Genomic DNA, 144,179 nt, shown 5'->3' on the forward strand with positions numbered 1-144,179 from the left:
TATATTTCTTTGTACTTTTAAATATATTTATAATATTTGGTTATACATTTCAAGGTTTTTTTGTTTTGTTTTGTTTTGTTTTTTTATTTAAACAATCTCTACGCCAGGGCGCCTGCATGGTTCAGTCGGTTGAGCATCTGACTTCCACTCAGGTCATGATCTCGCGGTTTGTGAGTTCAAGCTCCGCATCAGGCTCTGTGCTGCCAGCTTGGAGCCTGGAGCCTGCTTAGGATTCTGTGTCTCCCTGTGTCTCAGCCCCTCCCCTGTTTGCACTCTGTCTCTCAAAAATGAATAAAAACGTTAAAAATTAAAAAAAAAAAAAGGGAGGGGGGACCGCCTGGGTGGCTCAGTCGGTTAGGCATCCAACTTTGGCTCAGGTCATGATCTTGCGGTTTGTGAGTTCCAGCTCTGCATCAAGCTCTGTGCTGACAGCTCAGAGCCTGGAGCTTGCTTCAGATTCTGTGTCTCTGTCTCTCTCTGCCCCTCCCCTACCTGTGCTCTGTCTCTCTATCAAAAATAAATAAAATGTAAAAAAAAAAAATTTAAACAATCTCTACACCTAATGTGGGGCTCAAACACAACCCCAAGATCGAGTTGAATGCCCCTACTACTGAGCCAGCCAGGCGCCCCAGTTATATATTTATAGCTAAGTGTCTGTCCACATGTTTACTTTCCTGGGATTGCTACGTCAAAAGGCCTTCACATTATAAATTTTGAATAATTTCCCAAATAGACAATAACATTGTGATAGACAGTTTTACGTGTCAATTTGAATAGACGATGGTACCCAGTTATTCAATCAAACACTAATCTAGATGTTTCTGGGAAAGTATTAGTGATTACATCTACAAGTCTTTGATTTTATATGAAGAAGATTATTTGGGGATAATCTGGGTAGGCTTGATCCAACCAGTTAAAATTCTTTAAGAGGAGAATAGAGGTTTTTCTAGAAAGGAATGGTGCCTGTGGGCTGCAGTATCATCTCCTGCCCAAGAATTTCCATTCTGCCCTTATTGATGGCTTGCCTTACATATTTTGGATTTACCTAGCCAGCTGTCACAATCACAGAAGCTAATGCTTTGTGATAAGTTTCTTGCCCTGTGAACCCTGACTGATACACACTGTAACCCTCCTGCCAGAAAAGTATACGACTGCCCTTGGTCATTTACATCATAATGTGAAGTTTTTTTACATAAGCAGATCTTTATCTATTGTAGAAATAGAACTTTATTGGAAAACAAATTTTGATAGAGGACAATATAAGGATTCTTAGCAGAATGATTAGCTTACTGTATTTGTGTGTATTTGTTTATGGAGAGGTGAGAAGAGATAAGGGATTAAAAATCATAAAATACTGAAGTCAAATGATTCTAGTTTATTTTGCAATTATGCCTAGGGCTTTAGTATATTATTAATATTAAAAGCCATTTTTAGTTTGTTTTAATAATTTTTTTAATTTGTATTTTAGAGAGAGATAAAGTGGGAGCAGGGGAGGGGGGAGAGAGAATCTCAAGCAGGCTCCAAGCTCAGCACAGAGCCGATGCCGGGCTTGATCCCACAACCCTGGGATTATGACCTGAGCCAAAATCAAGAGTCGGACACTCAACTGACTGAGCCACCCAGGCGTCCCTAAAATCCATTTTTTAAATGAGAGGTCTCTAATTCCAGCCAGTGGACTGGGCCCTTTAATAAACATTGTCTGTGGAATCTTGGTAGAGTCCACTACCCACAGAGCAACCAAAGTGACCTTTTAAAAGGAAAATCAGATCATATCAGTCCCCACGTTTAAAACAGCTAGCCACTGCACTTACAATAAAATCCAAACTTCAGACCTTGACCTATATGATTCTAAACCTCCTGCCCTCTAAACTTCCCACATTTTCTCTCCCTCTCTGCATCTCAGATATACTGGCCTTTTTTCTTTTCACCCAGCATACCACTCTCCTTTCTATGGGCCTTTGGACTTCCTGTCCCCACTATTTTGGGCACTCTTCCTCCAGATATTCCAAGGATTGGCTTCCTGGGAAAAATCAAGGAAATATTACCTTCTCAGAAAAGATCAACCTATGTGGCTGTTTTTCTCATTTTTCTTCATCTAGTCTATCCTATCGTTTTTTCTTTTTCAGAATACTAAGCACGTCTGAAATGATGTAATTTATTTCATTTTTTGATATTCATCTGTTCCAATAGAAGATCAATATTTCTAACTATATTCTCAGCAATATTATAAGGACTTTACATGCTATCGACCCATTTAATTTTCACAACAACCTATAAGGTAAGTATTATTAATTAGTACTCCAGTTTTACAGGTGAAGTGCCTGAGGTTCAGAAAGGTGAAGTGGCTTCACTTGCAAAACTGCATCTCACTAGCTCTGGAAAGAAATCTCCAGGACATCTGTTAAGCTATGTACAGACCAGCAGCATCCAAGGATGTTAGAAATGCATGTTCTCAGGCCTCATCTCTGACCCAAAGAATCAGAATGTGCAGTTTAACAAGATCCCCAGGTGATTCTTAAGTATAAAGTTTGAGAAGCACTAGTCACCAATACATCAGTTTCCTAAGTCTCACCTCGAAAGTAATTGAACACACACACACGCACACACACCACAGCTGTACTCCCAGCCCAGAAAGCAATTACACAACAGAAGAGAGTAGTGAAGTGGTGAAAAGGTCTTCCTTTATTGCGGCTAGTACAGCAAGCAGGAATCCCTCATCTGGTAGTCCTAACCCCACGTCATCCCACTTCACCCCAACTCCTTTTAGCTCTCCCTCGCTACGCTAGAAGCTACCCACGCCTAAACTAGACAGGGCTTTGAAGACTTTGAAGGGAGAAGAGACGGAAGGCAGAAATATGGGGGAAATGGAAAACAATTCCGGTAGCATTCCTTAACCTCAACAGGCCCTGCCTTCTGCCCTTAAGAAAAATGGCGCTCAGCGTAGATGCACTTCCGGTCACGGAACCAAACAAAATAGGGGAGGACAAGAGACCGGAAGTGACCGCCCTTTTGGCACCCCTCCTACCCCTTCTCCGCCTCCCAGCCCCTCTAGGGAGGCTGAGGAGGCCTAAGGGCTGAGGCTGGTCTGCGGTTGGCTGGTGACAAGCCGGAGCCGGGACAGTGTGAGTGCTTCCTGCCTCGGCCGCCGGCCGCTTCACTTCGCTTTGGGTGACCTTCGTGAGGCCAGGGACAGGGGGCGGAGAGTCGTGCGGGCGCTGTGTGACGAGGCGCCGCCGCGGTTCTGCGTGAAAGCAGCTAGCCGGCAGGTCTGCCAACGGGGCCATCGGCCGTGTCGGGCCGGCGGAGCCCGCGAGGCTCGGGCCTGAAGCCCGGGGGCTGGGGAACCCGGTCCGGGGCTGGCGCACGCGGGACAGCGGTGAGGTCCGGCCCTTAGCTCTGCGAGCGGGGCTCCAGCGCCCGGTGTGGAAGGCCTTTCCCCAAGGTAGGTGTTCACACCCGACTGAACCGGCTCGTTGCCCTCACCCCGGTTTTCCCACGCAGCTCCTTCACTCACTCATTTCCTGACCCTCGGGAAGGCTCAGCTCTTTTTTCATGGCCACTCCGTTTCATTCCACACGCATACACAGCAGGAAAAGACTGGCGTGTAATCGTTTTTGTTTAGTGTCTTTTTCGTGAGAAGTTGCCAGAAAAAAAAATTTGAACTTAAATTCCTTGAAGTTCTTGGTACTTTAGCTGGAAACGTTAATGGTCGCGTTTATTTGTTGTGATGAGAGTTGTTTTTTTTTTTTTTAAGTGGCAGTATTACATTATGATCTTGGAATTTTATTTCTTCACTCTGTATTCACCTCCACCCTCTAGAGCTTCAGGTTGAGAAACTTGTTGTTTGTGAACTTGCTCCTTCTTGCTAACCCTGTGCCTTGATGTGCCTAAGAGTTGGGAGTAGTCACAATTTAGCCACAATTAGTTTCATCTTCACCAAAGGGAAATAAAGTAGAAATTGGCAACCAAGGTTTTGTCCAATAGAGTTAACTTATTTTGGTGGAGTATCACAAGTTTAAAACACTTCTCCCCAAAATAAAATTATCTCAAAGTATTTTGGCAGTTTATTTTACTGGGGAATTAATGTGGCAGGAAGGTGTCATTCACTTGCATGTCTTTATCGTCTAGTTTAATTTGTGCTTTCTAACTTTTATTTTCTTTACCCAGTAACATAATGGCGGAAACTGCTTCTCCACTGAAGCACTTTGTGCTGGCTAAGAAGGCAATTACTGCAATCTTTGACCAATTACTGGAGTTTGTTACTGAAGGATCCCATTTTGTTGAAGGTTAGTTTCTCTAAGTTTTTTAAATACTACTGTTGAGAATATATGAAAAATATGAAGATGGGGCACTTGGGTGGCTCAGTTGGTTAAGCGCTCCATTTCGGCTCATGTCATGATCTCATTGTTTGTCGGTTCAAGCCCCATGTTGGGCTCTGTGCTGACAGCTCAGAACCTGGAGCCCGCTTCAGATTCTGTGTCTCCCTCTCTCTCTGCCCCTCCCCCACTCATGCTCTGTCTCTCTCAAAAATAAACATTAAAAACAAAAAAAATTTTTTTAAAGAAAATAAGGTGTTTTATCCTTTTCACCCTTAGTTACAGAACATATATAAGGCATTGTGTTATAATCTAGGAGAGATGCCATAACAAAACCCATTTTTGCCCTCCATAAGAGGAAGATTAAATGTTATTAATAACAACTTAAGAAATAAGTGCTTGCACGTGAGGTACTATTCTAAGCACTTTATTATATCAATAATGCATTAAATATCAACACTGGAACAGATTTTAATTATAATTATTTTAAAGATGAAGAAACCAAGACACAGAAAATTTAAGCAACTTGCCCAAGAGCACCTAGCTAGTAAATGCCCAGACTTAAAAGTCAGGCAGCCCACATTTAAGCTATTATTCCTCTCTTTTCCCCAAGTCAGCTGTCAGCCTAGATCTCAGACCTATCTTATCTTCTCAAATGAGGCAGGAATTCGGTGGGGAAAGGGCAAAAGAAATCTTCTTTGAGTGTCACTGTTCAAGGTTGGTGAGGAATGTCTTATTAGGGAATACTGCTTTGGAGAGAACTGTTGAAATATTTTCTGGTTCCTAAGATTACATGACCATCAACGGTACAATGAAAAGGGAGGGATTTTATAAACTTCTCCAGTGACTGTGAGGAAACATTTGGTGGGTTGGTAAAATCAGACTTTGTCCTTGTCCCTCCTAACCCTCCCTCACCAGATTTTTAGCTTGAGGATAGGGATCATGCCTTATTATTGCGTCCTTATCACCAAACCTGACACAATTCAAGTTTTGTTGAATGAGACGGGGAAAAAAGTTATGGTATCAAATCTCTGTTTCCAGTTTTGAAAGAATTTGAGCTGGCACAGTGACTTTTAAATTGTTTTTAAAAAATTGATAGGTCAGCTATATATACTCAAAACAAAGTTGATGGGAAGTGAAATTAAATGCAATACCTTCTATGTATTGAACCCATTATAGATTGAGCATAATACTAGGAGCTAGTGAATGACAGCTTTATAGTCCGAGTTCAATTTTACTGCTTTTACAATCTCACAGAAAATCTCTTGCAAAAAAGAGACAAAAAGATAAATTAGGAAGAGCATAGAAGAGAAAGAATAACATGAAAAACAAGATGAATGTAATGATACTTGAGCCAGTCTCATCTTTATTCACCTAACTGCATATATTTTACTAATGTGCTTGAAAAGGATGATGAGATTTGTAAAAGCTGGAGTTTAATTACATGAGCACTGGGTAAGCTGTGTCAGTGTGTATGTGTCTCATTAGTACCAGATAGCCAAACGAATCTCCATGTTTTTACCTTTAAAATGAGATAATGAAAATGTAAGTTGTCAGTTCACTGGGGTGAAGTTAATACAACATTGTAAGCCAACTATACTTCAATAAAAAAAGATAAAAAATAGAAAACTGTAATGGATACTGTAGTAACCACTTAAAATATATATGTAAATGTAAAAGTGTATGTTCCTGAAATATAAACAAAACTGAAAGGCTTCTGCTTTTCAAACCCAAGTTTTTCCACCCACCCCCATCCTTGGAGGACAAGAGGTTATGTCTGGGATGAGCAGTTACCTCTAGCCTGACTGGAGTAGGATATAGTTGGTAATTCTCTTTTTATGTTAAATGAGCTGTTTTGCTCCATTCCTCTGAGAAGACAAGAAGTTTTAAGGTAGCGATGTCTTACCTAGCTTGGAGACCCACTTGAACCATATCTTTATTTTATAGGGGTGGCCATTCACAAACCTCGCTATTTCTTAGTATGTGGATCCCTCTTTTCCCTTTAGTCAGGATGGAACAATAATAGGTAGATAATTAGGTTCTAATTTCTCTGTTCAGAAAAACATTTTTGTCTTAGATGGGTATTTTTGTTTTTGTTTTTTTAGTTTAGTCATTTTGAGTGACAGTGTGCATGTGAGTGGGTGAGGGGCAGAGAGGGAAGGGGAATGAGAGAACCCCAAGGAGGCTCGACCCCATGAACCATGAGATCATGACCTGAACTAAAATCAGATGCTTAACCGATTGAGCCACCCAGGTGTCCCTGTCTCAGATGAGTATCTTGTATTTTTGAGACTTAGGTGAATAATAAATACCCTTTGGACTGGGCCCCTATAATTTTTAATAATTTTGAAGCTTTTTTGGGCAGGATTCTTATGACCTGTTGCAATAAAGTATTCACCTTTTGCCAAATATTCAGATAGTATGGCATTTTTACTTTTTAAATGGCCACATTAATACAGAGCAAAGCCAAAATATATGCATATCTTAGCAATTCCTTTGTATAATTCACTTAATGTTCATCTTTACCACTTTTTCTAACACCATTTCAATTTTGTAGCAACATACAAGAATCCAGAACTTGATCAAATAGCTACTGAGGATGATCTGATAGAAATACAGGGTTATAAAAACAAGCTTTCCATCATTGGTGAGGTGCTGTCTCGGAGGCATATGAAAGTGGCATTTTTTGGCAGGTAATCCTTTATTATTTCTCTCAAGGGTAGTTTCCAGAAATCAGGTTTTCTAAGTCCTATCCACAACTTTGTTTCTGATGTTTCAGCAAGGGATGGTTCTCCCCCTTCTCCCTGTAAGAGTTTCTCCTTGTGTTAAATGCTAAAGCTATTAGCATCTAAAAGAATTTGTTCATTTTAGTTCTTGGTATAAAAGGCTTTATGGAGGTCATATTTTTATTTTTTAAGGATGCTCATCTCTAAGAATTGGATTCTTAGCCAAGTCCTAAGCATAGAAATACGGGTTAATGATATGCATAATTTTTGACTTTTTAAAAGTTCTCTTATTACCAGGTATGTCTTCCGAAAGAATTCTCAGCCCCACGATTCCCAGAGAGAGGGAGAGTAGGAAGAGTCATTTGTTAACATAACTGTTGAGAATGACGGTGTGATCTCTGCCACAGCTTATATGTTCATTTAGGAATCATTTGTTAACTTCCTTTGTGCCATGCACTGTATGAGGCACTAGGGATACAAAAACAAATGACTAGGCCCATACTTGTTTGCTCAAATATCATGTGCTGTGTATCAACAGAAGCATTTATTTACTCACTAAACTAACTTATAGGCCTTTTAAATCCATCTTGGGGCTTTTTTTTAGCACTTGGGATTTCCTGTACCTAGAATTCCCTTTGCCTTGTTTTATCTATGTCTGGCTCTTTCTCAGTTTTCAAACCTTTCCTAAATGTTATAACCTCAGAAACCTTTCCTGACCGCTGTGTCTAAAGTATTTCTTCTCATTTATTCTCTGAAGTTTTTACTGTTCTATTTTGTCTTCATGATTTTATATATTCATTCTTCAGGACGAGCAGTGGGAAGAGCTCTGTTATCAATGCAATGTTGTGGGATAAAGTCCTCCCTAGTGGGATTGGCCATACAACCAATTGCTTCCTGAGTGTTGAAGGAACTGATGGAGATAAAGCCTATCTTATGACAGAAGGATCAGATGAAAAAAAGAGCGTGAAGGTATAATATTTTGACTGTTAGCAACATAATGTACCTGAAATAATGCCCTTAACTTGTTCTTTTTAAAAATTTTTTTGTAGGATGTCTGCATTGCTAGAGATAGAAGAACTACTGATGTTTTAATTCATAGCCTTTAAAGCCATCACTAATATTTTGAATTCTCTAAAATTCCTTTGCTTCAGAGCTAAATTATTAGAAAAATAAAATATCTCCTTAAAGTAAACTAGAGTTAAAAGTTTATTACATTTTAAAAATAATGTTCTGAAAATAACATTATTGAAGTGTATTGTTGCTGTTTAATCTCATCTACTCTCATCTTTTAAAAGAAAACTTTGTTTAAAAAATTGGGCCTTGGCATGTGTTTGATGCATGTCTGTGTCTTTAGAAACTGTTTTATCTTTGGAGTATTAATAAGCACATTCGTGAATAACTGTAATAGTTTTATCAGATAAGGGTCAGTGACAATTCCCTACTTTTCATAAATTTCTTAAGTAGACTCCATGCCTTACTTGGAGCCCAACATAGGGCTTGAACTCACGACCCTGAGCTCAAGACCTGAGCTGAGATCAAGAGTTGGATGCATGGGGTACCTGAGTAGCTCAGTCAGTTAAAGATCCGACTCTTGATTTTGGCTCACGTCATGATCTCAGTCTCTGGGATCATGCCCACATCAGGCTCCATCCTCTTAATGTTAAGCCTGCTTGGGATTCTCTCTCTCCATCTCTCTCTGCCCCTCCCCTCGCCTACTCTCTCTCAAAATAAATAAACAAACATTAAAAAAAAAAAGGGACGCCTGGGTGGCTCAGTCGGTTGAGCGTCCGACTTTGGCTCAGGTCATGATCTTGCTGTTTGTGAGTTCAAGCCCCACGTCAGGCTCTGTACTAAAGCAGCTCTGGAGCCTGCTTCGGATTCTGTGTCTCCCTCTCTCTCTGCCCCTCCCCTGCTCATGCTGTCTCTCTCTGTCTCAAAAATAAATAAAACATTAAAAAAATTTTTTTTTAAATAAAAAATTTAAAAAACATGTTTAACCTACTGAGCCACTCAGGTGCCCCTTTTTTAACAAATTTCTTAAGGAGTTCAGTGCCACTAAGTTCCTTCAGCCGAAAGAAAAAAGTGTTTCTCACTATGATCACTTTCTTTTTTTTTTTTTTTAACGTTTATTTATTTTTGAGACAGAGACAGAGCATAAACAGGGGAGGGGCAGAGAGAGAGGGAGACACAGAATCTGAAACGGGCTCCAGGCTCTGAGCTGTCAGCACAGAGCCTGACGCGGGGCTCGAACTCACGGATCGTGAGATCATGACCTGAGCTGAAGTCGGAAACTTAACCGACTGAGCCACCCAGGCGCCCCTGTGATCACTTTCTTAAGTCTTTTCTTTTTTCCACTTGAGTCTTTTATTTATTTTTATTTTTTTAACGTTTTATTTATTTTTGAGACAGGGAGAGACAGAGCATGAACAGAGGAGGGTCAGAGAGAGGGAGACACAGAATCTGAAACAGGCTCTAGGCTCTGAGCTGTCAGCACAGAGCCTGACGCGGGGCTTGAACTCACAGACCGCGAGATCATGACCTGAGCGGAAGTCGGCCGCTTAACTGACTGAGCCACCCAGGTGCCCCATCCACTTGTGTCTTAAGATCTCTTCCACAAGTGCAAAAGTTCAGTGTTTAAAGATCCATGCTGTTTTAATTTTTGCAAAACTGAGTTGAATTCATCGGTCTAGTTCTTGTTCTGTGAGTTTGTTGTTTGAGCTAGCTTAGGTAACTTCATCTGTGTAATACTCTTCAGATTAGTTAGAAGGAATAAAGGAGGTGATGTTTGTGAAAATTTTTTTTAATGTTTTATTTTTTATTTATTTTTGAGAGAGAGAGAGAGACAGAGAGTCTGAAGCAGGCTCCATACTATCAGCACAGAACCTGATGTGGGGCTTGAACTCAAAAGCTGTGAGATCATGACCTGAGCCAAAGTCAGATGCTTAACTGACTGAGCCACCCAGGCACCCCTCTGAAAATATTTTCAAACTTTTAACCCATGTAAATGAAGGAATCATTTATTTTGTGATCAAGTTTTTACCAAATCAAAATTCAAACTACCTGTGGCTTTAGATCCTTAAAGTAGTTACCTCCTATTTCTTGGTCTGTGCTCTTTACTTCCAATCCTTCATACTCTTTTCCTCCTCTCCCCTACTCCAAAATTTAAATTTGTTCACCTCAAGCAGTGGCCTGTGTTAAAGTATAGACTTTGAGTTTCATGCTGTAATAGTTTTCCTTAGTAAAAGAAATGCCTGGGGCACGCACCTGTGTCAGACTTCAGCTCAGGTCATGATCTTACAGCTTGTGGGTTCAAGTCCTGCATCAGGCTCTCTGCTGACGGCCCAGAGCCTGGAGCCTACTTCAGATTTCCCCCCTCTCTCTCTCAAAAATAAATAAGCATTAAAAAAAAGTAAAAGAGATGCACTAATTACAGCTAATACTTTATTGCACACTTGCTAAGTACCAAACGCTATTCTAAATACCTGCAGTAACTCCAGTCATACCACAACTATATCAGATAGGTGCTTTTTATTATCTTAATTTTATAGACCAGGCATCAAGACATTGGTACACATTTATAATTCTATCAAAAACTTGATGAAAGCAAACAAAACTAAAACCTAGCTAACATTGTCACTGTGAGGATTCACTTCAACCCTGATCAGGACTATTGTGCCCATTTGAAAATAGATGTTTCCCTTTAAAATTGGATACAAAGCACAGATTAATTGTAAAGATATGTGTGCTGGTGCCCTTTCCTTGAATATTAATTTTACTTTAAATTTTTTTTTTAATTTTTTTTTCAACGTTTTTTATTTATTTTTGGGACAGAGAGAGACAGAGCATGAATGGGGGAGGGGCAGAGAGAGAGGGAGACACAGAATCGGAAACAGGCTCCAGGCTCTGAGCCATCAGCCCAGAGCCTGACGCGGGGCTCGAACTCACGGACCGCGAGATCGTGACCTGGCTGAAGTCGGACGCTTAACCGACTGCGCCACCCAGGCGCCCCTAAATTTTTTTTTTAATGTTTATTTTAGAGAGAATGCGCATGAGCAGGGGAGAGCAGAGAGAGAGAGAGAGGGAGACACAGAATTAGAAGCAGGCTCCAGGCTCTGAGCTGTCAGCACAGAGCTTGACTTGAGGCTCAAACCCATGGACCATGAGATCATGATCTGAGCTGAAGTCAGATGCTTAACTGACTGAGCCACCCAGGTGCCCTGGTGTTTTTAATGGAAAACAAAAAAAATTTTTTTAATGTTTATTTATTTGAGAGAGAGAATGAGACCATGGAAGTGTAGGAGGGGTAGAGGGAGAGGGGGAGGGAAAATCCCAAGCAGGTTCCTCGCTGTCAGTGCAGAGCCTGACGCAGGGCTCGATCCCACAAACCATGAGATCACGACCTGAGCGGAAATCAGGAGTTGGGTGCTCAACTGGCTGAGCCACCCAGTCGCCCCTTGAATATTAATTTTATATTAAGCTCTTTGTATTTATTGTGTATTTAACGTGTACACATGAAAGATACTAAAGTAACACATTAATAAATTAGTATATTTCAGAAGTTATCTTGAGAAATAGAAATATTTTAGTGAGTTTAAATGGAAAGAGAAGGTATAGTCATTGATGTTAAACATGCTTATGTGAGTAAGTGCCTGGTGAGAAAAATCCTTTATTAAAAGAATATGTATTGAACTTCTCATATTGCTTTGGGTGTTTTTTCTTTTTAAGTTTATTTATTTTGAGAGAGAGCCAGGGACGGGTGAAGAGAGAGAGGGAGAGAAAATCTCAAGCAGGCTCTACGCTGTCAGCACAGAGCCCAGTGTGAGGCTCGAACCCACAAACCGTGAGATCATAACCTAAGCCAAAACCCGAGAGCCAGATGCTTAACTGATTGACCCACCCAGGTGCCTCACTTTGGTCTTATTATTACTCTGGTGTTTTTAAACCTTTGTTAATAATGATGTTTCTTCTATTTTCACCCCTTATTAAGCAATACATTTTAGGGGCGCCTGGGTGGCTCAGTTGATTAAGCATCCGACTTCAGCTCAGGTCACTCATGGCTCGTGAGTTCAAGCCCCACAGGGCTCTGTGCTGACAGCTCAGAGCCTGGAGCCTGCTTCAGATTCTGTGTCCCTCTGCTCCTCCTCCACTCACACTCTGTCTCTGTCTCTCTCAAGAATAAGTTAACATTTAAAAAAATAATTTAAAAAAAAAGGCAATACATTTTAGAAGAGACAGAAAATACTAATGGTATTTCCAAAACTCACATGCTTCCCAAAACCAGTGGAAGTCCTTGCCTTTGGTATAGAGTTAAATGTGTGTTTCTCAGTATTTTGTAAACAAAATGGTTTCATATGTGCTATTTTGACTTCTCTTAATATATTGTGAATTTGTTTTCATATATATAATATCAGCTTCAAGAGTTGCATAGGATTCCATTGCCAGAAGTCATTTGTTGGACATTTAGAATGTTACCAGCTCTGATTATTTGTGCAGAATGATATGAGTAAACTGTTTCAAGGGTACCATTTTTTTTCTACTTGGTAATTCTAAAACTCATTTTCTCGAGATTGCTGAGATGGTTTTATTTCAAGTTATTTAAACTTCTGCTTTTTATACATGTTTTGCAAAAGTGAACGCCCCAAATCATAGTGTTTTTTATTGAATTTTATTATAAGCACAGTTTTGTATTTTCTTTCCCTTCTACTTTAGACAGTTAATCAGCTGGCCCATGCCCTTCATATGGATAAAGACTTGAAAGCTGGCTGTCTTGTGCATGTATTTTGGCCAAAGGCAAAATGTGCCCTCTTGAGAGATGACCTGGTTTTAGTGGACAGGTAAAATTACATACATATGAATTGGTTTTCTCCTTTAAAGATTCATTTAATAGAATAATACTGCTTGTTTTAGCATGTAACACATAAAAATTTAAGTGCTCAATTGCTGCTTTGTCCTCATTTGCTAGATTGTTAAAGAACACATAAGGTGTTGGTTTTGTTTTTTATTGGTTACATAAAGTGCCAGTTTCCCAGTCTAATTCTATTACAAGAAATTTCAAGGATAGCCACTTTGTTTTCCCCCTCTATATTGACTGTAGTTTGGATAAATAGCTGGATCTTGCAGACTGTCTAATTCTAAATAACTAGAGAGATAAAGATAACTGTGATAGGTAAAGTTTTTAACTAGTAACAAATTCATTCTTGAGACCAGGTTTCCCAAAATAACTTTCCTGGACAGTTCACATAACTTTTCATGGTTCAAAAATTAAGTACTTTGGGAATTTTTTTTCAACTCTGCTGATTAGTCTTCATTTACTATGTGTTTTTTGCTACATTGGTGTTTAGTAAAATGATAATGTATATCTAAGCAATGTCCTACCAAAAAAGGTAGTTAAATGATTTTTTTAAAGTTTTGGTATGCTCTTTTGTTTTCTTCAGTTAAAATTTTAGCATTCTCTGGAAACCATATTGGTTCTGGTGATGAGCTTTTAATTTTGCTTTATTTCATGACCAGACTGTATCCATGACCCCCGCCTGTCATCTTGCCACCTTGTTACAGGGATACATCAAACCAGTGTATGGACAGTTGCATTATAATTTTTATGGTATCAATTATATATTAAACTTATGCCTAGCAGAGGGTGTTTTATTCTTTATGCTCACGAGCACTGAAGTATTTACTGAGCTGTACTGGACATGGGTGCTTGCACCTTCATTTTTGTTACCTATTTGCCTGTTTTTTTTCAGTACTTATTTTTCATCCTTTCAGAGCATAAAGATTTGAAAGATTATAATAGTGACCATGTTACTTGCTTTATCAAAAATTACAAGGTTGTCTTTAGTAAGTAAAATTTTTTAGCACTTCTTGTTAATTGGCTAGGCTCTGAGAGTTCCTTGTCAGCAGAATAAATATAGAAGTTTATAAAACAGAGACTCACCTTGCCACAAATGCTCTCTTATACATGAGAAAGTAAATCTCTTAGGCTTTGTGCTGAAAACTGGTAGAAATAGTTTTTAGACTTCAAACAATTTATAAAAGTTAAAAGAATTCTTTCTATAATCACATTTTCTTTTTAAAAAATATTGTTATATAATACAAGTTTATCTTATTTCCATTAGTCCGGGTACAGATGTCACTACAGAGCTGGATAGCTGGATTGATAAATTTTGCTTAGATGCTGATGTCTTCGTTTTGGTTGCAAACTCTGAATCAACACTAATGAACACGGTAGGATTTAATCATTATTATGTTTGAATGGTAGGAAATGAAATGGTGTCTGTTAATTCTGAAAAGTAAGGGAAATCCAGATCCTGGATTCGAAAGAAGCTCTGGTATCAAGGGAGAGCAAAGGAGTTTGTGTTTCCATGGGACTGAAGAGCTGATTGTGGTCTTGAGTGTTCCCAGAGTATCATTGGGAATCTAGGGCATGATGGCTCTAGTTGCTAGTAAATCTTTATATTCAAGGTGTGATACATGTATGTTGTTGACATTGATTGTGGTTATTTGCCAGTTTCGGAAGGAATGGGCACCAGAATTGTTAGGATGATGACTTAAGCCTTTTGAATAATGTTTAACACTCCCACCTCACCACTGCCCCCCAACCCTCATGTCTGGCAGACAAGGCTTTTCATATTTTTAGTTTTGTCAGCCTTTTCCAGCTTTACCCATGTACACACTAGGTTCCAGCTTACCTATATGCATTCTAAAGTGCTGTCAGACTTCACAGATTTTTGAGGATGTCTAGAGCCAGACTCATCCCAAATAAACTCGAGTTTATAGGTATCTAATATCCAAACCTATAGTATGATTTTCTTAAAATTGTTATTCCTGGAAAGTATATAAATGGGCAAAGATCATTTATAACCTAGGTGTTACCAGCCAGACCTCTGTTTTGTCACTGTTAGTTGTGTGCCCTCCAATAATCTGTTATCACATAGACCAGGCTACTCTGACAGCACAGTTTATAGTCTAATGATTAAAAAAACAGATCTATGTTTAAAATCTTTGTTAGAGTAACTCCATTATTTGGGTAAACAAACTTTGATGTACATTCTGACTTCTCCGTCTTTGTTTTGTTTATGCTCTTCTTTGCACACAGTTCTCCTGCTTCCAGCTTCTCATCTTTCAGAAAGCCATTGTCAGTACTTTTAAGGTCTTTATCTTTGTCACCACTTTCTTAATGGAGCTTTTTCTAATTCTAGCTAGATAGGGTGTCTCTTTGAATAAGCATAGCATGTATTTGCAGCATTTATGGCACATACCTTTCTCTGTTGTTTATTATGATGTACACAGGTCTTAAATTGTTATTAATTTACTTAGTCTAAAGATTAAAAGAGATTTGAGGTAGCTTTTTGAAAATATATAACGTTTATATCCAGCGGTACCTATTGTATTCGGCAAATAGTAGAGACAGATAAATATCTGTTAAATTGAATTTCAGAAAAGACTCATGGCAAGGGCAGAAAATCTTCACTTTTGCCTTCTTACAATATTCTCACCTTTGAGAATCTTAATGTTCAGAGTGCTTTGGGATCCTTTATCAGTGGGCATTAATCACTGTTGTCTAAATGGTTCAAACTTTTAGATTAGAGCTTCAGTTATAAATGTAAATATAAAATAGCTGTTAAAAGTGAACATAACACTGGTATTTGATGTTTTATAGGAAAAGCAGTTTTTTCACAAGGTAAATGAGCGACTTTCCAAACCTAACATTTTCATTTTGAATAATCGTTGGGATGCCTCTGCATCAGAGCCAGAATATATGGAAGATGTAAGTTATTTTTTTTAAGTTTTGAAATATAGTAATGTACACTGTTATCTGAGAAAACAGTATACCTTATATAATAAAACATCATAAGCAGCTGTTCTCTTACTTGAGAAAAGACTGTAATTATAGAAACCCTGAAGTGGATACGTGATAGAAACCAGAATATTAAGCTACTTTGAAGGAAAAGTCTGTTAAAGAAGTACGATGTAATCATTTTAGATCTTGAAACTTTGTTACAATTTTTTATTAAAGTATAACATACCAGAAAAGTATACAGATCATAAGTGTCCAACTCAAGAAGCAGAACATTCGCAGCACTTCAGAATGCACCCCCTCCATCCTCCGGCAGGGATGAGCACTTAACCATGACTTCTAATGCCCTTGATTAATTTTTTGGTTATTCAGCTTTATGTAATGGAATCATATATAGTATCTACTTTTGTGTCCAGTTTTCTTTTGCTCAACGTTACATTTGTGATATATGTGTCCATACCTTTGTGCATAAAGTGCATTTCATTACTGTATATTTCAGCCTATAAATAACTACGTTTGAAATTTATTCATTCTGCTAGTGATGGCCATTTGGGTAAATTTCCTGAATGTAGCTGTTATGAATAATGCTTCTGTGCACATTCTTATATATGTCTTCTTGGTGCACACAGGTTTATATTTCTGTTGGATATATACCAGTGGTTCTCAGTGTGAAGGATTGGGCATATTTGATCCCCAGGGAATATTTGGCCCTGTCTGAAGGCTTTTTTTTTTTTAATGTTTACTTTTGAAGGAGAGAGAGACAGAGCACAAGCAGAGGAGAGGCAGAGAGAGGGAGATACTGAATCTGAAGCAGGTTCCAGGCTCTGAGCTGTCACAGGCACAGAGCCTGACGTGGGACTCAGACTTACATGCCATGAGGTCATGACCTGAGCTGAAGTCAGACGCTTAACCGACTGAGCCACCCAGGATCCCCTGAAGACATTTTTGGTTGTCACAGCTCAGGGACTGTGCTACTGGCATCTCCTACTGGAGGCTAGGGGTGCTGTTAAAAGTCCCGTAACACAGATCAGCCCCTCCCAACCAAAGATTTATCTGATTCAAAATGTCATTACTGCAGAGATCAGTAATCTGTGAGTATATATCTAGGAGTAGAATCGGTGGATTGCATGTAAATATGCTGTTTCAGTAAACACAGCCCGAGTTTTGTAAAGTGCTTGTACCAGCTTATACTCCCAAGCAGTTTGAGAGTTCCAGGTGATTTAAATTCTTGCCAACACTTGGTATTTTTGTTTTTGTTTTAAATTTTAGTCATGGTGGTGATTTTAGAAACTGCTTTTTTTCTTTAAAAAAAAATTTTTAATGTTTATTTTAGAGAGAGAGAGAGAAAAAAAACATGAGTGGGGAGGGATGGAGGAGCCACAGAATCTGAAGCGGGCTCCAGGCTCTGAGCTGTCAGCACAGAGCCCAATGCAGGGCTCGAACCCACGAGCTGTGAGGTCATGACCTGAGCTGAAGTCAGACGCTCAACCCACTGAGCCACCCGGGCGCCCCTAGAAACTTCTTTTTAATAGTGTATCTGGTATTTGGTCTGTGATCTGTAAAAAATATTTAATTTACTTGATATTTCTTTTTCTGATTTTAATCATAGTTTATGTTTATTTATAAAAATAGAAAATGCATAAAAAATTAAAATTTACACTGTCCCATCACTGTTCACGTGTTAGATTATTTGCTTTCATTCTTCTCCCCCACCCCCAGAATTGGAATTTTGTCTAATATGAAGCTTTATATCCTTATTTATTTATTTTTGTTTCATGTTTGTTTAATTTTTAGAGAGTGTGTGTGTGGGGGGTGGATGCTGAGCGGTGAGGGGAGGCATAGAGAGAGAGGGGAGACACAGAATCTGAAGCAGGCTCTACACTGTCAGCACAGAGCCTGATGCGGGGCTCAAACTCACGAACCGCGAGATCATGCTGTGAGCCCAAAGTCGGGTGCTTAACCGACTGAGCCATCCAGGCGCCCCATATATCCTGCTTTTATTAACTGTTGTATGATTATACTCTTTTCAAATTGGGGTTTCATTTAATCAGAGAATTAGGAAATATCCCCAGGTTCTTTTCCATTCCTATTTAGCTTATTTTTTTTTTTAATGTTTATTTATTTTTGAGAGAGAGACACACAGAGTGTGAGCAAGGGAGGGGCAGAGAGAGGGAGACACAGAATCTGAAGCAGGCTCCAAGCTCTGAGCTGTCAGCACAGAGCCCAACATGGGACTCGAACTCACCAACTATGCTATCATGACCTCAGCTGAAGTTGGACACTAAACCAACTGAGCCACACAGGTGCCCCTTAGCTTAGTTTTTATTAAGTCTTAAGATAGAGATTTCTTATCGTAGCCACAATGCTAAAGGCTAGTACTAAACTCTAATTAGTTTCTAACCCTTAGTCCTATTTTTTTTTATTTTTAATTTTTTTAAAGTTTTATTTAAGTAATCTCTATGCCTCCATGGGGCTTGAATTCGTGACTCTGAGAGCAAGTGTTGCATGCCTTACTGACTGAGCCAGCCAGATGCCCCTTGTAGTCCTAATTTTAATTACCCAAGTGCTAATCTTAATCCTACATTGCAGCTCTAATCCCTATCTGATGCATTCTCCCCAAATTTCTCATTTTTTTAAGAAAAAGAGACCGTTTGTGTTCTGATTTCACAATAAAAATGTCTTCATTGTAGCAAATTAATTGTACTTATATTCTGATATCAAACTTTAATAGCTTCATTGTAGAACATTTGGAAAATAAGCATAAGGAAGAAATAAAATGCCACCTGTGCCTGCATGCCACCTATTAATTTTCACATATGTATACACGTATCATTTTTTGTAGTATAGTCATATACATCATTAATACAAAATTAAGAACTCTTTCCTATGGCAGTAAGTGTTAATATTTGTCTATAATATGTTTTGTAATGGCTGCATATTTGGTGGTCCATCAGAATTTTAAATGGTCAAGGAAGGATCTTTAAGAGAAAAAAATCTGTCAGCAAGTTTAAAACTTCATTTATTAGAATTTTTGGATTTGTTAAGTATATGGAAACTATTACTATAATATCACTATGAATGGAGTTTAGTATTATAGGCCTGTAGCTGTCAGCTATATTGTTGTTTAATTACTCGAATTATTTTAGTACCTTGTTTTCTCTAGGTACGTAGACAGCACATGGAAAGATGCCTGCATTTCTTGGTGGAGGAGCTTAAAGTTGTGGATCCTTTGGAGGCACAGAATCGTATCTTCTTTGTTTCTGCAAAGGAAGTTCTTACTGCTAGAAAGCACAAAGCACAGGGGATGCCAGAAGGTGGTATGTATTATTATGGATTGTCTTTCGAAATACAAGTATAGTTATTGAAACAGCATGCTAGTGGGGCGCCTGGGTGGCGCAGTCGGTTAAGCGTCCGACTTCAGCCAGGTCACGATCTCACGGTCCGTGAGTTCGAGCCCCGCGTCGGGCTCTGGGCTGATGGCTCAGAGCCTGGAGCCTGTTTCCGATTCTGTGTCTCCCTCTCTCTCTGCCCCTCCACCGTTCATGCGCTGTCTCTCTCTGTCCCAAAAATAAATAAACGTTGAAAAAAAAAAATTTAAAAAAAAAAAAAAAAAAGAAACAGCATGCTAGAAATCTTAATGTTGCTGACTCTTTACATAAATATTATAGGTGGGGCACTTGCTGAAGGATTCCAGGCAAGATTACAGGAGTTTCAGAATTTTGAACAAATTTTTGAGGTAGGAATTTTGCAAATGTATTGACTAATACAAAACCCTAGCATTGGTTGGAGAATGATCATAATCTTCTGTTTTTAGTGTTTGTCTTTGTCAAATAACCTTTGCTGTTATTTAGTATAGTTTCTGCCACAGCAAGTGAAACAAGTTTGAAGAAAGGAAGTCCCTGCAAAATGGATGATCCGTAAGAATTTAAAACTAAAGATTGTAATTTCTTATTTTTCTTATATATTTGTATTTAAATGAGAAACTATTTTCTAATATTGTATGTGTTGTGCAATGAGTGAAATTCTCTTTATTCAATAATTTGAGGCAAGATTAAATAAATGTAATTGCTGTTGGGGTGGATAATAGAGCAAAGTGAAGATCATCTTTTTTTCTTCTGTACCATACAGTTTATAGACAGAGAATGTAGTTAATGTCATATTAAGATACAGGTCTTGTACCTTAGGAATCCTGTGGTAGGAACACCTGGGGCACATAACTAATGCGTTTGCAGCATTGGGGAGGAAGGATACTGTCTTAATATTTTGGTGTTTTATTCAAAGACATTAAAACTCATCCTACATTTGACTGAAAAGTTCTTTAGATGTTTATCTTCTAAACTCTTATTTAGGTGTTAATCTTCTAAACTTTTATTTAGCCCTATTTGATCCAGCTCTGCTTAGATTGCATATCTCCTTCTCACCCATGAATGAACACAAAGACTTCAGAACTGAAAAAACTTGCATCTGCAGTTATTCTTCCTTATAAGTAATAACAGCTTTAATAGTAAGGATGTGAATGTTGAACGTGTTCGGCAGAATTTTTTTAACTAAACATTTATTTGCTCGCTATCCCCCATCTTTAATTTGGTGAGTTGGGGACAGACTATTAAGTAGATGAAGACAAAATATTTAAGAAGGAAAGCCCACTAGTAGTTATCAGAGGCTCCTGGGTTATCAGCATATGTCCTCCCAAGCTAAGCTATAGATTACATGAAGTCCCAATCACTCAGACCATTGTTTATATTCTTTCCCTTTCGCTTTCACAAGAGATTCAGTGCTCTCCTTACTTTTTAGATCAGTTATTTCATCCATGGGGAAAATATTGGGAAGAGGATCTATTGTTCTATCTCTTTTGTCTTACTGACCTTTTCTTTCTTCTGTGTGTATGTCATTTATTTCTCCTTTCAAATCATACTGTTCTGTTACGCATTTGTAATGTTTTTCATATTGATTCCTGCTACCCAGACAGAATATCTCCTTGAAGAGGTGGGAATGAGAAGAATAAAAGCTGTGCTGTAGAGCACTAGTTCCTAAACCTTGGCTGATCATGAGAATCACATTAGGTGCCTTAGAGAACTGCAGACTACTGAATTATCCCAGAGACCAATCCAGTGGGGCTAGGATGGACCTAGGAATCTGTAAATATTCAAAGCTCCTCAAGGGATTGGAATAACCAGACAGACCTAGGAATTTTTCTTTTTAATGTTTCTAGAAGAAACTTGGCAGTTTGTTATAATGGTTCACTGGGAATATAAAAATTATGTATGAAAAAACTATGCACGAGCTTTTACATAAACGAGAGAACATCAGACTTTAGACTTTGAAATTTTTGTTCAGTTAAAAGTATGATAGATTTAATATGAGAATCAGCTAGAAATTATTTGAACTTACCTAAAGAAATAATCAGATGGACAAAAAATTGTTTTGGTGGCCAAAGCATTTTTTGATGATTACATTGACAATTCTTTTCAGCTTTTTTCCCAGAGCTAACATTTGTTACTTCTTAAATCAATTTTGGTAATTTATGACTTCTATAAATTGGTGTATTTCTGAGAATTTATAACTTCGTAGTATAAAATTGTTCATTTTTAAAACTTTTATATTCTTTGATACATACACATGTATATATATTTTTTCAAATATTTATTTATTTGTTTATTTTTGAGAGAGAGCACAAGCAGGGGAGGGGCAGAGAGAGAGAGACAGAATGCAAAGCAGTTTCCAGGCTCTGAGCTGTCAGCACAGAGCCGCCATGGGCTCGAACCCATGAACTGTGACATCGCGACCTGAGCAGAAGTCAGACATTTAATAGACTGAACCACCCAGGCGCCCCAATGAGTATATATTTTAACTTTAATAGATTTGTCAGTGATTGAACTGCTCTGCTTTATCCTCCAACAACCTAGCCCCAGCCCTTGGTTAATTTTTCCATTCATAAACAGCATTTTTTGGTTTTTATTTAAGTTCTATATTAATCTTTAACCATAGTTTCCTTCTGCTTTCTTTATACTTTTTTTTTTTTTTAAGTGGAATTGTTTTTTGCTTTTTGTTCTTTAGGAAAGAATTTAGGGCTGTGAATTTGTGATGTAACATTGAGTGTATTCCATGGATTTCAGTATCCAGTTTTCATTGTTTAGTGATTTTTTTTAGTTATACTTGTTGGTATTTCCTATTCATTACAGGAGTTGTTAAGAATCAGATGTTTTGAAGGGCACCTGGGTGGCTCAGTCGGTTAAGCGTCCGACTTTGACTCAGGTCACGATCTCGCGGTCCGTGAGTTCGAGCCCCGCGTCGGGTTCTGTGCTGACAGCTCGGAGCCTGGAGCCTGCTTCAGATTCTGTGTCTCCCTCTCTCTGCCCCTCTCCCGTTCATGCTCTGTCTCTCTCTGTCTCAAAAATAAATAAACGTTAAAAAAAAGATTTAAAAAAAAAAAAAGAAAAAAAAATTTTTAATTAAAAAAAAAAGAATCAGATGTTTTGATTCTTTTCATCTAATTTATGGTGATATCTTAGTTTCTATGCATTGTGGTCACAGAATATGGCTTTTATACACATTTTCTCTTTGTTTTTCAATTCACTTTTTTTTTTGGAAGTCTTTAGAAAATTATTTTTGTGGAAAGAAAAATTGTACCAAGTTAATCATTTTTAGCAATCTGATTCTTGCCACAGACTTTTTGAGATTCCCTTGTTTCCAAAGTATCAAAAAACCTTAGGAACATTTATTTAGAGTATCAAGTAAAATAAGGCCTGAAAATTAAACCACTTAAAATCAATCAAGGAAATCAATGTTAATTCTGTCAGTATGTTTTCTTACTGTTTTAAACCTGTATTTGAGCAAGTGTATATTCTAAAGATGATTTAGACATCTGAATTTCTCTGTTCAAATATTTGGCCATTCTTAATAGTTTGGTTATAAGATAGAAAAGAGGTATGTATAAAATAACTCTTTTCTAAAATGTCAGTGAATTTATTGTAAAGGACATTTCTGGGACAACTGGTAAGATTTGAAAATTGACCATGTGCTAGGTTGATAGTATTGACCCAATGATAATGTTCTGAACACAGTAATTATTTTGTGGTTGTATAGGAAAATGACCCAATTCTTTGGGACATATGTTAATATATTTAGTAGTAAAGCTGTGATGTCTGCAAAGAACGGTCAGATTGTTGAGTAGAAACAATATGTATAAAAATACATGTGTATTTCTATGTATAGACATATATCTATATGGAGAGAGGGGAAAGGTAAACAAATGGGGCTGATTGTTAACACTTGGAATGTTTACTTGAAAGGCATAGTGTGTTATTAGTGTTTTTTCTTGTGTAGTCCTCTTAGTTAAAAGTATTTCAAAATAATAAGTTGGGAGTGATGAATAGCATATTATTATGAGCATTTGCAGTCTGTTACAGGGATTTGACAAATTTGTATGTCCTAATGACACAAATATTAATATTTACAAATGTGTAAGTATAATTGACTACCAACTGGCTTCTTAAGATGTTATTAGAAAGTTAGAAAACTATCTTAACTGATATTAGGATTATTGTTTTGGTTCCAGATCTTTAATAAGTTTTAAGATAATCTACAGGATACTCTGACAAGATAGAATTTAAATTGGTTTGGTGTAGTATTTTAACCTTCTCCTTGGAAAATTAGTGTTCCTGATAAAGTAAGTCTGGAAACTGCTGCTTACTGTATATGTTCCCTATGGGGATTCATAAGCATATTAATGTAGCAAGGGTTCTGAGAAATAATACACTGAAAAACCCTGTATTTAAATTAGTATTTCCCACACTTCAGAATAGAATATTTCTTTTGCAGGTTGGCTTGGTATTTTTCTGATCAGGAGGAGCATCAGTGTAGCATACTTCTTAATTGGAAGAAGATTTCCTGCTTTTTTCTTTATATTTATTCATGATTATATGTTTTCAAATCAAGGAATGACTTTTATATTGCCTAATAACTTTTGGAAATATTTTCTTTCTGGTCTAGCTCTAATACTGTGCTGTTATCTACAAATTTTGAGTCTTCATTGCTGATATCTAGATCTGCTTCATCGAGGAACATAGAATTTCTTTTAACCTTTTTTTCTTTTAAAAATATTTTTATGCTTTTATCAAAATTTTTGTGGCAGTTTGTCAATTTATGAGATAGTTATTTAAAGAAAAAGCTTTGATTCAGTTAAAAATAAGCAGTTTACACTTTTAAACACTTAATATTGTGTAGTTTATTGGTGGGTTTTCTATAGGTACATACAGAAGGTGCAGGGGCGGGGGGAGGGGGAAATCCCCCCCTCCCCAACTTCCTTCAACTAATCTATTCAGGATTAGTGATGTTGAGTGATGTGTAAATAAGCTTAACCATGAACAAAACTTAGGCTATGCGGTGAAGGAAAGTAATGGGCTTTGAGTTAAGGCTTTATAAACAGTTAACTAAATGAATTACCCTCATGTATCCTTTGGCTAAAGAAGTAAATCTCTTTTATTTTTCATATCTCAAAGTACTGAAGAGGACACCTAAACTGGCAAAAGAAATTTTAAAAGTGTTCTCTGTCTTAGTGAAACAGATAATCACTTCAGAGATGTGAAGGCTAACCATAGGTTATAAATAATATATTGAGTGAATGTTTAACATACTAATGATTCCAAGATGACAAATACTAGAGTATTAAGTGAATACCTTTTAAAGTTTGAAAGCTGTTTTGACAGAGGATAGTAATTACTACAGTTTTACTACTGGTTACATATAAAAAGAGGTTCAAGAAGATGAATTCATGGAAATTATGGAGATATATACCAGATTTTGAAAAATTCCTCACAGAAAATAAACGTGGCTGCCTACAAAACATCTATGGCAGTTATTGCTGCTGTGACCCAGACAAGCATTTCTTGATGGTTCAAAGACCAGATAGCCTTTCTCTGTAAACTCTTGTAGTTGTTTTTAAATGTTATTTCAGTACAGAATTTGACTTTCTATGAGGTAAAAATGAAAGGACAATTTTAATATGATAATTTTGCTAACATTTAATGATGAATCACAGTAAATATTTTAAATAACAAGTAGCATGCACATTGAAATTGAAACAAAATTGAAACAAATTTTACAGTATAAATGTATCCATTACTATATGTGATGCATTCTAACGTATTCTGTTTTAAAAAACACTGGTCATGAAACAGATTTGTACAGTAAATGATTTATTAGCTACAGTTAGCTTGAAGGTGAAACAAATGAGATAGGGCATCATTGGGACCTGTGTACACAAACTGTAGACCAAGGGCATTAACAGGGATTGTCTCTGAAATAGCTGTAGATATTTTTCTTTTTCTTTTAAAATTTTTTAAATGCTTATTATTTATTTTTGAGAGAGAGAGAGAGTGAGCGGGAGGGACAGAGAGAGAGGGAGACACAGAACCTGAAGCAGGCTCAGGCTCTGAGCTGTCAGCACAGACCCTGACACAGGGTTCAAACTCTCAAACCGTGAGATCATGACCTGAGCCGAAGTCAGACATGTAACCACTGAGCCGCCCAGGCGCCCCGTTTTTTTTTTAAATAATTTAAAATATTATTTAGGTTGTTTGTTGCTAAAGAATATCTTTCAAGTTGTTCAAGTTTTAATTGGTAGAATTCCTTTATAATAAATAACCTTATGTAAAACATGTCATTCAACTCATTTCTTAAAATGTAGAATTCTAATTCATAACTCAGTTAAGAACTTTATTAGGTTATCTGTTGTAAGCATGAGAAAAATCAAGATAGAATAGAAGTAGATTAAAGGTAATCAGATAAAATTAGTAATTTTAACAGAGAAGCTTTAAACATTGAAAACAATACCCTGCTTATTTATTTATTTTTAAAAATAGTCAAAAAAACCATTGCACATTACTGTGTAAAATTACACAAAGATACGAACTTGCTGTTAATGCCCTTTTTACTTTTGATTCCTTGTAGTTTTTTTAGCCTTTGTTATTTTAACTTGTGTTTATCATGCATTTACTTTCTGCCTTTATTTATGTTTTGGTTAATGTTACATACAGCAAGTTTTTGTGTTTAAATTCCTGAAAATGTTGGGATGGAATTACAGTAATGTGTTATGGCTTGGGCCCCTCGCAGGAGTGTATCTCGCAGTCAGCAGTGAGAACAAAGTTTGAACAGCACACTATCAGAGCTAAACAGATACTAGATACTGTGAAAATCATAATGGATTCAGTAAACGTGGCAGCAGCAGAGAAAAGGTATGAATTCACTTTATTGCAAAATAAAAGCCATTTTGTATCAATATGAATTCCTTAGACTAAGGTTCTAAATTGTTATATTTTAAGTACTTTCATACTAAAGTCATCAATTTACTTGCATGTTTTAAAATGAATATTTGAAATTATATTTATTCTGCAACCTTGCATACATCATTTACATTCCTTGGATCTCAGTATTCTCATGAGTAAAATCATAACATATTTCATAGTTTAAAATATCTTTAAAGCAGTGGAAGAACCATTTCTTCAAGAGGAATTTTTTGAAGAAGTCCAAAAAAGAGGTGACCCTCTTTTTTGTTAACATTCAACCTATGACCAATTTTTCATATATTCATACACTGATACCTTGAAATGCCTCTTTGATGCCAGTTGTGGTTTTTTTCATTAACTGGTAAACAAACAAGGTGATATTACCTGCCGGCCAGAAAGTCAGTTTGGTAAGCACTACCCTATATGTCGTATTGTACTGTGCTGTTATTCCATTTATTATCTTATAAAGACAAAAATGAATGCATGAAATTGCCAACATTATTGAAGAAAAGGGTAGTTCTCACAAAGTTGGTACACTTGAAACAAAGATGATGTTATTAGATAGTTAACAGTGTTCAGCCTTAATTATACCATCAGTGGGTTTCAGCCAAAGAAAGGAAAGTTATAAAGCATCAAAGATTAAGTTAAAGATGACATTAAATTGGGAACTTTTAACAGCATTTGATCTTACTGGGAAAACAAACACTTATACCTAAATCTATTGCCTAATGTTGACACTTTTAGTGGAATGCATTATGTACAGAATTAGAGATTTTCCAGCACATAAAACACAAGACTGAGAACTCAGGCTGATCTCAGGCCCTGCCCACTGTTTCTGTATGGGATTGTGTTGCCGTTTACACCCCTTTCAGCTTAATTGCTTTATTACAGTAGCCAAAGTGAGTATTTGGTCCACCAATTGACCTTAATATTACTAATTTTAAAAATACAGGACATTGAACTAAACATGCCACAAAGAAGATGTGATTTGAGGATGTTTTGTATCATCGTGTCTTGGGAACTCTTAGCTAAAGATAATTTAAAAGTGTCTCAGGTCTTTGTTTTCCTATACCATCCGGTAGTTGACGAATCTCTATAAAAGCCAGATAGTAGATATTTTAAGCTTTGTGGGTCATCTGTTTCCTTTGCAGCTACTCAGTTTTTCAGTTTTAGAGCAAAGGTAGCCATGTATGAATGGTCATAGCTATATCCTAAGAAAACCTTAACAAAAACTAGCAGCTGGCTGGATTTGGCTTTCAGGATGTCATTTGCTAACCCTTGTTTATTAAATGAAGTCAGTACTGAGTTTTGTTTTATTTTGACTGTTCATATCTGTGTTTGGAGAATCCTTCCTAATTCTTAGTTGGGGGGGGGGGTGGATTCTTTGTGGAATTCAGGTACTTCATGGGCAGAGAGACAAAGTAGTTTATATCCAGTCTTCTATAAATATTTTAAGATGAAATATTATTTGAATCCTTTTAGATGTTGAAAATACAAGATTATTTTTCTTGTATCATGCTAACAGATTGTTCAGTGCATAAGTGAGTACCCTCACTTAATTGCTTTGGGACTTTAATATATCCTAAGAATTAATTACTCTTCATACTATAATAGGGTTTATTCAATGGAAGAGAGGGAAGATCAAATTGATAGACTGGACTTTATCCGAAACCAGATGAACCTTTTAACACTGGATGTTAAGAAAAAAATCAGGGAGGTTACAGAGGAGGTGGCAAACAAGGTGGGTTGGTGAATTTATGATTAAAATTTCTGGGAAGGGTGGCACCTGGCTGGCTCAGTGGGTGGGGTATTCAATTTAGTTTTTGGAGTAATTGGTAATCTTGTTTAATTTTTTTAACTTCATATTTTCAGGTGTCATGTGCAATGACAGATGAAATTTGCCGACTGTCTGTGTTGGTTGATGAATTTTGTTCAGAGTTTCATCCTACTCCAAGTGTATTGAAAGTATATAAAAATGTAAGTTAAATTGTATTTAAAGTTATTTAGATACAGTTTCCTCACCTTATTGTACATTTATATTTAGTGGTAGAGCATCTTCATGGCAACCAGCTTATGATTAAAGTGTTACACCTCCTGTGTACTCTTGTGATAATTACACTACTATGTATACAGAACACACAGAAAAGTTATCCTCTAAGAATAAGATTTAGCATTTACTACATTTTTAAAGTTTTTGTAAAATCTATGTATGTTCTAGAGAAAAAATAATGGGCACATTTATCATGTTAACAGGAGTTAAATAAGCACATAGAAGATGGCATGGGAAGAAATTTAGCCGATCGGTGCACAAGCGAAGTCAATGCTTCAATGCTTCAATCCCAGCAAGAAATTATTGGTAATATTTGTATCTACAAGTTTATGTGTATTTTTTTATTTCATTGGTAAAGGGTTTATTTTCCTTTAGGTTTTTTATACAACATAAAACATTATTTACTGTCATTTCTTAAATATAATTTTGTTTTGTCTAGAAAATTTGAAGCCATTACTTCCAGCTGGTATACAGAATAAACTACATACACTGATTCCTTGCAAGAAATTTGATCTCAGCTATGACCTAAATTGCCATAAGTTATGTTCAGATTTTCAAGAGGATATTGTATTTCGTTTTTCCCTGGGCTGGTCTTCCCTTGTCCATCGTTTCCTGGGCCCGACGAATGCTCAGAGGGTGCTGCTAGGATTATCAGAGCCCATCTTCCAGGTATCCTTTTTTTTCTTTTTTTTTGAGTAAGCTTTTTATTTGATTATTGCTCTACTACACAGTTATGTATCTTTGATTCTATGAGTTGAGATCCTCCTTTTTATTTTGCGTATGTGATTTTCCCTAATAGAACTTCCTGTGTCTAATTTGCATATTTATGATTTAATGTCTGTCAAATAGAGCCATTTCTGAATTAGGCAGACTATGCAAAGGGAGAGGTAATCCCAGCATTTTCATCCAGTATTGTTGTAGGTTGTTCCACATTTGTTTTTGAAATGGGTTTTTATTTTCACAGAAGTTTTTGTTTTCAAATAAAATTGGAAGTTTTGACTTCAAATAAATTAGATTAATACAAACATTTTTTTAAAAAGTTTTGAATCTGTCAATTTGATAATTTTTCAGAAAATTTATGGAGTTGTAAAACCATCACCACAATGTAGTCGTAGAACCTGTCACCTTCAAATGGTACCGTTGTGCCCATTTGTAGTCCATCAATCATTCCTACCTTCAGCCCTATTGCTAGTTAGCTTTCTGTAACTATCATATTTTGCCCTTTCTGGACATTTCCTATAAATGGAGTCATTAAAAATGTGGCATTTTGTGACTGGCATCTTTCAATTAGCATAGTATTTTCAAGATTCATCATCATGGTACATGAATGTTGTAGCATATATAAATATTCCATTTTTAATGGCTGAATAATATTCCATTATAGATACCACACATTTTATTCATCCATCAGTTGATGGACACTTGAGTTGTTTGTACTTTTTAGCTACTGTGAATAATGATGCTCTTGAACACTCATGTACTATTTTTTTTTTTTTAGCATTTATTTATTTTTGAGAGATCATGAGTGGGAGAGAGGCAGAGAGGGAGGGAGACACAGAATCTGAAGCAGGCTCCAGGCTCCGAGCTATCAGCACAGAGCCCGATGTGGGGCTCAAGCCCACGAACTGTGAGATCATGATGTGAGCTGAAGTTGGATGCTTAACTGACTGAGCCACCCACATGCCCCTCATGTACTGTTTTTATGTGGACATCTGTTTTCATTTCTCTTGAGTATATACCTAGGAATCAAATTGCTGGGCCAATCGGTAACTCCATGTTTAACTTTCTGAGGAACTGCCAAACTGTTTTCCAAATCAGCTACGCTATTTTCTGTTACCAGCTGTTTCTCAACATTCTCATCAAGACTTGTTATTGTCCATCTTTTTTATTCAGTGGGTGTGAAATGGTATCTCATGTACCATTGATTTGTATTTCCCTAATGACTAAAGAGTTTGAACATCTTTTCATGTGCTTATATTAGCCATTTGTATATCTTATTTTGTGAAATGTCTATTCAGATCATTTGCCCATTTTTAAATTGGGTTATTTGGCTTCTTAGTAACTTGCAGGAGTTCTGTATATATTCTCTAGATACAAGTCCTTTGTCAGATGATATCCAAATAAGTTTTTTTTAGTCTGTGACTTGGCTTTTAAGCCATTTTCTTATGGTGTATTTTGAAGTGTAGAAGATTTTAATTTTTAAGCCCAATTTTTTTTGAGGATGTGTTTTTGGTGTGAGAATTTTAAAATAAGGTTTTAATTCCTCTTGAGGGTTGAGGGCCTACTATAGTGTGAAATATAGTGTGAAAATTCATTATTTGTCATGATATCATTGGTTCAATATTGGTCACAGAAAATAATCTTCAGGCCATTTTTATTTTCTTAATGTATTTATTGGGAACTCATTAGAGTCATTCTTTTTATAGATTTACTACTGTAATTATAAAAGAAATACAATAGAACTTTATAAATGTAACTGTACCATTTGTAGTGGTTTAATTATAATAATCCTTTTTCCCAACCTTACCAGCTCCCCAGATCTTTAGCTTCTACTCCCACTGCTCCTACTAATCCAGCAACGCCAGACAATGCATCACAGGAAGAACTCATGGTTACCTTAATAACGGGATTAGCTTCTCTCACATCTAGAACTTCTATGGGCATCATCGTTGTTGGAGGGGTGGTAAGAAGTCCTTTTTAGTATAATTAAAATTGGAATTTGTGCAGAGCTTTTTGTTAGATGATGAAAAGAAAGGTATATTTACTTTTATTTCCAGGATCTATAAAATGACACGAAAAGTTGTTGGTTAAATTAGTGAATAAAGAGCAGTTTCACAGGTCTAATCTAAAGTTTTTAAAACTATATATTTTAAAATTTAACTATAGTTGACCTATAACATTGTATTGGTTCTAGGCATACAACATAATGATTTCATAAAAGCGGATATTGCAAAATGATTTCCACAGTATAAATTTTTACCAAATACTTCTTTAGGGAGAAAAATACCAACTAACTAGTCCTTTAAACAGTGCTTATTTTCACATTACAGCACATAAAGAAATGATATTTGTACATTGGTGTAATAAGAATGATCCAGGTTCCTTATCTAGCCTTCTCTGAATACCAAAGGGATCTGCCTTCAAGTATTAAAGATTATTAAAGATTAGTAGTGGTACATATATGTAAAATATTTTTTCACATCATGAACAATATGAGTTTACTTGTTTTGGTTTTTTAAAATCTGTGACCTAAAAAAAAAAAAAAAAATTCACATCCATTTTTGAGATAACATTAGATCAATTTACCAAATAAATGTCTGGCGGGTTATAAAAGTTCTTGTCTGATATTTGTTTAAAAAATGGATTTGAGTCAAAGGTCTTTAGGGAGCTGATGAGTTTGCTAAAATGCCTTAATATACAATGCCCCTAATGGTGATTTTCTTTCTCAAAGTAGCCTATGAATTTATCTTTACAGATTTGGAAAACTGTAGGCTGGAAACTCATATCTGTTTCATTGAGTATGTATGGAGCTTTGTATCTTTATGAAAGGCTGACCTGGACCACGCGTGCTAAGGAGAGAGCCTTTAAACAGCAGTTTGTGAACTATGCAACTGAAAAACTGCAGATGATTGTCAGCTTCACGAGTGCAAACTGTAGCCATCAAGTACAACAGTAAGTTGGAAGATGTGTCTTTGTTTCCTTTTTTTTTTTTAATTATTGACTATGACATACATGTAAAAAATGCACAAAAGTACTGCTCAAGGAACTGTCACAATGTGAACACACTTTGTAATCACCACCAAGGTGAAAAAATCAAATGATACCAACCAAGTAGGTTCAAAAATGCGTAATGACAAGTGTAATTTATTTTTACTGTCACAGCCCAGGTTTACAAGTTTAAAGGCATAACTCTTTTATTTTTTTATTTTTATTTTTAAAAGATTTTTTTTAATCTTTATTTTTGAGAGAGACAGAGTGAGAGCGGGGGAGGGGCAGAGAGAGAGGGAGACGCAGAATCCAAAGCAGGCTCCAGGCTCTGAGCTGTCAGCACAGAGCCCGATAGGGGCTCGAACTCATGGACCATGAGATCAAGACCTGAGACAAAGTCGGACGCTTAACCGACAGAGCCACCCAGGCGCCCCTAAAGGCATAACTCTTTTAGAACTCAAGGGAATTTTATTAGAATAATACTGGTGTCCACTAATTTCTTTTATGTGTCTTAAAATTTGTTTCATTGATCTAGTAAAAATATATAGAACTCCAATTAAATCAATGCAAAATAGCCAATTTTTGGATGCTACTGAGACCTAAATTAAAAAGTTCTCTGAGCTGAAGATGATTGTAGTTTAGTGAAGGAAATAACATGTACATAATTATAGTAAGTGAAAAGTGGTAAGTAAGCCTCATAATGTGAGGCTTTAGAATCTTAAATCAGGAAAGCTAGTGGGTCAATAAGGGTTTCCTACAAGGTAGCCAGAATAGAATAAAAAGATGTAGGCAGAGAGAACACCCCAAAGCAAAGAAAGGGGAAAAGAAGTGTGTTCAGAAACATGAGAAAATTTCGATGTGACAGATACGTATATCAGAGGGGTACATTTGAATATAAACCTAACACTAGGACAGGAGCTTAGATAATTAGAAGTCTGGGGAGAGATGTCATTAACATTTAGCTCTGGAACAAATAACTGCAGTGGTGTGGTATATAGAACGGTTTAGATTAAGGAGACAAGAATTGCAAGGAGATTAAACTTTCAGACCAAGGTCAAAGCCCGTACTAACATAGAGCTGTAGAGAATGGAAACAGGGCACAGATTTGAGATAACTGAATATTTACCAAATATTTATTGAACTCCTGTTTTATACGGTAGTTTTCATTTTATTTATATTAAGGAAGATCTTTTCTCTAATAAAGATACCTAGACCTCCAAAAGAAATCATCTCAGGTCACATATGTAAAAATAAAGTTAAGCTTTCCATTCATTTGGTCTTCATTAATTGCCTACCATGTGCTAATAATTCTGCTAGAGGGGGTTGTGGGAAATAAAAAGTTAGAGATAACTTGATCCTCTTTCTTAGAAGACTTTACATTCTAATGGAAGCAGCCTCAAATAATTATTCAGTTAATATGAGCTAAATATTAATGCAATATGAAATAATACAAGATGCTTAATTTGTCTAATATTGATTTATGGTAGAATGGGGTGAGAATGGAGAGAAAAAAGGCCATGGGAAAGATGAATATGCACAGGAGAATAGTTGCAAAGAAAAGTCAGTTAATCATATTCCAGAGGTACACACCTACTAGACATCCTTCCTGTTGCAAAAATATGTTTGCCAAAGCTAACAGATTAGTACACAAATTGAGCCATTTGGTTGTAGGAACATGGTTAATGTTGCTATGATTTAAAGTTTTTGTTTTGTTGTTGAGGTGCCTGGGTAGCTCAGTCGGTTAAGCATCTGACTTGATCAGCTCAGGTCATGATCTTGTGGTTCACAGGTTTGAGCTCCGCATTGGGCTCTGTGCTGACAGCTCAGAGCCTGGAGCCTGTTTCAGATCCTGTGTCTCCCTCTCTTCCCCACTTGCAATCTGTCTCAAAAATAAAATAGACATTAAAAAAATAGTGTTTTTTGTGCAAGTCACAAAAGCTCATGAAGTTTTCTTGCCTGTTCTCAGTAATTTATTTCTGTAGGCAAAGAACTCATAAGTCTTATTGTGTTTCTGAGGAAATATACCCATCTTTTGCCTTTTTATAGCTTATTCATATTCACAACCATATAGTAGAGGTTCATACTGCCTATTGAACATTTGTCTTGAGGCCAGATGAAATTAAGCCTACAGTGGTATTAAGCCTTAGTGCCATATCCTCCCTTATACCATTCCTAACAGTGTTCTTTGATACCTTACACTTTACGTATATTTTAAACTTGTGATCCTTTTATATAAGCTTTAAATTAAAGCTTCATTCATTTTCAAAGACATTCATGACTGCTGAAAACATCATTTTTTCTTTTAAGGGAAATGGCAACCACTTTTGCTCGCCTGTGCCAACAAGTTGATATTACACAAAGACATCTGGAAGAAGAAATTGCTAGATTATCCAAAGAAATAGATCAACTGGAGAAAATACAAAGCAATTCAAAGTTCTTAAGGTATTTGAACATTTTTCTTGATAATATGAATGTTTATTGGTCTCATTGCCTAAATGTAATTATATTAAAACTTTCTGCATTGGCTTAATTATTATATTCCATCCATATTTAATTCCATATGTTTTGCATTTTCAGTGAAAGCTAATTTCAACAAGAAAAAACAAATCTGAATTAGGAATTTTTTAGGTCTTTATCTAGATAGAACTTTATGTTGAGCTATATTAATCCCCGTTCATAACAGATGTTCTAAAATTAAAAAGTGTGAGTTTTTAGTCCTGTATATCCAAGACCCATAACTTCCATTCTCATTGGGGGATGTGGATGTGCTTAAAATTTGAAGCAACAAGAGTAAACAAGATATCCTAATATGTGGAATTCTGGTTTAATATGATTTATCATGGATTCTGTGGGGTCTAACTAAAGTTTGCTTTTGGGGACCTGACCAGAAGTGTCACCATGAGGTGGCTCCTTGTTGGTAGTCCTGACATTCAGCTTTTACCAATTAGCTGGCTCACCTGTGAGTATCATTAAGCATCATTTAATTCCTGCTGCTACTTATCAGGGCTTGTGTTACATAAAATGCCCATATAAGAGCAGCCTGCAATGTCTCCAAATCATAGAGGCTGTCCTTGTGGGCTGAATTTTGGGACATAAACACCTGTGGTCATGTCTATCCATGGTGTCTTAATCTGATCAGCAGTTACATTGTTATTGCACCTTGGTTTCATAATCTCTGCAGAAGAGGACGGCCTATCACTTAGACCCCAGCCTCTTTTCATACACACACACACACACACACACACACACTCCCAAGTAAATTTCATTTATCCCATTGCAGCTCTTTTAAGTTAGATCATCCCAAATACAGCCTTTAGTAAAACTATATCCAGTAGTTGTTTTTTTTTTATTTAGGTTTTTTTTTTAGTAGTGTTTCATCTTGTAAAACAAATGATATTATTGGCACTTGCTGTAGCTTTTTGATTTTTGTAGGACTTAAGCATGAATAATTTTTATGTGCTAATCCTTTTTCTAAATAAATCCCATAATATTTAGAATCCCCACTGTTACTAATTAGGCTCTGCAATTCAGATAGAATTTAAGTTACCTAATTAAAAGACAATTGCCTGAAAAAGCATACAGTGTAGTTCATGTGTCCATTAACTTATGTGACCTTGACTATATGCCCCCAGCAACAAGACCAAGAGAGAAAAGCTCACCCAAGTATGTGTGTGTGTGCCCTGGCATGGTATGAGAATGGGAGGCAAATCTGTGTTCTATCAGTTTTAGTTCCTGTTTTCATCTCATTAGGGTATTTGGCTGCATCAAGTATGATTCTAGTATTTAAAAAGATTTTTGGTATACACGGTCTTTTGACATCTGATACCTACTTTATGTATACATAAAACCCCTTGTTCTATACATTGTTTAACTTAAAGGGAATTCAGGGACAATTAGGATTCTGTGACTTAGGATATAACTCCCATGTAAGGTAATAGGACTCCATGGTCTCTTAATGCTTTTCATTCTTTCTTAGTCAGGTTTTTGGTTTTTCTTTCAGTATACCTTTTTAAGTTCTGGGCATTGGATTCTGCATTTACAGCAAAGCCATAGTAGCACACATACGTACTCTAAAAAGGTTGATAATATTTTAATAGGAGTTCAGATACATGTAGTAGCACCTGACTAGTGATTTTTTGTTTTGTTTTGAAGATTGGATGGAATGCATTTCTTTCTCACTGGCCTTTATGATAATTAGATTGGTATTTTTATTCATTTTTTTAAATTAGAAATAAAGCCGTTCAACTTGAAAATGAGCTGGAGAATTTTACTAAGCAGTTTCTACATTCAAGCAATGAAGAAGAATCTTAACAGTAGAGATTGCTTTGGTGATCATCATAGGAGAAAATGGAACTTGGAAGATTGGGACAGTTTTTTTATGAAATGACTTTAAATATGAATTATACTAACTGTACCTAAGTAGCAAATCCTTGTGTAGATTCTGATAATGATCTATCTCAGGGTGTTTGCATTTCTGAAGAGTATTATATGAGGTCTTTTTAATTTTAATTTTGGGTAAAGAAAAGACTAAATTGTGTTTAAAATGAATTAGTTAAAAGCAACAGAACCAACTATGTGACCCCTGAGGGGTGGGGCCTTGTTCTTAATTAGGGCTCTCTTTGTTTTTGATTCTGAAAAAACTCTGCTTCCTGGCATCCAGGAGTTAGAGAATGCTCATTTCATCTTTTCTCAAAACTAATTTTTGATGCCTACTTTAATGGGAATAGTCATTTTTTTCTTTTATAAACTGCATTGCTCTATCAAGGAGAGTGGAATGTTCTTGAGTGTATTGTTTATGCAAGTTACAATCACTTTTGCCATCCTGGCAGGTATGTAAACCACTAATAAATACACTGTTTTTACTCTTTTTTCCCATTAAAATGGATGTAAAATAGTATAAAGGTTTGTTATTATAGTCTCTTATAAAAGTATAAAAATTTCTGGGTCTGAATAGTTGCCTGATCTGTTTCTAAAGAAACATTTTCAGTTTCAACTATGATTACAGTGAGGAAACCTTTCTATCTCAGTTTTAGGAGCAAAGTTTGAAGTGATAAAAATAGCCAAAGATACGGGAGCTCTGACTTTTGGGTGGTTGTATTCCTGTACCAATGCCGTTGTTCTTCAGAAGGTACTTGCGGAGGATACTGCTGGATTGTCCCCCCGGGTGGCTTTACTTTTATTTAATTGTATGAATTTGCCAGGGCACTGTTAATATTACTGTACTTTTTAACTTAATGAAATGTTCATGAGTTCAAGTATTGTCTGTTTCTGTGTAAAAACTAATTTAAACTTATATGGAAACGTGAAAAAATGACATTCTAGGGCTTTGCTACACAAAATGTAGCCTTGAGGATCACCAAAGCAGCAGCATCTAGATGCTTGTTCGATGCATAATGGCTGCATTTGGCAAGGGATACTTTCTCCTTTTCCGTAGAGGGATAACCTGTTAGGCTCTTTTATTCTTAATACTATTTCCTTTCTGGTGCCTTTAAGGCTTCTGGATGCTACTCAGTCTTTTCATAACAGGTGCAGCACTATTTTTCAGGATATCTTAAGGAGAAAATAATATTCTTTAGGCCACAGAAGCCTTTCAAAAATGTTTTTATGCAGAGCAGATACTAGGATGCACTATTCAAATCCAAATACTAGTTTATAGCTTGTTGCTTTATAACCAAAAATAGTACAGGCTGCCAACAAATGGGATTAGGTAACAAATTCCACATGAAAAACTAATGTCTAAGATTCTGGGTACTGCTAATTTAGGTTACAAGTTCAAGACCTTAATCTTTATATGAAAAGTACTTGAACTTTTGACACAGTGTAGTTTGGTATCACCTCATTAGTATGGTACAGTGCCTGTCAAAGTTTGACCTCTGGATTATCTGTGTATCACTTGTGAACTAAGAAATACATATTGCAGGGTCTCACCCCAGACCTGTTAAATCCAGGACTAGGTTTGGAAACCAGCCATCTGTTTTAACAAGCCCTCCACGTGATCCTGATGCACACTAAAGTTGGGGTAATACTGGAATAGTGGTTCTGGTATAGTCAATTCATAGTAAGTTTTCCATCACTAGTTTGAATGCATTTCCACCTGATCAAGTTTGAAAATGCATGAATGTTGGAAACAGAACACTAAAATAATGAAACTCAACCTTTATGCCTGGAGATAAGTGCATCTATGACTAAGCCCGTGAATTATACAGAAATTATGTATTTCACAGCTGTAGTTCAAAGTTATTGCACATACTTGATTACTATGTATGTTTGCAAGATTATTTATAAACTTTGTATAACCTTAAACTTTTTATAGAACTACATTTTTATAAGTATGCAAGGTGAAAATAAAACTTGTTTGCCTGATAGTTGATAAATGTAACATTTTTACTGGCATTAGTTTTAATCTTAAGTTTTGCAGTAGGGCTGTAGGTATCTTGGGTCATGGCTCATGTGCCTAGCCAAGTACTCAACTCCCTCCAACGGTGTGGAGATGAAATGACAACAGTGAATACTTTTATCTACATCCTATAAGCAATCAACTGGTTAATAAGTAAGCTGGCATTCATAAGACAGTAAAGTGAAGTACATTTATTCCTTGCTTCCAGCAGCCTATTTTTCATTTCATAATTGCCAATGTTTAGATAAAGGAAAAAAGGCTGAGCATGAAATGACTGGGCTTGGAGTTTACTTCTGAGACTTAAGTTTTAGTGTGATTTTTAAAATTAAAACATGCTGTATGCAGTCTGGTTAAAAGCACTTTATTGATTACAATATCAATTCACAGCAATATTTCACAGAGCTACTGTACAAATAAAGGAATGAATCACTGTGCAAGAAAAGATCCAAGAATACTATTAAATCATGGTACAAGTCCATAGTTTGGTTTAAAGCTTTTATAAGAGCTTTAATCTACTACGTTCACCTTTCCCCAAGTCATACTACTGACATTCAGAGTCAATTCGCTACGAGTTTGTAGAATCCATTGTAAGTGGGAAAAAATAATCAGCTTTAAAAACCCACTTATTTGTGGATGCCTTTGGATAAGAATACACAAATCCAAGTGTTCAAATGCTTCTTTGAAAACAATAGAATAGAGCACCATTGTGTAAAAGACAAAAAGGCTTGAAATATCCACCAAGTATCACTGAAATTCCATTAAGTAAAAAATAAATACTACATGATGTAAGATTTTGTTGGGAACACTTAAAACCAGTTGAAACACATAACCAGTTTTTTCATGATGCTGCATTATAACTATTTTATAGGATCAGTAATTGGATTTAAGGAAAAAAGACTCAGGAAATTTTATCAACATGCAAATTGGCTAAATACAAGGTGTACCATCAATCTGTGACTTTTAAAAAATACACTGCTAGCTTAGACATTCAACTACAAACCATCTTAATGAGTACCTATTGTAACCAACATTTTTAAATACACCACTGAATTTAAGACAATTCAAAATGAACAACGGGAGAAACACTAGTAAATATGAAACAGTTCACCTTTTACTTTAAATTTCTCACAAGAAAGACGGTCTATCCTTGTGCATGTTTTAAATTCTCACAGGAGGTAAGACAGTTTAAAATTTTGCTTTCCACAATGGCAAAGGGGAAATTTGAAGCTGAACATAGTACTTAATTTAAAAGCAAAAATTTTTAAGCCTTATACTTACACCCTAAAGATTCTAGAAAGAATATTGTTAAAATGATAGGCCAATTTAGAAGATTGTTTAATCAGTTTCCGTAAGTTTAAATGTCAACAGATAAGCCGTAACTATTCAATATGTGAAACATTCAACAGTAATCAGAGCATAAATTTCCCTGAATGTTTTCACTTTTAAAAAGGTTAAAATTTTATTAAATCTAAGACCTCAATAGTGTCGGACAAAGTTATAATATTGGCACAGTATATTTTAGAAATAAAAGTTTCATTGTCACCTGGAGAAGTCAAGATCCATTTCTCTTAATAGGTTAACTTTAAAATGGCTCAGCACATTCAGAAGCACCTACATCCATTGTGTCTAGGAGACTAGTTTACTATCATCGCAGTATGGGTTCAGCTGCGTCTAAATTACTAAATTAAAATAAGAATTGTCTATTAGACTCTTAAGATTAAAATATTAAACCCAGATTTTTGCCTCTGAAGATAAAACTCAATATGGTGCATGTAACCATGGGATTACAACTATAAAAATCTGAGCTAGGGAGGGACCTTGGACATTCAGTCTAAAACTCTAATACAGCTGCCAAAAATGAGGCCTGTCCATCAAAGTAGAGAGGCCCTTACTATCAGCTTTTGGGATGATTTGCTGAACCACATGGCAATCATGCTAACTTTTTTTTTTTTAGAAAAGAATGTGCTTTTAAAATATTCTTGCAGGGGCGCCTGGGTGGCGCAGTCGGTTAAGCGTCCGACTTCAGCCAGGTCACGATCTCGCGGTCCGTGAGTTCGAGCCCCACGTCAGGCTCTGGGCTGATGGCTCAGAGCCTGGAGCCTGTTTCCGATTCTGTGTCTCCCTCTCTCTCTGCCCCTCCCCCGTTCATGCTCTGTCTCTCTCTGTCCCCCCAAAAATAAATAAACGTTGAAAAAAAAATTTAAAAATAAAAAAAATAAAAATATTCTTGCAATGGGGCACCTGGATGGCTCAGTGTGTTGAGCATCTGCCTCTTGATTTAGGCTCAGGTCATGATCCCAGGGTCATGGGATCAAGCTCTGTGTCAGGCTCTGTGCTGAGCATGGAACCTAAGATTCTCAAAAAAAAAAAAAAAAAAAAAAAAAAAAAAAAAAAAAAAAAAAAAAAAAAAAAATTCTTGCCAGATCTGAAAAAAACACTCTTTACGAGGTGATTAATGAGGAGTCTACAAATAAAAATGCTGAGGCATATTATGTTTAAATGCTTCTTATAAGGTAAAAGAAAATTAATAGGCACCAAATAAATGCAACATTCTTGATTGAATTCTTTAAAACTCTATTTGGACATAATTTTAGTCTTGAACTAAAATTTATACAGTGCCTCTATATACTATGTTATTCTTAACTGGTTATAGGAAGTCTTACGCACAGCACTTAAATAGACCACCAGCTGAACTCGAGCTTCAGTAAACAAATATGTTTAGCCACTGGAACCTATATTACTGGAGAGCAAAGGTTTAACTAGAAAGTTAATGTGGTAATGAGGTCACCATTTGGTCATTATGTAGAAACCACAACAGTGGTTGGTTTTTAGTCGCCTAGTACATATTTAATTATGGGAGCTGCTTTTAAACTAATCTACCCAAGATTTTTTAAATCATTCTATCAACATGTTTAAGACCATGGAAGTAGGCTGTGCCTCTGACGAAAGTATCTTGTTATTAAATTTCAAAGTAGAAGAGATACTTCTCATATAAGTTACTTTGCTTCTCATATATATATGTTACTTTGCACATGGCAGAAATGCTTTCTTGAATAGGATTTTGGAATGAATTGCTGAACTACATGGCAGACCCTCACCTTTTGGGGAAATGAGTACATTCCTTTAAAATACTCTTGCCTTATCTCAAAGAACTGCTCTTTATGAAATGACAGTTCACAAACATTAACTGCAAAAGGTTCATAGAAATCTTATGTGTTTATAAATATACATTCATGCCTGCCATCTACACTGTATTTTTTTGGTCCTGTATCATAATCTTCCTGTATCCATTTTCCTTTTTATTATCAGCTGTTCTTAAAACTGATACATTATAGCTGATTCACTTACTAGCACATTCACAATATAAAAATGAAAACTCACAAGTACAGTTTGGGAGTATTTAGGTTAGGGTTACAGGTGATGAAAAGTTGAGACCTGTCTCAACAGTAACAGATGCAGTTCACTAAATCACAAAACAATGCACTTCTATATATCAGAATAACCCATGACTTCACCATCAAGCAAGACTAACAATCTTCTATTGTCATTTAGCTTCCTTTATAGAAGAAAATCCAAGGGGAAAAGTATCTTTGTTTAAATTTGACGTGAGGGAGGGGCGGGCAGGCCTTCTAGTAACAGACACATTATACCATTTACGAACAGAGGAACTGCTTACTATTTTCCTCTGATTCCTTAAAGAGCTGCTCTTAGAATTTTTCTTTTGGCTTTCAAGTGGAGTCACTTGGATCTAAGCATTCTTTGAGGCAAAAATCACTTAGAAACCAGTATTTTGTGCCAAAAGAAGAAGTACTACAGAAGAGCAAAAAGCTTTAATATTTCTTTCAAATTTAAGTCACAGAAAATTTATATCAATTCAGATTTTGTATTATCTGAACATAAATTCATAAAGCCACTTTGTTACACTACACAATTAGAACTAATCAAGTCTAGTGACTGATTAGATTTTACACTTCTTTCGACAATATAATGTCATCACATTATTTCCTATCTACATGTAGGTCAATGGAGTACACTGGGGAAAACTCTTCAGATTCAAGGACAGTCCAATCGTTCATCAATCTGAAATAATGAGTGTACCTACAAACTCAGTTCTAGAATATCAAATCCATAGGAAAGTAAGCCCAACTATTTAGAGGTCTACTGAAAGTGTCTTGGTCATAACCACATTTTTAAAATGTCAATAATTTTTATGCAATTACTGCTATTAATATAGGAGTTTATTATGTATGTCTAAAATTTCAGAATGAAATCTTGATTCCCTGGCCTTCAGATTACCTCCCCCTCCAAGGACTGAAAACAAGCACTTCTTTAAATTCACAGGATGGCCAAGGATGCACCAGAAACTACTGATACTCAAAAGGGTCTCCCCTCAGAAGTACCTAAGCCTGCTAGTATACTTAAACATTAGGCAACCAAATGTCTTTTACATCAAAAAGGAAGGTCAGACTTCAAGAAGACTTTCTTCAAATACAGCACACATACATCTGGAATCACTTCCATCTATCACTGTGCCTACTTCCTCCATTACATAACTCAAAAATGTGATATTCTTATGTATAGAAAGTTAAAAATGTAGTTCTTAAAAAAATGCAAACACACAAACATGATAGACTGCTATAATGTGTACATTCTGTCCTACACAAAGAAAATAAAGAATCTGAGTACAAGCAAAAATTCATCCAAGTTAAATTAGCTCAACTCAAATTAATGCACTGGTCCTTTTGATCTCAGCAAGCACCCTTGCCTTTTTTTTTTTTTTTCCACTTTTTTGTTTTATAGTTTACTGAAAGCTTCTTTTTGTATATAATTATCTCAATAGAAAAATCTTCACCTGCAAATATAAGGTAGAATTTTCTTCTCACAGCTATAGGCTGTAGCACTGATTTCTCCAGATAGCAACGGAGAACAGAAAAACCTGCACATGCTATTAATTCCAGATTCTAAGAAAACTGTCCCAAGAGCCTGTTGCCACAGCCATGCCATCATCTGTTACACCTAAACAGCTGACCCGGTTATCGTGACCAGCAAGAACACCTGAAAAACAAAAAGTTCAGTAAAAAAATTAGCAACAGACAAGTTTCAGAATTAAACAACTATGTGCATAAAGATCTAAGAGGGTATTTAAAACCTAAATGGGGAGACTTGGTCCTAGGGATAAGCTACATATGTGTACAAAATACAATTCTTTCCGTTATGTGAATTTTTGACATGTACGTTGGCTCATGCTTTTACCACTTCTGTAAAGTGATCTTATAATTATGCTTATATCTAAAACAGATTATATTTTACATTTCTAGTAAGTTCATGATACTCCAGATGCTGCCATTGCTCTACGCTATTTTCAACAAAAACAAAATTCCAAAGGAAGTTCAGTGAAGTAGCCTTTCACAAGAACAGAAAGAATGTAAGAACACAGGATGCCTGGGTGGCTCAGTCAGTTAAACCCTTGATATCTGTGCTGGGCATGGAGACTGCTTTAGAGTCTCTCCCCCGCCCCTCAAAAAAAAAAAAAAAACAAAGGAGGGGGTGTGGGAAATGTAAGAATGAAATTGCCTGACATTACCACTTCCAAAAATACCAACACAGTTTATATATTTTCGTTGTTAAACAGCAAACACTGCAATATTTGGTTATAACTTTGTGAAACCAACTCATCTAGTTTTAGTTTTGTCTATTAAAGTTAAATTCATTTGAATAAATACAGTTAAACTTATCTGCTATTCACATCACCACATGAGCTATTCCCAAATAATTGGGAGGAAAATGAGAAATGTGAAGATGTAGAAGAAAAATTGGAATATATCAAATTCAAGATTTTTTCTTTACTGTGTTTGAGTCTGCAGGATCTCTATACAATGAAGCATTATCATTTTCACCCAACTTCAGGAACAGAAGTTCATCCTTTCTTAACTCCTAATATTCTCTGGAGTACTTCCAGTATGGCAATGTTTAGCAATGGGCAAATTTATAATTACAGGTTAAAATTACAAAAAACGAACAGTGACTAAATAGTCCAAGTCACGTTGGAAAGAAAAATGAATTAGCAATTCACAAGTCACCATTCAATTTTACTGTGAAAGTATACAGTTGAGCCCATTTGAAACCAAGCAGCTGTAAGCAAAGCAACACTCAAACTCAAATATAGGCTAAAACATGGAAAAGAAACAGATTTTAAATTTTGTTATGGATACTAACTGATTCAACCCAGGCAAAACACCTAATACCTCTTGAAAAAGTAATTGGCTTTGGACAGGAGTATCTCCAAATTTCTACAGGCAGAATGTGAAACTGAACTTTTCTGCCATCTCTTAGGAAAGGTTGTTATGTAGAAAGTTATTCACGGGAATGTTAACATTGCCCCTACTCCCTCGGAAGTCTCAACAACTGTATAGGAGTTTAAAGGTAAGAATACAAGCCCACAAGGACAGGACCGAGCCGGCAGTGGTAACAAAACTATACGCTACATGGTAGTACTGTGTTAGTGGACCCCAAACAAAATGCGGAGTTCAAAGCAAATGCTGTGGTATGCCGAGAAATCAATTCACACCGTGGAACCTCTACAAGGGTTACATGCTAGTGGAACCAGCCATCTCTGGAAACAGAAAGGGGCAAAGATGGGGAAATAAACTAAGACTACATGAGAAAGTGTTCAGGAATCGGACATCGCAGGTCTCTACTCTGAGTCAGATGACTGATCATCTTGTACCAGGGCATAAACCTAGAGACTTATTTGATAGAAAAAGAGAGAGATGATCTCTTAACGAGAAGAAAATGGATCTACTCCAAGATCTATTAAAACCAGCAAAAAGTTGGGGCGGCTGGGTGGCTCAGTCGGTTGAGCGTCTAACTTCAGCTCAGGACATGATCTTGTGGTCTGGGAGTTCGAGCCCCGCATCAGGCTCTGTGATGCCAGCTCAGAGCCTGGAGCCTGCTTCGGATTTGGTGTCTCCCTCTCTCTGCCCCTCCCCTGCTCACACCTCTTTCTCTCAAAAGTAAATAAACATTAAAAAAAATTTTTTTTTAAACCCAGCAAAAAGTTTGATGATTAATAAGTATATCAAAGCTAAGAATATAAGCCAAAAAATTAACGTAACCTAATATACACCAAGTGTATATTGCTCTGCAATACGTACTGTTTAAAAAGTCCTAATCAGGTAAACACTGAACGATGGGAAGGATGTGGCTGTGGTAGGAGAAGCGATGTTAAAGCTGAACCCTCAACAGAGCATGCCATGAAGTTTAAAAAAAAAAAAAAAATCATGACCCAATGGAATTGTTGTTTTTAAACTTCTAAGCATTTAGGGCCACCTGGGTGGCTCACTCAGGCATCCGACTTCAGCTCAGGTCACGATCTCACCATTTGTGAGTTCGAGCCCCACATTGGGCTCTGTGCTGACAGCCCAGAGCCTGGAGCCTGATTCGGATTCTGGGTCTCCCTCTCTCTCTGCCCTCCACCTGCTCACGCTGTCTCTCTCTCTCTCTCTTAAAAATAAATAAACATTAAAAAAAAATTAAAAGAAAAAAAGACTTTAGCTTTAAAACAAAACAAACTTCTAAGCATTTGGGGCGCCGGGGTGGCTCAGTTAAGTGTCAGACTCTTGGTTTCGGCTCAGGTCATGATCTCATGGTTCAGTAGATCAGGCCCTGCGTCGGGCTCCACAACCAACAGTGTGGAGGCTGTCTGGGATTCTCTCTCTGCCCCTCCCCTGCTCTCTCAACAAATAAATATTTTCAGAAAATAGCCTTATAGCTATTCGCTGTTGAGAGTTCAGCCTTAACATCACTCCTCCCACTGCTCCCCCACGTGGATACTAAATAATCCACACTGGAGGGTGCACATGTGTTTGTGTGCACACACACATCAAATAAAAGCGATACAGGCATGTTATTTAAAGATATGGAAATGAATACTTAGGAGCTACCTCTGGGAACAGAAAATGTGGGTTGAGGGCCAGAGGGCTGCTGTTTTGGGAACAAACCGTGTACTTACTTGGTTCCATAGCATAATTTTGATTCTAAAAATATACATAATACCACTCTGTGTAAGTTGTTATTAATGACAGTCCCTAGGAGGACTTGATACTTTCACTAATATTCTGGAAGCTGCAGGGGAGAACTCAGAGCATGGGGCTAAGGGAAGAGAGTGCAGATCTAGGTTGTGTCCCAGACAGGATCTGCTCAGAAGGAAGATGATTCAGAGCAGTTAGTTTCCTGTTAGGTTAGAAGAAACTAATTTGGAAAACACCACGCTGAATTATATTCACTATTTCTCTTTAGAGCAAAACTCACCAAACAAGAAGCTACTATAGAACTAGATGTTACTCTTCAGAAAACAGGAATGTAAATATGGTTTATGGGCTGGAAACGCACTCACAGGACAAGGACCATGAATGAGAACTGCCAGGTCATCATTCCCCACAGCTCTAAGGAGAGTCCAGGCCTCGACAACTGATAGGAACCTCGTTTCCTAACAAAATCAAAACCTACTGTGGACTTCTTTACTAACCCGCACGATCTCCTTTTAGCGTGTCCCATACGTTACAATTGAAGTCATCATAACCAGCTAACAGGAGGCGCCCACTTTTTGAGAAAGCTACAGAGGTGATTCCACAGATAATATTGTCGTGAGAATACAGCAGTAATTCTTGGTCTGCACGGAGGTCAAAAAGCCGGCAAGTGGCATCATCAGAGCCGGTGGCAAAGGCATATCCATTTGGGAAAAACTAGAAAGAAAAGGAACAAACATTTATTCTGTAAAAGTACACAAAAACCACGTGTTATGGTGGGATGACAGACTCTGGGTAAAACAGACCTAGATTTGAATTCCAACTTGGCTTCTTACCAGGTGAAAAGCTATTGGGCCCTGAAAATTCTTAAACACTTTGGGCCTTGGTTTCAGAGTGTTGGTTAGGATTGAATGAACTAACATGCAAGGTACATGGTTTAGCACATAGCAAGTATTCAGTAAATGCTGGCTCTGTTCCTCCTCCATATGGCTTATTAAAAGATTTAAATCGAACATTACTATTTGTAGAATTTATGTATGTGTACTCTTAAACATTCCAAAATCCCATTAGGAGAAATAAATAGGAAACATTTTACAGCAAAGAACATAAATCATCCCAGCTAGGCTAGGCATAAAGTTAAGCTAGTTAGAAAGCTATGCATTATTAGTTTGTAAATCCCTTTCTCTCAGAAACCGGCACTACTCAACGTTTTTTTTTTGTTTTGTTTTGTTTTGTTTTTTACAAAGGCTTTTTTCATATACCTGTTGGTCATCTGTATTACTTTCATGAACTGACTTTTCATGATCTTTGCTTATTTTAACTATGCTGTTAGTACTTGAAGGAATTAGATGAATATAAATTTTGTTTTTTGCAAACATTTTACAGTTTTTTTATAGTTTTTTTAAAATATAAAGCAATGTTTTTTTAGCAATATTCATTTTTATGTAGTCAAGTTCATCTTTCCTTTTGAGATTTCCATTATTTTTATGAATAAAGTCCTTTCTCAGGATTATTACCGGATATTCAATTATTTTTTTCTAATTTTTAAAAATAATTTTTCACATCTTAATTTTTATCCATCTGGAATTTGATATACAGCATTCAGTATAAGGATCTAACTTAATTTTCTTAATAGTCAAACAATTGTCCAGCTATTGACTAAATAATTTTACTGATTTTGTTGTTACACCTTTAATTCACTAAACTCTTATATACACAAAAACATTAGTTCTGTCTTTCTTGTACTTACACCACATGGTTTTTTTTAATCATAACTTAATAAATTTTTCTATCTGGTATGGCAAAATACTCATATTACTATGATTCAAATCATTTTATTTTCTCCTTTTTTCTCCCCCCGCCTGAATTTCACAGATATTTGATCAAATTTCTTTTCTTCATATTCCTCTGACTCATCTCAAAAAAAATCCACTTGGGTTTAAACTGAAATTTGTATTAAGCCTAAAAATTAGTTTGAGGAATAAATGATTGGTTTACAATATGCAGTCTTCTCATTCAGTAATAGGGAATTTTATTTACTTTTTAAATGTTTATTTTTGAGTGAGTGAGTGAGCAGTGGAGGGGCAGAGAGAGAGAAGGAACCACAAGCAGGCTCTGTGCTGTCAGAGAGGACCCCAACACAGGGCTCTATTTTATAAACCATGAGATCACAATCTAAGCTGAAATCAAGAGTCTGATGCTTAACTGACTGAACCACTCAGGTGGCCCTTATTATTATTTTTAAGATTTTAAGTAATTTCTATACCCAACATGGGGCTCAAATTCACAACCCCAAGATCAAGTGTCACATGCTCCAAATAAGCCAGTCAGGTGCCCCACGAATATGGAATGTAAAAACCCCCACACTCCCAGATGATGGTGGAGGAAGGGAGTGCTAACAGGTTAACAGGTTCTCAGAAATCAAGTACTTGTATTTTAACAGTAATGTGAAACACTTCACCAAACCCTTACTGCTAGAGGCTAATGGTTTTGACCACTTCCTTCCATTCTACCAGCTAGCAAGATCCTCTGTGTTGTTCCTTTGCTGGAAGTTCAGCAATGCCATTTGCATACATTTATCAGCATGTATGGATTCAACCCTGTTCTCTACCACAGACCAAAACCGAAGCTATAGGGCCTGCACTAAAGGACGCCTAGTGGAGAACACCCAATCAAGACGACCCTTTTGGCTCCGTGTTTGGGGGCCACAGCATGCCAACATTTATGTTCAAGAGACAGGATGACCAGCCATCCCATTTTGCACAGGATAGTCTCTGTTTATGCCCTTCTCCCTGGCAAAATTAATAACTGCACTTTTTCACACTGAAAATTTCACATTTCCCAGTTTGGATGATATATGCTCACTCTACCAATACAATGAACTAGTTTTAACTGCTCTCAGAACTACAGGAAATTAGCCCTTAGGTAAGATAGCCTTTAGAATGACAGGAAATATATAGATTTAAATGCATCTGGCAGATTTAATATACACTCAAAAGTGTGTGTGATGTTGGCAGTTCATTTAAGGTGGGTTTTGTGGTGGGGGTTGTTTGTTTTTAAATGGCAGAGAAGAGCTTTCTAGTACTGAATTCTTTGTTTTTTAAGAACGGGTGTTTGGCGGCACCTTGGGTGGCTCAGTCGGTTAAACATTAGACTTTGGCCTTGGCTCAGGTCATGGTCTCAAGGTTCCTGAAATCAAGCCCTGCACTGACTGGGCTCTGCACTAACAGTGCAGACCTGCCTGGGATTCTCTCTCTCCCTCTCCCCCACTTTCTCTTTCAAAATAAATAAATAAACTTAAAAAAAAACAAAAACAAATAATGGGTGTTTGCTTTTTATCAGCCAGCTTTCAGTATCCAGAATACTGACAAACTGATATTAGGAAATATATTAACAAAAATTTCCATAATAAATCATTCTTTTTTAAAAAAAAATTTTTTTAATGTTTTTTTAATTTATTTTTGAGACACAGAGAGAGCATGAGCAGAGGAGGGGAGGGGCAGAGAGAGAGGGAGACACAGAATCTGAAGCAGACTCCATGCTGAGAGGTCAGCACAGAGCCCGACACAGGGCTCGAACTCACGGACTGTGAGATCAGGACCTGAGCCGAAGTCGAAGTCGGACGCTTAACCGACTGAGCCACCCAGGCACCCCATTAAATCATTCTTATAATTTTTACTTAACATTTTTCTTCTTACTTTGACACATTTTTGGATTTGATTTGCTATAATTTCTCCTAAGATGGTTTTATCTAGTTTTAAGGGGTACCCAGTCTTGTGTTTTGGTGTAAGGGTTATGCTAGTTTGACACAATAAACTGGAAAACTTTGACCCTTTTTCTGTGTTTAGGAACAGATTTAATAGTGCTCAAATTTTCTGTTCCTTCAAATGAAGTATGAATTATTTGCCTAAAACATACATGGGTCTGTAAGTTTTTTTAAAGCTATTTTTTTGTTAAAGAAAATTATCAAGCTATGCAAGTTTTTACTTATTGAGACAGTTTATGGAATGACCATAAGTTATACAGTATATATTTTAAGATTTTCAAAGTCTTTAAAAAATTTTTTAAATAAAACAAAATCTTTTATCTGTGAGGAATATAACCTTTACTATAGTATCTTCATTTTGTGTATCTGCAATTTTTATCCTTTTCCTCTTAAGTTTACTAGAGATTTGGGGAGCAAAGTCTTAGATTATTGAATTTTAAAATTTTCTAATAGTTTTCTATTTTTGAAATTTTCTAAATGTTCATTCAAATATTCATTGAGCACCTACTGTTCTGAGTGCTAGTCAGGTGATATACAGAAGTCAACAAAATGGACAAAAATCTGTCTCCGTGGAGCTTATATTCTTGTGAAGCATACTATAAACACAAAAAGTAAAAAAAACAAGCATGTTAGATAAGTACTAAGGAGAAAAAAAATAAAGCAGGAAAAGGGAAAGGGAGCATGGGCAAAAGCTTAGAGTGTCCAGGGAAGGTTTTACTGAGAAGTACTTAGTAAATACACCTCCCCTTGCCCCGTAGGAGGTGAACAATGGGCTTCTGCTGGGAAGCCTGAGGGAGGGGGGAAGCAGTGAAGGTGACAGCCCCCATGGGGGAAATGTGGGGGTGGGGGGCACGGAGGCCAGCGTGACTGAGGCAGAGTGAGGACTGGGCAGATCACAGGAAGAGGTAGGCAGCATGGGTAATGGGTGATCATAGGCCCACAAGCCCTACCTAACAGGCTGATATAAACACCTTGGGACAGTTGTTTCCCAGATTTTAGAAAAGTAATATGCTGTGTATAAAATTCCACTGGGTCCTGAAGTAGTGCACTGTAATAAATAAACACAACAGTGTGTATTGAGTGAGCAACACGGTCAGACTAAGTGGGGTAAGTAGAGACTACATACAAATAGCTCTTTGTCCTTCCAGTGAGGTTCTGCCACAGAGTAAGTCTACACTAAACTGAAGGGAAAGAATGTCTTCCAGAACTTTGCAGATGTGACAGGTGCAGCTGCTCCAGGGCTGGATGGACTGCAGGTAAGGGGCAGAGGGTAGATAATGGAGAGCCTGTTGGTTCAGGTAAAGGCTCTCACTTCAATCTGTATTTCTGCTTTTCTCTTTACCAGCTCCTTCCTCTCACCCTCCTGGTGTGAACTGTTCTTTTTCCTTTTTCCAAAGTCCTGAACTATTCAACCTCAGATTTATTCTTTCTTTTGTGGCCTACTATGTGAATGGTTATCCGTATGGTGCAGAGTGAAGTAAGTGTATTCAGTCAACATTATTAAACAGTATTATTTAATCCTTAGGGTTTTTTTCTTGACTACCTAGGATATCAATACCTCAAAGTTGTATACGAAACTCTCTTACACAATGGTGTTTTGGGTTCATTTCTCCCTTCATTTCTAATGGTTTTGGCTTTATGGGCATTTCAGTGTTATGGCTTCCCTACAGACCATCTCTTATTAACATAAAACTTCTTTAACTTTTGTTTCAATTTTATTTTGTTTAATAGAAATATAGTAATATTACTAACATTTCTTTTAGTTTAAGGTGTGCCCACTTTTTCATTTTTACTGTTAGCCATCCTGGGCCATTTTGTTTTAGATGTAGCTCTTGTAAACACAGAGTTTGACTTACTCTGTATCTTTTAATAGTGGCAACCATACACATGTATTGCCCTGAGTTATTCATATTTGGTCTTAATCTCTTATCCTATGTCATATTTACTGGAATTTTTCTCCCTACATTAAATATGACCTCTGATACTTAAAATTCTTGGGTCACAATATTTCTCCCTCAACACTCAGTGGATATTGTTCAGAAGCCTTTAGGCACTGTCTATTAGGGAAAAGTGTGAGGCTAGCCTGATTTTTTTTTTTTTTTTTGTATCTAGGTAATCTACTTTTTCATTTTGAATATTTCTAGGATTTTTTGGTCCTTATGTTTTGATATTTTAAATTCAAGAGGATGGGTCTATGTTGGTCTTTTAAAATTACTTTCAAGTACTTGGCAAGCCCCTCAAAATTGGTTTCTTTCTTCAGCTCACTTTATGCTTAAAAAATTATTTTTTGGCTATACTTCTGCTTTCAGCCAAAATGGAGTAATGCTGATCACATTTACCCCTATGCTGAAAAAAACAATTGAAATGGACAACATATATGAAACATGGTTCTAAAGACACTGGATATGAGTCAACAAAGAAGAGTGGTCCCTGAGAGACAAGACACAAATGAGGTAAACTCCATAACTGACCCCCCTTCCTGCCTGGAGAAAGTTTACAGGTCATGGTGCCAGGAAGGGGAACCCAAATGAAGCCTGCTGATGTCCCAGAGTTGAGGAGACAGAGCTAGGAATCCAGGGAGTCCAAGGCAGCTGGAGTACACAGGCCAGAGCACCAGACAGGACACTGCTTCGTAGACAGAAAAGTCAGGAGATGATGAGGGGCCTCTCAAGTACTCAGCTGAAAACTGATCACAGGTGTGTGAGGAAACTATTCAAGCAGGGGAGACACCCATAAAGATAACAGGAAACTGATGCCCACGCAGGGCCAGGAATGATGCTTGTCCAACTGTAGCAAGAGGGAAAACCTCATAATTCACTGGGAAGAGAGAGGTTTTCCCTCACTGGTGGGGCAAACTTAAGCATACACAACATGCTGCTCTGGTCCCACCTAACAAAACTGAAATGTAAGGCCTGAAAGGATCACACTATTTCCAAATAACTATACCCTAAAACAAAGCAATATTTATATACATAAAAAAATATCCAGCACCCAATAAGGTAAAATTTACAATGTCTGGCTGGCATCTAATGAAAATCAGACATGCCCTCCCCTACTTATGCTCTGTCTCTCTCAAAAATAAACATTAAAAAGAAATTTAAAAGGGGGGGAGGGGCGCCTGGGTGGCTCAGTCAGTTAAGTGTCCAACTTCAGATCAGGTCATGGTCTCATAAGTTCAAGCCCCACATTGGGCTCTGTGCCGACAGCTCAGAGCCTGGAGCTTGCTTCAGATTCTATGTCTCCTTCTCTCTCTCTGCCCGTCCCCCTACTCACTCTCTGTCTCTCTCACTCTCAAAAATAAGTAAACATTAAAAAAAAATTAAATTAAAAAAAAAATCAGACATACAAAAAAGAAGCTATGACCCACAATTAGAAAAATCATTCAGCTGACACAAACCCAAAAATGTCATGGATGATAGATTAACAGACAAGGATGCAAGCAATGTCTGATTAAGACGTACACCATATGGGCTTAATGGCAGATTAGACACTGCAGAAGAGTAGCGACCTGGACGACCTAGCAACAGAAACTATCCAGAGTGAAAAACAGCAAAAAAGGCTGAAAAATAAAAGTAACACAGCATAAGCGAACTGTGGGAACACTTCAACTGTCTTAATATATATGTATTTGGAGCCCTCAAAGGAGAGGAGACGAAAAATATATTTGAATGATAATGGCTGAAAATTTTCCAATTTTGATGAAAATTGTAACCCACAGATCCAGACACAAGAAATGTGAAGAAAATTACACAAGATACATCATAATAAAGTTGCTTAACCAAAAGAGAAAATATTAAAAGCAGCCAGAGAAAAACAAAGGACACACTGTGTAGAGACCAAATATAAGCATGAAAGCACATTTCATATCAGTACCAACATGGAAAACAATGGAATAACATCTTTACGGTATCAAAAGAAAAAAAAAGTGAAAATACCTTTAAAAAATGATGGCAAAATAAAAAAAAAAAAACTTTTAACGATTTTAAGTTAATCTGCACACCCAACACGGGACTCGAACTCACAAACCTGGGTTCACAGGTCACACGCTCTTCTGACTGAGCCAGCCAGGCACCCCAAAAATATTTTAGACATACAGAAGCCAAAGGACTTTAGCAGATTTACACTATAAATGTTAAAGGAAGCCCTTCAAGAAGAAGGAAAATAGGGGCGCCTGGGTGGCGCAGTCGGTTAAGCGTCCGACTTCAGCCAGGTCACGATCTCGCGGTCCGTGAGTTCGAGCCCCGCGTCAGGCTCTGGGCTGATGGCTCGGAGCCTGGAGCCTGTTTCCGATTCTGTGTCTCCCTCTCTCTCTGCCCCTCCCCCGTTCATGCTCTGTCTCTCTCTGTCCCAAAAATAAATAAACGTTGAAAAAAAAAAATTAAAAAAAAAAAAAGAAGGAAAATAGATGAAAATCTGAATCTATAAACAAGACTGAAAACAGAAAATGGTAGCTAGGCAAGTAAACAAAGACTTTATTTTTTAAATGTCCCTTAAAGAGTATCAGCTCCTCAAAGCACAAGCAGTTATCAATGTACTGTGGAGTTTAAAATATATAAAAGTAAAATTACAACAGCTGCACAAAGGCTGCGGGGGGAAATGGGAGTGTTGTTATTACTCAGCCATCAAAAAGAATGAAATCTTGGGATGCCAGGGTAGCTGGGTCAGTTAAGTGTCCGACCCTTGATTTCTTTATTGCAGCTCAGGTCATGATCTCATGGTTCATGGAAATACAGCCCCAGTTTGTGCTCTTGCTCTTTCTCCCTCCCTCCCTCTCTCTTTCTCTCTGCCCCTTCCCCAGTTGTGCACATGTGCTCTAAATAAATATATAAACATTAAAAAATAAATAATGAAATCTTACCATTTGCAATGACGTAGTGGAACTAGAGTGTATTATGCTAAGCAAAATAAGTCAGAGAAAGACAAATACCAGACGATTTCACTCATATGTCAAATTTAAGAAACAAAATAGATGGAGGCACCTGGGTGGCTCAGTCAGTTAAGCATCTGACTTCAGCTCAGGTCATGATCCTGTGGTTCACGAGTTCAAGCCCTGCGTTGGGCTCTGTGCTGACAGCTCAGAGCCTGGAGCCTGCTTCAGATTCTGTGTCTCCCTTTCTTTCTGCCCTTCCCTGCTCACACTCTGTCTCTCTCCAAAATAAATAAACATTTAAAAAAACAGACAAAATAGATGAACAGAGGGGAAGAAAATGAAAAATGAAATAAAAAAAAGAGAGGGAAGCAAACCATAAGAGACTCTTAACTATAGAGAACAAACTGAGGTAGATGGAAGGTAGGTGGGTTGGGGGATGAGCTAAATGGGTGATGGGAATTAAGGAGGGTGCTTGTTATGATGCACACTGGGTACTGTATGTAACTAATGAATCACTAAATTCTACTCCTGAGGGGCACCTGCTTGGCTCAGTCACTTAAGCATCCAACTTCAGCTCAGGTCACGATCTCAACGGTTTGTGAGTTCGAGCCCCACGTCAGGTTTTGCACTGATAGTGCAGAACCTGCTTCAGATTCTGTTTCCCTCTCCTCTGCCCCTCCCTGGCTTGCTCTCTCACTCTTAAAAAAGAAAGAAAAATTTTTTATAAATTGCAATCATAGTACTTTTGGAAATCCTAGTCACATCTATACAGTTTGGCATCTGACATACATAGAATAATTGTAACTACATGTGACTAGTTCATTCTCATATGCACTGGGTACTTATTTGAGCTTAAACTACTTGTGATTACCCGTTTGGAGTTTCTGTTGTTAAAATCATGTTGTAGACTTCAACAGTTTAAATGCACAATAAATTTTCCTTAGAAATTCTATTTACTTACACTGACAGCATTAATATCTGACACATGTCCAGTGAAAGACTGTCTACACATTCCATCTCGAATATCCCATAATTTTGAAGAGGCATCACAAGCACCAGAAACAAAAGTCCTCATGTCAGGACTCAGAGAAAGACTCATCACATCTCCAGAATGCCCAGTGAATGTGGTGGTCTGCTGGGCAGTTTCGATGTCCCACAAAGCACTATAATCAAAAATAAATTATAATAATGACAATTATATCTTGTTCTTATAAGATATAAGACTTATGTAAGACTTGTAATTCTTGTAAGTAGTTCCTACTACCACCCTCAACCCCCAAATCAGTATTCTTGTGGGCCACACTTACCAAGTTGTATCTCCTGAACTTGTGACAATTTGGCTGTCATCTAAAAATCGACAGCAGGACAAGTAGCCTACAAGCATGAAAGCAACATGTTTTAGGTTGGCTGTGGTTCATGAACTCAATTACCATGTGAAATAGTAATACTATAGATTTTTTAAAATCAATACACGGGCAACAAGTGTTAGTATAATCTGTAGTTCTACTTTTAGTTACTTCAAGTTCTATACTGTCTGCAACTAAATTGTATCAAAAGCTCTGATATTTACTATGTCAATGGCATCTTATTGGACACTCTGAGAATTATAATTAAGGCAAGAGTCCCTTCTGTCTATTAGAATTACCTGAGAGATTCCTTTACACAAATATCTATCATCTATGACAGACTGGGCTGAGTACATAGGGAAATCCTTCAACAATACTGTGAGAAATTAGACCCACCTCAGGGAAGGCTTCATGGGGGGGAGGGGGGGGGAGAGTGGGTCATGTGAATGCTCAGAATTCACCAGTATTTCAAATATGGAAATGGCAGAAAAATGACATCAGAGATTTTTGTAAAAAAACACGGTCAAGGATTCAGAGAGGCAGAAACCTGGTAAGTGGAAATAAATTCCTTATTAACACCACTAAGCAAATGCTATACACTACTGTATACACACTAGGGTGTACATATTGGCAAATAAAGCAATGCATTATCACATTTTTAAGTGTTTTACACGGTGTATCTAATACATACTTCCAGTTACATAACTAAGTACAGATGCCAAAATCCCATCATCGTTAGATGGTTGTAGAGAAAACAAAATTATTTTGCTTTCTTTTTATGTTTTTATTAAAGTTATGGTCATCACTTGTATAAGTATAAAGTATGTGTGTTCCTGATTCATAGTAATTTCTACTCTCACTTGACACTCAACCTTCAGCAGCCGAGCACAATCTGTCACTCATTCCCCTTGATCGGTTTGGTTCATTCTTTAGGAGTCCTCCTACTTGGAAGGAAAGGACACTACTTAGTGAAGCTCACCTGTGTGACCTGGTAACTCTCGGCTCACTCTCACGTTTCCCTCTCTGGTTTTTAAGTTATATATAGAGCAGATGTTGTCCAGTCCTCCACATGCAACATAATTACCAGAGGGTGCATAGGCACAGGTCATCACCCAGGAGGACCTCAGAGGAATAGCGTGCATCTGTACAACAAATATAACACACAAAAACTGTTACCAAGATTACAAAAACAGTCCACTTTTCAAACCTATTTACAATGAAGCAAATATTACTAAAAATTAAATGCATCTAAAAATAAGCCGAGGGGCACCTGGGTGGCTTAGCATGGTTAAGCATCTGGCTCTTGATTTCGGCTCAGGCCATGACCTCAGCATCATGGAATCAAGCCCTACATCTGGTTCCATGCTGAGCATGGAGCCTGAGATTCTCTCTCACTCTCCCTTTGTACCTCCCCCACTCAACGCCTGCTCTAAAATAAATAAATAAATAAAAATAAACTGAATTAAAAATGCAATGGTTTGGGGCGCCTGGGTGGCGCAGTCGGTTAAGCGTCCGACTTCAGCCAGGTCACGATCTCGTGGTCCGTGAGTTCGAGCCCCGCGTCGGGCTCTGGGCTGATGGCTCAGAGCCTGGAGCCTGCTTTGGATTCTGTGTCTCCCTTTCTCTCTGCCCCTCCCCCACTCGTGCTCTGTCTCTGTCTCAGAAATAAAAACATTAAGATTAAAAAAAAAAAAATGCAATGGTTTAAGCGAACAATGAAAAATACTAATACATACTAAAATACCTATTTTTTTTCTGTATTAACCTCAATTCATTCAGATTTAAGTGTTCTCATCAGAAATTCTCTTGGGGTACCTGGGTGGCTCAGTCACTAAGGGTCCAACTCTTGATTTCGGCTCAGGTCATGATCGCACGGTTCATGAGCTAGAGCCCTGTGGTGGGGTCTGCACTGACAGCACGGAGCCTGCTTGGGATTCTCTCTCTCTGACCCTCCCCTAATCGCATGCACACACTCTCTCTCTCTCTCTGTCTCTCTCTCAATTAATTAATTAATAAACATTAAAAAATTATTATTTTAAAAGAAGCAAGGACACAGGATGTTTCAATATCAATCTACCCATTCAAAATTTTAAATGCAAAATGTTAAAGAATAAAATTCTTTGTTTTGGCAATAACACTCAAAAGAAGAATTTCCTCCACTATAGCACTGAACGACACAAGTCTCAGAAGCAATTAAAATGGTTCTTCCATGAAAAGATGGCAGTATGTCCTTCTAATAATAGGATATATACTCTGTGCTCAAATTCAAAAAATGGTAATAGTTTGCACTGATCTGCCCACACGATTCTGGTGCCTTGTTACCCAATACCAATTATTTCCAAGTAGGTGGCAAAATTTAGTGTATATGGGAATAGCAAGGCTAAATAGTCCAGAGAATCAACACATTGTATTATTACTATTATGTTCTTATTTAAATCTAAAATATCTTTAAAACTCTATTTTTGTTCTAGGAAAATATAGTTGAAAGACATGCTGGATGGGTTGATTAATATAGAAAAACTGTTACAAATCTGTCTTGCTAGCTTTAAAATCTCAACCAGACTGAAGCTGTTTGTTTCACAAAACTGTACTTTTAAAACTTTAGTAAAAATAGTGATATAAGTATATATAGACTCTAACAGGTATTTGATGTAAGTTTTCCTGAAGCTTTTCCCCTACCACTCCACACTTTTTCATCAAGGATTCCTTCCAATGGACAAAACAGCAAGACCCCCTGGTCTGCCAAAAGATGGGAAGAAGTTGTAATCTAGAAGATGTAATCCACCTCTAATCTACTGCATCTTCTGAGCACTCCAGAAACAAAAATCAATGCCTAGAGTACCAAAGAAAAGGTTCACAGTAGCATTCTGGCACACCCACAACTAGAAACAAAAATCTCAGGGTCATTGCCACATTAGGAAATGGGAATTAAAAAAAAAAAAAAATCATTTACAGGGGCACCTGGCTGGCTAAGTCAGAAGAGCATATAACTATTATTTACTTTTTTTTTTAATTTTTTTTTAACGTTTATTTATTTTTGAGACAGAGAGAGACACAGCGTGAACGGGGGAGGGGCAGAGAGAGAGGGAGACACAGAATCGGAAGCAGGCTCCAGGCTCCGAGCCATCAGCCCAGAGCCCGACGCGGGGCTCGAACTCGTGGACCGTGAGATCGTGACCTGAGCCGAAGTAGGACTCCCAACTGACTGAGCCACCCAGGCGCCCCTACTTATTTATTTTTTAAGAGCATCCAACTTTTGATCTCGAGGTCATGAATTCGAGCCCCAAATTGGGTGTAGAAATTACTGAAATAAATAAAACTTAAGAAATAAAATAAAAAAAATCACTTATATTTAAAACTGATGCACATTCTTTTCTAATATTCAAATACAAAATATGAGACTCAAGTAAAACACACTGAACAATATTCCTGCGGTTGTCCTTGGGAACCTAAAAGGGCTTAATATTAAAAACAAACACTAAGCCCAAAGAGAGGAACTAGATTAAAATAGAGAAAATAAATTTATCTTTGAAGGAAATTAAAGTCTGAAGTAACAAATAAAGGGAAAAACTGTTGGACACCAAGCCAAATAAAAGGTTATTTAATCACTCTCTTAAGAAATCCTACCTTATTTGTTGTATAGCTATCCCAAATAATTAATTTTCCATCTTGAGAAGCACTGACGAGTAACCTATAGGAACAAACACAAAAATAATTTGACACTTGGAAGAAAAAAATAGTTTAGTCATGCACTGCATTAATGTAGAACACTTCAGAAAAGAAAAATACAATTTTTCTAGTTAAAAACTTGATACCAGAAAATATCCTGTCAAATTTATTCTGCATGCCAAAGTTTTCAATAAATACAATTGAGTAAAATTTAAACATTTTAAAAATGTCTCTGATTACGATTAAACTTTTTTTTTAATGATTCAACTTTTTTATTGCAACATTCTAGTTCCTATTCAAGATTCTGAAGATATTAGCTTACTGATTATTTACAGACTTTAAAGACAACTGAGTAGATATAAGCCTAACAACCATATTTCACTTCATACAAAAATCTCAACTCAGAGCCTGTGAATGCAACGCAGAATTACAGGTGTGGTGCAGGATATGCCACCCGCCCTTGAGGTCTCTAGCATCTAGCAGAGAAGAAGATACTTACACATGTTCACAATAAATTAAGTGAAAATTGTCAGAGGGGTGGTATATAATCAATGCCACAGAAAAACAGAAGAGGGCCAAATAAGTGCTGGTTGAGTTAATCAAGTAGTCTTGCTAAAAAGAATGCACGATGAAAAATGGAATTCTGAGAGCTAAAGGCAGAGAAAAGTCTATATTCTGTGAGGAGGCTATGTTCAATGACAAAAGGTAGAAAAATACAGTGTTTCAAGAACTGAATTTTCCAGTTGCAGAGAGTGTGTGAGAAATGGGTATAACAGGTGAGAAAAGCAGACTGGGCTTCAACTGCAGAAGGCTTGTTTGCTGGCTAAATAAGAACTCTAAGTAACTATTAGTTATTGAACTTCTTGTTTTCCTTTGGAAATTTTTCACTATGGTATAAAATTTAAAAGATACAAAAAAAAAAAAAAAAATCCAGTGACAAAAAGTCACCTTCCTATCCCTGTCACCAACCCACCCAGATCCCTCCTTCCCCACAGGTATATAACATTAGCAGGATTTTATGTAGCAACTGCAGCAAATTCTTTATGAAAGGGAAGATCTAACTTTAGGATGCAAGACAGAACCAGAAATAGATTCTGTAAAAATCAATTGGCATCTGGAGCACCTGGGTGGCTCAGAAGGTTAAGCGTCCAACTCTTGATTTCAGCTCTGGTCATGATCTCATGGTTTGTGACATTGAGCCCTGCATCAGGCTCTGCACTGACAGCAGGGAACCTGCTTGGGATTCGTTCTCATTTTTCTCTCTCTCTAAATAAACTTAAAAAAAAAAAAAAATCAATTGGCATCATGAGCATCGTGGTGAGAACTATTAAGTGATGAACTGATAAAGACAGGTTCCTTGATGTTCTTCTATGAAGAGTAATAGTCTTGAGAAATTCTGAGGAAAGTAATTTATTCAAGTAATTATTTCAAGTGATTATATTTTGAGTGAAAAGTTCACTGCAGCAATGGGCAGACTTTTTTTTTTTACCTTAAACTTCTTTAAGAAAAACAGTAAAACATTTGGCCTAACTTTATGCCTGCCACCTGTCCATTATTTATTTTTCCCCCTCCTAGGAGGCACTTTTTTTTTATAGAGAGTGACAGAGTGACAGAGACACAGAGTGACAGAGACACAGAATCTTAAGCAGGCTCCACACTCAGCACAGAGCCCAGAGCCTGATGTGCGGCTGGATCTCACAACTCTGAGATCACGACCTGGGCTGGAATTGAGAGGCGATTGTTTAACCAACTGAGTCATCCAGTCACCCCATAGGAGGCACATTTCTATAATACTGTACCCAGGGGCGCCTGGGTGGCTCAGTCAGTTGGGTGTCTGACTTCAGCTTGGGTCATGATCTCACAGTCCGTGGGTTCGAGCCCCACATCGGGCTCTGTGCTGGCAGCTCAGATCCTGGAGCCTGCTTCGGATTCTGTGTCTCCCTCTCTCTGCCCCTCCCCTGCTCATGCTCTGTCTCTGTCTCAAAAATAAAAACATTAAAAAAAAAATAATAAATATAATACTGTACCCAAGTATCCCATTTACACTGAGATATGCCAAGAAACAGGAAGACACCTGAAGTAGGCACAACCTTTTTAGTTTCTCCTGGGAAAGCATAAATGTGCAGCTTCTATTAAAAAATAATTTCTTGGGGCACCTGGGTGGCTCAGTTAGCTAAGCGCCTAACTCTTGATTTCAGCTCAGGTCATGATCCCATGGTTTGTGAGATCCACCTCTGCATCAGGCTCGCACTAACAGCATGGAGCCTGCTTGGGATTCGCTCTCTCCCTCTCTCTCTCTGCCCCTCCTCTGCTCACGCACGCTCTCTCAAAATAAGTAAACTTAAGAAAATAATTTTTTAGTTGGGACTTTTCCCAATGAGATTGATCAAATCAAAGAAACAAGTCAACCACTATGACAGCAGGCTGATCTGCAACTGTAGTTATTCTGTAAGCCTATGACCAACCATCCAATGCAAACCAGACAGCAGCCATGTATGTGTGCACACATACACATGCACTTGCATACTGGGGTTAGGGAAACAGAAGATGTATGAGTGTACTTGTATTATGTAATTCCATCTTTTGTGATTTTTAGGTAGTAATTATAGCAATATACAGTAACTTGTACATAGCAATAATATTCAAATATTGCCTATTAACTGAAATTAAGATCAATATACAGTGAAGCTGCCTTTGGCACATTAAGAAAAACAGTAATAATAATACACTGCAAAGAAAAGAAATCCTAACCATTTTACATGGATCATCTGATAAAGGAGATTTTTCAGAGGTAAACTTATTTTCCATATTAAAGGCTTCAAAACATTTAAAGTGTCAATGAATGATTTTTAGTAAAAGCCAAATGTTCATATTTGAAGCATTTTCTATAAACACCTCATAATATTGCTTGTTTTAAAACAAAGAAAATGCAAATGAGGAATCTTAATGAAAATAATTCCAATAGTTGGATGATGCCAGGTACAAACCTTGAATCGTATCCCCAATGCATCGCATAGATTTTAGCTAGGTGACCCCTCAGCGTACGTCTCGTTCGCATCTGTATTCGACCCACGGAATCCATATTTGATGTGATCTTTAGAAAGCACCAAGAATGTTATTCTCTACCTTAGATGTAGCTCAGAAAATAAGGTAGAAACAATAGGCATAAGACATAAAACAAACTGATAGCAACTGAAGGTAGTTTAAATAATTCCAGAGTCATTATAGATATAGGATGAGTAAATTGAAGAAAAAGTATGATTTGAAATTATCCTACTGACACACCTTCCAGTGAGAATATCTACTACAGACTATCAACTGTTAAAAAGAAGAGACATACCTCCCAACTTTAGTAAAAAAAACAGCAACAAATAAAAATCAAATGATCAAATGAAACATGTATAATTTTAACTGTCTATAGGAAAGCAAGCTTTAGCATACATTTCCTTAATAAAAATTATCAGTATTAGTTAAGCTAATGAAACCTTCCTAAGAGTTTATGTCAAAAAAAAAAAAAAAAAAGTTAATCAGGGCATATCAAAACGAGTCAGAAGCTAACCTAAAAAATACATATGAATCTACATGTTTTTATACTATTTATTTTTCCACAGTCTTCTATTTTAACAAGTATGCTTTAAATAGCATATATACAGCATCTGACAAATTACAAAGTGTTTTTAAATAGAGATCTCATTTTTTTCAATTAAATACTCACAAATACCATCTACATGTCATTTGTATCAGTGTTAAGCTATTTCATGTGAATTACTAAAATGAAGAAAAAAAATAACTTTACCTGAATAAGTGTTGCATCATTACATGCTTTCCTGGCATCCTGAAAGATGATTATAATACATTTAAACATAGAAATCTCTGAATAGGATTTAAAATGCTATTTTTCATTGAAAATGTAGACTTACAAATATACCTTTTACTGTACCACATGATCTTTACTTAAAATTCAGCGGTCAGTACATTCACAATGTTGTGCAACTGCCACCATCAATTCCAGAACATTTATCATTAAAACAAACAAAAAAAACCCTGTGCTTCCCAATTCTCTCATCCCTTGATAATCACTAGTTTACTTTCTATCTCTATGGACTGCCTATTCTGGACATTTCGTATAAATGGAATCCTAGAATATGACCTTTTGTCTGGCTTCTTTCACTTAATGTAGGTTTTCAGGGTACCTCCATATTGTGGTGCATCAGTACTTCATTTCTTTTTATGGCTGAGTAATATTCCACTGTATGGACTTATCCCACTGTTTATCCATTAACTGATGGACATTTACGTTTCCATTTTTTGGTTTTTAATGAATAACGATGCTGTGGACATTCACATACAAGTTGTGTGTACACGTTTTCAATTCTTCTGGGTATATACCTAGGAATGGCAGGTGATACGCTAACTCTAATTTTTTAATCAAATGTCAAATTGTTTTTATCACAGCAGCTGTACCATTTTACATTCCAACCAGGAATGTATTAGGAGCTTTCCAATTTCTTCACATCCTCACCAATACTGTTCTCTTTATTATTATAGACATTTTCATGGTTGTGAAGTAGTAGTATCTTACTATAGTTTTTATTTGCATTTCCCTAATGATTAGTAATGGTGAGCATCTGCACATATGTTCATTGGCCATTTGTAGATCTTTGGAGAAATGTCTATTCAAATCCTTTGCCCATTTTTTTTTAAATTTTTTTAACGTTTATTTATTATTGAAAGAGTCAGAGCATGAGCAGGGGAGGGGCAGAGAGAGAGGGAGACACAGAATATGAAGCAGGCTCCAGGCTCCGAGCTGTCAGCACAGAGCCCGACACGGGGCTCAAACCCACAAACCGCGAGATCATGACCTGAGCCGAAGTCAGACGTTTAACCGACTGAGCCACCCAGGCGTCCCCCCTTTGCCCATTTTACAATTATGTTATTGTTGAGTTGTAGGAGTTCTTTATATACATTCTGGGTACTAGACCTTTATCAGATATAGGATTTGCAACTATTCTACAGAATATAGTATTCTATACTATAAATTATTCTCACATTCTGTAGACTGTCTTTTCATTTTCTTCATTACTGTCCTTACATACAAGTTTTTCATTTTGATGAAGTCTGATTTATCGATTTCTTCCGTTGCTTAGGCTTTCAGTGTCATATTCAACTGCTGCCAGGGGCACCTGGGTGGCTCAGTTGGTTAAACGTCTGACTTTGGCTCAGGTCATGACCTCACGGTTTGTGAGTTCAAGCCCTGCATCAGGCTCTGTGCTGACAGCTCAAAGCCTGGAGCCTGCTTCAGATTCTGTGTCTCCCTCTCTGGCCCTCCTCCACTCATGCACGCTCGCTTTCTGTCTCAAAATAAATAACAAAAACATTAAAATTTAAACTATTGCCTAATCCAAGGTCACAAAGATTAACAGCTATGCTTAGTTCTAAGAATTTTATACTTTTAGCGTTTATATTTAGGTACCATTTTCAGTTAATTTTTGTAAATGGTTTGAGGTAGGAGTCCAAATTCATTCTTCTGCATGTGGATACCCAGTTGTTCCAGCACCATCTGTTGGAAAGACTATTCTTTTCTCTCTCAAATGGCCTTGTTATCCTCGTTGAAAATCAATCGGCCCTAGACAAATGGGTTCATTTAAGGACTCTCAATTCTATTCCATTGCGCAAATATACTTTTGGTTTATGATTAAAAGATTTTAAATTGTATCCCCATGAGTAAAAATGAACTAGGTTGGTTTAATAAGCCCATAGTATCCTGAGTTATATTTATTACTAAGCTTCAGCAAAAAGGTTCAGGGTTCCCTTTTGGTTTGTTCTGGCATTTAGAAGTTGAGGTGATGGGAAGGATATTTATAGCATAACCCAGGTCATTTCAGAAGTATTTTTTAATGTCTACAACACATCTTTAAAATGCTTAGTATCTATATACAGCATACTTGCAATTAGGAATAAAATAATTTAGCTCCAATATGAAGATAGGATACATCAAGAAAATAATTTATGTTAATAAGGACAGCTGATACTGAGTCACATCTATATTTTTATATTAATAGCAAGGCCCTTCTATGTAAGCAGATGTTTATGCTTAAGCATTATATGATAGCATTTCAAAATGACCTTAAAGCTGAAGGAAATTATCAAAAAGAAGATGGTGAAACAGGAATCAATATGACAAAATAACATTTACTAAGCAACAAAATGTTTTCAAAGGAGTTTCCCAACAAATTTAGAGGATTCATATACATGGGAAAATCAGAAGCACAATTCTTCCTACTAGACTTGAAACTGTTTTTTCCTCTCAAAAATTAGGGTAGTATCCTCTTTCAACTGCTTTTCCCTACTGAGCTTAGTCGACTCCTGTGCAAAGAGGCAGCACATGGTATTTGCTGAATAAATGCCCCAAATGGACAACTCGTTCCAGTCAGCCAAGGGGAAAATGCCTGCCTCTGCTTGCAGCAAAGACCAGATGGAACACAGGATCCTTTTAGCTGCCCTTTCAACCTATTTATAACACTTAGAATATCTCTATGTAAGGATGTTCTTAAGCAGTTACACAAACACATGATTTGATTCTCTCATTCGTAGTCAAATTGTGGGCTGAGAAACTTCATTTGGCAAGGAATAATTTAGTCCATTTTCCGACAATGAAAAGAATTTCCAGAAAGGATAGTGATGGCCTGAGCCATGTTCCAAAAATGGTAGAGTCCAAGACTATATTCTAAAAACAGGGTTCTCTGATTTTAAGCTTTATGAAAATCCTTGCTTAGGTCGTCTTTCTTAATTCAGTCATTCAGTAAAAAAAAAAAAATCCATTGAACACTGTGTCAGGTACTATTCTGGGCACCACAGTTACAGCAGCAGACAAAACAAAAATCCTGGCCCTCCTACAGGGCTTGTAATATTAACAGCACAATTAAACTGCACATGAAAATTACTAAATAGTGCAAATCAGTAAAAATCAAAATGTTGGAATATAAGCACACTACAAATAACAGTTACTTGCCAATCACGCGAAGACTATTCACATTCAGAGAACTTACTCTTATGAACACTTATCCATTATAAAACTGAATATAAAATTATTCCAAATAAAGGCTGAAATTCATATTGTCTACCGTAATACAAGACATCTTTGTACAAGAGAAAAGCGATATATTTCCCACTCCAAGTAACAAAGGAAAAATCTGTTTTTCTGTTTTTTAATCGGTTTTTAATTTAAAATAAATCATATTGCATAAAATTGCATACATTTGTATTGTGTCATGTGTTTATACCATACTTAAGTATACTGTTAGCTAATATTTCTAGAAGTGAGGGGGAAAACAAGAGGGAAGGTCTTTAAATATAACACGTCATGATTTTGTCACCTTACATACATGTGGTTACTTGAAATCACAGGAGATGATTCAGTGAGCACCTGCACCCATGCAATTGTGTTTGGGAGGCTGGTGAGATATGAAGGGGATTAAGGCACAGAATTCTCCAACCAAGTACAAATAGCAGAGGCAAATGTGCACAAGGAGCTATATAAAACAAGGCCAGCTGTGATCAGCCCTATAACACAAGTCCAAAGTGCTACAGGAGTAAGGCCTTCCCACTTATTAGTAAGTTCTTTCCATGTCATTCCATTTAATCGTCTCCACCAACCTTTGCTTTACAGCAAAGCTACCAAGCATCAAAGAAGTTAAACTTGCTCAAGGCCACAGAATAATTAAAATGTGAAGCCCATGCACTTTCAACCACACCATGAGGCCTTCCAATAAATGGGAGAATAAATCCAACTGGAGGACTCTGGTGAGTCTTTTCAGATGATGGGGACTCAATGAACTGGAGTCATAGGAGCAAAACTGGAGCAAAGATAGCATAATTCTAGGCAAAGGAAACAACTTGTAAAAGGGCGATAAACTGGGAAAGAGCAATGCACGTTCAGAAACTGGCCACCAGAAATATATGGCTACAACACAGGATGTAGAGCAGGATGTTGGTACAGACTGCAGAGCTGGGAGGCAGTGCAGCAGTGGTGTTGGGGCACAGGCTCTGGCACCAAAATATACCTGAACTGAATCCTGAATCTGGACTTCAAAAAATCTGGACGAGCAGTTGTGTTACCTTGGCAAATTATTTAATCTCACTGAGGATCATTTTCCTCAGCTGTAAAACAAAGCAACACCATCTACCTCACAGGGTTGCCATGAGGATTAAGTGAGATCAACATGTGACCGTGTGCCTGGCCGATCATTCCAGACAAGGACACCACAAGAAAATTACAGGTCACTATCTCTGATGAACACAGATGTAAAACCTCAATAAAATATTAGCAAACCAAATTCAACAATACATTAAAGCAATCACACACCATAATCAAGTCGGACTTATATCAGGGATGCAAGGATGGCTCAACATCCACAAATCAATGTGACATAGTACATTAACAAAATGAAAGATAAAAACTGTATGATCATCTCAGTAGATGAAGAAAAGGCATTTGACAAAATGCAGTATCCATTTATGCTAAAAACCCTCAACAAAGGTGGGTATAAAGGAAATGTACCTCAACATAATAAAGGTCATAAAGGACAAGCTGATAACATCATACTCAACAATGAAAAGCTGAAAGCTTTTCCTCTGACATCAGGAACAAGACAAGGATGCCCACACTTCCCACTTTAATGTTACTGGAAATCCTTGCCGGAGCAATTAGGCAAGAAAAAGGAAATAAAGGCATCCAAATTGGAAAGGAAGAAATAAAGCTGTCACTATCTGCAGATGATATATTATATATAGGAAACCCTAAAGACTTCACTAATAAACCATTAGAAATAAATTCAGTAAAGCTGCAACACATACAAAACATACAAGAATCTATTGTGTTCCTATACACATATAATTAACTGTCAGAAAGATATCAAGGGAACAATCCCAGTTACAACTGCATCAAAAGGAATAAAATACCTAGGGATAAATTTAACCAAGGAGGTGAAAGACCTGTGTATTGAAAATAGAAAAAAATGAAAGAAACTAAAGACACAAATCAATGGAAAGCCATTCTATTCTAGTGGATTGAAGGAATATTGTTAAAATGCCCATACTACTGAAAACAAGCTATAGATGCAATGCAATCCCTATCAAAATTCCACAAAATACATTTTCCACAAAAATACAAATAATCCTAAAATCTGTATGGCTATTTAGGGTCTTTTGTGGTTTCAAAGAAAATTTGAGACAAAAGAACAAAACTGGAGGCATCATGCTCTCTGATTTCAAATTACATTACAAAGCCACAGTAACCAAACAGTATTGTATTGGCATAAAAATGAACATATGGATCAATAGAACAGAGAAACCAGGAATATACCCATGCATATGTGGTCAATTTATGACAACAGGGGAAAGATGGTCTCTTCAATAGTGTTGGAAAAACTGGAGAGCCCCAAGCAGAAGAATGAAACTGTACCACTATCTTACACCATACACAAAAATAAATTCAAGACGGATTAAACCCTTGAATACCTGAAACCATAAAAGCCCTAGAAGGAAACATAGGTGGTAAACTCCTTGACATCTGTCTTGGTGATGATTTTTTGGATTGGACACCCAAAGCAATGACAACAAAAGCAAAAATAAACAAGTGGGTCTATATCAAACCAAAAAGCTTCTGCACAGCAAAGGAAACCATCAATAAAATGAAAAAGCAACCTACTGGAAGGGAGAGAATATTTGTAAATCCTGTATCTGATAAGGGGTTAAGATCCAAAACAAAGAACTTGGACAACTCAAAAGCAAAACAATCCAATTTAAAAAAATGGAAAAATATACCATGCCCATGGATTGAAAGAATCTGTTAAAATGTCCATACTACCCAAAGCGATCTACAGATTCAATGCAATCCCCAGGCAAACACTAATAGCATTTTTCACAGAACCACAACAAATTATCCTAAAATCCATATGGAACCACAAAAGACCCTGAATAGCCAAAGCTGAATAGCCAATCTGAGAAAGAACAAAGCTGGAGGTATCACAATTCCAGATTTCAAACCATACTACTAAGCCACAGTAATCAAAACAGTATGGTACTGACACAACAATAGACACACAGATCAACAGAACAGGACAGAGCCCTGATATAAATGTATGTTTATACGGCCAATTAGTCTATGACAAAGGATGCAATGGGGGGGGGGGGTGACAGTCCTTAAATAAATGGAGTTAGGAAAACTGGACATTTACATGCAAAAGAATGAAACTGGACCACTTTACACCACAAACAAAAATAAACTCAAAATGGAGTAAAGACCTAAACGTGAGACCTGAAACCATAAAACATAAAACACCTTAAAAAACAAAACAAAACAAAAGAATAACCAGGGGTGCCTGGGTGGTTCAGTTGGTTAAGCACTCAACTTTGGCTCAGGTGATGGTCTTGTGGGGAGTCTGAGCCCCATGTTTGGCTGTGTGCTGACAGCTCAGAGCCTGGGGCCTGCTTCAGATTCTGTGTCTCCCTGTCTCTTCCCCTCCCCGCCTCGTGCTCGCGCTCTCTCTCTCTCTCTCTCTCAAACAACAAAAAACCTTAGCAACATATTTTTGAATAGGTCTCCTCAGGCAAGGGAAACAAAAGCAAAATAAACTATTGTAACTACATTAAAATAAAAAGCTTTTGCACAGTAAAAGAAACCATCAACAAAACAGTAAGGCAACCTACTAAATAAGAAAAGATATTTGCAAATGATCTGTCCCATAAGGAGTTAATGTCTAAACTATATAAACAATTGATATAACTCAACACCAGAAAAACACAATCTCATCAAAAAATGGGCAGAGATTCACTACAACGTGGATGGAACTGGAGGGTATTATGCTAAGTAAAATAAGAGAAATACAAATATTATATGTTTTCACTCATATGTGGAATTTGAGAAACTTAACAGAAGACCATGGGGAATGGGAAGGGGAAAAAATAGCTTCAAACAGCGAGGGAGGCAAACTATAAGAGACTCTTAAACACAGAGAACAAACTGAAGGTAATGGGGGATGAACAGAGAAGAGGGGAAAATGGGTTATGGACATTGAGGAGGGCACTTGTTGGGACGAGCACTGGGTATTGTATGTAAGCGATGAATCATGGGAATCTACTCCTGGAAGCCAAGAGCACACTGTATACTATACACGGATGTTAGCCAACTTGACAATGAATGATCTTAAAAAAAAAAAAAAAAAAAAAAAAAAAAACGGGGGCAGCTGACCTGGATAGACATTTTTCCAGAGAAGACATACAAGATGGCCAAAAGACACACAAAAAGGTGCTCAACATAACTAATCATCATGGAAATGCAAATCAAAACCCCCATGAAATATTACTTCACACCTGTTAGAATGGCAAGTATCAAAAAGACAAGAAATAACAAGCGTTGGCAAGGATATGGAGAAAAGGGAACCCTTGTGCACAGCTGATGGGAATGTGAATTGGTGCAGCCACTATGGAAAACAATAGGGAGGTTCCTCAACAAAATTAAAAATAAAATTACCATATGATCCAGCAATTCAACTTCTGGTATTTATCAGAACAAAAATACTAACTCAAAAAGATATATGCACACCCATGTTCATTGCAGCACTATTTACATAGCTAGGACATGGAAACAACCTAAGTGTCCATCAATAAAAGAGTAAATAAAGAAAATGTATGTACATATGCACAGGAATAGTATTCAGCCATAAAAAAAAAAATCTTGGGCGCCTGGGGCGCTCAATCAGTGAAGCATCCGACTCTTGGTCTCAGGGTCAGGAGTTCAAGCCCTGTGTTGGGCTCTGCACTGGGACTGAAGCTTACTTAAGAGAGAGAGAGAGAGAGAGAGAGAGATCGATCTTGCCATTTCCAACAACATGAGTAGACCCTGTCGGCATTATGCTAAGTGAAACAAGTCAGACAAAAAACAAATACCATATGATCTTCCTTACATTTAATAAAAATTTAAAAAAAAAAAAGCCAAGTTCATATACAGAGAATAGAATTTTTTAAATGACATAGTTGATCATGTGACTATGTGCTTAGCCAAGGAGTCAGTCCTGTTCAGCATGTGGAGCAAGTGATACCACGTAGAGATCACTGAGAATTCATTCTGGTGTTGGCCACATCATCTAATTTACAGATTATTCTATGAAGCCTTCGTTCATCATCACAGGCAAAATACATCCCTTCTTTGTTTGGACAGCTTTATTCAAACATCTACACTATCAAACTCAGAGTTCTTATTCACATCCAAATTCACTTCCTTGAATTCCTGGCAGTAACATTTGGTTATAATTTCAATCCAATCAGAAACAATGTTTTCTTTGCGCATGTTCTTCAGCCACCCCTGTTTTTCCTGCTCCTTTCCTCTCTTCTCTTGTTAATATCCTTCTATAGATCCTGTGCCTGTTCCTTTCTTCTTACTCTTCACTTTCAAACCAGAAGAATTCTTCTGAAACAGCCATCGCAAAAGGTTCAGAGCAGGGGCAGCAGGGTGGAGGGGAGCAGTCAGCAGTGTTCCAAGTTATTAGGGATTCTCCTCACTTCGCGCTGAAGTTCTTCATTTGTATCTGTTTCAGCCTTTGCTTTCCCTGCAAAAAGTAGGCAGCGCCAGGCTACAGCTCAGTCTCTTTCCTCCACCCTGCTCACTAAGAGGCTTCCTAAACAAGAAGGAATATAGACACGCCATCGTTTATCTCTGCTCCTTGATACTCCTCTGTCCAGGAAACATCTGTTTCCACTGTTCCCAAGAGGATTACTGGTGTTGTTGCTGAGGAGTGCTCCCCACTTTGCAGAAACCCTTTCTCTGGAGGCTTCTCACACCCTGATGCATCACTCCGTTTGACTCTTGGTGTGAAATCCTAAGTGTCTTTTAATTTTGTTTTAAGATGGAACTTTATTAAGATCTTTGCTGTTTTGAGTTGATTTCCAAGAGTGAAAGATGACAGACACGTCTTTATTATGCCACTAATAATTTTTAATGTTTTTCTGTAATGTTTTAGAGTTTCCTATTTTTCTAGTGTATTACAATTGCAATGTGATAATACCTGCCTCATCGTATTGCATCAAAAATTAAACTACAATTCCAGGTATGTAACTAAGAAGAGAATGATGTTTGCCTTTCAGCAGGAATTCCATATATAATATTAACTTCTTAGGGACACAGAGGCCATAGGTCCACAGAGATATTTTTCAGGAATAATTTTTATAGAATACTTCAGAGGTAGGATAAAAACAAATTGACCATTTCAAGCCTTATAGATTTAATATATGTAGACTGATGAAATAATGAACAAATTTTATTCATTGCTGGTACTGAATAAAAGTGTTAAAATTTCAAAACGAGAAACTTTGTTCTTACCTGGATCTGATTCCGAAGTTGTTCAGCTTCCTGCCTCAACTGTTCCAGTTCACTCATCCTTTAACTTGTTTACCTCAGAAATTAAGAAGTGAAAGCAACTGTCAAAACAAAACAAAAACAGTGACAGAGACTGATTTAGTTGTCCATTTACATATTAATCTACTTTCAGGGGTGCCTGGGTGGCTCAGTTGGTTAAGCTCAGACTCTTGATTTCAGCTCAGGTCATGATCTCAGGGGTTCCTGGGATAGAACTGTTAGCACAGAGCCTCTTGGGATTCTCTCTCTCCCCCTTTCTCTCTGCCCCTCCCCTGCTAGAGCATGCACACTCTCTCCCAAAATAAATAACTTAAAAAAAAAAAAGGTAATTATAAAAATAAAAAGACTAAATTACAGATCATTAGTACTAGAATACAGATCAGTAAGAAGTACTTTACAATACGTCAGAGGGCACCAATAGTTATCCCCACATACATGTCTAATCAGCACCTCAAAGTTCATACTTCAAAGCTGAACCCCACTCTACCCCCAGGTCTTCCCTGTCTCCGTAAATGAAAGTTCAGTCCTTCCAACTGTTTCAGCCAAAAACCTGGGAGCCATCCTTAACTTCTGTTTCTTTCACACCCTATATGTAATCCATCAGCAAAGCATGCCAGTTCTTCTTTCAGAAAAGAATATTTAGGATCTGACCAACTCTGATTACCTCCACTTTGACTACCTCAGTCTAAGCCACCACCATCTAACTTGGTCTCCTTTCTACTGTGGATGACCACTTCCCAGTCTATTCTTTTTTTAAAAAAATTTTTTTTTCAACGTTTATTTATTTTTGGGACAGAGAGAGACAGAGCATGAACGGGGGAGGGGCAGAGAGAGAGGGAGACACAGAATCGGAAACAGGCCCCAGGCTCTGAGCCATCAGCCCAGAGCCCGACGCGGGGCTCGAACTCCCGGAGCGCGAGATCGTGACCTGGCTGAAGTCGGACGCTTAACCGACTGCGCCACCCAGGCGCCCCTTCCCAGTCTATTCTAAATATGGCAACCAAGTGATCCTTTTTTTTTTTTTTTTTTACATTTATTTATTTTTGAGAGACAGAGCACAAGTGGGGGAGGGGCAGAGATAGGAGACACAGAATCCAAAGCAGGCTCCAGGCTCCGAGCTGTCAGCACAGAGCCAGATGAGAGGCTCGAACTCACGAACCATGAGATCATGACCTGAGCCGAAGTCAGACGCTTAACTGACTGAGCCACCCAGGTACCCCCCAAGTGATCCTTTAAAACACAAGTCTCCCGGGGTGCCTGGGTGGCTCAGCAGGTTAAGCATCCAACTTCGGCTCAGGTTATAATCTCATGGTTTGTGAGTTCAAGCCCCACATCAGGCTCTGAGAGTGCAGAGCCTGCCTGGGATCCTCCTCTCTCTGCCCCTCCCCCATTCTCTCTCAAAACAAACTTTTTAAAAAATCAAAATAAACTTAAAAAAAAAAAAAACCACAAGTCTCTCTTCTGCTTTAAGTCTTACAATGGTTTTCCATTCCCATTCTGAGGAAAACCTAACTCTCTACCTTACCCTACAAAGCTCTACACAACCTCTCACACACATCTCTCTGACCTTATCAATCACACCATCCCCTCACTCTGCTCCAGCCACTCTGAAGACTTCTTGACGTCCTTTGAACACACTAACTAGGATCTGGCCTCAGTGTTTTTGGCTTTTTGTTTTTTAAGTTTGTTTTTGAGGTAGGGGGGTGGAGGGCAGAGAGAGAGGGAGACAGAGTATCCAAAGCAGGTTCTGCACTGTAAGGAAAGAGCCTGATGTGGGGCTCCAACTCATGAACCATGAGACCATGACCTGAGCCAACGTCGGACACTTAACCAACTGAGCCACCCAGGGGCCCCAGCCTCAGTGTCTTTATATTTGCTCTTTCCTGGGTCTGAAATGTTCTTATTCTTGGTATTTTCATTGCTTGCTCTTGGATTTTTGTTCAAACGTTACCCCCTCAGAGGGATCCTTACTGACAGCACATATGTACGCGCCTTATCCTATAACATCACTTAACGCCGCCACCCAGCATGTATTTGCTTATTTGTCGTCCACTTCCTCGTGGTAGAATGAAAGCTCCTTTGAGGCAGGAACCTTGTTCGCTTTATTTTTTCTCTACATCCCTAGCACGCAAGACACTCCTCCAGTAAATTAACTTGCAATAGAAAAAATTTTCCTTTATTTATTAAGCTAAGTATTTAGGATGAATCACAGAACCACAAAGCAAGAATATTACTACCTCAGCACAAAACTAGAAGCTGAAAACTGATAGTATTCTTTCTCTACCTGTCCTGTTTTTCTCTTCATATTTTTTTTCTTCTTTCTACAAAATATCTTTTTTCTGCTTCTCCAAGTGCAAGATTCAGTTTGTGTTTCCTCAGGTCAAAATTAGAGCCCCAAAAGACTATCCCAACCCCAAACTCCCATAAGAGAGACTCTGATTCCCATAAGAGAAAATTTGTTTCTGGTGTCTACCCTTCATTCACTTCAACTGTAGTATATCTGTTTATTTTTCAGGGTTAATTTTATTTTGTCAAACTAACAAAGTAATCTATTGGGATTGACTGGAATGGCATTAAACTGTAAATACATTTGAGAAGAGCTGACATCCTTCTAATATTCCATTTCCAATTTACTTTTGTAATATACTTCTCCATTATCTAAATTTTCAGCAAATTTGGGTAACTTTCTTTGTAAGTCTTAACCATTTCATGACAAAGTCCTACTGTTTAATAATTTATTATGTTCCTCAGAGACTACCAGACTGACTGGATTACAGCCAATCTGGAATATCATTCTGCCTAACTGAAGGTAAGTAGCATTCACAGGTTCTTTAAATTCACAACCTTAACTGCCCGTGCTGGATCATACCGAAGATATCCCTGGCCCCCAAATCCTAAAAACTCTGGTTCTGATGCTTCTTCATTTCCTGAGTTCCAGAAACTCCTAAGCAAGTAAAATTGGTGTAAATCTTGCTTACTGAGTTGCTAACGTACTCAAAAGGAGTACCAAGGAGCTCTAACAGATCTCATTAGTTACAGGGTATTCAAAGCCACTTTTTACCCACTCACTACTGCCTTTCCACCCAAAGCCACCCACACACAAATGACCCTTTACAGAAGAGCTTATCTCCAACTGTAAACACAAAGAGTTAGGGGTCCCCAGAAAAAGACCAACAGACATAGCTTTCTTAAAAAGTCATTTGAGGCCCCCAGACATCTCAGGAAAGAATGTGAGAACAGCCACTATCAGGCCAGGTGACCCGACCCACATTCTAGAGTTAACTTTGCAAGATCTACACCCCTTTGAGCACTCAGATATCAGTCCAACTGGAGCCAGAGAACTGATAGAAGCAGAGGTCAGCACTACCGTTCCTTGTGACTTTGACCTGGACCTAGTTACCTTAAGATGACATTTGCCCCAACTCCGTGCTGTATTTCCCATTGCCTAAACCCCTTCATGAATATGTACTCACCCTCAGCTTAAAATGTCCTCAATTTTGTCAGTCAGGGAGACACTGCTTTGGGGAAGAAACAAACAAAGGTATTCTCCTTTACTTATGACAAGTAAAACCCTTCCTTTTCCTGTTCTTTGGTTGTGTGTTTTGGCTCAACATTCATCAAGAGGCAAATCCAGTTTCAGGTAACAAGGCTAGTAGCATGTGGCAAGGGCTACTCAGAACAGACTATGGTATGTACCAAATGAATGAGATTTTCTAGCCTGGGTGTCCAAAAGGATGGAGGTACCATGAACAGGAATGACAAAAAGCAGTTCCCTCATCACCACCACTCTGTGGATGGGTTACTTTTGGGAGAGGCCATGGTCCCTGGACGTCCCTACACATTTCTCCTGGGTGAGCCAAAATGTAAGGCCCTAGTCACTTTCAATTGGGCCATTTCTCAGGGATGTATTCGGGGCGAGCAACCTTGAGGGATGACACAATGTCTCCTCAACCCCAAGACACAGCAGGCTTGCTTCCACCTAACTGTAAAATCAGTCAATTCCGCAAGCTCAGTGTTTCTGGGCTGTGACACAAACCCCACTGTATGTGTGGCATCCATCTACCCCCACCTGTGTTAACCTCATAGAAACTGAAGAGCATGGGGAAATTAACACAAACCAACACCAGGATATGCTACTTGCTGTGCAGTGAGTAAGGTGGTCCTTGGTCTCTGACCAAGGAGTCTCTATGGTCAGCTAGCATCCATGAAACAGGAATAGGCTAACTGACCATCCTGCAAGTACTTAAAATCCCAGACACTTTCAAGTCCTTGACTCCTCGAAGGAGAAGTTCATAAGAGAGATAAGGAGTCCAGTGTGAAACACAGTGAGTTTGTGGTACCTCTTGAGATATATTGACATATAATATTATGTAGTTACTGTAGAAGTTTTAAAGAATGTGATTTCTACATTGCAATATGATTACCAAGGAGTTAACTATCCTATCACACAATTACCATCTTTTCTTTGTAAAGACAACATGTGAGATCGAGACTCTTAGCAACTTTGAAGTATATGACACAGTGCAGTTGACTGTAGTCACTAGGCTGTGCATTAGACCCCCAGAGCTTATTCATCTGCTACTTGCAAACTGCATTTTCCTCCTTATACAGATTAGGTTCCAGATCCAGCACTTGATCAACAATCTTGCCAGCACCCTAGTTTCCCCACCCTTTTACTCTGTCATACTCAACAGACAAAAATCACAACCTTCATAAACCCGACTACCTACTTTCTTTCAGCCAGTACTGAAGTGACCAAATATTGATCGAAAAAGTCAAACAGGGCAAACAGGGCATATTAGTGACACTACAAATTCATTTTACCCATCTCAAATGGGCCCTCAAAACCACCCAACAGCCTATGCAGCTTTTTATCACTTCCACTCTTACTATCAACTATTTCAGTTCCTTTGAACTCTTTAAGCTTTTGACCTTTCATACCCCCTCTTGCAGATGACTGCCTTCTACATCACAGAGAAAGCAGAAGCCATCAGACATGAACTCTTTCAATTTTCTACTACTAAATATATAAAACCACACAAACATAACTGACTCATCACATTCTCTTTCCCCTCTATTAAGACAGAGCAACTGACTTTTCGGTCATTTGGTCCAATTCTTCCACCTATGATTTAAATCCTATCTATCATCTTTTCAGTAATGTTACACTTCTGATGATCTCTTCTAGAATATTCATGCTCTCATTTTTCCTCTGTTGTTTTAGTCTTTTAGGATGATTTTCAAACACAGAAAAAGGTAAAGATATTAGTTATAATGGACACCCATAATACCCACCACGTGATTTACAAGTTGCTAATATTGTTGTATTTACTTTACCTTATTTTTGCTGAAGTGTTATAAACATCAAGACGTTTCACTCTGAAATACGTCAGCATATATCTCCAAAAATATTAGGACATTTTTCTATTTAACCATAATAACTAATCAATCTACCAAAATTAATTGTGATTAATTAGGAGCTAATACCTAGTCCATTTTCAAATCTCCCCGATTATTCCACCACTATCTTGCATCTGATTTATTCAAAATAGGATCCAACTAAGGACTATGTAGTACATTTGGCTACGTCTCAAGTCTCTCCCATCTAAAAGTATCCACCACCTGCTTTCTTTTTTTCCCCTAGAATACTGACTCACTGGAGAGAATGAGCCACTGTCCTATACAGTGACTCACATTCTGTTTACTTCCTTACGTTATTGTTGAACTTGTTTCTCTATCCTCTATCCTGCCAATCGACTGGAAGTTAGAGCTACATGCTAGATGATACTCAAGTTCAATGTGTCTGGCAGGAATACTTCCAGGTAACACTGCAGACTTCATATTATATCAGAATGAACTTAATGAAAGCTAAGATTAGTCAGTATATTTAGGTGTTAACAGCTTAGTTTATTGTAAAGTTGTAATTCCTCACTTTTACCTAGCAAACCACCACCTGTGGGTAACCTTTCACTTTCAATTGGATCCTTTCTATCAGGGTTAAACATGCCCAAGTCTCTCCCTTAAAAAAAGGGGGGGGGGGAGGAGAGAAAGACCAAACACCTTGATTGACATTTCACTATCACTCATACTCCTCTTCCTGTCCTTCATTATGAACTCTCAAAGACAGCTGCCTATACATAACCCCATTTCTTCACAGGAAATATAAATTCTCCAGCCTCACTCATGCCCAGCCAACTTCAGGTAAGATTAAGCAGTCATCATGGAAAAGGCAGGGGCAGTTATAAGGCAAGGGACTGTGTTGGAAAGGTTTCTAAGAGGCAAAATCAGAGTCCTTGTGATGTTTGTACCAAATGAAAGCTAGCAGAATATGCCACCCCAAATATGGCCTAAGGATGTGGCATAGGATTATTCTCAGAAACAGCAAACTAAGGAGAAACTGAAAACAAAAGAGAAGTCACCCCTCTGAAATGGAAATGTACATTTATAAAGAAAATTTCCATTTGTAAGGGTGTCTCCCTCTCCTACTAGGAAGAAAAAGAGGACTCTATCACCAGAAAATCTTAACCAACAGAGAACACACCAGCTTAAATCTGCACAACAAATCTTACCCTTGTTTACTCTTGCTTTTCCTGATAACCTCCAGGATTCGGCCCCTCCCCATCCACTCCCACCGGTACTCTTGGTACACTTTCTTTGGTCGTTAGCTGAAGATGGTATTTAAGCTGGTGCCTTGGGCTAAGGGAGTTTTTCCCTGGGAATCTCCCTCGTATACCAGAGAAATACGTGTTCACAAACTTGTTTTTCTCATTTATCTTTTACTGCAGGGGGTCTCGGTCAAGAACGCAGAAGGGTAAAGGGAAAATTATTCTTCCTCCCCTACAGAGAAGACCATAAATTTTTTCTGGATGCCTAAAAAGAAATGTTCAAGCTGCCTTCCCCCCTCTTCCACATCTGCTGCTAAAAGGAGGAACTAATTTTTCACTCTTTATTTTTTTAACATTTTTATTTATTTTTGAGAGAGAGAGACAGAGACAGTGCGAGTGGGGGAGGGGCAGAGAGAAAGGGAGAGACCGAATCGGAAGCAGGCTCCAGGCTCGGAGCTGTCAGCACTGAGCCCGATGCAGGCTTGAACCCACCACCTGAGCCGAAGTGGGACGCCTAACCACTGAGCCACCCAGGTGCCCCATAATTTTTCACTCTTTAAAGCCAACTTATTAGTTCTGTCACTAAGGAGAAAGGATTATTTTGATTACACAAGCTTTCTGTTGATCTTTTCTTCTCACATGACAATTGCTGGATTCCTGAGAATACCAATAAAGAGAAGATCTAGCATAAACTAGATTATAAACTACTTCCATACAAGCCTAGAGGCTGACTGGGGTTAAAAATGAATCAATAAGACACCCCCAAATCCTACTGCATTATGTTTTGAAAGGCTAAAGGACAACCTAAGTGGTCGGTCTATGTATTGATTATGGCTATAAAAGTTCTGAATTCTTGAGAATACTGTTGCATCAGGTACAATTTAGTAAGTAGCTCCCTCAAACTATAGATCTAAAGCCAAGTAAGTCTTCAAGGGCACATATTTGACTATAAAAACAGTCATCCAACCACTTGCTGGCCCTCCTGCAGTTACTTTACAGCCACAGTTAATAACAAATCAAGGAAATGGCAAAATATTTTTTTTTAATTGTGAATTCAACCTGAGGGTTGGGGGAAGGGGATATGAAAAGTAATGGCAGAGGAAAGAAAACCAGTAAAATAAAACAGCCACACACCACTAAAGAAATTCTCCATTGGGATGGCCAGGCCAACTGCCACATAAACTAACTCCAAATCTTCCTTAAAGTTTAAAATAATCAAGAATCCAACCTGAGAAGTAAACCAAAACATACTCTTTCACTGATCAGACCTTACATGAATTAATGACCAAAAAATGGAAGTGATTATAGACAGAAATTAAGGTTTTCATCTACGCTGGTCATGTGCCTAACAGAAAACCGAGTAGGACTTCTGAGGACTCAGATGTAGTGAACAGCCCCAAAGCTGAAGGCAGAGACAATTATGCTACATTTTCTTTTTGGAGATAGAGTAGGGGAGAGGTGGAGAGAGAGAGACAGACAGACTCCGCAGTGTCACCACGGAGCCAGAGCCCGACGTGGGGCTCAGACTCACGAACTGAACCGTGAGATCACGACATGAGCCAAAGTCTGACGCGTAACCAACTAAGCCACCCAGGCGCCTCTATGATGTTTTTTAAAGCTTCTAACATATGGGGGCGCCTGGGTGGCGCAGTCGGTTAAGCGTCCGACTTCAGCCAGGTTACGATCTCGCGGTCCGTGAGTTCGAGCCCCGCGACGGGCTCTGGGCTGATGGCTCAGAGCCTGGAGCCTGTTTCCGATTCTGTGTCTCCCTCTCTCTCTGCCCCTCGCCCGTTCATGCTCTGTCTCTCTCTGTCCCAAAAATAAATAAACGTTGAAAAAGAAAAAAAAAATTTAAAAAAAAAAAAAAAGCTTCTAACATATGAAAGCAGAATCAACCTCAAGGCTTACTGAATAGCCCAACGGTCTGTGGCACACCACCACTACCCACAACACAACTTTACACAATAATTCTTACAATGATCCATGCATACAAGAAGGCTAAGAAGAGGAGAAAAGGTCAGCTAGAAGGGTTAGCATCTTCTGTTGTGTAAGGACAGTGTATTCATGATGAGAAGAGTTTCTCTTCTACGGAGGAGGGGGGCAGGAGGAGAGGGGGAACCAAGCCACAGATAGGGAAAAGATAATTAGAAGCTAAAATTAAGATAAAGGATTAGCATCTAGAGTTTAAAGGCAATTCTCCAAACTAAGAAAAAAAGATCAATGATCCAATTGAAAAATGTACAAAGATACGAATCAGCAAATCACAATAGGAAAAACTGTGGAAGCCAATATACAAATGAAAAGATATTCAACCTCAGTAATCAGGGCAATGCATATAAAAAACTATTTCGTATCTATCAGATTGATAAAATTTTATCTCAACCCAGAATTGGCAAGGCTGGGGGAAAATGCTAACTCCATTCAGGTGGGAAAACTCTAGGGAAGCAATTTGGCCAATATCTAGCAAAGGTGATGTCTATCTTTCAATCTGACCATTCCATTTCTGAGGGCACCTGGCTATCTCAGTTGGGAGAATATGCCACTCCTGATCTGGAGTGGTGAGTTCGAGCCCCACACTGGGTATGGAGTTTACTTAAAGGAAAAAGAAAAAAAGATTTAATTCCATTTCTGGGTATAGAAGCCCTAAAAGAAACTCAAGTACGTGTGCTCATGTTGCTCAAGAGTTGGGTTCATACAGTACTACTTGTAATAGCAATAAACTAAAACACTAATGCCAACCAACAGGAGAATGGATAATTATAGTGTTTTCATGTTGAATTCTATTGCAATGAAAACAAATGAACTACAGTTGTATACAATATAGATTAATCTGAACAATAATATCATGTGGGTAGGGGGAAGCAAGTTCCAGAAGACACATGCCAGCATTATACTTTTTATAAAACTCAAAAACAACTAAAACTAAGAAATACATTGTTTAGGAATGCATACATATGTAATAAAAGTTTTTCAAGGTAATGATAAAATAGTACAAGGGAGAAGCACCCAAGTATAGCAGTTACAAGTGATTGTTAATTTTTGAATTCCTGATTTGGGTATTTGCTTTACAGGTATTTATGTTTATCAATAAGCAACCAAATTTAAATATATAAAAGTAAGTCACACATGGATCCACAATAAATATTTTATAGTTAATCGAACTCTTGCACTAATTAAACAAGGAGGCTATTAGACTGAGGTGGTTCTAATACAGTAGAATACTATGTAAGCAATCCAAAACTAAGCCTGTAATTGTCTCAAGGTTAAGAAGTCAAAACCTAAGGACAACCAATCGCAGCCAACTAGGCCTTCCAAAGAGGGAAACCACAGAAGCTAATCAACTATTCAAATAGTTTTGTTTTGCTTCCAGCTCTATAAAAATCTTGCCCTACCACTGCCCAAACTAAATCGATTTTTGCTTTAAAAAAGTCTTAAAATATTTAATATGCCTCAGTTTATCTTTTACCATACCTCAAGTCCAATGGCAACCATAGTATAAGTGGAAGGACATAAAGACAAAAAGAGGGGCACGTGGCTGGCTCAGTCATAAAAGTGTGCGACTCTTGATCAGGGTCATGAGTTTGAGCCCCATATGGGGCATAGAGCTTACCTAATTTTTTTTTTTTTTTTAAGCCAAAGATAAACTGAGGCTCAGACAGGTTAAATAACTTGCTTATTAAGATTAGAGGCACAGTTGGGAACTGAATCCAAGTATGGAACCCAGGATCTCAACTACCCTACCACACTGCCTCTTTTCAAAGGGCATCTCATTAGACTTCTCTGCTGAATATGACTGATGACACTCCCTTTTTATGCACTTTACTACTACGGCTTTCATCACCCCAACTTCCTAGATCCTCCTTATACTTCACTCACTATTCTTTTTCTGTCTTTTTGTGGACTCCTTCCACCCCCATTCACCATCTTCAATACTTTGGTTTCCCAGGGTCTATCTTTAGCCAACTGGTCAAGAAATTTCCCTCCTGGGAGGAAGGAAAGATAGAGGAATATGAGATAATCTATGAGCCAACTACATTCCTTTACAAAACAAACAACACAACACACACACACACACACACACACACACACACACACACAAAGAACAAAACACACAAACAAAAAACATCAGAAGGGTAGAATGTAATTCTCAATTTCACCAATGGGGATTTTTTTTACGCTAGGTCACACTGGAGCTATTCATTACAATCTCTGAAGTAGTACTGAAAATGCAGACTAAAGCAATTTTAAACTAATAATTCAATCGAAATTAGTTTAATGTAAGCACAGTGTCTTTCAGTTACCATAACTTCTTGACCAAGTTCTTTTCAACATGAACAATGGATTCATTTAACACAATTGAAATTATTATATAGTGAAAGCATTGTATGTTGAGAAGAAAGCAGCATATTGGTTATCTTTTTAAAAGTTCAGCTGTGCCAGTTACACATACTCAAAAAATACTAATGAGTCACTGTATCCAAGCCAATTTATTAAATAAATCGAAAAAAAATACAGTTGTATAATTCAAACAACCTTCCCTCCCCACTTCTTAAAACGTCCACAGAATTTTTACTAAAGCAAGGCATTATGTAGCCTGTACAATTATATTGCTACGCTGGTGAACAACCATCTTCATCTCTATGAGACAAGGAAATATGAGTATTTTTTAGCTACTAATATTTTTCATACTAAACATGAAAGCTCATAAGGCATGAAAGAATATTTTAAATTGTACTTAAATTTAAGCATAAAACTACTTTTGCTTACTATGTCTATTCGTCAGAAAAATTCAAGGCTGCTATTATAATTCTCTAATGTTCTACTTTTCTCTTTGTAGTCTTTATAATTCCTATACTTTGTAAAGCTAAAAAACAACTATAACAACAAAACCCCACCCTAAACCCATAATCAATTAGGTAAGATATTCAAAGCTTTTATGATCATTCTTACCATGGAATTTAAAAACACACTTGCAGGGCACCTGGGTGGCTTAATTGGGTAAGCGGACCACTCTTGATTTCGCTCAGGTCATGATCTTGTGGTTCATGAGTTCAAGCCCTGCTTCAACCTCTGCATTGACAGTGCGGAGCCCGTTTGGGATTCTGTCTCTCCCTCTCTCTGCCCCTCGCTCTCTCAAAATAAAAAACAACAACAAAACATACTTGCCTATCCACCCCAAGTATTCCAAATACAGATCTTCCCATGTGGCTTTTACAAGAAGTTAGCCAAAAACCTGGAGCTGCATGGGGCAAATGGATGGATACAACAGAAAAACTGAAGTGAGAGCTAACGTTAGAGCTGCTGAAACTGTAGCACGGGCATCAAGGTTTTGTTTTGTTTTTTTTTTCCGCTAGCAAATTTCTCATCGCAATTAAGTGCCCCCAAAGTAAAAAATTCCACCTCTTGAGAACTGAAGGCGGTCTGTTTTGTCTATGTTCCAGAAAATAAGATGTCACTCTTCAGTCTGTTTCCCTTCACCTAACGGTATGTTGTGGCACAGCTCATTCTTTCACCAAACGTTTACTGAATGCCTATCATGTACAATGAGTACACATGAGTAGGACAGTTCCCCAGTTCACAGTTAAGCAGGAAAAAGACATTTATGCGCATGCTTACATGGGTCCGTAACCCATTACGCTAAGCTGAAGCACCAGGTGTTTCAGATTTGGAAGTTTTCAGATTTTAAAAAGGTGTGTCCATATACTGCATAACATACCAATGGGACTCTGAGGCAGCACCCCATATAATCAAGGAGTATTTCTGCAACAAAACAAACACATTCATGGGGCACCTGGGTGACTCTGATGGTTAAGTGTACAACTTCAGCTCAGGTCACGATCTCACGGTTTGTGAGTTTGAGCCCCATGTCTGGCTCTGCACTGACAGCTCAGAGCCAGGAGCCTGCTTCAGATTCTGTGTCTCCCTCTCCCTCTCTCTCTGCCCCATCCCGCTCATGCTCTGTCTCTGTCTCTCGCTCTCAAAAAATAAATAAAACATTTTTAAAAATTAAAAAAAAAATAAGCACACTCACAACTAGGGGGGAAAAATAGACTAGCAAGTTTCATGTTCAGGCCATGTTGTGGCACAAAATGAGTCCAAATCACATAAAATTTTGCCACTAAACAATTTATGAAAAAACAAAACAAAGAAACACTGCAGTTTTCAAAGCATTTTGGATCTCCAAATTATGGATAAGAGACTACTGACCTATAGTATATAAGAGGAAGATTACCTGGCACAAAGTTAGGACAACCCCAGAACTGAGGAGTTAGTAGGAGTTAGCCAACCAAGAGATGGCATTTATTGAGCACTATGTGCCATGCACTGTTCAAAACTCTTCATAGTAACTCATTGGAGCACTTCAAATTGACCTCAGTAGGTAGGGGTTAATATCATCCCCATCCTACAGATGAGGAAACTACATGTTATAGATGTTACAGCGCTTACCCAAGTTCATACAACCTAATAGAGCTTGCTGACTCACTCACATTATACTTACTGTGTGATCCCAGAAATTGCTTAACAGCTCTGAGTCTCGATTTCCTCTTCGGTACAGTGGGGATACCCCGTGGGATTGTTTTGGGAATTAAATATACACATTCACAAAATGCCCTTGGATATTTAAGTAAGGGCTAATTTGCCCAGCAAGGGAAATATACAAAGACACTCTAACCAGAAACACTACTCAGGCCCATATCTTTATCTGGATCAACAGATATAATACAAAATACTTGAAACAAAAGAGAAAAATACAATTATTACCAGAAAGAATTTTTGTCATGGGCTCAGCATTTCAGTTATGCTGCAACATAACCACTTTGTTCTCTCCGTAACTCCTTGAGAAGCACTGAAGATCCCTCCCTGGAAACTCTATTCTCTATATAGTCTCTATAGTCTAGAGACTATATTCTTCTGTCTGCCAGGAGAAAACATTATCCCTATCCCCTACTATATACACCAAGACACTCTAATGAGTGCGGAGGAGAGGAAAAAGCTTCAAGGTGGGAAACGGTAAGAGAGAAAACATCCATTCACATGAAGGCCTTTCTCAAACTACACCCACCTTGTGAAGACATCAATTCCTGGCACACCCCAGCACGCTGCCTACCCCCACCCCAATGCCTTGATTCTTAGACTGAAGCGCTGTTAATGTTATATATACCTTTCAGGTGCGTGAGGGAAGAAACGTGGTTAATAACCACTAATTAACTAAATAGCCCAAGCCGTGGTTCTCAAAGTGTGGGGACCAGGCATCAGCAGCACTGGGGAACTTGCTAGAAACACAAATTTTTAGGCCCTTTCCCACTCTGAGGGTGGAGCTTGGTGTTCAGTGCTCAACAAGCACTCCAGGTGTTTCTGGTGCCTCCTAGAGTTTGAGAGCCACAAGTTTAAACTCTTGTTTACCTAGGAAACCAATCTAAAACCATTTGATTGGATGAAAGTTCAAGAATGTGTTTGTTCATGCATTAAGAAGTTCCTAAAAATACTAAATGGCATTTATACTATCTTCCTGGTGAAACAAAACATCTAAATGCTTTAAAAAAATATATTTGTTGGAATACATAATTATAGAAAAAAATCATTCCCATTCTTATCAGTTTTTAAATAGAGCAGACTTATTTCCCATATCTGAATGGTGAAAATTTTTTGAATTTTTTTTTTCTGAGGAATGGCTTAAGAATGGGAAGAGAGAAAAAAAGAGAGACAAGGTCCCATATAAATTTCCTATTTTTCAAATACAACTTAACCATGCCTTTACAAAGAAATTGTTAACGATTCCTTGATGTATTTCAGGTGTTAGCTTCCCTTTCCTCAAGGGAAATAATGTATCTAGCAATAACCTGATTTTTTTTTTTTATTTTGGCAGCCACTGCCTTCTTTAAAACAATCCACCTGTAGTTGGTCTTGCTTTACTCTTTAAGAAATATAAGAATGAAATAAACTCAAGAGTTGGAAGGATGGCTTAGGAACCAGCTATCTTCCATCAGGAAATACCCATAACACCTTAAAAAAGAGATACTTGAAAAGTTTTTAATCTTCGTTAAAGTAACAAAGTATGTGAAAAAGACCCCCCTGTGTTTCATGTACCTCTGGAATTAATTTAAATTTTTTTTTTTTTCAACGTTTATTTATTTTTGGGACAGAGAGAGACAGAGCATGAACGGGGGAGGGGCAGAGAGAGAGGGAGACACAGAATCGGAAACAGGCTCCAGGCTCCGAGCCATCAGCCCAGAGCCCGACGCGGGGCTCGAACTCACGGACCGCGAGATCGTGACCTGGCTGAAGTCGGACGCTTAACCGACTGCGCCACCCAGGCGCCCCTGGAATTAATTTAAAAAGGGCCTTAGATGCTCAAATGCCAAACGAAGCTTTTATGGCTTTTTGTTTGTTTGTTTGTTTGTTTGTTTTAAGAACTTGTGATTAAATTTTCTTAAGTCACAACAAGATCAGGCCACACCTAGTCATAAATCAATCAACAAGAAAACAAATTCTTCATCCAAGTATCATAAACAGATGCACTGAGGTGAACACTTTGGATAAGAATCAGGGGGTCTGTCATTGAACAGGATTTGTCATCTTGGTAGGAATCTAAACTGAAGTAGTAAATTCCATGACCCAATAAAATGTCATGAATAAAAGGAAAAAAAATGGATAGGAATTCATGGAATTAAAAACAGACTTTGTTTCATTCCCATACATTTTTACATTTGTGTTATAAATTAAATACGTGTGACACCTGTAGTGTTTTAGACTATTTGCCATTTATAAAAGCTGAGTGTTTAATCATAAATTCCTTGGGTTTAATTTTTAAATTACAAATTATACAAAGTATCCTTTAAATCAAGGAAAAGGGAAGGAGTCTTTGAGACAAAGGTAGTAACAAAGCTTATAATAGTATCAGCTATTACATGAAAACCTAATGTAGAGTGTATGTTTTAAATATAGAGTGGATATTTTTCCATTCTTTTAGTGTATCCTACATTCATATACAGAAAGAAAATGGAAGCTTTAAGTGAATAAGTTTAGCTTTTTTCCAGTCAACATTTGGGGAAAACCTTTCAAAAGGTTTTTCTTCCTGCATTATTCCTATTATTTTTAGCTACAATTCTAAAACACGTAAGAAATGAACACTGTCCCGACCTACTGTCAATCCAACTCATGTGATTCATTCTTCTACTCAAGAAACATGTATTTAACACCTACTTACATTAGGTACAGGCACTGACCCACCGCAATCAGAAAAGTTCATCTTCTCATGAGAAAGCTAAGTAATAATCATTATATTAGGATGTAAGGGTGGAAACAGCACATATTTAGGATGTTATGTCACCAAAACTGAATGTTTCCTGAGAATATGGCTGAACTCACCACACTAAGTTCCCTTAAACTGAAACCGTTTTTAGTATGCTTATATTTTTAGCTGTACTACCTCTTAAAGCAACAAGTTCTATAAATTCACTGGCAGCTATGTAAAATGGCAGGGAATTTCCTTTTACTTAGTCTAAAAGGACTTCTCTAAGTCCTACCATTTCTAAGTTGAGACGCCTCTGGTTTTAGTATTTTTAAGATTCTGAACCAAACATTAGGAAAATAAATTATGTAAATCATAACTTTTTCAGACTATCTTTTCTCTTATTACTTCACTCAAGTATTATTACCCCTTGGATTTTTTTTATAGGACCATGTATGGTTCATCTCCGTATCACTACATCACACAGTCTTAGACCAGAAACCCCTTATATTTACCAGAATTGGTTATGTATTACTCTTTAGTTATATCTAAAAAATGTTTAAATGAATCCTACCACTAAAGGATGAAAATATGACAACTGTGGGGGCACCTGGGTGGCTCAGTCTGTTGAGCATCTGACTCTTGATTTCAGCTCAGGTCATGATCCCCGGGCCATGGGATAGAGCCCCATGTTGGGCTCAGTGCTAAGCATGGAACCTGCTTGAGATTCTCTCTCCCGCTCTGCCCCACCCCTGCACAGTGGCCCGTGCAGGCTCTTTCTCTCTCCCTCTAAAAATAATAAAAAAAACTTTGACTGACTTTGCAAATCAAATTGATTTAAAATAAATATGATAACTGCGGCCATCAGCATTTCATCCAACAAATGTAAGTGCCCAACAGGCATCATGATCTAGCTTATTTGCTAATTTGGCTTCACAGGACAAAATGTGATGTGCAACTAACATATTCATGGAAAGATAGCTATAATTCTATGTGTTCACAGCTTTAGTAAAAGTAAAATATGTTTTTTAAAAAAGCAAAATTAGGGGCACCTGGGTGGCTCAGTGGGTTGAGTGTCCAACTTCAGTTCAGGTTACGATCTTGTATTTCACAGGTTCAAGCCCCACATTAGGCTCTGTGCTGACAGCCTAGCCTGGAGCCTGCTTCGGATTCTGTGTCTCCCTCTCTGTGCCCCTCCCCCATTTGCACTCTGTCCCCCCCTCTCTCTCTTAAATATAAGTAAACATTAAAAAAAAATTTTAAACTGGGGCACCTGGGTGGCTCAGTCGGTTAAGCGTTCGACTTCAGCCCAGGTCATGATCTCATGGTTCATGAGTTCGAGCCTCGCATCAGGCTCTGTGCTGACAGCTTGGAGCCTGGAGCCTGCTTCGGATTCTGTGTCTCCCTCTCTCTCTGCCCCTCCCCAGTGCATGCTTGCACTCGTCTGTCAAAAATAAATAAACTTAATTAAAAAAAATTTTTTTGATAAAAAATTAAAAAGTAAAATTATCTTAAAGTTACCAATAAGTGGAAATAGAGTACAACACTCAATGTCTTTCTTTCAGTACAGTTTTCATTCTTTCTAACACAAAGCCATAATGCCTAGGCACAAAGTAAAACTTTTTTTTTAATAATTAAAAAGCAAATACACCTATGTGGTATTGGTCTGAGATGAACAGATATCCACGAATGCTACTTCAGGATCACACTTTATTTACAAAAACATCATATGATTGCTTTCCTGGGTTTAGACTAACAGCTAATAACCCACACCAGCTATTCGTGATTCCACTCCATCCTCAACTCCCTCCAGGACCACTAATGTTCTCAAAATCCATCAATACATCTTATCTCTCCCAAGTGGCTTGAACAGTGTTTCCTTTTTTTTTTTTTTTTTTACATTTAGACACATTTAGTTTTATTCTATTGCTCTGATTCTCCTACTGATGTTTTCATCCTGCAACACTCACTATCACATATATCAATATAGCTCACTCTTCAGCAGCATTAAGGAAACACGCATTACTCCTGATGTTTCATCATCTCTTCACAACATGTCTCACCATCATCTCTAAAAACTTTACAAGGATTGTTTCCTCACTGAAAGCACAAAACCATGGGTGAAATTTACGTATGAACATGTCTCCCCTTTATATCCTAAGTCACAGAGGAGTATTTCTCTGTTTTTACATAGTGGCACATTAATTAATGAAATAATGAAATCCCTTGTTGATAAATTTTAGTTCCCATAAAGGTTAACATATAACCATAAAAATTAATATCTAAGGTTTAAAAATTTTAAATATCAACTGTTTTTGCTTTTCATATCATGGACACAAGACCACATTTTTTTATTAAATATTTACTTATTTAAGTAATCTCTACATCCAATGAGGGGCTCGAACTCACAACCCCAACATCAAGAATCACATGCTCTTCCAACTGAGCCAGTCAGGCACTCCAAGACCACATTTTCTCAAAAATTTTATTCCTTCCCCCACAACAGCTTCCCCAGAGACCCAATTCATAAGTAATGCACATAATGAAGATCCCTTGTTGATGAATTTCAATTTCAATGTCTACCATTTTTCCATTAAGCACATAATTTAATTTACAGAAGTCTAGCAAATAAAAAATGTTTAAATTACTTCCTTATAAAAACCTGGTCACTATAAGCCTTGTTAACTATCCTCCATACAATGTATAATCTACGCCAGTTAGACAACAAAGTCTCATTCTGCTTAAGCTGCATTACTGGATTTTTAATTTCACATAACCAAATAGTTAAGGCCCAATTTTCATTCGTTAAGCAATTCCAGGGTAATGGTGTGTAGGTGGGGAACTCATAAAAATTGAAGGGGAAAAAATGAGTCAAGCCATTGCTAAATGTTACCATAACAAAAGTATCAGAAATTCTTATACACAAGCCAAGAGACAAATAGCTCTTTGAGCACAGGAACCACTGTCTTCATCTTTGTCTATTCCAAAGTAGTGTTCTCATTCTATGTGGTACAGATTCTATCAATTTCTCCATAGCTAAAAAACTAGATGATGAAGAAGAAACAGTAAGTCTTCTAAAAACACAGTATTTCTGAATAAGAATGAATGTTTAAGGACAGTCACTATCCAATTGTTTATATACCAAAAAATTGCAAAAAAAAATTACAAACATAAAACAGCAAAGCAGATGTGGCATAACCATATGATGAAATATTATGTAACTGTTTAAGATGAGAAAATCAGAGCTCTAAATACTTGCAAAGATGCCAGTACTAACGACACCCCTGAACAAATGCTCCCTTCTGGGGTTCCAACTGTAAGATAAGCGTTTCAGTGGGTGTTTGCCCTTAATATATTAAGTTAATATATTAAGTTTCCTTGGTAAAAACTATACAGCCCAGGAAACAACCCTGCAAAGCCAAAATGGGGAAGGGGGCAGTAATTTAAGCTGTGTATTGCCTTAAATATTAAAGATGGATATTAAGAGAAACTTTAAATTTACATTATTTTAGCAAGTCAGTAGCACATGGGTGTTAAAATCATTTAATGTGATTGCTACTTCAAAACAAATTAAATAAGATATAATTTTCAGCAATTCTAGAAGGCTCTCCACAATGCATACTGGAAAAATGGTATTGAGGAACATATATTGTTCATCACAGCACAACAGGAAGGCTGTGGTGAAGCATAAATATTAAGAGTGCTGCCTCTAGTCTAGACTGCTTCTAGTCCCTCTAGTGTTGGGGTTTGAATACTGGCTTCCCCATTGGTATATGTTACTGACATACAGAAAAGTCAAAAGATGAACTGAAATTAATATTAATATTACTAAAAGTGGAAAAATATTAAAAATATTTTAATAGAACGAAGTATATTTAAACAGGAATTATGTTAAGTAATCAAAACATTTTGGAGATAAATAGGTGTTTTTCTTCATCCTAGATATCTCTTGAAATCCAAATATTGCCGTTTCTTGTCGATCTTTCCAATATTAATAGGTGAATTGAGAGGCTTATCAAAAATTAAAATTTTTTACATCTTTGTAATTTAGAAGTTAATTACCCAGTTGGTAGTCAAGGTTCTTCACTTTTTGTTTCTTCCTAGTAACCTATTGTTCTCCTCTGCTGGTTATCTGCGTTACCTCCACCAGAGGGCAGACAAAAGGAAGGTGAAGCTGAGAAACAAAATTGACAACTTGATAACTTCCAGGAGAAGCTAAGCAGTATCACCAAGAAACTTCAAACAGCACTAACATTACAGGATTCTCTGAGACAGTCTTCTCCATTTGAAATAGTATTAAATAAAAAAAAAAGTTGGCAAATATTAATCTATGCATTTATTCATTCAACAAATATCTGAGTTCTAACCACATGCCAGGCACATTCCAGGCTCTAGGGATTTAGCAGTCAACAAAACAAACAAAAGGCCCTGTTGTCATGGAGCTTTATTCTATATCTGTCTAGGAAACAGATAATAAAGCACATAAATAAACAACAATTTCAAGTACAGATAAGTACTATGCAAGAGAAAAGAAACTGCAAGAAGTTAGTGACAAGGAAGGCTATTTTTAAATAAATTAATCTGTAAAGCCTGAATAAAATGATCAAATGAGCCATGCCTTAAATGGGAGAACAGCATTCCAGGAAGAATACACAGTAAATGCAAAGGTCCTGAGGCAGAAACTAACCTGGCATGCTGAATCAACAGCAGAGATGATAGGCTAGAGGGGAGTACACAAAGCAGAAGAGATTAGGTGGGTGGGCATGTAATCATGTAGGCCTCCAGACCACAGTAAAACTTCAGACTTTATCTAATAGCAATTGGTTCTGCTGACTGAGATTGGAAGCAGAAAGACCAGTTAGGGGCTACTGCTGTAGTCCAGGCGAGGGAAGATGGTGGTTTGAGGCAAGGGTAGTGGCGGTAGAAATAAAATACAGCCAAATTTGAAACAATATTTAAGTCACAACCCATTATAGTTGCCAATGGAGGAATAGATGTAGGATGAGTGAAACAGGAGCATTAAAGAGAACTCTTAGGATTGTTAGCCTAAGTGGCTGGGTAGATGATGACACCAGTTACTGAGGAGATTACACAGCCAGTGAAGCAGGATGAAAATCAGTGTCCCAGAAGCCAAGGGAAAAATGCTTCAATAGGAAGAAGTTATCTATCACCTGAATTAAATGCAGCCAAGAGATCTAATGTGGGAGGACTGACATTGCTGGTGACCTTGAGAAGAATGGCCTCTTCTCAGCACAGGAAGGCTAAAGTCTCTCTGGAACGAATTCAGAACAAGAGGGGAGTTGAGGAGCAGATACAGCTTATATGGACTCCTTCAAAAATGTTTTTGTTTTGGGACACAAAGTAACTTTATTATTTTTTGAAGTTTTATTTATTTTTTTTAATTTTTTTTTTCAACGTTTATTTATTTTTGGGACAGAGACAGAGCATGAACGGGGGAGGGGCAGAGAGAGAGGGAGACACAGAATCGGAAACAGGCTCCAGGCTCCGAGCCATCAGCCCAGAGCCCGACGCGGGGCTCGAACTCACGGACCACGAGATCGTGACCTGGCTGAAGTCGGACGCTTAACCGACTGCGCCACCCAGGCGCCCCGAAGTTTTATTTTTAACATTCCATTTTTTTTAATTTAAAATACAAAGTTGAAAAACAAAGAGAAAAAACAGACGAACATTAAGGGAAGGGAAACAAAAATAATATAAAAACAGGGAGGGGGACAAAACAGAAGAGACTCATAAATATGGAGAACAAACTGAAGGTTACTGGAGGGGTTGGGGGGGGGCTAAATGGGTAAAGGGGCACTAAGGAATCTAGTCCTGAAATCATTGTTTTACTATATGCTAATTTGGAGGTAAATTTTAACAAAGAAAAAATAAAATTAAAAAAAAAAGAGAAAGAAAAAAGTAATATAGTGAATACTCTTAGACTCTTCACCTAGATTCAGTAATTGTTAATATTTGCCATGTTTGCTTTATCAAGTTCCTTCTTCATATATAATAATTCTTACTGCTCATCCGTTTGAGAGTAAATTGAAGATACTTTGGCCATTTAGTCCTAAATAATTCACTGTGTATCTTCTAAGAACAAGGACACTGTCTTACATAACCACAGCACAATTATCATATTCAGGAAACTTAACAGTGATGCAATACTATTATTTAATATTTGGTACATATTCAATTTTTGCCAATGTCCTGATATTGTCTTAGATCAACTGGATTTTCCAATTCAAGATCCAATCCAGGATTATGCACTGGATTTTACTATCAGGTCTCTTAAACTTCCTTTAATCTGCGACATTTCCTTTGCCTTTGTCTTTTATGATATTAACATACTGGAAAAGCACAAGCTAGTAACTCTGTAGAATGGCCCTCAATTAAGGTCCCTCAATTGTTTCCTCTACATAGATTTTGATTATGCACTTTAGAAAAATACTGATGTCCCCAGTCCAAGCACACCAGGAAGAATCTGTTTATCCCACTACTGGTGATATTAACACTGATTGCTTCACTGAGATGGTGTCTGCCAGACTTCTGTACTGTGAAGTTATTGCTTTTCCCCTTGGTCATTAACCTCTGGAGAGACCACTAGAAACTGTATTAATATCCTTTCCCCATCAAACTTTCTCCATTAGTAACATTTGCCTGAATCAACGTGACCATGGTGGTTACAAGCTAGTCACTTTATGAATTCTCTTGCTCCTTCTACATTTTTATTGGCAGTCTACTTGAGAGTGCTTTCCCCTTTCCCTTATTTATTATGAACTTGTGGGTTCTTATTTTATTCCATAGGTTACAATCCATTACTATCATTATTCATTTCGAGGCTCAAATTTTCCCAGATTTAGCCGTTCAAGCTAGTTCCTATGTCCTTTTGATATGCCACCACCATTTTGGAGAACAATTCCTGACTTTGTGTTCTAGGCTCGTCTTCTACTTTCCCTGCCCCAGCCCTGGAACCAGCCACTTAGATATGGGCACTACTTGTGCTCACTGCTACTAGGGTGCCATTCTGTCCACACCTGTTCATCAGGCAGAGCTAGGAAATATATGATAACTCTAATTCCAACCCAACACCAGAGAGTGTTTCACTGTCTTCTTCCACTCCATATCTTTATTTCCCTTCTCCCACAGTGTAAACCCTACCTCAAAAAATATCAATGAATTTACTCATTTGCTCATTCCTACAGCACATACAAAATAGTTCCTGAACTGCTTTTTTTCCTACCACCATAAAAAACCAGTTTGCTATACCAGGTTCAAGTTGGTTTTGTTGTTGTTGTTTTGCAGTCCTTTCTATCTTTAGATTAAGGGTAGATAGTCCAAGTGTTGTGTTAAAGACTTACTTGGATTTTTCTTTTCTTCACAGAGTTCATGTTATTCACTGAAATATAGCTGGTTCATTTGTTGCTGTTTATATTCAATTTTGGAGGTTTTTGCTTTCAACCTTGTTAATTTTATTTTTGAACATATAAAACATAAACAAGTTTCCAAAACTCAAAACTATACAAAAAGATATAATTGCCACAGTGCTGTTCCCTCCACTGCCTTCTACTCAGTTCCTACCCACCCCCTGTAGATGACTAATTACGTTCTGGTTATCCTTGCCTGTATTTGTTTTTGTTCTATCAAAAAATTATGCTTTCTCAAAAAAAAAAAAAATTATGCCTTCTCAAAGTGGAGCCAGAGAAGTGGGGCAGAATACTGGATCAAGAAAATAATTTTAAGATGAGAGACATAACAGAATGTTTGTATAATGATATAAATGATTCTGCAGAAACTGAGTTGAAATTGTAGTAGAGACAGGATAACTGCAGGGGTAAACATCTATCAAAATATCATCTGGCTTAATTTGAGGAATCTCAGAGGGTTCCCATAGTCCAAAACAGATTGCCATACTGTTTATAATCTTCCAAAATAGTTGTATCTACGGCTCTAGAAACCCCACATTAATAGGGGGTTATTATTTTGGAAGAATCATCAAGCTCTCACCACCTATTAATGTCGACAGGAGAAAATCTGCCCTCGCAAGAGGGAGGTCTTGAACCCTGAGCCAGACATTTAACCAGGAATAAAGAAGTGAGAAGAGAATGGTTGACATGAGAATCTGTATAACAACACAGACGGACAGTAATGATAATGCTAGAAAAACAAATCTGTATCTCTGGCATGTCTTGGAAAATTTACAAATATGCTAACGAGTAATTGAGGGTCATTCCTCATGTCCTGGCACTAAGTCAATGTGGCACAGAGGAAAGAACGTGGACTTCAGATTCAGAGAGGTCTGGCCTTGTATCCCAGATGAGCTACTTAACAGCTACATCGACCATCAGCGGTTACTTAACATCTCAGGGGCACAGTTTCCTTACCTTTAGAACGGAATAATGCCCCCTTTGCCAAGTTCATGTAAGACATAAAGAGAAAAATGTACAGCATCACCCCCTGGACCAGAAGAAATGTCAAATAAATAGTTGCTATAATAAATACAGGCAAAACCAGTCAGCAAGGTAAAGAAACTAGTGACACAGTGCACTTTAGTAACATGCCTGAAAAAAATCAGAAATCACACCATCTCAGGCAGTACTTGCTAAGGGCAGAAAAATGTCCGATACTTTGTTCCAATTCTCAATTTTCAAAATGTCCCAGAATCTATTTTTAAAGTGTAAAAATATGTGCTGACATACTAAAGCGCCAATGACTTTAAAGAAACAATTCTGGGGAGATGTTGATCAAATGGTACAAACTTCCAGTTATAAGAAAGTTCTGGGGATGCATGGTACCGCATGATTACTATGGTTAACACTGTATTCTATACTTGAAAGTTGCTAAACACACACACATATACACGTAGGTATTTATGGAAGGTGATGGATGTGTTAACTAACCTTACTATGGTCACCATTTTGCAATACATGAGTACCAAGTCAACACGCTGAATATCTTAAACTTATACCATGTTAGATGTCAATTATATCTCAGTAAAGCTGGAAAAAATAATAAAAGTAATTCTACAGATTAACAAAGACCGATGACTCAGAATAACCACCAAAATAATGCCTATGGCTCACAAAGAGATGAACCTGAATGTACTGCAAGCCACATTAACCAATTTTATAATTTTATAAATGTGCATGCACAAAAGGGTTAACCACGTTCAATAAAACGGTATTTTAAAAGTTTCCATTTCAGTTTCAAATTCATCTGCAAACCAAAATGCAACATGGAAAATCTTAAAATGATCTTTAGCCAAATACTGAAATACACAATAAACCTTCAGAGCCCAGGATCAGTAATAAACAAAAAGCCCCACACAAAAGAGTCTTAAAATGTACAATGGAAAAGACACTCAAAGCATACAATTTTATGTATCCAAACCGTCCTTTTCCTCCACGTCTAGAAATGACTTCCCTTTCATCTTAAATAAGCAGTGTGTGCTCAGTGTTCTAGGAAAATGTACTCTAAGGTCACAATCTCAGTTTGCAACACTAAGAAGGAATGATAATAAAGCGTTCTGACCAACAATTAAATCTCAAATGTCTTAAGAAAACTTCCCAGTAGGGTGCTTTATCCAAACGCCGCCGAGCTATTCAGTCCGTGGCCGAAAGAGAGAAAGATGTATCCACATCCTCTACTAAAAGAGAAAGGGAAGGAGTGGGAGAAAAGGGGGAGAAAGAGAGAGAGGCAAGATAACAAAGCATCGCTTCTATAAACAAATTCAAGTCTGTTTTTAAACTTTTGGAAATTCAGTCTTGCCTTACCGTATAGCAATAAATATCAAAGTAGAAGGCAATCATTTATGTTTTGAAGCAGAAAAAGAATGTGGAGAGAAAAGAAAAACATTTTACTATGTTCAGAATTTACAAGAATTCCTATCCACTACCCCCTCCCCAATAATGGACATATCATTTCCAAAATAAATTTAACACGAAACCACTAGTCTCATTTTTAGCACTAAGCGGAAAACTTTTATGAGCTTTCCCAGAGCTCTCCACCCAATAACCCTTCTGGGCAGTCCCGAATAACCGCTATTTTCGGGGCAACCACGAGCTCGCGCTCTGAGTCCCCCTGAGGGGCCTCGGGGCGTGGGGAGGGAGCTGGGGGGTCTGCGGGTCTGGAGGCCAGGGACTAATGGGCCGCTCCCTCGCTTCCCAGAGCGACCGGTACGAGCCCCCCAGGAAGTGCCCGAGGCGGCGGCCGAGGGGCTGTCCCCCGCGCGGCAGCAGAGCGCGACCAAAGCGCGCCCGCCCCGTCCCTCCCGGGCAGGCTCCGGCAGCCCGGGACGCCCGAGCCGGCCAGCCCCGCGCCACCGGCCGGCGGCGTTCCGCCGGGACGGGGGCCCCGCGGCGCCTCACGCCCCCTGCGGGAAGCCCGGGGCCCCCGCGTGGGGCGCACCCACGAGCTGCAGCTCGCGCGATCGCCGCCTACCTGAAAGGAGTTGGGCTCCGCGTCGACCGGCCGCTGCTGGGTCTGCGGGGCGCTCAGCAGCCCCCAGTGCGCGGAGCCGGCGTGCAGAGCGCAGCGCACCGCCGAGACCAGCGCCGCCGAGATCCGCCGGCCACACCCAGGCCCGCACCGCCCAGCAGCCAACTCCGCGGCGCGCAGGGGCCGGGGCGGAGACGTGGCTCGAGGCGCGAGGCGCGAGGCACGAGGCGCGCGGGCCCGCTGGGGACGCGCCGCGGCCACGCGCACACCCAGGAGCGCGCGCCGCCCGGGCGGGGGACGGGGGGCGAAGGCGGCGGGTGCCGCGCGCAGCTTCTGCTTCCTATTTTCTCTCTCGTTTCCTGCTAGAAGAAGAAGAAAAACATTAATTCCCAGGCAGTTTCGTTTTCTTGTCGTTGTGGCGCCTGGAAGCCGGAGCACACTTCTGAGTTGCGCCCGAGTGGTGTGGCCGGTTTCCTTCCTGGCACCATAGAAGCCTCACTTTGCTCTTGGCAGGATGGGGGGCGGGGGGGCGCTGACTTAGAAGACCCCAAGTCCCCGTTAGGTTTAACAGTCTGGAATTCTCCGTGTAAAAGTCAGCTGGAGTCCAGAGTCCTACAAAATTGCATTGCAAGCCCAGCTCTACCGTCGCTGGGCGGTTGACCGTGTACATCTCAGGTAGTCAGCTTGGTCATTGGCAAAATAGGGATAGTGATACCTGCCTCATAAAGGTGCTGACATACTAAATGAGGCACCGTTTGCACAGAGCCTGCCTCCAAATAAATGATCAATACTTGGAAGTTATTGTTACTATCGTCACTGATGAAAGTAGGCCTTTCAGATAACCCCGGCAAGTCGCTCATCTCGGCGTGAGTTAAAACATCACACAAAGCATCTCAACCGACTTACCCCCCCCCCACATTTCTCCGGGTGTTTTAGGTTTAAAATGTCATAAAATGAATGCAACTATCCAATTTGCTTCCTCTGAAGTCAGTACCGCCCGGGAGCAGTTTTCCTCTCCCCACCCCCATCTTTCTTCTGAGTTAATTCCAGTTTGACAGACTGTTGCTATAGCATTCCTTCTCTGACGTCAAACAATTTAAAGAAACCGCCCTGGGTAACGAACACTGCAGAGGAGTTCTTTGTGGAGTTTCTGTGCTGGAGAAAGGCTTGAACAATGTAAAAGAACTTTAACACCTCCGCAGCCTTCCATTCCTTCCTCCAGGGCAGCTTCCCACTATCACCTGGAATAAATCTTCTGGTACCTTAAAAGACATGATGCCATGCTAAGCACAGGCCGAGTGCAACTCTGGAGAAAATGTGGCCGTTTGGTATAAAACCCAGACGATGACAAAAATGGAAACTGTCATAAGTGCTGGGATTATGAAATTATTGGTGTTCCCCCCCACCCCGATTTTCATTTTCCCTTACGTAGGGTGCTTTTTCCACTTAGAAGAGAAGTGTCAAATATTCTACATATCAAAATGTCAGAAAAATTGATGGAGACCTGAATGGTTTGCATCTCTCACAGTTTGCTTTAATGATTAAATCCTGAGCTTTATTGTGGTCATTTTTAGAAGAAAACAAAGGGAAATTATTTAAGGAGCTCTGTTATACACCAGTCTCTCTGCTTTCTTGTATTGTGCTTAGTTCTCATAGTGACTTTGCAATGTGCACTTTATCCCCATTTTACAGATAAGGAAACTAAGGCTCAGTGAGATTAAGGAATTTACCTAGAGTCCCAGGAGAAGGGGCAGAGCCTACATGGAACCCAGATTGGATTGACTTCGAAGTCCACTTTCCTCAGATATTTTGTCTTGTTCTTGTGCACTGGAACTTAAGAGACATTCTAGACCTTTGAGAGGACATTGAGTTAAGTTTATTCATTGAAAAACAAGTTGCTGGTGTTTAGGAAAACCTGATGGAAAGTACTGAGATACTCTATTCCAGAAAAGATTAGGGGAAACATAAATCAACAACTACAACTACAACAATCAACAAGTACAATAAGTCCTAACTACAAAAACCTGAAAAGATATAACAAGAATTTAACTGACCTTTGTTTGAAGATTTGAGAATTAATTACACAAAATGATGACTTTGACCTTTTTGAAAATTTGATATGGACAGAGAAATTACTAGAAGAATAAAGTCCAAGTACGAAAAAGGAAAGTTGAATTGTTATCCAAACTAGCCCACTTCCAAGAATATTACATTTCTGTTTTGCCACATCTGCTGCATATTTTTTTGAAAAGAACACTTAATTGTTGAAGGACAAGCCTGTATTGCAAATCTGAAAGTGGAACTGATGAAAAGAATTTCATTACCAGGAATAATTTCCTAAGAGTACACTAAAGCATCTAAGTGGCCTAGCAATTGGTAATATTGCAAATGATAATGTAATCCATGTAGAAAGCAAGAGAGAGTTGGGGAGGAGGAGAGAGAGAGAGAAGGGAAAGAAGAAAAAAAGAAAAGAAAGAACGAATGAACAGAAAAGAGGGAAGGTCGTGTTAATATTTTTGAAGACTGCTGATTTGTTTAGACAATTGCAGTGATATATCCTGCTTGTAATGCTTAAACCCAGTACTCTTGTGTTTAGGTGCCACTGGGTGATATTTAGATTTCTAACGTATTAGGCTCATGTTCTCAAATTTTACTCTATTAAAAGAGGATGATGGGGTCCCGGCTAGAGAACCTTTGAAGATAAAACCCGTTTCATCCTGTATTCTTTCAAAAAAAAAAAAAATTTTTTTTTATGTTTATTCATTTCCTGAGAGAAAGACAGTACAAGCAGGGGAGGGGCAGAGAGAAAGGGAGACCCAGAATCCAAAGCAGGCTCCAGGCTCTGAGCTGTCAGCACAGAGCCCCACACGGAGCTCAAACCCACAAGCTGTGAGATCATGACCTGAGCCGAAGGCTGATGCTTAACCGAATGAGCCACCCAGGCACCCAACATCCTTGTATTCTGAGTAGTGTTTAATAGAATACCTTACATGTAGTTGGTACTCAGGGAACAAATGAATGAAGGAACTTGATCACTTTGGTTTACTCAAATAACCTTCATACCTAACCCCAGCCCCCTGCCCTATTCAGAATCGTAGAAAGGGAGACAGTGATCATTATTTTTCTGGGAGTTGAATTTCACTTACTTCTGCAGGGCGTTTTGCTCTTCTGTTATCAAGTTCAGAGAAGCTCTGCTCTTGGTCCTATGTTGAATGAATCTGAATCTGGCTCTCAGCGAACCACCCTAAAATTCACAGTGCCCTGGCTTTACAACCTACACTTTTAAATGATACCTTAGAAATCATCTGTTTTTTTTCTGAACCTACTTTGTTCTCAATGACAAGTGCATTATGAAGAACAGAGCCATCAAAGTGTAAAATATTCCAGTACTGCTTTGTTGTATGGGTTGTATGCATTTCAATCCTTTGGTATTCAAGATGAGGCCAAATTTTATTCATGCACTATCCTTTATAGAACTAAAGTAACAGGTTTTCTTCCAACAACAACCAAATGGGTTTTAAAATATTAAATGAAAATTGTCTAACAGGATTCACAATAGATATCCTCAAGGATATGAGAAGTTATTCTGTAGCCTATTCTATAAGAAGTTTATGTGTTATTTCACACATCCTTGATCCCAAATGGTTATGTCTAAATACTTCCCTTTCTCTCATGTGCATTTCCATCTCAGCTCTTTTTACAGTTTATATTTTGAGATTGAGTTTGCTGTATTCTTCTGACACTCCCGATATAAATCAGTTATAGCTCTTGCGAAGTTTATTTACTTTTGAGGGGGGGGGGGAGGGGTAGCAAGAGGGGGACAGAGAACCCAAAAGTGGGCTCTGTGCTGACAACAGAGAGCCTGATGTGAGGCTCCAACTCAGAAACCGCAAGATCATGACCTGAGCTGAAATCGGATCTTCAACCGACTGAGCCACCCAGGTGCCCCAGTTCTTGCATCTTTCTGCTTGGATTCTTTAATGGTAGTTGGAGTCCACAATCTGCATGCTCATCAGTGACCTTAGGAGAGCGCCGTACTTAATTAATGATGTCTGTCACACGCATTAGGGGCAAGGAGAAGCAGATCCTGTGGTTCAGGTCTCTGGAATCTGTTATTGGGAAGGGACAGGCAGTGTGAAAAGAACACTAAACTGCATGTCAGAAGACTTGATTCAGAGTTTTGGCTCTGGTACAAAATATCTGTGTGACCTTGAGCAGATCACAACCCGCCTTCACTCTCTTATTCAAATGTAAGATGAGCATGTATATAACCTCACTGATCAGTCATGCATTCTTTTCCTCTAAGCCTCATCCCATCCCAGGAATGCCAGGAAGGCATTCTCATCTGTTGATGTTGATTAATAACATTCTATTAGCTATCTGTTACCATGTAAAAATCCACCCCAAAATTTAGTGGATTAGAACAACAACAATCATTTACTTTGCTCATGAATAGCCAACTTAGGACTTGGCTGACACACTCTTCTCTGCTCTAGACCGTTTACCTAGTTTGATTTTATTTTCAAGATGTCTCTCATAAGGCTGGCAAGTTGGTACTGGCTACTGGTTGGAAGATGAGCCTGTGCAGTGGACAAAGACCTCCGTTCTTCTCACATAAGCTTTTCCATGGCGTACTGGGAAGTCCTCACAATACACTGGCTGGGTTCTAAGAGCAAGTGTTCTAAGGGAACAGGAGAAAGAGCATAGCATTTCTATGACTTAGCTTCAGGAAGCACACACTGCAGCTTTCTCAATACTCTCTTGATGTACACAATCTCAAATTGAAGTGATAGGGGCACAGACCTCTTGATGGAGGAGTAGCAAGGTTCTAGAAAAGCACGTAGGCTGACACATATTGTTGCAGCCATTTTTGGAAATATAGTCTGCCACAAACAAGCATATTTGCTAACCCTGGATTAATCTATGAGTCTCACAGTCTAAGAATCTGTTTTTCCATTCCTTCTTCCTATTTAGCATTGACTTTGTTTATTTATGCTAATATATTCTGCCTGATAGATATTTCAAACAAGGGAAAATACCTTGCTTTTCTTGTTAATTTGTTTAGCATTGCTTTCTTGTTTTAATTTTAATTTTTAAAATTATCACACTATAAAATTGGCCTCTTTCTTTTGGTATACAGTTCTATGATTTTATTTTATTTTATTTTATTTTTTTAAAGTTTATCTACTTTTGGCAGAGACAGAGTGCAACCACGAGCTGGGGAGGGGCAGAGAAAGAGGGAGACACAGAATCTGAAGCGGCTACAAGCTCCACGCTGTCAGCACAGAGCCCGACGCGGGGCTCGAGCTCACAAACTGTGAGATCATGACCTGGGCCAAAGTCAGACGCTTAACCGACTGAGCCACCCAGGCGCCCCTCTGATTTTAAACACAAGTACAGATTCATGTAACCACCTCTACAATCAGTATGCAAAATAGTTCCATCACCCTCAAAAAACTTCCATTATTGTTGTTGTTGTTATTACTATTATTTGTGGCTCACCTCCCTCCCCTAACTCCCAGCAATCTTTGATCTGTCCTCCATGCCTACAGTTTTGTCTTTTCAGGAGTATTATGTAGGGGTGCCTGAGTGGCGCAGTCAGTTAAACATCCTACTCTTGATCTCAGGTCAGGTCTTGACCTCAGGGTCATGAATTCAAGCCCTGCATCGGGCTCCATGTTGAGTGTGAAACCTACTTAAAAAAAAAATATATATATATATATATATATACACACACACACACACACACACACACATACATTATATAATATATAGATACATTATATAATGTAAATGGAATCATACAGTATGAAAACTTTGAGACTGACTTATTTCACTATAATGCGTTGTTCTTCCTTGTTGCTGAATAGTATTCCATGGTATGAAGGTACAACACTTTGTTTATCCATTCACCTACTCAAGGATATTCAGGATGTTTTCCAGTTTGGGGCAATTATGAATAGTGTCTATAAACATTAATGTGCAGGCTTTTATATTAACATGTTTTCATTTCTCTAGGTAACTGTGAGTGGGATTGTTGGGTTATATGGTTGGTATATGCTTAACCTTAGACTGCAAAATCATTTTCCAGAGTGGATCGTTCACTTTTCATTCTCACCAGCCATGTATGGGAGTTCCAGATGCTCTTGAGTCCTTGCCAGCACTTGATATTGTCAGTTTATATTCCTTTTAAATGTTGCCATTCAAATAAGTGTGGAGTGGTATCTCCTGATAGTGGTTTGTTTTGTATCTTCTTCAGCGTCATACATGCATGCTATCTCCTGCCTTTTCCTGTCTTGATCCATTCCATGCATTTCTGTCAAATTAATGTTCCTGAAACACAACACTGATTAGATCCCTTTTTGGCTCAAAGACTGTACAATGGTTCCAATTTTTCACTGAATGGAATATACCTTCCTTGCCCTGGCATGCAAGGCCTTACTTAATCTGGCTCCAACCTACCTCTCCAGGCCCATCTTTTACTACTCTACTCTATTTTTCACTCCATCCAGTCCTTTTGCTCTTCAGAGAGTAGGTTCTTTGCCCTTTTATCTTTCTCAGTGCTATTCCCCAGACTGAGTCTTCCATCCTTCCTTCAGTATCTTTCAAGAACCAAAAATAGAAGGAGACTGTCCTTGCCCTTCTGTGCCTGGGGTACCACTATGCAATGCTATGCACTCTGTCTCAGACACTCTTCCCAGGCTCTTAGAGGACCCTCCTGCCTGGGAAGGTCAGCAAAGCCAGGAGTGGACAGGTATCTGGCTGCGGAATGGGGCTCCTTTACTCATAGAGACCAACAACTTTCCAAAAGATTCTATTGGGTGCCCCTCCCTTGGAAAGGGGAGAGAAACCAAAGTAGAGAGGGGGTTAATCTCTCTTCCTGATGCTGCATTTGCCTCAGGACATTTCCTTCCCCAAACCCATTCCGCCTTTAACCAATGTCTGAAACCCGAAGGCAAAGAATGAATATATAGTAACGATACTCTGTCTGTCTTAGAAGTTCTCAGGGAGATTTTTGAAACATTTTTGAGATATGAGTTTAATGATATGGTAATTTTTCAAGTGACTTTCTGCTAAAGCATGAAGAGTTCTGATAGCTGTCAACAATATGTCACTTCCCTTTAACACTGGAAGCTGAGAAAGAATAATTTCACAACATTAATAATATTCTATTGGAAACAATTGCTTTGGTTTGATACTAAGTCACTTTGCCTGGACTTTAGGAGGTTAAAAAAAAAAGTTGAAAAGAAATTCCATAAATCAATTATTGCTCTAAACATTTTTAGTTAGTGGTAGAAACATCATTCCTAGTATCAGTAACAACAAACATTAATGAACCTGTACTTTAGAACAAATCTCTAAGAGTAAGGGAATGACTTTGAACTTGCTTGCTTGCTCCAAGGAATATTTAAGAGAAAAAAGGAGTGGAGTTATGAGTTCAAACTTCCTTACCCGTCTTCTCTAAGTAGACCAGGATATCCAAACCATGTTTCCACCAGCGCTTATAAATTCTAAGGAAATCAAGTGAAACTGTTAATGATAGCAAATTCAGTTCAGGTCAAGTGTGTGATGTATTCAAGTCACATTTACATAGCTTCCTTCTTGTATAATTATGCCCATAATTACTGTGTCTAGAACATAACATATTATTTTGTATGATCTAGAGGTTTGTAATTGAATGACTATTTTATGCCAAAAATCTCATTCTTAGAGGACTCAGATCTTATCACTATATCCACAGTCTTAGCACAGCACCTGCGCATAGTAGGAATCCATTATTGTTTTGCAATGAAGGAAGGAAGGAAGGAAGCAAGGAAGGAAGGAAGGAAGGAAGGAAGAAGGAAGGAAGGAAGGAAGGAAGGAAGGAAGGAAGGAGAGTGCTAAGGGGAGGGCACTGGGAGCATCATTCTTTCATTCATTTGTAAGTAATGAGTTATCAGACGAAAAGATATCTCCATAGCTATTTGGGAATGAATAGAATCAGGCTAACAACATGCTTCAGTCAACATCAATGCTTCTAGAAGCTGCACTCTTCTCCTGGCAGGTGAGGTGGTCAAGTGGCGGGGGGTGGAAGTAAGGCACAAGTTCTAAGGCTTGGAATAGTTTTTACACTTCCCCTTCACTCTGAGGTAACATATGAACACTAAACTACCTTTACAGCTTACTTTTCTTTCTGATGTCATTTTAGTGCTTTAAAAATTTTTTCAAATGTTTTTATTTATTTTTGAGACAGAGAGAGACAGAACATGAGAAGGGGAGGGGCAGAGAGAGGGGGGAGACACAGAATCTAAAGTGGGGTTCAGGCTCTTAGCTGTCAGCACAGAGTCCGACGTGGGGCTCAAACTCACAGAGTGTGAGATCATGACCTGAGCTGGTCGGACGCTCAACTGACTGAGCCACCCAGGCACCCCTCATTTTAGTTCTTAATGTGGGGAAGGGCAAGGGGGCTGCTCTAACATTTTGTCATCCTAATGACTGCTGCTAATAAGGGCTTCTGGAGCAATTCTCTCTCCTCAGGGACCAAGCATGGGAGAAAGCTACTGGGCAAAAGCCAGCTTCTGTTCTCATAGCATGTGCTGAGTGCACTAATGGGTGTGATATCATTACCTGTTTCTAAGTGCTCTGTGGGAAAGCCCAGCCCTTTGATTTGAGACAGAATATTAGCAGGGTACTGATGGTTTAAACAAAATTGCTTTTCTCCTCTTTACCTATGGGGGGGTGGGGGGTGGGGAATAGCAAAAACTGGAACAAAATATTGAAAATAAATGTCTAAAGTGCTCTAGGAACAAGGCAGAGGTAAGACTTTTCCCAATAGAAGCAATTGTCTTTGGAACAGACATAATGCAGTATTTCTTCTTTGATATCTTTTAGGTTTATATACATTTACTGAGTATTCAGGAGCTAGCACTTCACATTGTTTACCTTATTTACTATCATAACCAATTTATGAGGAAATGTTATTCTCCTCTTGCAAAGGAGGCTCAGAGAGTAGAATCTTCCCCAAGGTCCTGAGGCAGCACCAGAGGGTGGCCATGCTTCTCACCCCTCCCTTATCCCCATCTCCAACAGCCCTTAAAGCTACTCTGGTAACTTTACAATCTAAAACAAAAGGTTTATGCAGATGTTATGGAAATGTAGCTTCTAAACATGCCCCTCCTTCTGCAATACCCTAGCCTCTGAGACCCTCCTGTATCCAATCAAACATCTAATAAATGGCAGGCGTTGACATAGGGGCCAAAACTTTCTGGCTTAATTCTTGGGTTCTTAATTCTTAATTCTTAATTCCCTGCTTTTAGGAGCCTCCCCTCCAAGCAGTAACACAACTGCTTTCACTTAGGTTTCATTTTGAATATTCCATTTCCTTCTGAATAAATCAGAGCAAAACTTCTGGCTAATGAATGCCTCAGAAGTTTTTCTCTCCCTTCAGTTGTAGCTCATAAATAAAACCTGGCAGGTGGAGAATTTAACCACTCCACCCTCATCCAACTTGCCCCAACACTTACCCAAATCCCAGAGACTTCACAAATTCTTTCAATTTGGGAACATCAACTTCTTTGCTACTCCTTTTTGGCCCTCCCTTATCAGGATTAGCTACTTACTGCTCTTCCTGTTTTGCTTCAACTGAAATAAACTTGAGCTCTTATCCCACCCGTCAGATAGATTTCCTAGCTTAAAAGCTTTGAATAAGAATGACATTGATCCTACCTTTCCTGCAAAGTGGCATTACTGCTTATTACTGATGTTTGTACTGCTCCATATTACTTTTGAGAATTTCATGGACTTTCTCACTGCAGATGAGTCAGTGTTTTGGAATTGGCATCTCCTCAAGTAACAAGATTGATTGCCTCATTTTTTAAATCTCATTTTTTTCAAAGAAAATTCTAGTCCAACTTACTAATTTTTAAAAAAAAAATTTTTTTAACGTTTATTTATTTTTGAGACAGAGAGAGACAGAGCATGAACGGGGGAGGGTCAGAGAGAGAGGGAAACACAGAATCCGAAACAGGCTCCAGGCTCTGAGCAGGTCAGCACAGAGCCCGACGCGGGGCTCGAACTCACAGACCACGAGATCATGACCTGAGCCGAAGTCGGCCACCCAACCGACTGAGCCACCCAGGCGCCCCCCAACTTACTAATTTTTTTTTTTTTAAATTTGATTTCGGGGGCGCCTGGGTGGCTCAGTTGGTTGAGCGACCGACTTGGGCTCAGGTCATGATCTCATGGTTTGTGAGTTTGAGCCCGTGTCGGGCTCTGTGCTGACAGCTCGGAGCCCAGAGTCTGCTTCTGATTCTGTGTCTCCCTCTCTCTCTGCCCCTCCCCCGCTTATGCTCTGTCTCGCTCTGTCTCAGAAATAAATAAACATTAAAATGGAAAATAGCTTTCCAGCTTTGTCTCTATGGTATTTTCCATTTTTTTTTTAAATCTGATTTCGTTACAATCAAACCCAGAATTCAATTAACTAGCATTTACGTGATTAGCATTGCTCAAAGGTAAGTATATTTTCTGTAGAGACTGACCAGTGGGGCAGCTGCACAAATCTCTGCAAGAAGGTTCCTCTTCTTTGGTGACAATGAGTCAGATTTGTATTAACTCAGAAATGAATTTAAGGAGAAAAAAAAAAAGAACTTTGTCATCTAATGAGTAACTGTTTCATCTTGGTTTAGTTGATAAAGCAGTAGCTCTAAAAATAAAACTTACTGTAGATTTGTTCTTTTCTCTTTTATGTTAAAAACCAAACTCTTTAACTTTGCCTTTCTGCACATCTAAATAATATACAGTTTTTTATTTTTAATTTTTTTTTTCAACGTTTATTTATTTTGGGGACAGAGAGAGACAGAGCATGAACGGGGGAGGGGCAGAGAGAGAGGGAGACACAGAATCAGAAGCAGGCTCCAGGCTCTGAGCCATCAGCCCAGAGCCTGACGCGGGGCTCGAACTCACGGACCGCGAGATCGTGACCTGGCTGAAGTCGGACGCTTAACCGACTGCGCCACCCAGGCGCCCCAATATACAGTTTTTTAAAATGACTTTAAGTATTAGTAGTTGGAAGAAACTGCTTGGTTTGGGAATGGTGTGCTAATTCGTTAGGTCCACATATCAGCTGGAATATACATTTCAAGGAAGTTTTAAATGTCCCCAATTGAAATGTTTTCCAAGAAATCAGACCTATTTGTTTTGTTTTGTTTTCCTCATTGACAATGATTGCCTAAAAATCTACCCTGGACCGACTGAAAACATAATAACTTTCCACATCTTTTTCTTCCTCATCCTACAGATACCATAGCATTTTGTACATTCTAATGGCAGTTATTAAATTCTGCCCCCTTTGAAGTTGTTTGATTGTATAAAAAGTGATTGTGTGAGAAGAGTCTTTAATATAGAGTCTTATATAAACCAAGTCTGAACCACCTTTGTATCCTTTGTGGAACCAGAGTTTTCTGACTTTTACTGCCCTAATCCATCTAATATCCTATTGTCAAATTTATTTTCCTAAAGTTCAGCTCTGCTTAAGTAACTTCTTGGATAAGAATCTACAACAATTTCAGGTTGTTTACTGAATTATATGCTCCTGCCTCACCTGGTATGTGTAACCTTCCATTATCTGGCCCTAACCTGTCCTTTCCAGCTTTGTCTCTATGGTATTTTCCATTGAAACTTGGCTCTTCCTACTTCTGAGAATAGGTCCTGGGATTTCCCATTTTTCTCGTGCTTTCTCACCAACTAGAATGCCTCACCTCGTACAGAGACCCATGCACAAAGCCATGCCTGATCCTCCCAATTGAAAAAAAATCTTTCCTTGATTCTGATCTTTGCAGCGCCTTGTTTATACCACTCTTGGGTACTTACATCACTACTGCCCACTTTGGGTTAAATTATAATAACCTGTGGAATTGTTTTATCTCTCTGATTTGAGAGTAAGCCTGGTATGCTTGAAAGAACGTAAGCTACGAGGTTGGAAAACTCTAAGTTCAGATAATGCCTCTCATTTATGGGCTGTGTGACTTTGGACAAGTAACCTACCTTTCTGAGCTTTGTTATTATTATTTTTTTAATCTATATAAAATAATTGATTCACTTCCCCTTTCTCATGCATTGAGTTATTATAAGTAAAAAGAAGATTCTTTCTACCTAACCCAATCTCACTTGTAAATAGCAAAAAAGTAATCAAGTTGGAATGGAGTAAACAGAGGCCAATGAATAAAAAGAGACAGAAAGCTTGTACTGAAAGTGTAACGATTGCCAAAAAATGATGAGTTAAAGGAGTTTAACTGAGAAAAGAAAGAGCAGAAGAAGAGATTTTTTTTTTCCTTCAGTTTCTTGAAGGAGTTTTATTAGTGGATAGTATATTCACCGAGTCAGGGAGCAATATCTCTCGTCACTCAAAGCAACAAAGCCCCTGGAAATCAAATAGAAGTCAAGCTCACTTCTCTCTAAAGCTGTCCATCCTGTACTATGTCTTTCAGAAATAAAACATTGAAAAGAAACAGTGTCGGTTAAGCGTCCGACTTCAGCCAGGTCACGATCTCGCGGTCCGTGAGTTCGAGCCCCGTGTCAGGCTCTGGGCTGATGGCTCAGAGCCTGGAGCCTGTTTCCCATTCTGTGTCTCCCTCTCTCTCTGCCCCTCCCCCGTTCATGCTCTGTTTCTCTCTGTCCCAAAAATAAATAAACGTTGAAAAAAAAATTTTTTTTTTAAATAAAAAAAAAAGAAAAGAAACAGTGTCATCCCAGCATATGGTGGGAGATTGGCTATTTTGCCTTCCAAAACAGAAGAAATTTATCATATTTTTCAAGGACAATTTCCTGAAATAAATTTGCCATTGCTTCTGCAGGAGGGGAAAAGAATTAATGTGCACATTAGTAATATTGTTACTCAAAGTGGTCTGTGGAGTTTGTTATACATTCAGAATCACAGACCCTGACCCGCAACTTACAGAGTAGAATCTACATTTTAAAGAGATACCTAGTGGGGCACCTTATTGGCTCAGTCAGAAGAGCATGGGACTCTTGATCTTGGAGTCAAGCCCCACATTGGGTGGGGCAATTAGAGATTACTTAAATAAATATTATGAAAATAAGCAAAAAGATATTAAGAAACCATAAATAAAATGAAAAGGCAACTTACTGATAGGAGAAAATATTTACAAATCATATATCTGATAAGGGGTTAATATACAAAATACATAAAGTAATCACAAAACCTAATACAAAAAACCCTCCAAACTACTTGATTGAAAAATGGGCAACAGATCTGAATACACATTTTTCCAGAGAAGATATATAGATGGCCAACAGGTAAAAGAAAATGTACTTGGGGCGCCTGAGTTGGTGAAGCATCAGACTCTTGATTTCAGCTCAGGTCATGATCTCACGGTTGTGAGATTGAGCCCCTCATGGAGCTCCATGCTGAGTGTGGAGCCTGCTTGGGATTCTCTTTCTCCCTCTCTCTCTCTACCCCCACCCTGTGCATGCTCCCTCTCACTCTCACTCTCAAAATAAATAAATAAACTTTCAAAAAATGTATTCAACATCACTAATCATCAGGAAAATGTAAATCAAAACCACAACGAGAAATCATCTCACATCTGTTAGAATGACTATCAAAAAGACAAGAAATAGTAAGTGTTGACGAGGATGTGGAAAAAAGGAACCACTTGTGTACTGTTGGTGGGAATGTAAATTGATGCAGCCACAATGGAAAACAGTATGGAGGTTCCTCAAAAAATTAAAAATAGAACTACCAGCAATTCTACTTCTGGGTATTTGTTGAAAGAAAATGAAAACAATAACTTGAGAAGATATATGCACCTCTGTGTTTATTGCAGCATTATTTACAATAGCCAAGATGTGGAAACAACCTAAGTGTCTATCAGTAGATGAATGGTTAAAGAAGATGTGGTATATATACACGGTGGAATATTATTCAGCCATAACAAGGAAAGAGATTTTGCCATTTGCAACAATATGAGTGGACCCTGAGGACCCTATGCTAAGTGAAATGAATCAGACAGAGAAAGACAGATACTTCATAGTCTCACCTATATGTAGAATCTTAAAAGAGAAACAAACAAACAAATAAACCAACCTCATAGATAGAACAAATTGGCAGAGAAAGGGGTAGGTGGTTGGAGAAACGGATTAAAAGTTACAAGCTTCCAGTTACAAAATAAATAAGTCATGCAGGTATAATGTATAGCGTGGCAATTGTAGTCAATAATACCATATTGCATATTTGAAAGTTGCTAAAAGAATAGATATTAAAAGTTCTCATCACAAGAAAAGCAATTATGTAACTATGTATGGTGATGGATGGTAACTAGACTTATATACAAATATTGAATCATTATGTTGTACACCTGAAACTAATGTAAGGTATGTCCATTGTACCTCAGTTTAAAAAAAGATCCCGGTATTTTATAAGTACATTAAAGTTTGACTTTATTCACTGATGAATAAAGTCCTTTGTTCATGTTAAGGATTCTAAGATCCTTAACACTAGGAAATCATTCTTTCCCTCTTTTTCCACCTCAGTCTGAGTCATTTGAGATTCTTTAGTGTCCATTAACAATTTAGACTAACATGGGCTTGTAAAATGCAAAAACATACTAATGTAATATGATTGCAAGAAGGTTCTATAAGTGATGGCTTCTTTTTCACTTGCACTATGCTGAGGCTGAGGAATGGCAGCCTATTAACTGGAAGTTCTTTCCTAGTCACTATACCTCGCCTTTGGGTGAGCTTGTATTAGTCTCACATGAAAGAGCTGTCGGTTGGATAGATGAAATAGACTGTGAGGAAGTCAAATGGAGAGACCATTGCTAGCAGAATTTCAAATTCAGGTGGATGTTTGTTAGTATACCCTTTCTGCAGGGCAATCTGGCAATATGTTTAAGAACACTAAACCTCTTTGACTCAATGATGCCCATTCCGAGAATTTATGTAAAATACATAATCAAAGATGCACAGAAAGATTAATGAATGAAAATTTAAAAAAAATTTTTTAAGCTTATTTTTTTATTTTGAGAGAGAGAGAGAATGAGAGCACAAGCTGGGGAGGGGCAGAAAGAGAGACAGAATCCCAAACAGGCTCCATGCCATCAGTGCAGAGCCCGATATGGGGCTCGAACTCACAACCTGTGATATCATGACCTGAGCTGAGATCAAAAGTCAGACGCTTAACTGACTGTGCCATGCAGGTGCCCCAGGAATGAAAAATTTTTATGTGCCATTAGCTATATTAGTGAAAACTTACAAATAACTTAGATATTCCACATAATAATGAAATGATGAGCTAGATTATGATGTGGCCGCATAACAGAATAATATGCAGCCAGTAAAATCTTATTTTTGACTTGGGAGAAGTTCATAGCATGCTAAATGTAAAGATAAACTCTCCAAATAAAAATGATGTATGATCCAAATTTTATAAAAAACTATTTACGTAGGAAAGGAAAAAAGGTAAAGAAATATATAAAAGTATCAACAGTATTTTTAATTTTTAAATTGTGGGAGATTTTAATTAATTTATGACCCTTAATATTTATCATCTTTTTGTAATGAACATGTATTATTTCTATCATTAGGAAAAACATAAATTAAACCAAAATATGTAGTTGCTACTCTTTGATTACTGCTTCTGACTTCAAGTCTTGAGTTGGAAAAGGGAGGAAAGTTGGCAAGGGTTTTTGATGGAACATTCTATCCCTTTTTTAAAATAATTTTTTAAATTATTTATTTTTGAGACAGAGAGAGACAGAGCATGAGCAGGGGAGGGGCAGAGACAGAGGGAGACACAGAATCTGAAGCAGGCTCCAGGCTCTGAGCTGTCAGCACAGAGCTCGACACAGGGCTCGAACCCACGGACTGTGAGATCATGACCTGAGCTGAAGTTGGACGCCCAACAGACTGAGCCACCCAGGTGCCCCTCTATCCCTTTTTTTAATTGCTGCCACGGATTTGGAAGAAGGGACCCTCCAATGACGGACACCAAATACTTGTGAAAAATGACAAAGGCCTGACTACAGACATCCCTTTCCTTATTCTTCTGCTAAATTCAAGAATTAACAGTAATTCTTTCCAAGGTTAAAAGTCCATTTCCCATACTGAAGGAACTTAAAAAAAATTTATTTTGGAATAATTACAGCTTTACAGGAAGTTGCAAAGATAATACAGAGAGATCCGTTGTGCCCTTCACCCAATTTCTTCTTGAAGCAACTTTTAAACATGAATTATTTGATGGATTTAATTTCTTTATTCCAACAGTCTGAGATTCATGCTGAGCAGCAGTGTTGTACGTGGTAAAGGCAATTCCAGTCCCTTTGGTTTCTCTATTTTGAAAATAGTGTAATATTTTTTCCCCTAATTACCCATGGTTAACCCTGAGTCAGATGCAAGAAAAGAAATCTCAGCCTGTTATGTTGTATACTTTCTTCTATCGTATGGAGGAGTAAATGTAACCTGTGAGATACAGTTTCGGTTCAAGAGTGCATCTGTGCTGGGGGTCTGCCTTACCAGGTACCGGCAATTCCTCTGCTCAGCTTAGTTGATATAAGGCAGGAGGACACAGGGCAGAAAAGAGCGCCTTAATTGATAAAAACTTCTCTGTCGTTTGTAAGGTGTTAAGGTTTCAGCATAACTTAAAACACTGAGGATTGAAAAAATCAGCACAGAGCTCAACATGGGTCTCGAACCCATGAACCATGAGATCATGACCTGAGCTGAAGTCAGACGCTTAACTGAGTGAGCCACCCAGGCACCCTGGAATCCTCTTCTTTCAACACACATATCCAAGTGCCCAGCTGACCCAATTTCCTGCCTAATACTTGTGTTTGTCTCCCATAACTATTCAGATATCTTAATATTTTTATGTTCACTTCACACAGATGTTGAAAAAATTATTTGGGAGAAAATCAAGTGAGATTATTGACCATAGGGCTACCACTTTTCAGGTCTAGAGCCCAGGACAGGAATAATTTGGCTTTGGCTATCCAATGGAAGGAGTGTCTATGCTGCAAAAAAATTCCCATTATTTTTGCCATGGTGAGGGAGGAGCATTTTCCTAATCCACATAAAGGCATCCTCTGAGTTAATTGATTAGTTCAATTAAAAGCAGAAGAAACAGTTAAGTGCCCAGTGTATGAGTACATATTAGAGAGAGAGGAAAAAAAAAAAAAAACTCAGCTACAATGTCTTCTTAAATAGGAAATATCAGGATTAATACAGTTCTCAAATGTTCTGATGTGCTCCAGCATCCCTTAGAAATATTGCATATTCTTGGGTCATAGAATTGCAGAATTGAGCAACAGAAGAAATCCTAAGAATTATGCAGCCCAACCTGTCATTTCACAAAAGAATAGTAAGTGCCCCCAATGGAAGTACTTGCTTAAAGGTATTGGATACATCTGGTTGCTGAACTCAGCTATTCTGACTCCCTATTATAACCACAGTACTGATTTTCAGGTACATAGCTCTGAGCACTTTTTCATATGCTGTCTCTCTTTCACTCTTGTTCTTTATTTTTCCTTCTCTCCATTATAAACCAGTCATTCCCACGGACTTAGCTTCCTCTAGGAGGAGCCTGAGAAAGAGTCTGTCTCCTGCACAGCTCTTGTCTCATAGCATGCATATCCCCACCCACTCGATCTTCAACTACAGAATGGTTTGTGTTTATTATCCACATCCACACAGATAAGATACTGTGTGAAGAAGCAAAATTTAATGTTACATGAAGATATTCACTAATGAAATGACTGCTCAAAATCCCACATGGTTAACATGACGGCTTTTCCTTGCCCCTGGCATCCTCGGGTAGTCATCTCTGCCTGATTTTCAGATATGCTAAACATCTGCTGAAGTAATGGAAATACGATGCCAACCGATTGCAAACTGAAGTTGTAAATCCTGGTAAACATGACAGGATCCTATGAGGTCCGTTGCTGTAAAATAAGTCCTGAGAAATAAAGATTATTACTTCCCTCCCTCTAACATCCTCTGATAAGAAAGATCTGGCAAAGTTTAAGATTGTACTTGTTAATTAAAGAAACGAGAGGAGAACCATAACACAAGAGGCATTTTTAAAAGAATGCTTTAATTAATAAATTGATGAACCATCTTTTAAAATTATGCTGCAAGGATCATGTATATTTTGTTCCATCAATTGCTCCAAAACAAAGTCAAGACTCAATTCATTCTTAGACTTCATGCATCATTTCCACCACGACCTGAGTTTTGTTCAACATTAGATAAAGCGAACTTACTTTCATAAGTTCCTTCTTCAAAAGATCAAGTTTCAATCAAACATTTACTTATCATTTACGGTAAAATTATGGTTCTCTCTTTAAGTGATCTTTCTGTAATGCACAGATCCTCAGACAGAGAACATGTGCATACATGAGCAAAGATCAGAAGACTAGGACAGAGAGTCAGATGTTACGATAGGTTATCTCTTGACTGGTAGTGTGGCAAATAATCATTTTCTTCCGAGAACTTTTCTAAGCTTTTCAAAATGTTCTAAAAATAAGTATATTGTATATTTTGAAATGCAAAAATATTTACTTTTAAGGGTTGCCTGGATGGCTCGGTTGGTTAAGCGTCTGCCTCTTGATCTCAACTTAGGTCTTAATCTCAGGGTTGTGAGTTTGAGCCCCACGTTGAGCTCTGCGCTGGGCATGAAGCCCACTTAAAAAAAATAATAAAATAGGGGCGCCTGGGTGGCGCAGTCGGTTAAGCGTCCGACTTCAGCCAGGTCACGATCTCGCGGTCCGTGAGTTCGAGCCCCGCGTCAGGCTCTGGGCTGATGGCTCAGAGCCTGGAGCCTGTTTCCGATTCTGTGTCTCCCTCTCTCTCTGCCCCTCCCCCGTTCATGCTCTGTCTCTCTCTGTCCCAAAAATAAATAAAAAACGTTGAAAAAAAATTAAAAAAAAAAATAAAATAAATAAAATAAAATAAAATAAAAGACAGAATTCTCCTCATACTTCATCTCTTCATAATCCTCACTTCCACCAAGAGCCTGAGGCATTGAGGCTGCAGTTCTTCTTTCTACAAAGACATTAATTACTCTAACTGTTTTATATTTCTGAGTAATTTTGGCCTTATTCTGAGGCTTTTTATGACCCTCGTTCTTGAGGCAAGGGAGATAGTGTGGATAACATCAGACAGGTAGAAAGCGTATTGGAGGTTTGACTTTTCCGGCCTCAGCATATGAAGTTGTCCTGAGAAACAAAGCATCTTATCTTCCTCCCCCTAAAAACTGGTGAGCATTTTTATGATTTCTATTCTTTACCATGTCAAGTACGAGAAGTCATTGGTCTGAAGCTCTTTTCTAGCTATAATTGGCTAGTGAGCCAGTTATCTACTGGGGCCACCCCGGTTTATGATAATAAAACCATGATGCCCCCATATGTAAGAACCATAGACATAGTTCTGTCTGCAGGAAAACAATGGCTTGTTCTCTTTCTATCCAAAAGCCAATTTAACAGTTTTCTTTATATATTTATTTCCTTTATTTCTCTATTTTCCTGTGCACATTCTGCCCCCTTCCACAAAGGAGATGAAGATGTTTTCCCTTCTAATTCCAGAATTGTATGGCTGACAACAAAAGACATGTAAATGAAAGAATAAAATAGAAATAAGAGCTAAAGGTCAGGGAAAATTATAAACAAATAGTAGTAACTTTGTGATGAATTAATATATACTATATTGTAAGTACATTTATGTGAGTCAATTTATAAGTGGTACAAATTAGCAATAAAATTAGGGATAGAAAAAGGCTTACAAAGGCACAGGTCTCGAGAAACTATATAGTTGTTATAGTTGACCTTCAAATTTCACTCTAAACTGCCTGGCAATTAAAGCTAAAAGAAAGAAACAATCAGCGTAAGTTCACTTTCCTTCATTAATTCAGTGGGGGACTATATGATAGATGTATATGATGAAACTATTATTAAAATCACAAATGGCAGGGCGCCTGGGTGGTTAAGTTGGTTGAGTGCTCACTTCTTGATTTCAGCTCAGGTCATGATTCCAGGTTCATGGGATTGAGCCTTGTATCTGGCTCTGTGCTAAGCGTAGAGCCTGCTTGAGATATTCTCTCTCTCTCTCTCTCTCTCTCTTTCTCTCTCTTCCCCTCACCCCCTCCCCTGCTCGCATGTTTTGTCTCTGTCTCTCTTTCAAAAAATAAATCAAATCAAATCAAATCAAATCAAATCAAATCACAACTGGCAGAAAACCTATGACAAACAGGCAATTATTTCTCATGCTACTAAACACAACCTCTACTATTAAGCCTGAGAAAGTGTTACCTTTGACCAGACAATGATTTAACTTACCCTCTGCTACCTCTGTAGTTAGATGTGGATTTATTTAGATTTCCATTTTTGACTTCAAAAGAATTTTTTTCTTTTCTGATAGTGTACTCATAAAGATAAGGGTTAGAAAATGTTAATTAAAGTGAAAATATCTAACAAATATTACTGCAATGAATATAGTTTACATATTTCTGAATTATCCCTCACCTGTTTCTTCTCAAAGCTGTTTATTCCTTTAAAACTGCAGAATCTAGACCTGAAAGAAAGGACCTTAGAACTTTTGTCATTCAATCTCCTCATTTAGCAATTATGGGCATATTTTCTCTGTGTCTCAGTTTCTGAAAATGGATATAGTACAATTTTCAAATGGTAAAAAAAAAAACATGACTCTCAGATAAATAAGAAAATGAACACAGGTCAAAAATTCTATTTAACTTGGTAATTAGTGAGGGAACCAGTAGGATATTAAAACCGATAAGAGCAATTGATAAACTAGATTTATATAGGCAATCTAATTGATGTCTTTCTTAAGTATAAAATTGTCTAACCCTCTAGCAGGACCACATATCATAGCCTATGGGGTTCTGTTTCATTGGATAGAAATCATTTGCCTTTCTACTAGACAAAAAGTCATTCCTTGTTATTTGTAGATTCTGTATCTGCAAATTCGCCTACTCATGAAAATTTATTTGGATTTTTTAAATCAATATTCACCCTGTTTTCATGGTCATTCAAGGACATGCACAGAGCAGAAAAAAATTTGAGTTGTCTGACGTGCACATTCCCAGCTGAGGTCAAGCAAAGTGACACTCTGCCTTCTTGTTTCAGCTCTCACATTGTAAACAAGTGTACTTTTTGTGGTTTATTTAGTGCCATGTATTTTTTTGTTCATGTTTGTGCTTTTTGGTTGGTGATTCCTCCATTTATTTATTTTTTTGATTCCTCTGTTTAAAATGACCCTCAGGCATAGTGCTGAAGTGCTGTCTAGTGTTCCTAGCACAAGAAAGCTGTGATATGCCTTACGTGTGTGTGAGTTTTGTTCAGATGTGCGTTATGGTGCTACTGGCCGAGAGTTCAATGTTAATGAATTAACTATATATACAGTCAGTGTTCATGGTGACTTTATAGAATATCACTACTGGGAATAATAAGAGCTGATTATATCCACAAATAAATCTCTGCCCTGCGGAGTTATAAAATAGACCTGTAAATAACAAGTCAAGCCTAGCACTGCACCACCAGAACACCTGTTACCCTTCTGCGTATTTCTAAATTTCAGGCATTTCTAGTAATATTTAGTTAGCTTTGTAAAATGTCTTGGCCCCACCAAAGTTCTCTGCTTTCCCCTTAAGTTGCAAAACAAAAAGCAAGATATACTTCCCTGCTTACATTTTGACCAGTGCCGTGTAGAGTGCATTTTTCCCTCGTTCTAACTCCAGAATTGCATTCCAACATTCATAACTCAGTTTCCTGTGCTATTAAATGTCATGCCTTTATTTATTTATTTATTTATTTATTTATTTATTTATTTATTAAGCGTCATCCCTTTAAATACATGTTAAGCTGTTACTCACTCTTAAATCCTTTCCTGCTATCGCTACTTTTGGGAAGGCTTTTATTTCAGTTATACAGTTATGATATCATTACTTTGCTCCTAGCCCAAATGTAAAGTGGTGATTCAAACTATGATAATGTCCCTAGATTTGTTTGTTTTTAGAAGTTTTGAGGATCTAATTTAGGAAGTACTACTAATGAGAAGAGCCATTGCTATAGTAGCACCGAAGAGGTTTCATCAAGTTGTGTCACTCACTCTAGTAGATGTGTGATCACAGGTAAATCATCAAATTGCTCTGGGCCTCAGTGTCCTCATCTCTCTCCTCTCTAAATAAAGTTAATAACTACCCAGCCTTCCTACCTCCCACTATTGTTTTAGCAGCCAACTTGAAGTGCGTAAAGCAAACAAGGTCCATCCTAGTTCCAGAGGTCAGGAAGTAATGTTTAAGCCGAAACTTGAAGAAAATAAGGGGAGAGGAGTAGCTTGGGAAAAGGCTCTTCTGGTAGGCAATGTGTTGGGCTTGGGGAACTGCAAACCTGGGGTGAGGCTGGATTGGGATGTAGGTTCTGTACCACCTTCTTTCTACTAGTTGTAAATATTCTTCAATCCATTCTTCTGTTGAACAATGTAAAATACTCACAGGTTTATTTACCCAATAAATCCCCTACTATGTGAACTTTCCCAGCTTCTTTTGCATGGTTCTCATCTTAAAATTGTGATATTAATTTGAGAAGCTCTTAATCTAGTTTTTCCGATTCCCATCTACAGTCATCAATTTTGCTTTAAGTTGACGAGTATTTGTATTTTTCAGTTAAACAAGAGTAAGAATATGTAAAAAGAAAACAAGTATATCCCTGACATCTTCTGCAAAAAGTCAATGAGGATTCTAATTTCAAGAAGATTCGAATTTCAAGAATTCCCTGTGACACAGGGAAGGTTTTGATCCTATTTCACTTGAGGTGGCAAATTACAAGCACATTTAAGTTCAAAAGAGATCTGAGTAGGTTGAAGCTGGCCAACTTATCCACCCACCCTTCCATCCATCCATCCATCCATCCAACCATCCATCCATCTAACCATCCAATTATTTCCTTTATGCCTCTTAACCCTGTTCACCTCTTTCACCCATCCCCCATGCCTCCGGCAACCACCAGTTTGTTCTCTGTATTTATGAGTCTGTTTCTGTTTTGTTTTGTTTGTTTGTTTTGTTTAAGTGGCTAACTCATTTTAATAAGCAAAGTTTTGCCTCAAATTCAGTAACGTGGGTGCATAAGCTTACTGCTGCACTGCCATGAACTGAATTACTAGGGAAACTCTAAGCCTTCAGAAATAGCTTTCAATCAACAATTAGGAAATTGTGTTGTCTTGTGAAAGGTGAGCCTGCGAATTCAAAACAAAACAAAACTGTTTAAACATCTGGCCTCATGACATAATCATACAACACTTTTAAAAACATACTGGCATAAATCAAGCTTGAGATACTGGGCCTGATATCAGAAAGCATTCTGTGTAAAAATGGCTCCTTCTAAGAAAAATCTGAACACAAAAAGAGAAAGCTTTCATTAGAATCAGGAGACACTTTACTGTTTCAAAATCTAACCAAACCTATTTTAAATAAGAGTCATTTAATGCAACATGTGCTTACTATGAATGTCTTTAGACTACAAACCAATTCCTACAGTGTTTAGCAAAGTTAACATACTGTTAACTGTGATGAATATGCTAATCACAGCTGAAGGAAGATTATACAACGGCATCTTATCACAACATCTTATTTTGTTAGAAAAATATTCTTCACGTGTTATCAGTATCTTATATAAAATGTTTTAAAAACGGGTCACATACAGGGGTCCTTGGGTAGCTCAGTCACCCGAGTGTCCTGTTCTTGATTTTGGCTCAGATGTTCATCCCAGGGTTGTGAGATTGAGCCCTGTGTTGGGCTCTGTGCTGAGCATGGAGCCTGCTTGGTATTCTCTCTTTCCCTCTTCCTTCCCTCCTGATCTCTCTCTCCCTCTCTCAAAAAAAGGGGGGGGGATCATATATAGGAACAAAGCCAGTTTTGAGATCTAAAATGATAGCTCAGGGGTGCCTGGGTGGCTCAGTCAGTTGAGCATCCGACTTCAGCTAGGGTCATGATCTCACAGTTCGTGGGTTCGAGTCCCACGTCGGGCTCTGTGCTGATGGCTCAGAGCCTGGAGCCTGCTTCACATTCTGTGTCTCCCTCTCTCTCTGCCCCTCCCCCACTTGTGGTCTGTCTCTCTGTCTCTCAAAAATAAATAAATGTAAAAAAAATTTTTTTTTTTTTAAATAAAAAGGGCGCCTGGGTGGCTCAGTCGGTTGGGCGTCCGACTTCGGCTCAGGTCATGATCTCGCTGTCCGTGAGTTCGAGCCCTACATCGGGCTCTGGGCTGACAGCTCAGAGCCTGGAGCCTGTTTCGGATTCTGTGTCTCCCTCTCTCTCTGACCCTCCCCTGCTCATGCTCTGTCTCTCTCTGTCTCAAAAATAAATAAATGTTAAAAAAAATTTTTTTAATAAAAAATAAAATAAAATAAAATGATAGCTCAAAAAAAAGATAGCTTAAATTGTAAAACATGAATTTCAGTTATAAGATGTGATTTTTCTGTGATGAAGTGCTCATGCCTCTAAAATAACTATTTTAATTCAAAGCAATTTATTTTATAAGGAAACAACTGCAAACTTTTCAATTAAGGAATATAAAACATACAGTAATACCATGTAAATTAAAAGGCAAGGAACAGTATACACTAGCTTTTTCTGGCTATGTTCTATCTACATCCAAAAAGCTTAAAATATTTTACCATAAAAGTCACATTATACAATTTGGCTATTTCAATAAAAAATGGAAAGTAAAATGCCATGTTACCATGCCATTCTACCAAGGCGGATATACTAATTCCACAAATGAACATACTGATTGCTTATTACACTTAGCTCTGAGTCCCCTGTCAGCCAAAGAATAAAAGAAAATGCAAGTTACATAATTCTTACCATGACCAAAAGAAGCATATTATTTCTTCAAGCACTCTTTTTCTGATACTAAATTCTAAAAGGAAGTGGAATTAATGTTTATTTTTTATTTTATGTATGGTGGGATATTTACATATACAATATGGTTTAATCATCTCAGTGAGCGTCAAATTAACCCATTTTGCATTCTATGAGATATAGATTCAAATCTAGGGCTGCTTAATTCCAAGGTTTATGCTTTTTCCACATTTCCCAACCACTTTGTACAGAACACTTAATTAATTATTTTAGTATTTATTTATTGCACAGAATGCTTTAAACCCTGTAAAGGATCAGGATATATCTTAAGGACTTTACTGGAAACTCAGAACAATTCTCAGAACCATCTTTTTTTTTTTTTTAATGTTTATTTATTTTTGAGAGAGAGAGTGCCACTGGGGAGGAACAAAGAGAGAGGGAGACAGAGAATCTGAAGCAGGCTCCATCCTGACAGCAGCAAGCCAATGTAGGGCTTGAACCCACAAACTTGGAGATCATGACCCCAGCCGAAGTCGGATGCCCAACTGACTGAGCCACCAAGCAGCTTCGTCAGAACCATTCTATTTTTTTTAATGTTTAAAACCATTCTGTTTTGTTTAATTTATTTTTGAGAGAGAGACAGAGACAGAGAGACAGAGCGCGAGCAGGGGAGGGGCAGAAAGAGAGGGAGACACAGAATCTGAGGGAGGTTCCAGGCTCTGAGCCGTCAGCACAGAACCTGACACAGGGCTCAAACTTCTGAACCGTGCGCGATCATGACCCCAGCCGAAGTCAGATGCTTAACTGACTGAGCCACCCAGGCACCCACCCCCCTTTGTTTTTTTAAATGAGAACCATTCTTATGATAACTTCTATTTACCCTCTGTAGAAATTGAGGACATAAATTTCAAAAATGACTTAGTAAGGTTCTGTTCTGGGTAAGATAACAATTCACTTTGTTTCACCCACTGAATATAACTCTAAGATCTAGATAGAATGCATGGAACAGAATACTTGGGTGGCTCAGTTGGTTAAGTGTCCAACTCTTGAAATTGGTTCAGGTCATGACCCCAAGGTTGTGGGATCAAGTCCCATGTTGGGCTCTGCCCTGAGTGTGGAGCCTGCTTAAGATTCTCGCTCTCTGTTCCACTCCCTGCCCCTCTCCCTCCCACTCTACAAACAGGTGTGCACACATGCTCTCTCTCTCACTTGCTCTCTGAAATAATAATAAAACAAAAATGCATGAAACAGCTATTTTAGTACTCTGAAAAAGCAAGTAGTAGAAAAAGGATTAGAGAAGTCCAGAATTTGAAGTATCATTGAACTGGCAGTAACTTTCTGATTTTTACCCTTCCAGTATTCCCTTGTCTGATATGAAGTTAGCCTCACACCCAGAAGTGTAGTCAAAACTTATAGCCTGAACCCAACTAGGTCAATTTGCTGCTAAAACGAAAATATCAATGTCCTCCCTAAGATTTCAATAAGATTTCAATAAGACCCTAAAATATCCAAAAGGTCCAAGACACAATCTAAAATTACTTAGCATCAAAAGAACCAGTAAAGTCTCAATCCAGGTGGGAAAAGATAATCATTAGGTGCCAGCACCAAAATGACATGTACTTAAAATTATATGATAAAGTATTTGAAGCAACTATTATAAAAATGCTCTAAGAATTAAGGGTAAACACTCCTGAAAAAGGGTAAATAGAAAGATGGAAATTCTGAGCAAAGAAATAGAAAATATAAAGAAGAGCCAAACGGAAATTTTATAAAGATGGGTAAGAAAAAGTCTGTGTGTTCAAAGTCTATGGAATCTAACTGGAAGGATAAGAAAATTTTAAATTACAATAATACAAAAGAGAATAAAGATCCAAATCGACAAATTGAAATCCATTCATAGATTTCAATAAAACCAGATCACCTACTAAGATACCTAAATCGTAACAATAACATTATGGAAAGTGCTGTGATAGGGGTACGAACAAAGAGAAGCAGGGCCAGAAAGAAGGAGTGATCAACCTGGTGGGTGAAGGGATAGAGAAGGATTAGGGTAGACATATTAGGATTAGATTAGCCCAAGAGTGACAGAGACCAAAAAATTAAAAAATTTTAAAAATCATTATTTTTGCTCTTATAAAGGTCTGGATGAAGGCGTTCCAGTGCTGGCGTAGAGATTTTACCATCATCTGATCCTAGACCGACTGCCACCTCTGTTTCACCATTCCTAAGTATGGCCCTTGTTGTCCCTGTGCAGATTGAGTTGTAGTCATCCCAGACAGGTTCCAAGAAACAGGAAGGAAGGGACAGAGAAGGGCAAAGATTTTGCCCAGCTGTTTGTTTTGTTTTTGTTTTTGTTTTTGTTTTAATAAGGAAGTTTCCCTGAAGCAGCCACTGACATATCTTGGCCAGAACTTAATTGCATCATCACACCTAGCTTTAAGGGAAATTGCAAAATTTTGTCTTTATTTTGGACAGCCAGGTTGGCCATCTGAAATCTGGGAGTTGTAAAACAGAGAAAGAAGAACAGATATTGAAGGACACTCAGAGATCTCTGATGTAGGCTACACGGAGTAACCATTTGAACTTTTGGCCTCTAATTCACCCCTTTTTCTCTTGGTTATTCTCCAGCTTCAAAGGCCTCTCTTATCTGGTCTCTCCTTGTTTTTCTGTTACAGGTTAAGTTCTCTGAAAGCAGATACTGAGATTGGTGTGTGAGATATATTATAGGGGTCAATACCTCTGAAAGGAAGAAAGGGAAAGCAGAAATGGGTCAATGCAGACCCAAAAGGCTGTGGTCTATCTACCCAGTGGGATGCCTGGAACAAATATTACTGGTCAGAGTTGTCCTGCAATTGGACAAAAATGGTTGTGCTTTCATGAATTTAGAAAGGCTGGGACCTAGTACGAGGTGGCTCTCTCAGCTGAGGAAGCTCCTGAAGGAGCTAACAGCTGAGGCTTCCTGCTGACTGCTCTCCCAGGAGTAGGGTTGCAAGTCTTTCCCTGAAGGGGAATCTGGCAATACCTATCTTTGTCTTCCAAGCTGTTAGTACTCAGACCCTTCTCTTCTTCCTTTACGGTTACTCCATAGGTGATCTTATCTTGTATTTATAACTCCAGCCTGAAACATGGACTTCTTCACTCCTCCAAACTTCAGACCTAAATATCCAATTGCCTACTTCATGTTTCCTCTTGGAAGTATAATGAGCATCTAAAGCTTAACACTGAAAACTTAAAGTCAAACTTCCGATTCCCTCCTTCTCCCTTCTAATATTTACTGAGATGTCTTCCCCATTTCTAAGAATAACGCACATAAAAAACTAGGCATCACCCTTGAGTTCCTTCCTTCCTCTTTTACTCTTTCTCTCTCTTTCTTTCTCTCTTTCTTCCTCCCTTTCTAACTGGAAGTTTGTACATTTTAACCCTTTCACCGAGTTATTTCTTTTTCTCATGCTGTGTATTCATCATCAAACTCTGTTTTCTCTACTTATAAAATGTCCAGAATCTGACCACTTCTCACCACTTCCATTATTACCTTTTTATTCCAAGCACCATCATCTTCTGCTGTAATTATAGCACATGTATTTATTTAATAGAATTAGATCCCCTCTTACTCTTCTATTTTAAACTTTACTGTCATAAAAATTCATGATAATTTTATTATATTATACACGGAAATGTCCACTGATAGCTCAATTTCAATGATCTTAAGCCTATGAACTAAGTTGGGGAGAACTGACATTGTTACAATGTTTAATGCCTTCACTCAGGAATATAGCATTTCTTTTTTGTATTATTCAAACCTTTTATCTTTCAGTAGATTTAATTTTTTTTAATGTTTATTTACTTTTGAGAGAGAGTGTGAGTGGGGCAGAGAGGGAGAGACACAGAATCTGAAGCAGGCTCCAGGCTCTGAGCTGTCAGCCCAGAGCCTGACGGGGTGCGGGGGGGCTCGAACCCATGAACTGTAAGGTCATGACCTGAGCCGAAGTTATATGGTTAACCTACTGAGCCACCCAGGCGCTCCTATCTTTCAGTAGATTTATAGTGTCCTGTATTTATGTCACACACTTCTCTTATAAACTTATTCTTAGGTAGACATTTTTGTATTTTGGATGCCATTGGGAATGGCATTGTTCTTACTGTAATTTCTAGTCTGCTATTGCCAGTATATTTGTTTAACAAATGGAGAGAATAATGAGTAGGTCGTGGTAGCCTGAGGTTTATTCTTCTTGGTCTTTGAAATTCAAGGTTTTGAAAAAAAACCCCTGAACTTCAATAATTTGATAAGATGAAATATGCAGCCCAGGGAGAAAAATATAGCCATTCTATTTTTAAAAAATGTTTATTTATTTATTTTGAGAGAGAGAGAGACAAAGAGTGCAAATGGGGGAGGGGCAGAGAGAGAGGGAGAGAGATGGGGATGGATCCCACAAAACATGAGATCATGACCTGAACTGAAATCGAGTCAGACACTGAGCCAACTGAGCCACCCAGGAGCCCCCAGGAGCCCCCAAATACAGCCATTTTAACTGGAGATTAAAACTTGATGTTCCCGGTGTATGCATTTGTTAAAACTTATCAAATGGGACACTTAAGATTTGTGTATTTTGCCATATGTAAATTTTACCACCAAAATAACCCATAAACAAATATTCAATTCTAGATAATAATAGGCATGCTGAAGTGTTTAGAGGTGAAGCGTACTGATGTCTGCAACTTATTTTGAAGTGATTTAAAAAATGAGATGGATTGGTGCATAGACAGAAAAATGAATACATCAGTAGATATCTATCTAATAAGGCCAATATAGCAAAATGTTAATTATAGAATCTAGGTGGTAAATATGTGAGAGGTTACAATTTTATCAACTTTTTGGTGTGTCTGAAAATTTTCATAATAAAATGTCCAGAAAAAAATTCCTATTATCAACTACACAGTTCATTACAGTATTCTGGCCTTAATAGCTGGTCAATATCTCAGTGGTTTTACCTCCAACAAAGGGAGCCTCTGCCATATGCGGTCTGCCATTTATTTACTAGTGGTGAAGTAAGAACATCTTTGATTTTCTGTTCTGTGTTTCTATTCTAAGGCCCTTATAATTAACACTGTTGGAGGCATAATGTCATAGCATTCAGTGTTATCTGGTGCCGGCAAGCAGTCCCAGACACAGCCTTCAGCATTCATGGTGGGTTGGCTTATTATCTGAATACAAGGATGCAAACCTACTATAGTTGCATTCAAAAGATTAAATTAAAGGGCAGTGGCTTTCAATTGTGGGATGAATCACAAGCCTAACGTGTTCAATCTGCTTTTCATTTGCTAGTATCCAAGATTTGAAACATTACTGTCAGGTCTCTGCACTGCTTTCTTTCAGTTGTAAGATTCATAACAGATGAAACTAAGTTGAATTAAACAGGGGAATGATTGTGAGTTCCAAACTCCCAGATCTTTCTAAGTGTACTGATTTTTCCCTTTTCATCATAGTCTCCGGGGATGGATGGGACAGGTAAGCTTTCCTCTGACATCATAATCATTTTCATTAATTATAATTCTGAACTTTCCACCTTGCTGGAGGTTTCACAAGTCTGTGCTTTTTAAAACAATAATAATAATGGTGGGGTGCCTGGGTGGCTCAGTTGGTTAGGCATCCAGCTCTTGATTTCAGTTCAGGTCGTGACCTCACGGTTTGTGAGATGGAGCCCCTCATCAGGCTCTGTGCTGACTTGAGCCTGCTTGGTATTCTCTCTCCCTCTCTCTCTCTTCCAAAATAAACAAATAAACTTTAAAAAATAGTGACTTTCTTTCATGCAGCTATCTTAGATGTAAGAAAGAGGCAAAATTTTATAAAAATAACTAGATATCATCTTTTCCCATCTTTCACTCAGGCCTGATGCTAATCAGGTTAGGTATAAAATATGTGACAGGTGGAAAATATATATTCTAAATATATACGATATCCTTTTGTCTTGGTTTTGGCTTTTGCCCCAAAACAGTAAACAAAAGGAGGTGTTGACCTAGCTTTTAGGAACTGCAAAGAGGTTGTAAAAGTCAATTTGTGACTGTAAGCCTATCTCCCACCTCCAGCCTATTCATGAGATGAGGACCGTTGGAGGTTAAGAATCACTTTTGGAAACAGTTATTGGAACACTATGCATTGCAGACTCCCCATTCCATCCCGGCCTTAGGTGAGATAAGGAGCAGTAGGAGAACATCTCAGAGAGCTTGCCATGTGTCTTCAGATGTTTAGAGGACCCAGAGGCTGACTTGCACCTGGAAAAGTCTAAATTCAAGGGCTAACTAGAGCTGTCCCTGATAACAGAGTGAAGGGTGAAGGCTCTCATTCTAGCACTTTCAGAATTAGTGGGAATAGTCAGCACTTTCAGAATTTGGTCGAGCAAAAATGTGAGTATTGCCATGAAGCAGAGTGGACACTGCAGTAGAAGGCCAGCATGAGTGGCCTTAAAGCCACTCTAGAGGTCTATAGGTCTGTCTGCCTGACAAGATGGCTCTAGAAGAAAGGGTGGTCCTGGAATGGAAAGCCAGAAGCAGGCACTATGGGAGCAGTTGCAGGGTCAGCAGGAAGATGCCTGCCCATATCAGGGAACAGCACAGCAGGTAGCTCCAGAAAGGAGTCTTCAAACAACTCACATAAACATCCCCTGAAAGAAATGGCTAGCAATTCTGCATCCGTCAGACAAAGGGCCTATACCAATGTGGCATCGGTGAAGCTAAATGACTAGGGGGTGAGGCAAAACGAGTAGTGAAAGGCAGACCCTCTCATTAAACGTGTCCAAACCTGGGTCTGGTTAAAAGCCATGGAAGAGAGAAGGAGCTTTACGCTGAATGAGAGATTAAAGTTCTTACTTTGATCAAATTGAGCTTTTTAATTCATGAAGACAAGCCTGTGTGCTAATACCTTAAAGTTTTAAGAAAAGCTTTCGGACTTCCTTCAGATAATGTCCATAGTCGGGGAAGGAGATGACATTCAGGTATATTTAAAAGACATTGAGGGGGAAAAAAGCTATTTAATAATTTTGTCCCACAAAATCCAGCTAGTCCATAAAGATGATACATAAGGAACAAACAAAATACAGGTATCTATAAGAATTTAGAGCTGAGGTGGACTTTATTATTGTCTCCAGTGATTTATTGTCTCTCCATGTGACAGGGTGATACTTCCCTACTCACTGACATCAGGCTTGACCATGTTGTTTGCTTTGGCCAATAAAGTATGAGTCGGAGTGATGTAAAACACTTTCAAGCAAAATAAAAAACACAAACAAAAAGGAGAAATGTATAATTTAAAGGAATAGGAGGAAAGTGTCTGAGCTCTGATGATAGCAATGAGAAGGAAAAGGAAGATGCAGGAAGTTTTGTAAAAACAAAATTGACAAGCCCTTAGTTGACCAGCCTGTAACACTCTCTGGGGCTTCAGCATTCATTCATATTGAAGCAATTTTAGGTCACTGCACTATTTGGATTCTTGAGATGGGTTACTTCCTTTAGACTTTTCACATTTTTTTAAAAATGTTTTATTTATTTTTGAGAGAGCAAGGCAGAGCATGAGCAGGGGAGGGGCAGAGAGAAGGAGACACAGAATCTGAAGAAGGCTCCAGGCTCGAGCTGTCAGCACAGAGCCAGACGTGGGGCTCAAACCCATAAACCGAGATCATGACCTGAGCTGAAGTTGGACGCTTAACCGACAGAGCCACCCAGGTGCCCCATCCTTCAGACTTTCCAAATGTGAGCTCCCTACCCTCATCCCCAATACTACTCATGTACTACTTCTCTTTCCCATCTCTTCTTGTCTAGATCACCTTCTCTAATCCTCTCTCTCTTTTAAATAAACTACACATCCTTGTCCTTACCTTACAATCTGTTGCTCACTTCCCAGAAAACATGGTGTCTTTCATGTTGTAGATGCTTAATAGAGATTTGTTAAATAAATACTTTTTTCCTAGTGTTATTCCAATAATGTGGATACCCTCATGATTGTTCTCTACCCTCCAACCTGTGGCTTCTCCTGTTGGGCTCCTGTTCTAAGTCAGTGGTGCCACCATCCATGTAGGTGGCCAAACCAGAAGTTTGAGAATGTCCTGGAGTCATCATCCACTTGTCAACCCATAACAGTTCTGTCTCCTTTATGTCTCCAAGTTACTTTCCTTCCCACCATCTTTTCCACCACTGCTCTTAGTTTAGCCCTTCATCATTTCTCCCCTGAATTACTGTGTTAGTCTTGCTTACAGATTTTCCCTCCTTCATTGTTTTCATTTTCTGACGAATATCTGCGGTGATCTTTACTTTGTTTTTTAAGTTTGTTTATTTATTTTGAGAGAGAGAGAGCATGCACACATGTGCATGTGAGTGGTGAGGGGCAGAGAGAGAGAGAGAGAGAGAAAGAGAATCTCAACCCAGCTCTGCATTGTCAGCGCAGCGCCCTACATGGGGTTCAAGCCCACAAACTCTGAGATCATGACATGAGCCAAAATCAAGAGTCTGACACTTAACCAACTGAGCCACACAGGAACCCCAATGGTGATCTTTTAAAAATACAATTCTGGGGCGCCTGGGTGGCTCAGTCGGTTAAGCATCCGACTTCAGCTCAGGTCACGATCTCACGGTCCGTGAGTTCGAGCCCCGCCTCGGGCTCTGGGCTGATGGCTCGGAGCCTGGAGCCTGCTTCCGATTCTGTGTCTCCTTCTCTCTCTCTGCCCCTCCCCCATTCATGCTCTGTCTCTCTCTGTCTCAAAAATAAATAAATAACGTTAAAAAAAGAAAAATTTAAAAAAAATAAAATACAATTCTGATTACATCACTGCACAATTTTAAACTCAGACTTCAGATAAAAACAGCAAAATCCGTAACATAGTGAGGGGACAAAATGCTTCACTATCAAGTCTCTAATTATCTTTCTTCTTCCACCAAACTATGACACTCCATTCATGTTGAAAAATATGTGGTTCTTTGAATACATCTTACACTCATTTACCTCTGGCCTCTCCCTACTGGACTGTTCTTTCTCCCATCTTCCTCCCCTTCTCATGATTAAAATCCCACTTCCACTTTCCCCAAAAACTCAGCTCAGGCATCACCTCCTCTGTGAAGTCCTTCTTAGTTAGCGTTTTCTACGCTCCCTTTGTCTTCCCAAACCATCTCCTGCCTACTTTGATTACAGCACTTCCCACCACCCTAGGATTGGTTAGTTATTCGGTGTCTTCCCACTGCAGTGTAAGCTCCTTGGGGTCACCAGTTGTGTCTGATTCATCACATGCTGGGCATAGAGTCCATGCTCAAAAAATGTGGATATTAGATGTCTTGGTGGTTGATAGAATATGATGACCAAACAGAATGGAGAAATCCAAGGTAACCAAAATTTTGATATTGGGTGATTAGGAGCTGAGAACAGATACAGGGAACTGTGGAGGCAGAGTTAGTTTGAGAAGGCTGCTGCTTTGGCTTTATATATGCTGAATTTTAACCGACAGTATCCAAATGGAAAAGAGAAATATGGGCATTTTCTTTTTTTTTTTTTTCAGGTATACATAATAGTGATTTGATATTTTTATACATTGTGAAAGGATCTCCATGATGAGTCTAGTCACCATTTGTCACCATACAAGCTTATAACAATATTGTTGACTGGATGCCCTATGCTGTGCATTATATCTTCATGGTCTATTTATTTAATAACTGGAAGTTTTTTTTTTTTTTAAGGAGGTAAGTTTTGTTTGTTTGTTTGTTTTTAAATTTAAATTCGAGTTAGTTAACATACAGTATAGTCTTGGCTTCAGGAATAGAACCCAGTGATTCATCTCTTACATATAACACCCAGTGCTCATCCCAAAAAGTATCCTCCTTAATACCCATCACCCATTTAACCTATCCCTCCACCAACCTTCCCTCCAGGAACCCTCTGCTTGTTCTCTGTATTTAAGAGTCTCTTATAGTTTGCCTCTCTCTCTGTATAACTAGAAGTTTTTACCTGTTAATCCTTTTCACCTATTTTGCCCCTTCCCAGCCCCATCCTCTCCCTGCTCTGGTAACCAACAGTTTGTTAGATTATCTATGAGCCTGTTTCTGTTTTGTTTTGTTTGCTCATTCGTTTTGTTTTTTAGATTCCAGATATAAGTGAATCATATGGTATTTGTCTTTCTCCGTCTGACTTATTTCATTTTGCATAATATCCTCTAGGTCCCTCCATGTTGTTGCAAGTGACAAGATTTCACTCATTTTAATGGCTGAATAGTATTCCATTGTGCTTATATACCACTTTTTTTTTTTTTTAAATCCATTTACCCGTCAATGGACACTTAGGTTCCTTCCATATCTTGGCTGTTGTAATGCTGCTATGCACATGGGGGTGCATGTATCTCTCCAAATTGGGGTTTTTGTTTTCTTTGAATAAATACCCAGAAATGAATTGCTGAATCATGATAGCTCTATGTAATATTTTGAGGAACCTCCATACTGTTTTCCATAGTGGCTGCACCACTTTGCATTCCCACTGATAGTATATAAGGATTCTCTTTCCTCCACATCCTCACCAATACTTGTTATTTCTTGTCTTCCTGATAACAGCTAGTCTGACTGGTGTGAGGTGATATCTCATTAGGTTTTTGATTTGCATTTCCCTGATGATCAGTGATGTTGAGCATCTTTTCATGTGTCTGTTTGCCATCTGTATGTCTTCTTTGGAAAAAAAAAAGTCTATTCAAGTCCCCTGCCAATTTTTAAATCAGATTGTTTAAAGACATTTTCTTATATAACTGGCATGCTCCCACTCATACAGACCCATGGCAAATGCATCATTATAGGGGACACATTGGCACAGCTGACCTCTTATTGGCATGGCAACATCCCGAGTAATGTGAGGCTCCCTCCCGCAGTATCATGCAAGGGGACTGGGTGAAAATAGATACCTACCTGCTTATATTTGAAATAAAATAAAATAAAGCAAAGCACTGTAAAAATAAACACTGCAAAGATACATAGTTTTGGATTTGGTATCTTGTTAGTATTTTATATATGCAAAAGATAGCTAAAAAAGCAATCCCTAAAAAGGTTTTTGTAAATACTTTTCAAGTTTTTATTTATTTATTTTGAGAGAGAGACAGCAAGAGTGAGCAGGGGATGGGCAGAGGGAGAGGGAGAGGGAGAATCCCAAGCAGGCTCCACACTGTCAGCGCAGAGCCCGATCTGGAGCTTGAGCTCACAAACCATAAGATCATGACCTGAGCAGATCAAGAGTTGGTTGCTTAACCAACTGAGCCACCCAAGCACCCCAAAAGTTTTTAAAAATTGAAATGAATGTTTCATTATTTTTAGCTCTAGAACAAGTTGGTGATAGAACTACACGGAGAAAACAATTCAAGTTATTAATACTGTAGTTTTAATACATATGTTCAGTGCGATGTATTCTAAGAACAAATAGAGCTGCAAAGAAATTATGAACGGCATGCATTAAATAGTTGTGTTAACAGTCACATTAGTATTATTTTGAAACTATTTTTTACATTGCAGGATAAAGCAAATGTTAACTATGTTAATGTTGTTAGGAATCAAGATTTCCCACAGTAGTATATATATCTCCCCTGTAATGTTAAATTTGAATTGGAAATATCAGTAGGAGCCTGTGATTTTTTTAATTTCCAGAAATATGTATTTTATAGCTCTGACCACTGAAAAGGCCTAGATGTAATGACAGCACAGATTGTGGCCTTTAAATACCATTTCCCACTCAAGAAGCCAAGGCTCCATGCAGAAATGAGTGATTCCAGATCTAGGACCTGAGATACATGTGTGTGTGTGTATATATATATATACTAATTCATCACATAGAAGTTTAATTATCTAGCATGTCTTAAGCGATAAGGCCCCGGGGAACACACTTGGTTTAACCAAAAGAGGTCAATTTGTAAAATCAGAATGACTATTACTTTAGAAGGTGAAGTTAAAACTACCAAACTGGCTATTTATATTTGCATTCTCTATCTGTGGACAGATCTGAGGAAAGCAAATTATAAGCAAAATTAGCCTGGTGAGCAGCAAGCCAGAGTGAATAGAGTTTGCTGGATAATCCTAGTGGCTGATGTTATCAAGCCATGATCATCTGATCAGATGTTTCCACACAGGTGACTCAACTCGGTATGTATCTGCTATGTGGAGAGGATTCTTTCACTCTTCTGATCTGGTATTGCAGGAGTATAGCCCCTTGGCCTCCGTTCACTCTCTGTTCACCTCCTCATGATGTTTTTGTTCTGGCCACTCCCCTCCCAGCGAGCAGTCTCTTTCTTTCTACACATGAGACTATCAAGTCTTAAGAGCAAAAGACCACATCTGTCCCTGCAAACGTGTTGTTGTACCATTTAATGTACAACATTAGTTGCCCACATTTCACATAAAAATACAGATTTCTGACTTCTCCTTTAAAAAAAGAAAAGACCAGAAAAATATAAGGAATTGCACAACAATTAACTGGAGTAGCATAGAATCCCCAGTTCACCATGGACTCTGAGTAGTTGGTTCACTAGTTTCTGTCCCCCCCTTTTATTTAAAAAAATTTTTTTTTTTTTAGCATTTATTCATTTTTGAGAGCGAGAGACAGAGTGTGAGTAGGGGAGGGGCAGAGAGAGAGGGAGACACAGAATCCGAAGCAGGCTCCAGGCTCTGAGCTGTCAGCACAGGACCTGACTGGGGGCTCAAACTCACAAACCGTGAGAACATGTCCCCTGTCTTAACCAGCCTTGCAAGTACTGAGTTTGCAACCATGCTATTAAGTCATCTCTGCAGGATCACGCACTCTGCTGAGCCACTGCCTTTGTCAGGTAGTTAACTCTCAGAAGGCAATCTTTCTTCCTATTATCCAGGTTCCAGGCCAGAGCATGATTTCTTCTGTTGACTTCCTGTCTACATTTGCACCAGCTACTGACAAGCCAGCTCTCACCACAAAATAGAACGAATTTGCTGAACAGAAGGAAATGGAGGCCCAGGCCTTGGGGAAAACCCACAGTAGAAAAGTGAGAGGAAGAAAAGCAACCTCTTCACAATGGGGCTCCTATTTGCTTCTTTCCCTCTTTTTCATTTTTTTCTTTTTTCTTTTAAATTTAACATTTATTCATTTTTTTGAGAGGCAGAAAGAGACAGTACGAGAGGGAGAAGGACAGAGAGACAGAGACACAGAGTCCGAAGCCGGCTCCAGGTTCTGAGCTGTCAGCACAGAGCCCGACACAAGGCTCAACTCACGAACAGTGAGATCACGACCTGAGCCGAAGTCGGATGCTTAACCGACTAAGCCACCCAGGCACCCCTTAATTTTTTTCTTTTTTTAGTTAAAAATTTTTTTATGTTTATTTATTTTTGAGAGAGAGAGACAGAGAGAGGCAGAGATCGTGAGTAGGGGAGGGGCAGAATCCAAAGCAGGCTCCAGGCTCTGAGCTGTCAGTGCAGACCTGAGCTAACCGATCTCGGACGCTTAACTGACTGAGCCATCCAGGTGCCCCTTTAATTTCTTTTCTTTTTTTTTCTTTAAAAAAAAAATTTTTTTTAATGTTTATTTTAGAGACAGAGAGACAGAGCACAAGTGGGGGAGGGGCAGACAGAGCTGGAGACAGAATCTGAAGCAGGCTGCAGGCTCTGAGCTGTCAGCACAAAGCCCGACGCTGGGCTCAAACCCACAAACCATGAGATCATGACCTGAGCTGAAATCGGACACTCAAACGACTGAGCCAACCAGGTGCCCCTAATTTTTTTTCTTTAACAGAACTTCCCACTTATGGAGTTGAGAATCAGTACGCTTTCTGAAGCAAAGCCTCTATAGTCAGAGGCCCTGAAGTGAATCTCTAATAGAAGTTTCTGGGTTTCTGGGGTACCTGGGTGGCTCAGTTGGTTAAGTGTCCAACTTTTGGTTTCAGCTCAGGTCATGATCTTGTAGTTCATGAGTTTGAGCCCCGCGTGGGGCTCTGTGCTGACAGTGCAGAGGCTGCTTGGGATTCTCGTTCTCTCTCTCCCTCTCTCTGCCCCTCCCCTGCTCGTTCTCTCTCTCCCTCTCTCTCGCATAAGAAATAAATAAACTTCAAAAAAAAAAAAAACAAGTTTCTGAGTTTCTGTGTATATTTGCACACACTGACATTGATGACATAGGCATGAACTCGACTATCTACTGGGTGTAAGCTGGGCACAGGCTGAAATCCAAATTATTTTTGGTCCCCATTACAGATGTTAGCCTGTGTTCCATTTTTAACTCTGACGTAGGCACATGCACTGGTTGCCCAGGAGACACGAATCTGGGCAAACCAGGGAGAAAAGTGCCCTGAGGGAGGGCAAATTTTGTTTCTCTGTGGTCTTGCTCACCCACAGCCTCCAACCTCACCCTCTCACTCCTGTCCCCCAACCACAGAGACCCATGCCACTGCAGGGAAACGTGGGCACAACTGACCCTCATTGGTTGGCAGTCGCCAGGACGGTGGAGGCTCCCTGATTTCCCTTTCTCGGTGTGGGCTGCAGTGCCCAAGTTCCACCTGCTTAAAAGAGCCACATCTGGCCTCTCTGACTGGGTCAAATCTCAATAAACACTCTCAGTACCAAAAGCCAATCCTTTGTCACATGGCTCCCCATTGCAATCGTCCATGTATTTATTGTTCGATTAATGTCTGCTTCTCTCACCATGAGAGCAGGAACCACGTGAGAGCTTTGTGTGTCCATGTGTATCCAGCATCTAATCTAGTCCCTACCCAGAGTAGTCACTCAACAACAACTGCTTAAGTGAATCCCAGACCATTTGGCAGTGGAAAGAACCTTAGAAGGCATTCATTCCGCTTTCCTTATTTGATGAAGGAGGTAAAGCAATTTCCCCAAATCACATGAATTTTCAGAAAGGCAGCATTAAGTAGTGGTTAAGACCACAGACTCTGAAGGCAGAATGCTTGGGTTCATATCCAGGCTTTACCATTTACTGGCTCAGTGAGTTATTTAATGTCTCTGTGCCTCAGTCTCCTTATCTGGAAAATAGGGATAATTGTATCAGCTCACAAAGTTATCATAGGGATTAAATAATATTTATAAAGTGCTTAAAATACTTGCTACATAGTAAGCATTACATATATGCTGGGTAGAAGCTGGAATAGGACCAAATTCTGGGTTTCTTGATTCCCTATCTAGTGTTTTCACAAAACTGACTAATGTTATTTTGTCATTGGGGTAGACCAGTGTTGTCCAATAGAATTTTCTGTCATGACGGAAAGGCTCCACACTGTCCAATACAATAGCCTACTAGCCACATGTGGCTACTGAGCACTTGAAATGTGGCTAGTGTGACTGAGGAAATTCATTTTTAATTTGATTTAATTTGAGTTAATTAGAATTTGAAGTTAGACTACCCGACGGACAGTCAGGAGCAGGAATTCTTACAGCAGCCAAATCGTCATGGCTGACAGAATCTGGCTACCCTTTAAGCCCAGAGACATCCTTTTGAGCATGAGTAGCACAGTCTCCTGGAAGCCAATAAACTCCCCCACATCTTTATTTTGGTCAGTCCTCCCCGGCCAGGCACCTGATCAAGGCAGTGTTGCTATCCTGTCAGGTAGCCATGCAGGTCAGCACATCCCCCCAGACCTGTGGTTGAATAAGCCAAGTAAGAGCCTTTTTCTTTTTTTTAAGGCCATACACCATGAATTTAGAAGCAACAACAGCATACAGATAAACAAAAACTTTCAAAGATCTAACATGAACATTTTTAAAACCAGTTTTAAAATACATATTCTTCAAGAACATTTAACATTCTACTTTTGGAGAACTCCTCTTCCATATGTATAGATATCTCCTGCCATTAAAAAAAAAAAAATCAATCCAAGGAAAAGGCAAGACCTCAACTGGTTGGATTCCAAATTAAGCTACAGCTTGAGCTATAAATAGCTTGCCAGTGTTGAGGATCTGTCCTCTGAATTTAAATGGCTTACTTCTCTCCCAGAGGACAACATTCACTGTGTCTGATGGCAGGATTGGACTCTGGGAAAACACACTTCATGTTTTCTCTGGACTCATTTCTATGTTGTGTTCAAAGCAGAGTAAAAGTAACCAACCATAGTTTTAGGTCCTACACATATGCGTTGTCAAATATAATGAACATAAATATCTAGAGCTTTCCTTAGTAAGAGGTGTGTGTGTGTGTGTGTGTGTGTAATTCAGTTTCATGTAGATAACCCTAAAGGTATGTGTAAGAGCCTGAAGGTATGTTCTGAAATAGATTTTACTTTCTTTTTTTCCAAACATGTTATTATTGACCCTACAAATGTGTCTTCACCAGTTATCACCAAAATATTTATTCTTTTTAATTTCAAAAACAATCTCTGGGTTTTTTTCTCTGGAATTCTGGCATAGCTTCCTATGTGGCAGTGAGGACCAGAAGAGAAAAATAAGAAATGATAAGATGCAGGTTCAATTTGTGGTAGAAATTACATTTCAAAATGGATTGTATTACACATACTTAAAATTTTTCAATGCCCCAGAAAGTAAGTTTAAGGCATTTATCGTCAGTGGTACATGCACGTATTTTAGGTAATCAAATAATTTTGCAAACCTTGTGGATTATTTTTTAGAATGGACACTTTGTACATGTACATACCTCTGTCAGGTGCCCCCAAAGTCCTCCTCCTACTGAGTTGTAGATATAATAGCCATGTTTCCTGACATCAATCTTTCCTTTCCCACCCACCTCTTTTAAAAAAATGACTGAAATTTTTTATACTTTCTTATTAAAAATAATAATGTACTTGTATATAGCATAAAAATTCAAACGATTCAGAAATAAAGAAAATATAAAATGAAAGACCTCTGAAATTCTACTCGTTTATGGATAACCACAGCTCAAGTTTGGTGTTTACTCTTCCTGATCCTTCATGCTCTGTCTACCCTTATCTGGTTGTCATTGGCATGCAACTGACATTTAATTCAACACATTCTTTTGTAGCATCTATGTAGAATAAGGCTCTGTACTGGGAAAGGATTATGACAGAAGAGCCAGAACCACTTGGCCTCTAAGGAACTCATAGAGGATCTGAGGCATGCACTGATATAAAATGGAGAAAATGTAAAGTTATGAAAGAGAGACACCAAGCTTTGAGAGCTGAGAAAGGAGGATTTCCATCAGGGAGGATTGGAAAAAGCTTCCTGGTGGAAATGCATCTAGGCTGGTTTCTGAGATGTAGGTATGATGTGGACATACAGAGATGGAGAAAGGCATTCTAGGAGCAGGGAACAGCATGAGTACAGACAAAAAGGAATATACCTCAAGCAAAACAACGTATAATGCATTTTGCTTAAGGCATTGAAGGAGTATGGGGAAGTGTGGTGGGAAGTAACCCTTAGGCACCATGATTTAGCTTGGATCTACTCTGAAGCCAGTAAGGAGACCTTAAAAGTTTCAAAGCAAGGGAATGAGGCAGAGTGTTATGGAGTGAATTGTGACATCACCACCTTCCCCGCCATTCACAGGTTGAAGCCCTAAACCCCAGGAGACTATATTTGGAGACAGGACCTTCAAGGAAGTAATTAAGGCTAAATGAGGTTATAAGAGTGGGACCCTAATCCAATAAGACTGGTGTCCTTGTAAGAAGGTAAAGAGACAACAGGAGTGTTTGTGCACAGGGAAAAGGTTAGGTGAGGAAATAGCAAGGAGGTGGCCATCTATAAGTCAGTAAGAAACCAGCACTGCTAACATTTTGATCTTGAACTTCCACTCTTCTGAACTGTGGAAAAAACCCAAAATTTCTTTTGTTTAAGCTCCCAGTCTGTAGTATTCTGTTGAGGCAGCCTTAGCAGACTCATACATAGAGTTTAGCATTTGGTTTAGAACATTTCTTCGTTCTTACTAAACAACAGACTTAGAATAATCATTTTAAAATAATGGAATTGTTCTTAAGCCTTCACACTTTGCTTCTCCACTGAAACACGAGAGACGGACTCCATTGCTTTTACTCAGTATGACAGCCTGGTATTGAATATCCCCATTCACGTCAACAGTATGCTAGCTTCTATACAAACATTCAAAAGTCATGATCTCAGCACAATGAGTGATTTCAGGTAAAATGATTTAATAATAAAAATAGCAACAATAAAATTAAGGCAGCTGTTAAAGCCAACTGCTTGCAATGTAGCAGATACTCTAAATGCTCTTCATGTATTGATTTATTTAACCCCCACAACAGTCCTATCAGGTAGTTACTATTACTATGCCCATTTCACAGATGAGGAAGCCAGGCACAGGAGATTCAGTAACTTGCCCCGGGTTTTATAGCTCAGAAATGCAGAACTGAAATTGATACAAGTGGAATTACTTAATACCTAGATACATGTCCATATTATTAACATTCTAATAGGAAGTATTGCCATTTGACAATGTGTTGAGGACAATTTGTTTATTTTCAGGTGCAACTCAGAATGTAAGTAGAATATAAGTTCTGTGATGAAACTAAGTGTTACCTGTGGTCCTGTGAGTATTTGGCTTCAAGCTGAAGTCAAGCTTTCTTTACCTCTATTCACTCCAATATCACTGAAGATAAAAACACATTACATTCCAATTTGCAGATATCTGAGCAAACTTCCTCATAAGAGTGTAATGGCTAAGCCAAAAATGGAGTTTCTGGGTCTATAAAGCTGAAAGCTACCCTTTGAACCCTGGAGGGCCGCTCTATAAAGCTCCGTTAACATGGTCTGCCCATCTCTCTCCTGGACATCTCTATTTTATTCCATCCCTAACTCGACACTGTCTTTTTTATCTTTATTGCAAATCTGAACTGTGCTTCTGTGCCAAGACCCTGTCAAGTTATATTCTAGATTGAGTTTTCTTAGTCTGATTGTGTAAACTTTGAAAAACAGAGAACAAAATCTTCCTCTCTCTTTTCCTTTCTGCGTAGTTCCTTACAGGATAGATAAATTACAGTGTTATACACATAGATGATCCTCAATAAACCGAACTATAGAAAAACTATTTTTGGCATCATTCCCAGAATTAACAACAACAAAATTTGCTTTTATATATGACCAGTACAAATGGTCATGATAGAATGCATAAGGAGGCTTAAGGGAAAGAGGAAGAGAAGTTCTGTGAATAATTCTCCAACCAGAGAATAAGAATGTTGTATGTGCATTGCTCTGGAAAAAGGGTCATTAGCAATTAAATAGTTAAACCTTGAGTGAATGCAGGCAGCAGCTGGAGAGAGTGTTTATAGTGCAAAGCAGGAAGCCGGGAGTCAGTGACTTCTGCTGGCAGGAAGGAGTAGAGAAGGCGGAGGGAGAGCTGAGCAGGGCACCGAATTTTTAGTTGCTCTCAGCCTGGAAGACTTTCTTTCACAATTTGAAGCCAGATATTGGCCAGAAAACTTCTCCTGTTCCTGCACAAAAGATGAAAAGGTGCTGAGTGCACATGGAGTGAAGCCAGAGTTGGGAGATACAGGCATTGTGACCAGAATACATTTGCAACTTCCAGCATTTGAATGGAACTACATGAAAGTAGAAATTGAGATGCTTAGACATCTAGAAATACTGTTGATGAAGTCTTCTTAAATAATAATCATAATACCTAACATTTATTTAGCCGTTCTTACATGCCAAGAACTATAATAATTGTTTAGCATTTGTCATCCCATTTAAGTCTCAAGAACCCAATGCGGAAAG

The 144,179-nt window shown here is 38.3% G+C and overlaps 2 protein-coding genes across 7 annotated transcripts; one reads left to right on the top strand and one right to left on the bottom strand.

The window, feature by feature from the left end:
- The first annotated feature begins 2,263 nt into the window (after positions 1 to 2,263).
- MFN1 (mitofusin 1) lies at positions 2,264 to 53,190 on the top strand. 4 transcript variants are annotated; one of them, XR_006965777.1, is made up of 19 exons: positions 3,070 to 3,442; positions 4,168 to 4,286; positions 6,874 to 7,009; positions 7,849 to 8,011; positions 12,752 to 12,876; positions 14,158 to 14,266; positions 15,702 to 15,809; positions 19,003 to 19,156; positions 19,508 to 19,575; positions 25,953 to 26,074; positions 27,740 to 27,866; positions 27,998 to 28,102; positions 28,379 to 28,481; positions 28,615 to 28,844; positions 30,706 to 30,858; positions 31,651 to 31,847; positions 34,191 to 34,325; positions 51,222 to 51,329; positions 52,383 to 53,190. XR_006965777.1 is itself a non-coding variant. In XM_047100266.1 (18 exons), the coding sequence occupies exons 2-18, from the start codon at positions 4,175 to 4,177 to the stop codon at positions 36,192 to 36,194; spliced, it is 2,229 nt and encodes a 742-aa protein (XP_046956222.1). In that variant the 5' UTR covers positions 2,264 to 2,278; positions 4,168 to 4,174; the 3' UTR covers positions 36,195 to 40,172. The 4 variants fall into 4 exon arrangements, 3 of the variants coding, with proteins under 3 accessions (XP_046956222.1, XP_046956221.1, XP_046956220.1); XM_047100266.1 differs by lacking the exons at positions 3,070 to 3,442; positions 51,222 to 51,329; positions 52,383 to 53,190 and adding exons at positions 2,264 to 2,278; positions 36,113 to 40,172; XM_047100265.1 differs by lacking the exons at positions 51,222 to 51,329; positions 52,383 to 53,190 and adding an exon at positions 36,113 to 40,172 and having other exon boundaries at positions 3,035 to 3,122.
- GNB4 (G protein subunit beta 4) lies at positions 41,533 to 99,761 on the bottom strand. 3 transcript variants are annotated; one of them, XM_047100267.1, is made up of 10 exons: positions 99,650 to 99,761; positions 73,337 to 73,434; positions 63,755 to 63,793; positions 62,946 to 63,052; positions 59,917 to 59,980; positions 57,269 to 57,431; positions 56,251 to 56,317; positions 55,905 to 56,106; positions 46,808 to 47,024; positions 41,533 to 43,335 (listed from the first exon to the last, which is right to left on the bottom strand). In XM_047100267.1, the coding sequence occupies exons 2-10, from the start codon at positions 73,391 to 73,393 to the stop codon at positions 43,229 to 43,231; spliced, it is 1,023 nt and encodes a 340-aa protein (XP_046956223.1). In that variant the 5' UTR covers positions 73,394 to 73,434; positions 99,650 to 99,761; the 3' UTR covers positions 41,533 to 43,228. The 3 variants fall into 3 exon arrangements, with proteins under 3 accessions (XP_046956223.1, XP_046956224.1, XP_046956225.1); XM_047100268.1 differs by lacking the exon at positions 99,650 to 99,761 and having other exon boundaries at positions 73,337 to 73,571; XM_047100269.1 differs by lacking the exons at positions 62,946 to 63,052; positions 63,755 to 63,793; positions 99,650 to 99,761 and having other exon boundaries at positions 73,337 to 73,413.
- Positions 99,762 to 144,179: the final 44,418 nt, after the last annotated feature.

This window comes from Lynx rufus, unplaced genomic scaffold, assembly GCF_022079265.1.
Source record: "Lynx rufus isolate CCGP_SWC_20201006 ecotype Redwood Valley unplaced genomic scaffold, mLynRuf1.p SCAF_5, whole genome shotgun sequence".
NCBI classification, from domain to species: Eukaryota; Metazoa; Chordata; class Mammalia; order Carnivora; family Felidae; genus Lynx; species Lynx rufus.

Bases quoted from the DNA above. Each gene is read 5' to 3' on its own strand.
- MFN1 (XM_047100266.1), top strand. From the start codon at position 4,175: ATGGCGGAAACTGCTTCTCCACTGAAGCACTTTGTGCTGGCTAAGAAG. The intron at 8,012-12,751 runs GTATAATATTTT...CTTCTACTTTAG, and splicing joins ATGAAAAAAAGAGCGTGAAG to ACAGTTAATCAGCTGGCCCA. The intron at 12,877-14,157 runs GTAAAATTACAT...TATTTCCATTAG, and splicing joins GACCTGGTTTTAGTGGACAG to TCCGGGTACAGATGTCACTA.
- GNB4 (XM_047100267.1), bottom strand. From the start codon at position 73,393: ATGAGTGAACTGGAACAGTTGAGGCAGGAAGCTGAACAACTTCGGAAT. The intron at 59,981-62,945 runs GTTTGTACCTGG...TTGTTCCTATAG, and splicing joins CATTGGGGATACGATTCAAG to GTTACTCGTCAGTGCTTCTC. The intron at 56,107-56,250 runs GTAAGTGTGGCC...TTTTGATTATAG, and splicing joins AGTTCAGGAGATACAACTTG to TGCTTTGTGGGACATCGAAA.